This window comes from Pristiophorus japonicus, chromosome 31 (genome assembly GCF_044704955.1).
Source record: "Pristiophorus japonicus isolate sPriJap1 chromosome 31, sPriJap1.hap1, whole genome shotgun sequence".
In the NCBI taxonomy this organism is placed as follows: Eukaryota; Metazoa; Chordata; class Chondrichthyes; family Pristiophoridae; genus Pristiophorus; species Pristiophorus japonicus.
The window spans coordinates 2,751,365-2,863,711 of record NC_092007.1 but is presented as its reverse complement, the minus strand read 5'-3'; the positions used below and the strand labels follow the sequence as shown (position 1 = coordinate 2,863,711).

The 112,347-nt window shown below is 46.0% G+C and overlaps 1 protein-coding gene across 2 annotated transcripts; it reads left to right on the top strand.

Moving 5' to 3' along the window:
* The first annotated feature begins 14,579 nt into the window (after nt 1-14,579).
* LOC139240315 (cell adhesion molecule CEACAM6-like) lies at nt 14,580-99,928 on the top strand. 2 transcript variants are annotated; one of them, XM_070868790.1, is made up of 11 exons: nt 14,580-14,651; nt 14,807-15,124; nt 22,591-22,908; nt 83,609-83,884; nt 83,980-84,237; nt 88,031-88,154; nt 89,612-89,667; nt 97,983-98,047; nt 98,805-98,846; nt 98,982-99,025; nt 99,347-99,928. In XM_070868790.1, exons 1-11 carry the CDS (start codon nt 14,600-14,602, stop codon nt 99,351-99,353), a joined length of 1,560 nt encoding a protein of 519 aa, XP_070724891.1. In that variant the 5' UTR covers nt 14,580-14,599; the 3' UTR covers nt 99,354-99,928. The 2 variants fall into 2 exon arrangements, with proteins under 2 accessions (XP_070724891.1, XP_070724893.1); XM_070868792.1 differs by lacking the exons at nt 83,609-83,884; nt 83,980-84,237.
* Nucleotides 99,929-112,347: the final 12,419 nt, after the last annotated feature.

The following is a 112,347-nucleotide window of genomic DNA, read 5'->3' as shown; positions in this document are numbered from 1 at the left end:
CCATTTGCCATAGGTTTGCCCACTCATTTAATCGACATCGCCTTCAAAGTTCCTGTTCGCACCAATGCTACTTCGCTTTGGCACTCTTTAACTGTTATCACCTGCAAACTTGGAGATGCATATTTTTATTCCTTCATCCAAGTCATTCGTAAACATGGTTTAAAGTTGAGGCCAAAGAGCATATCCCTGGGGAAAAACCCTTGTCACAATCTGCCAATCGGTGTACCTTTATCACTATTGTCTGTCTCCTCCATCCCAACCAGATTACAGAACAAGATAGAAGTTGAAAATATACTGGAGGCTTTTGTGTCTGTTCTGTTTATTAGTCATTGATTTAACAGAATATTTTGATACATTTTCTGGCAAAATTTATCTTTGATGAACTATACATTCATTATAAGAAGTGATCAAACTTCATGATCATGACAAAGTTGGAAGTGCAATAAATATATAGTGAATTAGAAGCTTTTAACATCTTGTTCATACATAGTGTGAGATTTATTGCAACGGTCAGCTGTCAATGAGGGTTAACCACTTTGTTTGGCTGTTAGTTTATGCGGAAGTTGTACATTATCTATTGTTAACGCTCTCAGAAACATACAGATGTTGTTTTTCTTTAGGAAGTTGGAATTTCCGACTGAAAGCAAGAAGCAACCAACAAATGATAAATCTGTTTTACAATCAGAGAGAAAAACCAAATTGATGTATGTGAAAAAATTAAACGCATTCAAGAGCTTCTTTGAAAAATAATTTCTGTTTTAAAAATACAGAATTGAGCTTTACCAAAACTTTAATCTTCAGCTACCAATCAATCACCATAGGCGTCACTGCACCAGCCACCATGTTGTTATTAACGGCTTCCTCTATCAAAGGCGAGAAACCACAACACAACCGAGCAGCACATTGGGTGACAGGAAAAGTTTCGAAAGAGACACCGCAGCAAATAAAAAAATGTTTTCTACTTTACTGGAATACTAAAAATTTGCAACGGTACATAAACAGATCAGTGTGTCACAATCGTCCTGGTCATGTATCGTAAAAACAATCAGCAATAAGAGCTAGCAGAGACAGAGAAATAAATAGGATCACATCGGATATACGGCACAGAAACAGGCCATGTGTGCAAACATGCCAAGCTGGTATTTATGCTCCACTCGAGCCACCTCCGTCTTTCCTCATCTAACTCTATCAGCATAACCCTCTATTCCCTTCTCACACATATGCTAATCTAGCCTCCCCTTAAAAGCATCTATATTATTCGGTTCAACTATTCCCTGTGGTACCAAGTTCCACATTCTCACCACTCTCTCTGTAAAGAAGTTTCTTCTGAATTCCTTATTTCATTTCTTGGTGACTATCTTGAATTTATGGCTTTCTAGTTATACTCTTCCCCACAAGTGGATACAGTCTCACTGTATATACTCTATCAAAACCTTTCATGATTTTAAAGACTACTATTCAGTCACCACTCAGACTTATTTTTTCAAGTTAATACAGTCCCAGCCTGTTCATCCTTTCCCGATAGGTATACCCTCGCATTTCTGTTATCATCCTTGCAATTCTTCTCTGCACCCTCTCGAGTGCTTCTATATTCTTTCTATACTATGTGGACCAGAATTAAACACAGCACTCCAAATGTTGTCGAATCAAGGATGGATACGACGTCATCATAACTGCACTACTTTTCAATTCTATTCCTTCAGGAATAAACCCTAGTGCCTGGTTTGCTTTGTTGTGATCTTGTGTAATGTGTACTCTGAAATCCCTTTGCTCCTCTACCCCAACCAAACACACACTCTCCAAGTGATAATTGACCTCCCTATTTTTCCTACCAAAATGCAATACCTCACTTTTGAATTTATTTCACCAATAATATGCCCATTGTGCAGGTTTATTAATGTCTTCTTGTAATTTGTTTCCATCCCCCTCAGTATTAACTATTCCCCCAATTTGGTGTCTTCGCAAATTTAGAAATTGTGTTTTTGATTCCAAAGTCTAAATCATCAATATAAATTGTGAACACCAGTGGTCCCAGCACTGATCCTTGTGAAACACCAGTACCCAACTTCTGCCTCTGAATAGCTACCCTTTACCACTACTCTCTGCTTTCTTTCTTGAAACCCGCTAGCTATCCATTCTTCCACTTGTCCCCTATAAGAACATAAGAACATAAGAATTCGGAACTGGAGTAGGCCATCTAGCCCCTCGAGCCTGCTCCGCCATTCAACAAGATCATGGCTGATCTGGCCGTGGACTCAGCTCCACTTACCTGCCCGCTCCCCGTAACCCTTAATTCCCTTATTGGTTAAAAATCTATCTGTGATTTGAATACAATCAATGAGCTAGCCTCAATTGCTTCCTTGGGCAGAGAATTCCACAGATTCACAACCCTCTGGGAGAAGAAATTCCTTCTCAACTCGGTTTTAAATTGGCTCCCCCGTATTTCTAGTCTCCCCGACCAGTGGAAACAACCTCTCTGCCTCTATCTTGTCTATCCCTTTCATGATTTTAAATGTTTCTATAAGATCACCCCTCATCCTTCTGAACTCCAACGAGCAAAGACCCAGTCTACTCAATCTATCATCATAAGGTAACCCCCTCATCTCCGGAATCAGCCGAGTGAATCGTCTCTGTACCCCCTCCAAAGCTAGTATATCCTTCCTTAAGTAAGGTGACCAAAACTGCATGCAGTAGTCCAGGTGCAGTCTCACAAATACCCTGTACAGTTGCAGCAGGACCTCCCTGCTTTTGTACTCCATCCCTCTCGCAATGAAGGCCAACATTCCATTCACCTTCCTGATTACCTGCTGCACCTGCAACTAACTTTTTGGGATTCATGCACAAGGACCCCTAGATCCCTCTGCACCGCAGCATGTTGTAATTTCTCCCCATTCAAATAATATTCCCGTTTACTGTTTTTTTTTCTAAGGTGGATGACCTCACATTTTCCGACATTGTATTCCATCTGCCAAACCTTAGCCCATTCGCTTAACCTATCCAAATCTCTTTGCAGCCTCTCTGTGTCCTCCATACAACTCGCTTTCCCACTAATCTTTGTGTCATCTGCAAATTTTGTTACACTACACTCTGTCCCCTCTTCCAGGTCATCTATGTATATTGGAAACAGTTGTGGTCCCAGCACTGATCCCTGTGGTACACCACTAACCACCGATTTCCAACCCAAAAAGGACCCATTTATCCCGACTCTCTGGTTTCTGTTAGCCAGCCAATTCTCAATCCATGCTAATACATTTCCTCTGACTCCGCGTACCTTTATCTTCTGCAGTAACCTTTTGTGTGGCACCTTATCGAATGCCTTTTGGAAATCTAAATACACCACATCCATTGGTACACTTCTATCCACCATGCTCGTTATATCCTCAAAGAATTCCAGTAAATTAGTTAAACATGATTTCCCCTTTATGAATCCAGGTTGCGTCTGCTTGATTGCACTATTCCTATCGAGATGACCCGCTATTTCCTCCTTAATGATAGCTTCAAGCATTTTCCCCACAACAGATGTTAAACTAACAGGCCTATAGTTACCTGCCTTTTGTCTGCCCCCTTTTTTAAACAGAGGCGTTACATTAGCTGCTTTCAAATCTGCTGGTACTTCCCCAGAGTCCAGAGTATTTTGGTAGATTATAACGAATGCATCTGCTATAACTTCCGCCATTTCTTTTAATACCCTGGGATGCATTTCATCAGCACCAGGGGACTTGTCTACCTTGAGTCCCATTAGCCTGTCCAGCACTACCCCGCTAGTGATAGTGATTATCTCAAGGTCCTCCCTTCCAACATTCCCGTGACCAGCAATTTCTGTCATGGTTTTTGTGTCTTCCACTGTGAAGACCGAAGCAAAATAATTGTTTAAGGTCTCAGCCATTTCCACATTTCCCATTATTACATCCCCCTTCTCATCTTCTAAGGGACCAACATTTACTTTAGTCACTCTTTTCCGTTTTATGTATCGGTAAAAGCTTTTACTATCTGTTTTTATGTTTTGCGCAAGTTTACCTTCATAATCTATGTTTCCTTTCTTTATTGCTTTCTTCATCATTCTTTGCTGTCGTTTAAAATTTTCCCAATCATCTAGTTTCCCACTAACCTTGGCCATCTTATACGCATTGGTTTTTAATTTGATACTTTCCTTTATTTCCTTGGTTATCCACGGCTGGTTATCCCTTCTCTTACTGCCCTTCTTTTTCACTGGAATATATTTTTGTTGAGCACTATGAAAGAGCTCCTTAAAAGTCCTCCACGGTTCCTCAATTGTGCCACCGTTTAGCCTGTGTTTCCAGTCTACTTTAGCCAACTCTGCCCTCATCCCACTGTAGTCCCCTTTGTTTAAGCATCGTACGCTCGTTTGAGACATTACTTCTTCACCCTCAACCTGTATTACAAATTCAACCATACTGTGAACACTCATTCCGAAAGGATCTTTTACAAGGAGATCATTTATTATTCCTGTCTCATTACACAGGACCAGATCTAAGATAGCTTGTTCCCTTGTAGGTTCTAAGAAACAATCCCGTATGCATTCTATGAATTCCTCCTCAAGGCTACCTCGTGCGATTTGATTTGACCAATCGATACGTAGGTTAAAATCCCCCATGATTACTGCCATTCCTTTTTCACATGCCTCCATTATTCCCTTGATTATTGCCTGCCCCACCGTGAAGTTATTATTTGGGGGCCCATAAACTACGCCCACCAGTGACTTTTTCCCTTTACTATCTCTAATCTCCACCCACAGTGATTCAACATTTTGTTCATTAGAGCCAAAATCGTCTCTCACAACTGCCCTGATATCATCCTTTATTAAAGAGAGCTACCCCACCTCCTTTCCCTTCTTGTCTATCTTTCTGAATTGTCAGAGACCCCTGTATGTTTAATTCCCAGTCTTGGCCACCCTGCAACCACATTTCTGTAATGGCCACCAAATCATACCCATTTGTAATGATTTGTGCAGTCAACTCATTTACTTTATTTCAAATGCTGCATGCGTTTAGGTAGAGTGTTCTAATACTAGTTTTTAAACCATGATTTTTAGTTTTGACCCCTCCTGCAGCCCCTTTATATTCATACATATTGTCCCTTCCTATCACCTTGTGGTTTACACTTACCCCAGTGCTACTCTGCTCTGTTGCCTCCTACCTTTTGCATTCTTTCTTGGGGTCCTGTTCATCTGAGCTCTCAGCCACTCTAACTCGCTCAGAACCCTCTCCTGGGTTCCGAATACTCCTTGCATTGAGGCACCGAACTTTCATGTTTGCCTTTTTATTCCACTTTGACCCTTTAGAATTTTGTTGTGCAGTGGCCCTTTTTGTTTTTTGCCTTGGGTTTCTCTGCCCTCCACTTTTACTCATCTCCTTTCTGTCTTTTGCTTTTGTCTCCATTTTGTTTCCCTCTGTCTCCCTGCATTGGTTCCCATCCCCCTGCCATATTAGTTTAACTCCTCCCCAACAGCACTAGCAAACACTCCCCCTAGGACATTGGTTCTGGTCCTGCCCAGGTGCAGACCATCCGGTTTATACTGGTCCCACCTCCACCAGAACCTGTTCCAATGCCCCAGGAATTTGAATCCCTCCCTGCTGCACCACTGCTCAGGCCACGTATTCATCTGAGTAATCCTGCGATTCCTACTCTGACTATCACGTGGCACTGGTAGCAATCCCGAGATTACTACTTTTGAGGTCCTACTTTTTAATTTAACTCCTAGCTCCTTAAATTCGTCTCATAGGACCTCATCCCTTTTTTTACCTAGATCGTTGGTACCAATGTGCACCACGACAACTGGCTGTTCACCCTCCCTTTTCAGAATGTCCTGCACCCGCTCCGAGATATCCTTGACCCTTGCACCAGGGAGGCAACATACCATCCTGGATTCTCGGTTGCGGCCGCAGAAAAGCCTATCTATTCCCCTTACAATTGCATCCCCTATCACTATCGCTCTCCCACAGCAGAGCCAGCCACGGTGCCATGAACTTGGCTGCATGCAGCTCTCCCCTGATGAGTCATCCCCCTCAACAGTATTCAAAGCGGTGTATCTGTTTTGCAGGGGGTGACCGCAGGGGACCCCTGCACTACCTTCCTTGCACTGCTCTTCCTGCTGGTCTTCCATTACTTAACTGGCTGTGGACCCTTCACCTGCGTTAAGACCAACTCGCTACACGTGCTACTCACATCATTCTCAGCATCGTGGATGCTCCAGAGTAAATCTACCCTCAGCTCCAATTCCGCAATGCGGACCGTCAGGAACTGGAGGCGGATACACTTCCCGCACACGTAGTCGTCTGGGACACCGAAGGCGTCCCTGATTTGCCATATAGTACAGGAGGAGCACAACACTTGTTTGAGCTCGACTGCCATGACTTAACCCTTAGATTAACTTAAATTGGCAACAACAGTGCTAAAAGTTACTCACTGATATAGAAGAGAAAAAAGAAAAACTACTTATCAGTCACCAGCCAATCACTCACCCCCTTGGCTGTGACGTCACCTTTCTATTTCTTTCTACTACTTTTTGCCTTCTCCCTGTAGCTGCACAAGCTGGGCCTTTTGTAGGTCTCTCTGACTCACGTACTCCCGACTCAGCAACGCACCTCCTGACCTCGCGGCCTTTTGTAGACCTCTCTGACTCACAGACTCCTGACCTCGCGGCCTTTTGTAGGTCTCTCTGACTCACAGACTCCCGACTCAGCGACGCACCTCCTGACCTCGCGGCCTTTTGTAGACCTCTCTGACTCACGGACTCCCGACTCAGATTTACTTCTACCTCGGGGTTTTCCCCCAACACTGGGCAAGAGTTGGGCAAATATCCCAATCTCTGCCCTGCAGATGTCCTTCCTGCTGGGAGGCACTGGATCTGTTAAAAGAAATTTTGGCAGATTGCAAATGCTGGTTCTCGGTGCATGCACATCGCGCGCCAAGAACCGGTATTTGCGAGGCCTCACCAGGTATGTGTACTCATTATAGGTACCTTGCATGACCTAAATTTTCAGCCCATGCAAACATTAAATGGTTAATCCGTTATATCACAGTGTATCTGTAGCTAAGATATATGGTGTTGATAGTAAGCAGCTGAGTCAAATAAAGAACACCAGAGAGGAGCGAGTCGAACACAAATACTGAGAAGGGGTACCAATTGGTTAGAATGCAGTCCCTTTGATTATATTGAGGATAGAATTGATTCCTTCAATATGCAAAGTGTGCCAGGGTTCTGGAGGATGGACAATGTAAAATTTTTGGAAAAAAAGAGATGAATAAATAATGATGATTTTGACTAACATCAGATTTCAGCAAACTCTTGGATTCCATAATTTGAGTTCGAATTGGACAGGTTTTGAAAAAGCTTAGCAGTAATCTCTTATCGGTTAAGAAACTGTCTACCTCAGTCTTAAAGTTATTCAATGTCCCAGCTTCTACAGCTCTCTAAGGCAGCGGATTCCACAGATTTACAATCCTGTGAGAGAAGAAATTGCTCCTCATCTCAGTTTTAAATGGGCGGCCTCTTATTCTAAGTTTATGGTCCTTAGTTCCAGTCTCGCCTATCAGTGGAAACATCCTCTCTGCATCCATCATGTCAAGCCCCCTCATAATCTTATATGTTTAAATAAGATCAACTCTCATTCTTCTGAATTCCAATGAATAGAGGCCCAATCTACTCAACCATTCCTCATAAGTCAACCCCCTCATCTCCAGAATCAACCGAGTGAACCTTCTCTGAACTGCCTCCAAAGCAAGTATATCCTTTCGTAAATAAGGAAACCAAAACTATACACAGTATTCCAGGTGTGGCCTCACCAATACCCTATATAACTGTAGCAAGACTTCCCTGCTTTTATACTCCATCCACTTTGCAATAAAGTCCAAGATTCCATTGGCCTTCTTGATCACTTGCTGTACCTGCATACTAATCTTTTGTGTTTCGTGCACAAGTACCCCCAGGTCCTGCTGTACTGCAGCACTTTGCAATTTTTGTCCCTTTAAATAATAACTTGCTCTTTGATTTTTTTTCCGCCAAAGTGCATAACCTCACACTTTGTAACATTATAAGCCATCTGCCAAATTTTTGCCCACTGACTTAGCCTCTCTATGTCCTTTTGCAGATTTTTGTGTCCTCCTCACACGTTGCTTTTCCTCGCATCTTTCTTCCTTTCCCATCTCGGTCCTTTCTTCCAAATCGTTAATATAGATTGTAAATAGTTGGGGTCCCAGCACTGATCCCTGCGGCACCCCACTAGTTACTGATTGCCAGCGCGCGAATGAACCATTTATCCCGACACTCTGTTTTCTGTTAGTTCGCCGATCCTCTATCCAAGCTAATATTTTACCCCCAACCCTGTGAACTTTTATTTTGTGCAGTAACATTTTATGTGGCACCTTGTCAAATGCATTCTAGAAGTCCAAGTACAACAAATCCACTGGATCCCCTTTAGTCACCCTGTTCATTACATCCTCAAAGAATTCCAGCACATTTGTCAAATATGTCTTCCCCTGACTGAATTATGCTTTCCAAATGTCCTGCTACTGCTTCTTTAATAACGGACTCCAGCATTTTCTCAACCACAGATGTTAGGCTAACGGGTCTATAGTTTCCTACTTTTTGTCTGCCTCCTTTTTTAAATAGGGGAGTTACATTTGCAGTTTTCCAATCTGTTGGGCCCAGAATCCCGGGAATTTTAGTAAATTTCAACGAATGCATGCAATATCCCTGCCGCTACGTCCCTTAAGACCTTAGAATGCAAGCCATCAGGTCCAGGGGATTTATCTACCTTTAAGTCCCATTATCTTACTGAGTACCACCTCCTTAGTGATTGTGATTGTGGTAAGTTCCTCCCCCTCTATAGCCCCTTGTCGATCCACTGCTGGAATATTGTTTGTGTCCTCTACTGTGAAGACTGATACAAAATATTCGTTTCTGCCATTTCCATGTTCCACATTACTAATTCCCCGGGCTCGTCCTCGAAGGGACCAACATTTACTTTAGCCACTCTTTCCCTTTTTATATACCTATAGAAACTCTTGCTATCTGTTTTTATATTTTGTGCTAGTTTACTTTCAAAGCCTATCTTCTCTTTCTTAATCATTTCATTTGTCATTCTTTGCTGGCTTTTAAAAGCTTCCCAGTCTTCTGTCCTCCCACTAGTTTGACCACTTTGTATGCCCTTGTTTTTAATTGAATACCGTATTTTATTTCTTTAGTTAGCCACGGATGGCTATCTTTTCTTTTACACCCTTTCCTCCTCACTGGAATATATTTTTCTTGACAGTTGTGAAATATCTCCTTAAATGTACGCCACTGTTCATCAACCATCCTACACTTTACTCTACTTTCCCAGTCTACTTTAGTAAACTCTGCCCTCATACTTTCAAGGTCTCCTTTATTTAAGCTTAGTACACTGGTTTGAGATCCAACTTTCTCACCATCCATCTGAATTTGGAATTCAACCATGCTATGATCACCATTCCAAGGGGATCCTTTACTAGGAGATTGTTTATAAATCCTGTCTCATTACACAGGACTAGATCCAAGATAGCCTGCCCTCTGGTCGGTTCCGTTCCATACTGCTCAAGGAACCTGTCCCTTATGCACTCTATGAATACGTCCTCAAGACTACCATGACCAATTTGATTTGTCCAATCAATATGGAGGTTGAAATCACCCATGATTATTGCTGTTCCCTTTTTACAAGCCCCCACTATTTCCTGGTTTATACTCCGACCAAAAGAGTTGCTACTGTTAGGGGGCCTATAGACTATGCCCAGCAGCGACTTTTTCCCTTATTATTCCACCCAAACTGTTTGAATATCGTGATCATTTGAGCCAATATCCTTTCTCACTAATGCATTGATTCCAACCTCGTGCAAGCCACCTACATGATTGTGCTGCGGAGGAGAAGATTGATTCGGCAGCATCACCTGAGGAACCTCAGAACACGTAGGATGATGAGCAGGAGGCCTTACCCATCACCTGAGGAACCTCAGAACACATACAGTACCCACATTGGGTATATCGAGACAAGCGTTCATACCTGCACCTGAGTGAGGCAAACTCTGTGGGAAGGCTGCATTTCTGCAAATAAGTTGTAACTGAGATCTGTGAGTTAATAAAAGCAGACCTGCACCATAGAAGCGTCAGGAGGACTGCTTTGTCAGTTGAAGTAAAGGTTAAAGCTGCACTTTCATTTTATGCATCTGGATCATTCCAGGCCACAACTGGGGCTGTGTGCGCCATTTCTCAACATGCAACACATATCTGCATTTGGCAGGTGATTGCTGCACTGTGTGCCCGGACGAATGACTACATCAAGTTCCCCATGACCGCCCATGCAATGCGTGGCTTCTCCAAGATTGCTGGTTTCCCCAAGGTGCAGGGCTGCATTGATTATACCCAAATTGCCTTGCGAGCACCTTTGGAAGATTCTGAGCTGTACAGCAACAGAAGTGCTTTTATTCCATGAATGAGCAGCTCGTGTGTGACGACATGCATCACATCATGGCAGTTGATACAAGTTACTCTGGGAGCATGCATGATGCTTTCATCCTATGCAACAGCGCTATATCTGCCATGTTTCAGCAGCAGCCAGAAGGGCAGAGCTGGCTGCTGGAGTACAAAGGATACGGCCTCACCACCTGGCTCATGATGCCCCTACATGTAACCCGGACGAAAGCTGAGCGGGAATACAACATGTCGCACATTGCGACGCGCAGCATCATAGTGAGGGCCATTGGCATTTTGAAGTAGCATTTTAACTTGAGTACAGTTACAACAGTAACAACAACAACAGCAGCAAACAAAGGCTGCACCCGTCTCTCCTCCAACTTATTCTAAGACCGCCCGCTGCGCTTGGTCTTGGTGAGTCCACCCTTGTCTGCTGGCGGTAGCGCAGCTGTTCTTGGGTTGGGCCTCTTCAGAGGTTGGTCTGTGGATTGGGGTGGGGGTGGCAGTTGATCCCATCAATGGCCGCAGGATCTGGGCATGTTCCCTTATTGCAGCAGAAATCTCTGACATTCCCTCCCTCATGACTTCTTGCAGCGTCTCAACTATCTCCAACATTCCCTCCCTCATATGCTCCCCCCATATCTCAACGACCTGCGACATTCCCCTTCTCATGTGTTCTGACAGTATATCAGCGACCTGCGACATTCCCTCCCTCATGTGCACCGACAGTATATCAGCGACCTGCGACATTCCCCTTCTCATGTGCACCGACAGTATATCAGCGACCTATGACATTCCCTCCCTCATGTGCACCGACAGTATATCAGCGACCTGCGACATTCCCTCCCTCATGTGCACCGACAGTCTATCAGCGACCTGCGACATTCCCTCCCTCATGTGTTCTGACAGTATATCAGCGACCTGTGACATTCCCTCCCTCATGTGTTCTGACAGTATATCAGTGACCTGTGACATTCCCTCCCTCATGTGTTCTGACAGTATATCAGCGACCTGTGACATTCCCTCCCTCATGTGTTCTGACAGTATATCAGTGACCTGTGACATTCCCTCCCTCATGTGTTCTGACAGTATATCAGCGACCTGTGACATTCCCTCCCTCATGTGCACCGACAGCATACCAGCTACATGTGACATTCCCTCCCTCATGTGCACCGACAGTATATCAGCGACCTGTGACATTCCCTCCCTCATGTGCACCGACAGTATATCAGCGACCTGCGACATTCCCTCCCTCATGTGCACCGACAGTATATCAGTGACCTGCGACATTCCCTCCCTCATGTGCACCGACAGTATATCAGCGACCTGCGACATTCCCTCCCTCATGTGCACCGACAGTATATCAGCTACCTGTGACATTCCCTCCCGCATGTGCACCGAAAGTATATCAGCGACCTGCGACATTCCCTCCCTCATGTGCACCGACAGTATATCAGCTACCTGTGACATTCCCTCCCTCATGTGCACCGACAGTATATCAGCTACCTGTGACATTCCCTCCCTCATGTGCACCGACAGTATATCAGCTAACTGTGACATTCCCTCCCTCATGTGCACCGACAGTATATCAGCGACCTGCGACATTCCCTCCCTCATGTGCACCGACAGTATATCAGCGACCTATGACATTCCCTCCCACATGTGCACCGAAAGTATATCAGCGACCTGCGACATTCCCTCCCTCATGTGCACCGACAGTATATCAGCTACCTGTGACATTCCCTCCCTAATGTGCACCGACAGTATATCAGCTACCTGTGACATTCCCTCCCTAATGTGCACCGACAGTATATCAGCTACCTGTGACATTCCCTCCCTAATGTGCACCGACAGTATATCAGCTACCTGTGACATTCCCTCCCTAATGTGCACCGACAGTCTATCAGCGACCTGTGACATTCCCTCCCTAATGTGCACCGACAGTATGTCAGCGACCTGCGACATTCCCTCCCTCATGTGCACCGACAGTATATCAGCGACCTGTGACATTCCCTCCCTAATGTTGCCAACCCAATGCTGTGGAATGCTGCACTCTCAGATGTGCCGTCTTTCGGTTGCCACATTAAGCCAAACCCAGTCAGCTCTCTCTAAAAGAACCCATGGCAGTATTTCAATGGAAGAGCAGGGGCGGAGGCGGGGGGGGGGGCGCGGGGGGGCGCTGCTCAGCCCAGTGTCCTGGCCAATATTTATCCCTCAGCCATCATGAAGAAACAGATTATCTGATCATTGATCTCGTGGCTGTATTTGGGATCTTGCTGTGCACAAATTGGCTTCCTCATTTCCTGCGTAACAACTGTGGCCGCTCCTCAAATATATTTCATTGTCTGTAAAGCACTTTGGGATGTTCTGAGGTTTGAGTAAATCCTTTCTTTCTTGTTTCAAATCTTCAGGTTCAATTTTCATGTGTTCACTGGTGAGCCTTCTGTTAAAGCGCATCATTACTGCAACTATTCAATTGTCCTAGTGATACTACTCGGATTTATTACAAATATTACATTTATGAATCTTTAGCACTTTCTTTACAAACATAAACCTTAGAATCGCCCAGAAGCAATCAAGCTGTGTTTCCATCCAGTGACACTGTGGTAATGCTCTCCTGCCTGTGTTCTGCACTGTTGCATTTCCAATTGTACCCTGATCTGTTTGTCATTGTAACAGCACCATTAGAGGTTATTAATAATAGTTAACAACATGTATAGTTATCTCCATTCTTTCGCTATTCTGTGTATTCAAATATCACTGATACTCGAAACAGGTTATCTTGATGTGATGCTACATAGGCTAGAATGTCATTTGGCACAGGAAGTTTATTAAATCCTAGATTTCAAATGAGAGTATCTGATAGGAACATAGGTACAGGAGTCGGCCATTGAGCCCCTCGAGCCTGTTCCACCAGTCAATGAGATCATGGCTGATCTGAGACCTAACTCCATAGTTTGGCTTTAGTTCACAAAAAGCTATCAATCTCCAATTTAAAAATGAACAATTGATCTAGTATCAATTGCCATTTGCTGAAGAGAGTTCCAAACTTCTACCTCTCTTTGTGTGTAGAAGTGTTTCCCAATTTCACTCCTGAAAGGTCTGGCTCTAATTTCTAGACATTGCCTGCAGCGCCATCTTCCCTTTAAAGGCGGCCACGCCACTGACCAACAAGGAGTGTACTGACACAAAAAGCTGTCGGGGGCACTGGCCTGTTGTGGCATCGTTCCCACGGGACAATTCCACAAAAGGGATATTTCCGTGGGGCAATTTCGGGAAGGGGTCGCCGCTGTCGGTAAGGGTTCAGAGTGTGCACGCCGTGGTGGGAAAACAGATGGAGCGGTCCCCTACACCACTCCGACCCTGATGAAGGGCAGTTTACAAGATGGTGGCCTCTCCGCAGAGAGTCGACGGCCATTCCGCTTTGTCCTGTGGCCACTGTTTTCAGGCGGCCAGAGACTTTATTGGGAGGGACAATTTCGGCCCTCTGGTCTCCATATTATAAAAAGGATAGAGACACACTGAAGAAAGTGCAACAAAGATTTACAAGGATGACACCAGAACTGAGAGATATTCCCATCAGGAAAGTTGAACAGGTTGGGGCTCTTTTTTCAGAAAAATGAACACAGAGGCCTTTAAGATTATGGAAGGGTTCAATTGGGTAGACGTCGAGAAGGAGTTTGCACTTGAAGAGGAGACCTGAACTAGGGGCCATAAATATAAAATAGTCCCGAATTAATCCAATCGGAAATTCAAGGGCAACTTCTTTACCCAGACCGTTTTTATGATCGGGAACTTGATACCACAAGGAGTAGTTGAGGTGACTAGCATAGACGCATTTAAGGGGAAGTTAGATAAACACATAAGGGAGAAAGAAATAGAGGGATAATGTTGATGGGGTTGGAAGGGTGGGTGGGGCTTCATGTGGACCAAATATCACCTGCATGGGCCTGTTGGGCCGGAAGGTCTATTTCTGTGCTGTAAATACTATGTCATCGATTGGAATCTGTGGAAAGAGTTTCCAATCAGGTGAACAACACTCGGTCCAGTCAGCATTGCCGCTTTAGTAAATGATTCAACTGACTTGTTCTGTGCACCAGGAAGAGCGGGTCAGTCACCGAGTGTAACAGGGACTGGCGCTGCTCTCTCAGGATGGTAACACTGACACTTACCGCGGGAGCTGTTTGCTTATTGATATCTGCGGGTGAGGACCACTTTCCATTTCATTTCTTTTCGGGATTGTCATCGAAAATCAGACTCAGCAAGAGATGACGTTAGTATCACTTTAGAAATGTACATATTGTGTCGAGTTTGAGTGTTTCTCTCTACTTCCTCCTCAATGTGATTTTCTTTCCTCAGTTGAACTCCAGGGTTTAACTGTCCAGACAGAAAACAGTCGGATAAATGTGACCGTCGGAGACAACGCATTTTTTTCAGTGCTGCCGTCAGTTCCGACGATAAGTATTACCTGGAACTTCGGGACGGCACTTATCGGTCAGTGGACCACTGGAACACCGATTATAAATGATAAGTACAGAACACGGGTTGAATATTTCCCCCAGAACGGATCACTCCTGCTGATGTCACTGACAGTTTCGGACAGTGGAGAGTATACTGTTACCGTGTTAACAGGCGACGGCAGTCAAGCAAAAGCAACCATCACTCTGCATGTACTGGGTGAGTGACAAGTTTATTTTGGAAGATTATTTGTTCAATTAGTATTCTATTCGTATGATAATTTAATATAAAAACACACTAAATTTTACAGCATAATTCACATATAGTTTGCAATATACCCTGTATAATCACTGACTTGTTCGGGTGTGTTTTCCGATCGGGGAAATTCAGGTATTACAAATAATGAACAGGTTGGAATTACATTCCGCTGTCAGTTTCAGGTACCTGCCGAATCGGTGCCGCCCGCCTGCATCAAACCACGCAGACATTGTACTACCAGACCAGAAAGTGTTGGTGCCTCAACTGGGCTGCGATAATATATATATATATATCCCTTTATCTGCGAGTTGGTTTATAGCGCAGCAAGTTTACTCAGTACACTAAAGTTGTGTAGTGTAAATCTAAAAGACTTGCATTTATATAGCGCTGTTCACGACTATCGGACATCCCAAAGCGCTTTATAGCCATTTGAATACTTTTTGGAGTTATTCACTGTTGTAATGTGGAAAACACGCAGCCAATTTGCACATAGCAAACTCCCACAAACAACAATGTGATAATGACCAGATAATCTGTTTTTGTGATGTTGATAAATATTGGCCAGGACACGGATAACTCCCCTGTTCTTCGAAATGGTGCCATGGGAGCTTTTACGTCCACTTAAGAGAACAGAGGGGAACTCGGTTTAACGTCTCATCTGAAAGACGGCACCTCTGACAGTGCAATGTCGATGACCCGTCGTAAGAATTGGAAACATTTAGAGATGTAACAGATTTTAAAGCACGTGTAGAGGCAGGGAAAGGGGGGAGGGGAGGAAAGAACAAAAGCGAAGGTCTGTGATAGGATGGAAGGCAGAAGAGATTAATAGACAAAAGGGTTGATGGTGCAAGGCAAAATGAGATGGTAATGGGGCAAGTTAAGAAACAAAAGATGAGTCTAGATGAGGTGTAAATGGAAATGGCTGAATCATCAACAGCTGCCAAGTGGGAAAATGTGGTGCAGAGGTTATGGTCTGAAATTGTTGAACTTGCTGTTGAGTCCAGAAGGTTGTGAAGTGTCTAAATGCTGTTCTGTGAGCTTACGTTGAGCTTTGTTGGAACAGCGTAAGAGGCCGAGGACGGAGAGATCAGAGCGGGAGTGGGCGGAGAATGAAAGTGACAGGCGACCAGAAGCTCGGGGTCAGGTTAATTTGCCTTTGTTGTGTAGGTGAACTATGCCAACCAATAGGTTGATGTGTAGCCATAGCACATATTGGAAAATTCCTCACCTCAGCCCATGCTTTTTCTGACAGGTAATACAACAAACAACATTTATATTCCATCATTATGATCTCAGGATGTTCCAAAGCAATTTGCAGTCAACAAAGTTCTTTTGAAGTGTAGTCATTATTGTAATGCAGGAAATACAGCAGCCAATTTGCACACAGCAAGCTCCCGCAAACAGCAATGTGATAATGACCAGATCATCTGTTTTAGTGATGTTAGTTTTGGTTGAAGGATGTATATTGGCCAGGACACCAGGGGGAACTGTCTTGTTCTTCTTTGGAATAGTGCCGTGCAATGTTGCCTATAATTTTTTTACTGCTGCGCAGACCCTTTCAATATCTGCACGGGCCATTCAAAATACTGCGCATGTGCAGTTTTTGCATTGAAAAGCTGCTCCACAGGATCACTGGAGTGTTGTGTGGACGCACTGCTAAAAGGGAACATTGGTGATTTGGGATCTTTTACATCCACCTGAGAGGGCAAACACAGTCTTGGTTTAACATCTCATCCTAAAGGCAGCACCTCTGACAGTTCAGCACTCCTTCAGTACTGAACAGAAGTGTCAGCCTAGATTTTGTGCTCAAGTCTCTGGATTGCGATTTGAACCCATTACCTTCTAACTGAGAGGTGAGAGTGTTACCCATTGAGCAATGGTTGACATAGTCAGGAGCTCAGAAGCGTAAAATCTCAGGCTTTGTCCAGCATGGATTTATGAAGGGGAAATCATGCTTGCAATCTTCTCGAATTTTTTGAGGATGTTACTAGAAGAGTGGACAAGGGAGAATCAGTGGATGTGGTGTATTTGGACTTTCAAAAGGCTTTTGACAAGGTCCATCAAAAGAGATTGTTGTGCAAAATTAAAGAACATGGTATTGGGGGTAATGTATTGACGTGGATAGAGAACTGGTTGGCAGACAGGAAGCAGAGAGTCAGGATAAATGGGTTCATTTCAGAATGGCAGGCAGTGACTATTGGAGTGCCGCAGGGCTCAGTGCTGGGACCCCAGCTATTTACAATATACATTAATGATTTAGACAAAGGAATTGAGTATAATATCTCCAAGTTTGCGGATGACACTAAGCTGGGTGGCAGTGTGAGCTGTGAGGAGGATGCTAAGAGATTGTACAAGTTAGGTGAGTGGCCAAATGCATAGCAGATGCAGTACAATATAGATAAATGTGAGATTATCCACTTTGGTGGAAAAAACAGGAAGGCAGAATATTATCTGAATGGTGATAGATTAGGAAAAGGGGAGGTGCAACGAGACCTGGGTATCATGGTTCTTCAGTCATTGAAAGTTGGCATGCAGATGCAGCAGGTGGTAAAGAAGGCAAATGGCATGTTGGCCTTCCTAGCGAGAGGATTTGCATATAGGAACAGGGAGCTCTTACTGTAGTTGTACAGGGCCTTGCTGAGGCCACACCTTGAATATTGTGTGAAGTTTTGGTTTCCTAATCTGAGGAAGGACGTTCTTGCTATTGAGGGAGTGCAGCAAAGGTTCACCAGACTGATTCCCGGGACGGCAGGACGGACGTATGAAGAAAGACTGGATCGACTAGGCTTGCCTTGCCTTGCGAGCACCTTTGGAAGATTCTGAGCTGTACAGCAACAGAAGTGCTTTTATTCCATGAATGAGCAGCTCGTGTGTGACGACATGCATCAAATCATGGCAGTTGATACAAGTTACTCTGGGAGCATGCATGATGCTTTCATCCTATGCGACAGCGCTATATCTGCCATGTTTCAGCAGCAGCCAGAAGGGCAGAGCTGGCTGCTGGAGTACAAAGGATACGGCCTCACCACCTGGCTCATGATGCCCCTACATGTAACCCAGACGAAAGCTGAGCGGGAATACAACATGTCGCACATTGCGACGCGCAGCATCATAGTGAGGGCCATTGGCATTTTGAAGTCGCATTTTAACTTGAGTACAGTTACAACAGTAACAACAACAACAGCAGCAAACAAAGGCTGCACCCGTCTCTCCTCCAACTTATTCTAAGACCGCCCGCTGCGCTTGGTCTTGGTGAGTCCACCCTTGTCTGCTGGCGGTAGCGCAGCTGTTCTTGGGTTGGGCCTCTTCAGAGGTTGGTCTGTGGATTGGGGTGGGGGTGCCAGTTGATCCCATCAATGGCCGCAGGATCTGGGCATGTTCCCTTATTGCAGCAGAAATCTCTGACATTCCCTCCCTCATGACTTCTTGCAGCGTCTCAACTATCTCCAACATTCCCTCCCTCATATGCTCCCCCCATATCTCAACGACCTGCGACATTCCCCTTCTCATGTGTTCTGACAGTATATCAGTGACCTGTGACATTCCCTCCCTCATGTGCACCGACAGTATATCAGCGAGCTGCGACATTCCCTCCCTCATGTGTTCTGACAGTATATCCGCGACCTGCGACATTCCCTCCCTCATGTGTTCTGACAGTATATCAGCGACCTGCGACATTCCGTCCCTCATGTGTTCTGACAGTATATCAGCGACCTGTGACATTCCCTCCCTCATGTGTTCTGACAGTATATCAGCGACCTGTGACATTCCCTCCCTCATGTGTTCTGACAGTATATCAGCGACCTGTGACATTCCCTCCCTCATGTGCACCGACAGTATATCAGCGACCTGTGACATTCCCTCCCTCATGTGTTCTGACAGTATATCAGCAACCTGTGACATTCCCTCCCTCATGTGTTCTGACAGTATATCAGCGACCTGTGACATTCCCTCCCTCATGTGTTCTGACAGTATATCAGCGACCTGCGACATTCCCTCCCTCATGTGCACCGACAGTATATCAGCGACCTGTGACATTCCCTCCCTCATGTGTTCTGACAGTATATCAGCGACCTGCGACATTCCCTCCCTCATGTGTTCTGACAGTATATCAGTGACCTGTGACATTCCCTCCCTCATGTATTCTGACAGTATATCAGCGACCTGTGACATTCCCTCCCTCATGTGCACCGACAGTATATCAGCGACCTGCGACATTCCCTCCCTCATGTGCACCGACAGTATATCAGCGACCTGCGACATTCCCTCCCTCATGTGTTCTGACAGTATATCAGCGACCTGTGACATTCCCTCCCTCATGTGTTCTGACAGTATATCAGTGACCTGTGACATTCCCTCCCTCATGTGTTCTGACAGTATATCAGCGACCTGTGACATTCCCTCCCTCATGTGCACCGACAGCATATCAGCTACCTGTGACATTCCCTCCCTCATGTGCACCGACAGTATATCAGCGACCTGTGACATTCCCTCCCTCATGTGCACCGACAGTATATCAGCGACCTGCGACATTCCCTCCCTCATGTGCACCGACAGTATATCAGTGACCTGCGACATTCCCTCCCTCATGTGCACCGACAGTATATCAGCGACCTGCGACATTCCCTCCCTCATGTGCACCGACAGTATATCAGCTACCTGTGACATTCCCTCCCGCATGTGTACCGAAAGTATATCAGCGACCTGCGACATTCCCTCCCTCATGTGCACCGACAGTATATCAGCTACCTGTGACATTCCCTCCCTAATGTGCACCGACAGTATATCAGCTACCTGTGACATTCCCTCCCTAATGTGCACCGACAGTATATCAGCTACCTGTGACATTCCCTCCCTAATGTGCACCGACAGTATATCAGCACCCTGTGACATTCCCTCCCTAATGTGCACCGACAGTCTATCAGCGACCTGTGACATTCCCTCCCTAATGTGCACCAACAGTATGTCAGCGACCTGCGACATTCCCTCCCTCATGTGCACCGACAGTATATCAGCAACCTGTGACATTCCCTCCCTCATGTGCACCGACAGTATATCAGCGACCTGCGACATTCCCTCCCTAATGTTGCCAACCCAATGCTGTGGAATGCTGCACTCTCAGATGTGCCGTCTTTCGGTTGCCACATTAAGCCAAACCCAGTCAGCTCTCTCTAAAAGAACCCATGGCAGTATTTCAATGGAAGAGCAGGGGCGGAGGCGGGGGGGGGGCGCGCGGGGGGGCGCTGCTCAGCCCAGTGTCCTGGCCAATATTTATCCCTCAGCCATCATGAAGAAACAGATTATCTGATCATTGATCTCGTGGCTGTATTTGGGATCTTGCTGTGCACAAATTGGCTTCCTCATTTCCTGCGTAACAACTGTGGCCTCTCCTCAAATATATTTCATTGTCTGTAAAGCACTTTGGGATGTTCTGAGGTTTGAGTAAATCCTTTCTTTCTTGTTTCAAATCTTCAGGTTCAATTTTCATGTGTTCACCGGTGAGCCTTCTGTTAAAGCGCATCATTACTGCAACTATTCAATTGTCCTAGTGATACTACTCGGATTTATTACAAATATTACATTTATGAATCTTTAGCACTTTCTTTACAAACATAAACCTTAGAATCGCCCAGAAGCAATCAAGCTGTGTTTCCATCCAGTGACACTGTGGTAATGCTCTCCTGCCTAATGCTGTTCTGCACTGTTGCATTTCCAATCGTACCCTGATCTGTTTGTTATTGTAACAGCACCATTAGAGGTTATTAATAATAGTTAACAACATGTATAGTTATCTCCATTCTTTCGCTATTCTGTGTATTCAAATATCACTGATACTCTAAACAGGTTATCTTGATGTGATGCTACATAGGCTAGAATGTCATTCGGCACAGGAAGTTTATTAAATCCTAGATTTCAAATGAGTGTATCTGATAGGAACATAGGTACAGGAGTCGGCCATTGAGCCCCTCGAGCCTGTTCCACCAGTCAATGAGATCATGGCTGATCTGAGACCTAACTCCATAGTTTGGCTTTAGTTCACAAAAAGCTATCAATCTCCAATTTAAAAATGAACAACTGATCTATTACCAATTGCCATTTGCTGAAGAGAGTTCCAAACTTCTACCTCTCTTTGTGTGTAGAAGTGTTTCCTAATTTCACTCCTGAAAGGTCTGGCTCTAATTTCTAGACATTGCCTGCAGCGCCATCTTCCCTTTAAAGGCGGCCACGCCACTGACCAACAAGGAGTGTACTGACACAAAAAGCTGTCGGGGGCACTGGCCTGTTGTGGCATCGCTCCCACGGGACAATTCCACAAAAGGGATATTTCCATGGGGCAATTTCGGGAAGGGGTCGCCGCTGTCGGTAAGGGTTCAGAGTGTGCACGCCGTGGCGGGAAAACAGATGGAGCGGTCCCCTACACCGCTCCGACCCTGATGAAGGGCAGTTTACAAGATGGTGGCCTCTCCGCAGAGAGTCGACGGTCATTCCGCTTTGCCCTGTGGCCACTGTTTTCAGGCGGCCAGAGACTTTATTGGGAGGGACAATTTCGGCCCTCTGGTCTCCATATTATAAAAAGGATAGAGACACACTGAAGAAAGTGCAACAAAGATTTACAAGGATGACACCAGAACTGAGAGATATTCCCATCAGGAAAGTTGAACAGGTTGGGGCTCTTTTTTCAGAAAAATGAACACAGAGGTCTTTAAGATTATGGAAGGGTTCAATTGGGTAGACGTCGAGAAGGAGTTTGCACTTGAAGAGGAGACCTGAACTAGGGGCCATAAATATAAAATAGTCCCGAATTAATCCAATCGGAAATTCAAGAGCAACTTCTTTACCCAGACCGTTTTTATGATCGGGAACTTGCTACCACAAGGAGTAGTTGAGGTGACTAGCATAGACGCATTTAAGGGGAAGTTAGATAAACACATAAGGGAGAAAGAAATAGAGGGATAATGTTGATGGGGTTGGAAGGGTGGGCGGGGCTTCATGTGGACCAAATATCACCTGCATGGGCCTGTTGGGCCGGAAGGTCTATTTCTGTGCTGTAAATACTATGTAATCGATTGGAATCTGTGGAAAGAGTTTCCAGTCAGGTGAACAACACTCGGTCCAATCAGCATTGCCGCTTTAGTAAATGATTCAACTGACTTGTTCTGTCCATCAGGAAGAGCGGGTCAGTCACCGAGTGTAACAGGGACTGGCGCTGCTCTCTCAGGATGGTAACACTGACACTTACCGCGGGAGCTGTTTGCTTATTGATATCTGCGGGTGAGGACCACTTTCCGTTTCATTTCTTTTCGGGATTGTCATAGAAAGTCAGACTCAGCAAGAGGTGACGTTAGTATCACTTTAGAAATGTACATATTGTATCGAGTTTAAGTGTTTCTCTCTACTTCCTCCTCAATGTGATTTTCTTTCCTCAGTTGAACTCCAGGGTTTAACTATCCAGACAGAAAACAGTCGGATAAATGTGACCGTCGGAGACAACGCATTTTTTTCAGTGCTGCCGTCAGTTCCGACGATAATTATTACCTGGAACTTCGGGACGACACTTATCGGTCAGTGGGCCATTGGAATACCGATTATAAATGATAAGTACAGAACACGGGTTGAATATTACCCCCAGAACGGATCACTCCTGCTGATGTCAGTGACAGTTTCGGACAGTGGAGAGTATACTGTTACCGTGTTAACAGGCGACGGCAGTCAAGCAAAAGCAACCATCACTCTGCATGTACTGGGTGAGTGACAAGTTTATTTTGGAAGATTATTTGTTCAATTAGTATTCTATTCGTATGATAATTTAATATAAAAACACACTAAATTTTACAGCATAATTCACATATAGTTTGCAATATACCCTGTATAATCACTGACTTGTTCGGGTGTGTTTTCCGATCGGGGAAATTCAGGTATTATAAATAATGAACAGGTTGGAATTACATTCCGCTGTCAGTTTCAGGTACCTGCCGAATCGGTGCCGCTCGCCTGCATCAAACCACGCAGACATTGTACTACCAGACCAGAAAGTGTTGGTGCCTCAACTGGGCTGCGATAATATATATATATATCCCTTTATCTGCGAGTTGGTTTATTGCGCAGCAAGTTTACTCAGTACACTAAAGTTGTGTAGTGTAAATCTAAAAGACTTGCATTTATATAGCGCTGTTCACGACTATCGGACATCCCAAATCGCTTTATAGCGATTTGAATACTTTTTGGAGTTAGTCACTGTTGTAATGTGGAAAACACGCAGCCAATTTGCACAAAGCAAACTCCCACAAACAACAATGTGATAATGACCAGATAATCTGTTTTTGTGATGTTGATTGAGGGATAAATATTGGCCAGGACACCGGGATAACTCCCCTGTTCTTCGAAATGGTGCCATGGGAGCTTTTACGTCCACTTAAGAGAACAGAGGGGAACTCGGTTTAATGTCTCATCTGAAAGACGGCACCTCTGACAGTGCAATGTCGATGACCCGTCGTAAGAATTGGAAAAATTTAGAGATGTAACAGATTTTAAAGCAAGTGTAAAGGCATGGAAAGGGGAGAGGGGAGGAAAGGAGAAAAGGGAAGGTCTGTGATAGGATGGAAGGCAGAAGAGACAAAAGGGTTGATGGTGCAAGGCAAAATGAGATGGTAATGGGGCAAGTTAAGAAACAAAAGATGAGTCTAGATGAGGTGTAAATGGAAATGGCTGAATCATCAACAGCTACCATGTGGGAAAATGTGGTGCAGAGGTTATGGTCTGAAATTGTTGAACTTGCTGTTGAGTCCAGAAGGCTGTGAAGTGTCTAAATGCTGTTCTGTGAGCTTACGTTGAGCTTTGTTGGAACAGCGTAAGAGGCCGAGGATGGAGAGATCAGAGTGTGAGTGGGCGGAGAATGAAAGTGACAGGCGACCAGAAGCTCGGGGTCAGGTTAATTTGCCTTTGTTGTGTAGGTGAACTATGCCAACCGATAGGTTGATGTGTAGCCATAGCACATATTGGAAAATTCCTCACCTCAGCCCATGCTTTTTCTGATAGGTAATACAACAAACGACATTTATATTCCATCATTCATGATCTCAGGATGTTCTAAAGCAATTTGCAGTCAACAAAGTTCTTTTGAAGTGTTGTCATTATTGTAATGCAGGAAATACAGCAGCCAATTTGCACACAGCAAGCTCCCGCAAACAGCAACGTGATAATGACCAGATCATCTGTTTTAGTGATGTTAGTTTTGGTTGAGGGATGTATATTGGCCAGGACACCAGGGGGAACTGCCTTGTTCTTCTTTGGAATAGTGCCGTGCAATGTTGCCTGTAATTTTTTTACTGCTGCGCAGACCCTTTAAATATCTGCATGGGCCATTCAAAATACTGCGCATGTGTAGTTTTTGTATTGAAAAGCTGCTCCACAGGATCACTGGAGTGTTGTGTGGACGCACTGCTAAAAGGGAACATTGGTGATTTGGGATCTTTTACATTCCCCTGAGAGGGCAAACACAGTCTTGGTTTAACATCTCATCCTAAAGGCAGCACCTCTGACAGTTCAGCACTCCTTCAGTACTGAACAGAAGTGTCAGCCTAGATTTTGTGCTCAAGTCTCTGGATTGCGATTTGAACCCATTACCTTCTAACTGAGAGGTGAGAGTGTTACCCATTGAGCAATGGTTGACATAGTCAGGAGCTCAGAAGCGTAAAATCCCAGTCTTTGTCCAGCATGGATTTATGAAGGGGAAATCATGCTTGCAATCTTCTAGAATTTTTTGAGGATGTTACTAGAAGAGTGGACAAGGGAGAATCAGTGGATGTGGTGTATTTGGACTTTCAAAAGGCTTTTGACAAGGTCCATCAAAAGAGATTGTTGTGCAAAATTAAAGAACATGGTATTGGGGGTAATGTATTGACGTGGATAGAGAACTGGTTGGCAGACAGGAAGCAGAGAGTCAGGATAAATGGGTCCATTTCAGAATGGCAGGCAGTGACTATTGGAGTGCCGCAGGGTTCAGTGCTGGGACCCCAGCTATTTACAATATACATTAATGATTTAGACAAAGGAATTGAGTGTAATATCTCCAAGTTTGCAGATGACACTAAGCTGGGTGGCAGTGTGAGCTGTGAGGAGGATGCTAAGAGGTTGCAGGGTGACTTGGACAGGTTAGGTGAGTGGCCAAATGCATAGCAGATGCAGTACAATATAGATAAATGTGAGATTATCCACTTTGGTGGAAAAAACAGGAAGGCAGAATATTACCTGAATGGTGACAGATTAGGAAAAGGAGAGGTGCAACGAGACCTGGGTATCATGGTACTTCAGTCATTGAAAGTTGGCATGCAGGTATAGCAGGCGGAAAAGAAGGCAAATGGCATGTTGGCCTTCCTAGCGAGAGGATTTGCGTATAGGAACAGGGAGGTCTTACTGTAGTTGTGCAGGGCCTTGCTGAGGCCACACCTTGAATATTGTGTGAAGTTTTGGTTTCCTAATCTAAGGAAGGACGTTCTTGCTATTGAGGGAGTGCAGCAAAGGTTCACCAGACTGATTCCCGGGATGGCAGGACGGACGTATGAAGAAAGACTGGATCGACTAGGCTTATATTCACTGGAATTTAGAAGAATGAGAGGGGATCTCATAGAAATATATAAAATTCTGATGAGATTGAAATGGTTAGATGCAGGAAGAATGTTCCTGATTGTTGGGGAAGTCCAGAACGATGGGTCACAGTTTAAGGATAAGGGGTAAGCCATTTAGGACCGAGATGAGGAGAAACTTCTTCACTCAGAGAATCGTGAACCTGTGGAATTCTCTACCAAAGAAAGTTGTTGAGGCCAGTTCGTTAGATATATTCAAAAGGGAGTTAGATGTGGGCCTTATGGCTAAAGGGATCAAGGGTTATGAAGAGAAAGCAGGAATGGGGTACTAAAGTTGCATGATCAGCCATGATCATATTGAATGTTGCTGCAGGTTCGAAGGGCCGAATGGCCTACTCCTGCACCTATTGTCTATGTTTCTATGTTTCTATGGTACTGCAGTAAACTTTGTGCCATGCATATTTAAATGGTATGGCGTATGAAAGAACAATAATGTTCTTTTCTGATAGCTCAAATTGTCAGAGGAAATGTATATGACATTGAACTGACTATATTAGCTGGAAAGTTGCTTGCATCATCAGCTACAAACTTATGTTAGAGTCATGCTATCTACATGATGCAGGCCTGGTATTTTGGTTTGCAGGTCAGCCAGCTATCTCCCATGTATATTAAATTATGCCTTATAAAAATATTAATACATGAGGCCTGAATGAGGCAAGTATCAACATTCAGTTCAGCTTCTGCCATTGCATCGTTCTTTTCGGCTGATTCTGATGAACAATTCTGTATGGTGAAGCTGCCAAAATCTGAAAGTACTATGGTAGCCACTGGTGATTGCTTCTCCTAGTTTATTCTTCCAGGAGATGTGTTGAGAGGCATAATGAGAGATTCTGGGGTTTATTTCTCATGTAAAGTTTCCCATTACAGATTCAGGATCAAAAGTTTAAAAAATTGCTAATACATTTTAATGTTTATTGTTATGGAAACATAGAAACATCGAAACATAGAAAATAGGTGCAGGAGTAGGCCAAACAGCCCTTCGAGCCTGCACTGCCATTCAATGAGTTCATGGCTGAACATGCAACTTAAGTACCCCATTCCTGCTTTCTCGCCATACCCCTTGATCCCCCTAGTAGTAAGGACTTCATCTAACTCCTTTTTGAAAATATTTAGTGAATTGGCCTCAACAACTTCCTGTGGTAGAGAATTCCACAGGTTCACCATTCTCTGGCTGAAGAAGTTTCTCCTCATCTCGGTCCTAAATGGCTTACCCCTTATCCTTAGTCTGTGACCCCTGGTTCTGGACTTCCTCAACATTGGGAACATTCTTCCTGCATCTAACCTGTCTAAACCCATCAGAATTTTAAACGTTTCTATGAGATCCCCTCTCATTCTTCTGAACTCCAGTGAATACAAGCCCAGTTGATCCAGTCTTTCTTGATATGTCAGTCCCGCCATCCCGGGAATCAGTCTGGTGAACCTTCGCTGCACTCCCTCAATAGCAAGAATGTCCTTCCTCAAGTTAGGAGACCAAAACTGTACACAATACTCAAGGTGTGGCCTCACCAAGGCCCTGTACAACTGTAGTAACACCTTACTGCCTCTGTACTCAAATCCCCTCGCTATGAAGGCCAACATGCCATTTGCTTTCTTAACCGCCTGCTGTACCTGCATGCCAACCTTCAATGACTGATGTACCATGACACCCAGGTCTCGTTGCACCTCCCCTTTTCCTATTCTGTCACCATTCAGATAATAGTCTGTCTCTGTTTTTACGACCAAAGTGGATAACCTCACATTTATCCACATTATACTTCATCTGCCATGCATTTGCCCACTGACCTAACCTATCCAAGTCACTTTGCAGCCTCATAGCATCCTCCTCGCAGCTCAATAGTGTCTTCCGCAAATTTGGAGATACTACATTTAATCCCCTTGTCTAAATCATTAATGTACAATGTAAACAGCTGGGGGCCCAGCACAGAACCTTGCGGTACCCCACTAGTCACTGCCTGCCATTCTGAAAAGTACCCATTTACTCCTACTCTTTGCTCCCTGTCTGACAATCAGTTCTCAATCCACGTCAGCACACTACCCCCAATCCCATGTGCTTTAACTTTGCACATTAATCTCTTGTGTGGGACCTTGTCGAAGGCCTTCTGAAATTCCAAATACACCACATCAACTGGTTCTCCCTTGTCCACTCTACTGGAAACATCTTCAAAAATTTCCAGAAGTTTTGTCAAGCATGATTTCCATTTCACAAATCCATGCTGACTTGGACCTATCATGTCACCTCTTTCCAAATGCGCTGCGATGACATCCTTAATAATTGTTTCCATCATCTTACCCACGACCGATGTCAGGCTGACCGGTCTATAATTCCCTGTTTTCTCTCTCCCTCCTTTTTTAAACAGTGGGGTTACATTGGCTACCCTCCACTCCATAGGAACTGATCCAGAGTCTATGGAATGTTGGAAAATGACTGTCAATGCATCTGCTATTTCCAAGGTCACCTCCTTAAGTATTCTGGGATGCAGTGATTGGAGGTTAAATGAAGTTCTCTATTCTATCTAACATACTGATTTATCTTTGCTTCTAATTTCCCTGTAATTTTTTTTTGACCTGACCTATTTGTTCTGCAGTATGGTGTTTTCCATAGGTTTGCAGAAATCTGGATCATTTTTTGTGTCGGTGGTGCATAACCCAACAATGGAATACCGCGTTGTTTGCTGTGGAAAAACTATCCCAGTTATTTTGTCATGTATTCAACCAGCATTGTAACCCATGTATAATCTGACCTAAGTTATACACTGTGAGAACAATGACCACTAGGTGGGAGACACTCCTAACCTGGGCCTTCAGGTACAAAAGAGGAAGCTCCACCCACCTTCATCACTTGGAGTGCTAATGAATAAAGGACAGGTCACAGACTGACCTTCTCTCAAGCATGGGCCTCATGTGCATTTATACTGTACAGTAAGGACATATCATTGGTGATGAGAAACTGAGATTTAAACCACGCGAGCATGGCCACGAGCAGAACAGACGAGAGGTACTGTGTTAAGGAATGGTTGGGACAGAGATTCAACATTGTTAAAGCAGCACACAGTTCTCCAGGCAGACATGGGCAATCGGGCATGCCCCAACATGTAGTAAAACCTAGAGGGGGAGTTCGACAGAGACAATGGCAAGTTGAACAGCGATTCACACCATTGCAAGGGACAATGCGGCCAGTAATGGGGCCATCAAAATCTGTTAATGACGCACTCAAGGACAATCACAGGGACAGTCAGGGACGATCGACTGGCAAGGGACCTTTTGTTTCCAACAACAACTCATGTTGGAGGCGTGGAGGCACACACTCAGCCGAAGTTTGCAGAGATGAGGTAAATACCTGCAGAAATTGCAGAAATGAATGCTGGGGGAAATCGCTGGAAGCTGAAGTTCAGCGAGTTCATGTGGAGCACGTATACAGTTCATACACCAGGACGCCACCGATAATGGCATCCCAGTATCAATGGAGCTAGACATGGGGGCCAGCTAGTCTCTGATGGGTATCAAATAGTTCGAAAAATTGTGGCCTTCCAAGGCCAGGAGGCCAAAATTATCGCCGATTGACGCTCAGCTACGGATTTACACAAAGCAGATCATTCCGGTGCTAGGCAGCGCCACGGTAGTCGTGACCCACAAAGATTCGGAGAACAGGTTGCCACTCTGGATTGTCCCAGGGGACGAACCCGCACTACTGGGGCGGAGTTGGCTTGCTGTCATGAACTGGAAATGGGGCGATGTCATTGCAATTTCCTCTGTGGAGCGAGTATCATGCTCACAGATCCTGGACAAATTTAACTCACTATTTCAACCCGGCATCGGCACTTTCATGGGGGCCAAGGTAGTGATGCACATAAACCCGGATGCTAGGCCAGTACACCACAAGGCCAGAGCGATGCCGTACGTGATGCGGGAAAAGATAGAAGGTGAATTGGACCGCCTGCTGAGGGAAGGCATCATCTCGCCAGTTGAATTCAGTGACTGGGCGAGCCTGATTGTGCCGGTGCTCAAGGCGGATGGGTCGGTCAGGATATGTGGTGATTACAAGGCCACCATCAATCGGGTGTCACTCCAAGACCAGTACCCGCTACCGAGAGCGGAGGACCTCTTTGCGACACTATCCGGTGGCAAACTTTTTTCAAAATTGGAGCTGACCTCAGCTTATATGACCCAGGAGCTGGCGAGTGAGTCGAAGAAGCTGACCACCATCACGACACACAAGGGGTTGTTTGAGTACAACAGATGTCCATTCGGGATTCGCTCGGCCGCCGCGATCTTCCAACGAAATATGGAAAGCCTCCTCAAGTCGATTCCAGGGACGGTGGTTTTTCAGGACGACATCCTCATCACGATACTGAAGAACACCTCCACAACCTGGAGGAGGTGCTACGCAGACTGGACCAGGTAGGGCTGCGACTGAAAAAGGCGAAGTGCGTCTTCCTAGCTCCAGAGGTAGAATTACAGGGGATGAGGTTAGCAGCAGACGGGATCAGCCCTACTGCGTCCAAGACGGAAGCGATCCAGAGAGCACCCAGACCCCGTAACACGATGGAGCTGCATTCATTCCTGGGGCTGCTGAACTATTTTGGGAACTTTCTTCCCAAATTGAGCACGCTGCTAGAGCCGCTACACATGCTCCTACGTAAAGGTCGCGAATGGGTCTGGGGGGACAGCCAGAAAAGGGCTTTTAATAGAGCACGCAATTTGTTATGTTCCAGCAATCTGTTAACGCTATATGACCCATGTAAGAAACTTGTGTTAACATGCGATGCGTCATCCTATGGCGTCGGGTGTGTGTTGCAGCATGTCAGTGTCAAGGGTCAGTTACAGCCGGTAGCTTATGCCTCCATGAGTCTGTCCCAGGCAGAAAGGGGTTACGGGATGGTAGAAAAGGAGGCGCTCACATGTGTATAAACTGTAAAGAAAATGAACCAGTACCTGCTTGGCAGGAAATTTGAGCTGGAGACAGATCACAAACCCCTAATGTCCCTTTTGGCCGACACCAAGGCCATAAATGCAAACGCATCAGCCCACATACAGAGGTGGGCACTCACGTTAGCTGCCTATGACTATACAATTCGGCACAGACCGGGCACCGAAAACTGCGCCGATGCACTCAGCAGGCTCCCACTAGCCACCACAGAAGGGGCTACCGAGCATGCTGCTGAGATGGTCATGGCTGTTGAAGCTTTCGGAAGCGAAGGCTCACCCGTGACAGCCCGTCAGATTAAAGTCTGGACAAATAGAGACCCGCTATTGTCTCTAGTCAAGAAATGTGTCCTGAATGGGGACTGGGCAGCTACGTACAGGGCATGCCCTGAGGAATTTAAACCATTTCACAGGCGCAGGGATGAACTCTCGATTCAGGCCGATTGCCTACTGTGGGGAAACCACGTAGTCATGCCCCAGATGAGAAGAGAGGTGTTCATCAGAGCACTCCACAATAAGCACCCAGGCATTGCCATGATGAAGGCAATTGCCAGGTCACACGTTTGGTGGCCAGGAATAGACGCAGATCTGGAACTTTGTGTTCGCAGGTGCAACACGTGTGCCCAGCTGGGCAATGTGCCCAGGGAAGCCCCCCTTAGCCCCTGGCCATGGCCCACCAAGCCTTGGTCACGCATCCATGTGGACTACGCAGGTCCTTTCATGGGAAAAATGTTTTTGGTTGTAGTAGACGCCTACTCCAAATGGATCGAGTGTGCCATTTTAAATTCAAGCACATCCTCCACCACGGTAGGAAGTCTACGGGCAATGTTCACCGCCCACGGTCTACCGGACGTCTTGGTCAGCGACAATGGCCCGTGCTTCACAAGCACTGAATTCCAGGACTTCATGGCACGCAATGGAATTAACCATGTCAGAACGGCACCGTTCAAGCCGGCCTCAAACGGCCAGGCAGAACGAGCAGTGCAGATAATCAAACAGGGGATGCTCAGAATCCAAGAGGGTTCTCTACAAAGACGCTTATCACGCCTCCTGTTGGCCTATAGATCCCGACCACACTCACTCACAGGGGTTCCACCCGCAGAGCTGCTAATCAAAAGGATGCTTAAAACCCGGTTATCCCTTATACACCCCACCATGAAAGAAATTGTCGAGAGCAGGCGCCAGCGACAACATGACTACCATGACAGGAATGCGAGGGCGTGATGTATTGATGTAAGTGATCCTGTTTTTGTCCTCAACTACGCTGCAGGGCCCAAATGGCTCACAGGCACTGTGATTCCCAAAGAGGGAAATAGGATTCTGGTACTTAAACTTAACAATGGACAAATCTGCCGCAAACACGTGGATCAAACAAAAAGGAGGTTCAGCAACCCCATTGAAGAAGCAGAGGAAGAACACGATGTAGAGTTCACTCCACCACAGGTGACCGAACACCGGAACCAAAGGGAGGAGGGCCCAATCACTGTGGGCAGTCCAGACAGACCTGAGGCACCGCAAACAGCAGACACTCAGGCCAGCGCCCAACAACCGGAGCCCCAACTCAGGCACTCTACAAGAGAGCGTAAACCACCAGAGAGACTCAACCTGTGATCCCAATAAGACTTTGGGCGGGTGGTGATGTCATGTATTCAACCAGCATTATAACCCATGTATAATCTGACCTAAGTTGTTCACTGTGAGAACACTGACCACTAGGTGGGAGACACTCCTAACCTGGGCCTTCAGGTACAAAAGGGGAAGCTCCACCCATCTTGATCACTTGGAGTGCTAAGGAATAAAGGACAGGTCACAGACTGACCTCTCAAGCATTTATACTGTATAGTAAGGACCTATCAATTTAGTTCAGAAAGGTTGAGTTTTGATTCGTGGTTTCCTACATTACAACAGTCGAGGCATAGAATATAAGAGTAGGGAGGTTATGCTAGATCTGTCTAAAATACTAATTAGACCACAGCTAGAGTACTGTGTACAGTTCTGGTGATCACTTTGCAGGAAAGATGTGATTGCAATAGAGAAGGTACAGAAGATATTTACAATGATGTTGCCCGGACTGGAGAATTTTAACTGCAAGGAAAGATTGGATAGTCTGGGGTTGTTTTCTTTAGAACAGAGCAAGCTGAAGAGAAATGATTTCACCCAGAGGAAGGTGGGGGTCTGGTACTCTGCCTGAAAGGGTGGTAGAGACAGAAATCCTCATTGCTTTTAAAAAGTACTTGGATATACATTTGAAGTACCGTAATCGACAAGGCTGCAGACCGAGAGCTGAAAAGTGGAATTAGGCTGGATAATTGAGGGGTAGACAAGCCCAGAATCATTAGGGCACTATCTATCTCATCCGCTTAATGAACTAACACCACAAACATTTTCAGTTGGCCCCTAAGTGAATGATTCTTTCAGAGACTAGTCCTGGTTCCAAGACACTCCAGCTGCATGTGAAACACCTGCCTTATAGAAAAAGTGATTTTGTAATTTGTCACATTTGAAGAAGTATTGTTCTGGTGGTTACACGTAGCAAGATGGTAAATGTCACCATGACGGTTTCCTCTAATCAATATTTCTGTCTGTGTTTTCCTCTGTTGTATTGCACTCTGTATAAATGTACTCATTTTGTGAACTTCCTTTTAGGCTTGCTTGTATTGCAACTCTAAAACCAACATGGGGTGTTATTTGCAATGATATAAACCTCTCTGTCAAAAATATAATTTTAATATCTTTCAAGTAATTCTTTGAGTTTAAGTTCCATGGCAGCAATTCATAAATTTCATACACTTTGTTCCATTTTGTATTTGCGCAATATGAAGCAGCATATTTAAATAGCATATCGATGTACAAAGTACTACTATTTGACATTTTTACATTTCATAATTTTAGTCTTCCATTCACAAGGAAGCAATAGTATTAGAATGAGATTCCAAGAAGCTCAGATATCAATTAATATAATGATCAACTATAACAAACTCCTCTACATCATATTATGCACATGAATAATAGGTTCTGTCAAATTACAGGAGATTATCGTCTCATCCAATAACACACATGCTGTAGAACACAATGATACAGTGGCTCTGACATGTAGTTCTTCAGGTCCAGCAGATTCATATAACTGGCTTAAAGAAAATAAAACTTTTAACCCTGGTGGTAGGATTGCTCTAAGTGGAGATAATAAACCCTCACTGTATCTGGAGTGTTGAAGTCTGATGGAGGATTTGTGTGCCATACATATAATTCTATTGCTGGAAGAAGCAGTGACCCATATTATCTAAATATTAGCTGTAAGTGTCACAGAAAATTATGTAATATTTTATTTGCTTTGTTAATTATTACCAAACCTAGTGAGTTTAGCATGGGGAGGATTGGAAAATAAGAAATCCAATTGAGATATCCAATATGTACTTTGCAACAATGTATGTCTACTATGGTAGATTTTGGGATTAAAATGTATCCAATTCTAATCAATTTTATCATCAGTAAGTTTGGTAATATAAGAGAAAGTTGATTGATGGGGCATATGATATCATGCTATCTATTCAAAATACGAATTTACATTATGTAATGAGATATATATTCAACTTAATACGAAGATTATATATTACACATTACGAATGCCATGATCCAGGATTGTTTTTCCTTGATTTTGCTGAAAAACTGTCATCTCGCCAGTGATAGTATCATGTTAGAATTGACGTGTGATGCGTGAAAGAAAGTTTTGATTTCATCATCATCACTCGGCAATTCATTATTACATTAATTGTTGTACAGTAATTGTAATGCAAAGTCACTGATAATGACCATGATGTCAAAAACTATAAAAGGAATTACTTTTATACAAAAGTAAAAATACTATAGCTGCTGGAAATATGAAATTAAAACAGAAAATGCTGGAAATAATCAGCAGTTCAGGCAGCATCTGTGGAGAGAGAAACAGAGTTAACAATTCACTGACTCTTCGTCAGAAATTACTTTTATCTCCACCAATGTCATCAGATCAAGCTGTACATGTTAAAATCAAACACTTCCTAATTTTACACTTAATATTTAATGTAATTAGAAATAGTGTAAAATCTAAATTGAAAATTGACAGTTTTATCTCAATTCCTACTTCCAAGTCATTGATAAACCATGTGAATAGCAAAAGTCCCAGCATTGATCACATCTCTAAAATTAAAATCCAATGGATTTAGAAGTACAGGGGACATATGTGCATATGAACATATGTGAACATATGAAATAGAAGTAGGAGTCGGCCATACAGCCCCTCCAGCCCGCTCTGCCAGTCAATAAGATCAAGCCTGATCCTCGACCTTAACTCCACTTTCCTGCCCAATCTCCACATCCCTTGATTCCCTTAGTGCCCAAAAATGTATCTATCTCAGCCTTGAATATACTCAGAGACTCAGCATCCACAGCCTTCTACAGCAGAGAATTCCAAAGGTTTCTCCTCATCTCAGTCTTAAATGGGCTACCCCTTCCCCTGAGACTGTGCCCCCTAGTTTGAAACACTGCAGCCAGAGGAAACAACCTCTCCCCATCTACCCTGTCAATCCCCTTCGAAAACTTTTATGTTTCAATGAGATCAGCTCTCCTTCTTATAAACTCCTGAGAGAACAGGCCCATTCTACACAATCTCTCATCATAAGACAGTCCTCTCATCCCAGGAATCAATCTCGTAAATCTTTGTTGCACCGCCTTCAAGGCAAGTATATCCATCCTCAGCTGAGGAGACCAAGACTGCAGGTTTAGAATCACCAAGGCCGTCTACAATTGTAGCAAGACTTTCTTACTCTTAAGGGGGAAATTTTCCATGTGCACTAATGCTATCAAAATGTTAAACATGTTTTTTTTTGCTAGGGCTGGTGTACAGAGAAAATATTTCCATATACATCTCTTTTGAAATTTGAGCAATGTTGTAAACAAGTGAAAAATTCTAAATCTAAATCAGACACAGGCTCTATTTTTTAAAGGGGGAAAATGGATATTATATCAATTGATATATTTATAATTTTTTGAAAAATTACAAGTTATTAATTTATAGGATGGTGGAAAGCCCATTTTAGTCCATCTGGCTATCCCTAAAGCTCAAAAGCATAATATTCTGTTCATTAGTTACATTCCTTGTCTAATTTTATTGCCTGTTCAACTCTTAAATTTACTGATGTTCTCAGTCTCCATCACCTCCCTGGGCAGAACATTACAAAGATTCATCACCCTCTGTGTGAAGTTGTTATATTGGATATGAACTTTCACCTTTCCTTTTCTGAGTTTCATCCGATGACCCCTTGTTGACCTTGATGGCCTCAGGGTTCAACTTGTCCATACTAGGATGTGAAATACCTCAGTAAGATACCCTCAATCTACGGGTGTCACTTCTTTTAACACCCTAGGATGCAGGCTTTCAGGTCCAGGGGACTTGTCCACCTTTACAACCATTAGTTTACCTCGTACTTTTTCTCCAGTGATAGTGAATGTTTAAAATTCCCCTCTCCCAATTGCCCCTTGACTATCAAGTATTGGGATGCTTTTAGTGTTTTCTACCATGAAAACCAACACAAATATTTGTTCAAAGTCTCTGCCATTTCCCTGTTTCTCATTATTAATTCCCCAGTTTCATCGTCTGAGGGATCAACATTTCCTTTAGCTGCTTTCTTCCTTTTTATATACCTGTAGAAGCTCTTACTGTCTGTTTTTATATTTCTTGCTGGCTTACGCTCATAAACTATCTTCTATTTTTTTTTGTCGTCCTTTGTTGGTTTCTAAAAATTTCCCAATCCCTTGCCCTTCCACTATTCTTCGCAAAATTGTATGCCTTTCCTTTCCAATTGATACCATCCTTTAGTTAGCCATGGATAGTTCTTCCTTCTCTTAGTCTTTCTTTCTCACTTGAATATATCTTTACTGAGAGTTATAAAATATCTCCTTAAATGTTTGCCATTGCTTATCTACCATCTTACCCGTTAATTTATTTCCCCAGTCCACATTAGCCAACTCTGACTTCATACCTTTGTAATTGTCTTTGTTTAAGTTCAGGACAATAGTTTGAGACCTAGCTTTCTCATCCTCAAACTGAATTTTAAATTCTACCATGCTATGATCACTTTTCCCAAATGGATCCTTTACTTTGAGATGATTAATTAATCCAAACTCATTACACATTACCAGATCTAAAATAGTCTGCTCCCTGGTTGGTTCCACAACATATTGTTCTAAGAAACCATCCCAAATACACTCGATGAACTCTTCCTCAAGGCTAACTTTGCCAATTTGATTTGTCCAATCAATATGAAGATTAAAATCGCTCATGATTATTGCTGTACCTTTCTTACAGGCCTCCATTATTTCTTGATTTATACTCTGTCCTATAGTGTAGCTACTGTTCGGGGGCCACTCCTAGGGTCTTATCTGCACCCAAACTGATTCTATATCTTGATCCTCAGAGCCAATATCATTTCTCACTACTGCACTGATCTCATCCTTTATTTCCTTTCTGTCTATGCTACCGAAATGTCAAATACCTCTGAATATTCAGTTCCCAGCTTTGGTCACTTTGCAACCACATCTCTGTAATGGCTATCAGATCATAATAATTTATTTCTATTTGCGCCATCAACTCATCTATTTTGTTACGAATGCTGCGTACATTTAAATAAAGAGCTTTTAACTTTGCCTCTTTAGCATTTTTCCCTACTTTGACCCCACTTTCTGATGCACTCATATGTTTATATGCTCTGCCCCTTCCTGTCACACTCTAGTTATCATTACCCTCTATTGCTAACCTGCACTATTGCCTTCTCCTTTTTCTTTCACTGTTTAAATTTCCGTTCACCTGATCTGTCCCCCGCACTATTTAGTTTAAAGCCCTATCTACAGCCCTAGTTATTTGATTTGCCAGGACATTGGTTCTTTGCAGCTTCCTCCAATTTGCTGTTAATTGAACATTTTATCAGTTTTATCTCAATTCCTGTTATGTCTCAAATAAAGCAATGTGACTGAGTACTGTAGACTTGAGTTAGTGTGACCTTAGTCTCTTTACTCTGACTCCAGAGTGCTGACACAGCATGGGAGGCCTCCTTAGATGCAGTGCTCCCAAGGGATGCTGGGATCCCTTGGGACTCCAACAGATGCGCCCTCTGGTGGTGGTAGAATGCTGGTTACAAGGTATTGCATACATAACATCACTCCCCGCAAAAATCAATAGTACACTTATTTACAGGGTGAGACAATCTGGGGCTTTCCGCTCCCGAGTCGATCGTCTCAGTACAAATGCAGGTGCAGGTGAGTTGGTTGGGCCTTTGCTGGGCTGCTGGGGATGATGAGTTCAGCTTCATGGTCAACTGTGATGTCGGTTGCTACTTGTGTGTATCGGAGCGTCGAAGTTGGTGGTGTCCTCTTCAGATTGCTCGTGGCTGTCTGTAAATCGCAGTTTGGTTTGGTCCAAATGCGATCTGCAAGCTAGTCCATTTGCAAGTTTGACTTCAAACACCCTACTCCTTTCTTTGGCTACAACAGTGCCAGCAAGCCATTTGGGACCATGTCCATAGTTGAGTACAAATGCAGGGTCATTGACTTTAATATCACGTGACAAATTTGCGCAATCATGGTACATGCTTTGTTGATGTCGCCTGCCCTCGACATGATCATGGAGATCAGGGTCGACTAGAGAGAGCCTTGTTTTGAGTGCCCTTTTAAGAGCAGTTCGGCAGGGGGAACCCCAGTGAGTGAGTGGGGTCTTGTGCTGCAGCTGTGCAGGACTCAGAACAGGCGGGTCTGCAGGGAGCCTTCCGACACATGTTTCAAGCTTTGCTTGATGGTTTTGACTGCCCGTTCTGCCTGGCCGTTAGATGCGGGCTTGAACGGGGCAGATGTGATGTGCTTGATCCCATTGCAGGTCATGAATTCCTTGAATTCAGCACTGGTGAAGCACGGCCCATTGTCGCTAACAAGGACATCAGGCAGGCCGTGCGTGGCAAACATGGCTTGTAGGCTTTCGATGGTGGCAGTGGGCGTGCTTACAGACATTATTACACACTCAATCCATTTTGAATAAGCATCCACAACAACCAAAAACATTTTGCCCAGAAACAGGCCAACAAAGTCAACGTGGATCCTAGATCACGGTTTGTCGGGCCATGACCACAAACTTAGCACTGACTTCCTGGGTACATTGCTCAGTTGAGAGCAAGTGCTGCATTGGCGCACGCAAGACTCCAAATCTGAGTCAATGCTGGGCCATCACACATGGGATCTGGCTATAGCTTTCATCATTACTATGCCTGGGTGGTTACTGTGTAGGTCACGTCTAAACGTTTCCCTGCCTTTCTTAGGCAAAACCATGTGATTACCCCACAAAAGACAGTCTGCCTGAAAGGACATTTCATCTTTGCGCCGCTGGAATGGCTTTATCTCTTCATGCATCTCCCCTGGGACGCTGGACCAGCTCCCATGGAGGAAACAGTTTTTTCCAAGGGACAGTAAAGGATCCTGGCTGGTCCAGTTCCTGATCTGGTGGGCAGTAACAAGTGACTTTTCATTTTCAAATGCATCCATCACCAAGAGTAAGTCTGCAGGCTGTGCCATTTCCACCCCGGTGGTGGACAATGGTAGCCGACTGACAGCATCAGCGCAGTCCTCTGTGCCTGACCTGTGGCGAATTACATAGTTATATGCAGACAGTGTGAGTGCCCATCTTTGGATGCGAGCAGAGGCTTTGGTATTAATACCTTTTCTCTCTGAGAATAGCGATATGAGTGGCTTATGGTGAGTTTCTAACTCGAACTTAAGCCTAAACAGATACTTGTGCACTTTTTTCACCCCGTATACGCATGCCAGAGCTTTTTCAATCATGCTGTAGGCCCTTTCGGCCTTGGACAAACTTGGACATATAAGCGACCAGTTGCAATGGTCCTGTACCGTTTGCTTGTTGTAACACACCCCGACCCCGTACAAAGACACATCGTAAGCTAGCACTAAACGTTTACATGAGTCATACAGAACAAGCAGTTTGTTGGAACATTACAGATTTCTGGCTTTCTCAAAAGCAGTCTCTCGTGATTTCCCCCATACCCAGCCATCTCCCTTGTGTAGCAACACATGTAACGGTTCTAGCAAGGTGCTTAATCCGGGGAGGAAATTACCAAAATAATTGAGGAGTCCCAGGAACGACCGCAGCTCCGTCACGTTCTGTGTTCTCGGCGCATTCTTGATGACCTCTGTCTTAGCGTCGGTGGGTCTGATGCCGTCTGTCACGATTCTTCTCCCTAAAAACTCGACCTCTGTTGCCAGGAAAACACTCTTCGAGCGTTTCAACCTGAGTCCCACATGATCTCGCCGAATTAGAACCCCTTCCCGGTTCTGCAAGTGTTCGATGGTGTCCCGACCTGTGATCAATATGTCGTCCTGGAAAACCACGGTGCGCGGAACTGACTTTAGCTGACTCTCTGTGTTCCTTTGAAAAATAGCCGCGGCCGATCGAATCCCAAATGGGCATCCATTGTAGATGAACACACCTTTGTGCGTGTTGATTCAGGTGAGGCCTTTCGAAGACTTTGCCAGCTCCTGCTTCATGTAGGCTGAGGTCAGGTCCAACTTGGTGAACGTCTTCCCTCCTGTCAGCGTCGCAAATAGGTCATCTGCCTTGGGTAGTGGATACTGGTCCTGCAGCGAAAAACGGTTATTAATTACTTTATAGTCCACACAAATTCTGACCGTGCCATCGTCATTGAGAACCGGGACAATCGGACTGGCCCACTCATTGAACTCAACCGGCATGATGATACCCTCTCGTTGCAGCCTGTCCAGCTCAATCTCCACTTTCTCTTGCATCATGTATGGCACCGCACGTGCCTTGTGGTGGATGGGTCGTGTACTGTGGATCTGTACCTTCGCCCCAGAGAATTTTCCGATGCCTGGCTCATACAACAACGTAACCTTACTCATAACCTGGCCACATGAGGCATCGTCAATGGATGAAAGCGCTCGGATGTCATCCCAGTTCCAACTGATTTTACCCAGCCAGCTTCTGCCGAACAGTGTGGGGCCATCTCCTGGTACAGTCCAGAGTGGTAGTTCGTGCACCGCTCCATCATAGGAGACTTTTACTGCTGCACTGCCAATAACAGGGATCAGCTCTTTAGTGTAAGTTGTCAGCTTGGTATGAATAGGGCTCAGCTTGGGCCTTTGTGCCTTGTTGCACCACAGCCTCTCAAAGTACTTTTTGCTCATGATAGATTGACTCGCACCCGTGTCCAATTCCATGGATACTGGAATTCTGTTCAGTTCAACTTTTAACATGATCAGTGGATATTTCGTGGTGAAGGTGTGTACTCTGTACACTTCTACCTCCTCGGTTTGAGTCTCTAGTTCAGTTTGATCCGCCATGGATTGGTCTTCCTCTGCAATGTGGTTGTTTTGTAGGGTTTGCAGCTCATCTGCACATTCGCTGGAGCTGTCCCATTGTTCCACAGCCTTTGCACATATAGGGCTCAACTTTAGGATGCCCGCTAGAACGGTGCACATTGGAGAGGCCCGCCTAATTTATAGAACAAAAATTGCACCGAATACTTACCTCGCGATTCTCCGATAGCTGTAGGCTGTTGTAAATGTCAACAATTATAATTAAGTGCTGTTCAGAGGGCATTGTCATTTATTTAGAATTTTGTACATCAAATTTAAAACAAAAACTGAATTCAACTTCTCAAATTGCCATAGTTCGGATTTGTTGGAGCCGGAGTCGTTGTGGGCGGGGCCTGCGGCCTCTCACTGGGGGTGGGCTCCGCCCAAAGAGTTGTCTGCATTGGCGGCCCTGCATCAGCTGTGTGCGGGCCCCGCCCGAAGTCCTCGGCAGGGCCCGGCTCATCGTCGGTGACGGGGGCCACCCGCCCCACATCTCGCGGGGGTGGGCCCTGCTCGCAGAGTCGACTGTTTCGGCGGCTCGGTCGCAGCTGTGTGCGGGCCCTGCCCGAAGTCCTCAGCAGGGCCCGGCTTTGTCGTCTTCTTCTCCCCCCACCTCATCATCATCTTCTCCCCCCACCTCATCATCATCTTCTCCCCCCACCTCACCATCATCTTCTCCCCCCACCTCATCATCATCTTCTCCCCCCACCTCACCATCATCTTCTCCCCCCACCTCATCATCATCTTCTCCCCCCACCTCACCATCATCTTCTCCCCCCACCTCATCATCATCTTCTCCCCCCACCTCACCATCATCTTCTCCCCCCACCTCACCATCATCTTCTCCCCCCACCTCACCATCATCTTCTCCCCCCACCTCACCATCATCTTCTCCCCCCACCTCATCATCATCTTCTCCCCCCACCTCATCATCATCTTCTCCCCCCACCTCATCATCATCTTCTCCCCCCACCTCACCATCATCTTCTCCCCCCACCTCACCATCATCTTCTCCCCCCACCTCACCATCATCTTCTCCCCCCACCTCATCATCATCTTCTCCCCCCACCTCATCATCATCTTCTCCCCCCACCTCACCATCATCTTCTCCCCCCACCTCATCATCATCTTCTCCCCCCACCTCATCATCATCTTCTCCCCCCACCTCATCATCATCTTCTCCCCCCACCTCATCATCATCTTCTCCCCCCACCTCACCATCATCTTCTCCCCCCACCTCATCATCATCTTCTCCCCCCACCTCATCATCATCTTCTCCCCCCCCACCTCACCATCATCTTCTCCCCCCACCTCATCATCATCTTCTCCCCCCACCTCATCATCATCTTCTCCCCCCACCTCACCATCATCTTCTCCCCCCCCACCTCACCATCATCTTCTCCCCCCACCTCATCATCATCTTCTCCCCCCACCTCACCATCATCTTCTCCCCCCACCTCATCATCATCTTCTCCCCCCACCTCATCATCATCTTCTCCCCCCCCACCTCACCATCATCTTCTCCCCCCACCTCATCATCATCTTCTCCCCCCACCTCATCATCATCTTCTCCCCCCACCTCACCATCATCTTCTCCCCCCATCATCTTCTCCCCCCCACCTCACCATCATCTTCTCCCCCCACCTCATCATCATCTTCTCCCCCCACCTCATCATCATCTTCTCCCCCCACCTCACCATCATCTTCTCCCCCCCACCTCATCATCATCTTCTCCCCCCACCATCATCATCTTCTCCCCCCACCTCATCATCATCTTCTCCCCCCACCTCATCATCATCTTCTCCCCCCACCTCATCATCATCTTCTCCCCCCACCTCATCATCATCTTCTCCCCCCACTCTCCCCCCACCTCATCATCATCTTCTCCCCCCACCTCACCATCATCTTCTCCCCCCACCTCATCATCATCTTCTCCCCCCACCTCATCATCATCTTCTCCCCCCACCTCATCATCATCTTCTCCCCCCACCTCACCATCATCTTCTCCCCCCACCTCATCATCATCTTCTCCCCCCACCTCATCATCATCTTCTCCCCCCCCACCTCACCATCATCTTCTCCCCCCACCTCATCATCATCTTCTCCCCCCACCTCATCATCATCTTCTCCCCCCACCTCACCATCATCTTCTCCCCCCCACCTCACCATCATCTTCTCCCCCCACCTCATCATCATCTTCTCCCCCCACCTCACCATCATCTTCTCCCCCCACCTCATCATCATCTTCTCCCCCCACCTCATCATCATCTTCTCCCCCCCCACCTCACCATCATCTTCTCCCCCCACCTCATCATCATCTTCTCCCCCCACCTCATCATCATCTTCTCCCCCCACCTCACCATCATCTTCTCCCCCCCCACCTCACCATCATCTTCTCCCCCCACCTCACCATCATCTTCTCCCCCCACCTCATCATCATCTTCTCCCCCCACCTCACCATCATCTTCTCCCCCCCACCTCATCATCATCTTCTCCCCCCACCTCATCATCATCTTCTCCCCCCACCTCATCATCATCTTCTCCCCCCACCTCATCATCATCTTCTCCCCCCACCTCATCATCATCTTCTCCCCCCACCTCATCATCATCTTCTCCCCCCACCTCACCATCATCTTCTCCCCCCACCTCATCATCATCTTCTCCCCCCACCTCACCATCATCTTCTCCCCCCACCTCATCATCATCTTCTCCCCCCACCTCATCATCATCTTCTCCCCCCATTCTCCCCCTCTCTCCTCCCCCCTCTTCCCCCCCTTCATCTTCTGCTCCTCACCCCCTCTTCTCCCCCCTCTCTTCCCCCCCCTTCTCCCCCCCTCTTCCCCCCCTTCATCTTCTGCTCCTCACCCCCTTCTCCCCCCTCTCTTCCCCCCCCTTCTCCCCCCTCATCTTCTGTTCCTCCCCCCTCTCTTCCCCCCTCTTCCCCCCCATTCATCTTCTGCTCCTCACCCCCTCTTCTCCCCCCTCTCTTCCTCCCCCTTCTCCCCCCCTCTTCCCCCCTCTTCCCCCCTTCATCTTCTGCTCCTCACCCCTCTCTTCTCCCCCCTCTCTTCTCCTCCCCCCTCTCTTCTCCCCCCCTTCTCCCCCTCTCTTCTCCTCCCCCTCTCTTCTCCTCCCCCTCTTCTCCCCCCTCTTCCCCCATTTCTTCTCCCCTCTTCATCTTCTCCCCCCCTTGTCCCCCCTCTCTTCTCCTCCCCCTCTCTTCCCCCCTGCTCTTCTCCCCCATCTCCCCCTTCTCCCCCCATTCTCCCCCTCTCTCCTCCCCCCTCTTCTCCCCCTCTCTTCTCCCCCCTCTCTTCTCCTCCCTCTCTCTCCTCCCCCCCATCTTCCCCCCCTTCTCCCCCTCTCTTCTCCCCCCTCTCTTCTCCTCCCTCTCTCTCCTCCCCCCCATCTTCCCCCCCTTCTCCCCCTCTCTTCTCCCCCCTCTCTTCTCCTCCCTCTCTCTCCTCCCCCCCATCTTCCCCCCCTTCTCCCCTTCTCTTCTCCCCCCCTCTCTCCTCCCCCCCTTCTCCCCCTCTCTTCTCCCCCCCTCTTCCCCCCTCTCTTCTCCCCTCTTCATCTTCTCCCCCTCTCTTCCCCCCCTCTTCCCCCTCTCTTCTCGCCTCTTCATCTTCTCCCTCTTCATCTTCTCCCCCTCTCCTTCCCCGCTCTTCTCCCACTCTTCTCCCCCCATCTTCTCCCCCCCCTTCTCCCCCCGCTCTTCTCCCCCCTTCATCTTCTCCCCCCCCTCTTCCCCCCCTCTCTTCTCTCCCCCTCTCTTTTCCCCCCCACCTCTCTTCTCCCCCCCCCCGCTCTTCCCGGTGCTGCAGTAGGTGAGTAGAAATCATTTTTTATTTATTGTGTTTTTTTTTTCATTTCTTTATTGGTTTATTTGATGATTTATTTCTCATTTATTATTGATGTTGGCTCTTTATTTGTAAAAATGAAGTGTTTAATGCCTGTAAACCCCCCTCCTCCCACCCCCCCCCCCCCCCCAATCTCTCATTCCCTACGCCTGATTTCTAAGTGTCGGCAAGGTTTTTCTGAGCGTACAAAGATCTACATTTACTCCATTCTAAGTCAGTTTGGAGTAAGTTTTCGCTGCCTAAACTTGCAAAACAGGCGTAAGTGGCAGGGCAAGCCCCTTTTGAAAAAAAATATGTTCTAAAATAGAACTATTCTAACTCACTAGAACTGGAACAAACTAAATGCTGAGAATTGCAATTTCTAAGATGCTCCATTCTAACCTAGTTGCTCCAAAAAAATAGGAGCAACTCAGACCGAAACTTGAGCCCAAAGTGTTTGAAGCAGCATTGATGGGCTCGATGATCACCTCTGCAGTGCCAACAAGGTGTTAATTGCCTCGCATTCACACTTGATGGCGAACTCGGAGTCATCTGAGGTCCTGCAGCTACAGATGTGTACATTCTGCCATATGCATTCCTGCCTGAAAAGGACGTTACTTTGTGTACAGTACTTGCCGATGCATCTTTATGTTGCGAAATTTATTTGGTGTTATCGCTGGTGGACATAATTGCCAGAGCTATCATTATGGCTTTGCTCAATTTCGGTGTTTCAACAGCCAATAGATTGCGAAGGATAACCTCATGGCCAATGCCAAGCACAAAAAAGTCTGTTAGCATTTGTTCCAAGTATCCACCGAATTGGCAATGTCCGGCAAGGTGCCTTAGTTTGGCGACGTAGCTCGCCACTTCCTGGTCTTCAGATCGTTGACATGTATAAAATCGATACCTTGCCATCAGAACGCTCTCCTTCGGACTTAGGTGCTCCCGGACCAGCGTACACAGTTCTTCATACGATTTGGTTGTTGGCTTCACCGAAGCAAGAAGATTCTTCATGAGGCCATAGGTTGTTGCCCCGCAGACGGTGAGGAGGGTCGCCCTTCGTTTGGCAGCATTCTCATTCCCTTCCCACTCATTGGCCACGAAGTATTGGTCGAGTCGCTCCACGAAGGCTTCCCAATCGTCACCTTCTCAGAATTTCTCCAGGATACCAACAATTCTCTGCATTTTCGCATGATTGGTCGTTATCTATTACTCGTCGCCAGTTGTTATGTCTCAAATAAAGCAATGTGACTGAGTACTGTAGACTTGAGTAAGTGTGACCTTAGTCTCTTTATTCTGACTCCAAAGCGCTGGCACAGCATGGGAGGCCGCCTTATATGTCGTGCTCCCAAGTCATGCTGGGATTCCTTGGGACTCCAACAGATGCGCCCTCTGGTGGCGGTAGAATGCTGGTTACAAGGTGTTGCATTCATAACAATTCCTACTTCCAAGTCATTGATACGCCATGTGAATAGCAAAGGTCTCAGCATTGATCACATACCATGCCCCATGCATGACCACCTTCTGTCTTTTTCGATGAAACCCAATCCTCTTCAATAATCAACAACTTATTCTATGCCTTTTGACCATACAGCTACATTGTACTATATCAGAATGTTTACTGAAGTCTATATAAATAATGTTGACTGAGTTCCCTTCATCCACAAGCTCTTATATCTCCTCTAAGAATTCAAACAGGTTTATCAAAAATGATCTTCCTCATAAAGTCGCTAATGACTTCAAATTTCTCTCGCTGTTTCACAATACCTTTCTTTAGGATAGCCCCGAACATTTAACCCATCGGCTCATTGGCTTGTAATTTCCAGGACTGTTGTTTGTCTCTTTCTCTCCAACTATTCACTAAAACTCCCTGTTCTAATGATTCCCTAAGATCCACAATACAACACGATCAATTTTATTACCCAGTTTCTTTAGTGCAAGTCATTGAGTCCAAGTCATTATCTTTCATTGCCTTCAGCATATATTTTCGTTAAGGGAACCAAGGAAGATGGGAATAGTGCGGGAAAGTGGAGTTGAGGTAGAAGATCAGCCATCATCATCATTATCATAGGCAGTCCCTTGTGGCGAGATGATTTGCTTCGATGCCAAAAAGGGATGAGTTTACAGGTATTTCATTGAAGGACCTATTATTCCAGGTCCCAAACTGCACATTGAAGGATGGAAGATGCCTGTGCGTGGATTTTTTTGAACATGTGGTGGCCGTTGCACACCAGCCACCACACGGGCTTGACAGAGCTAGGTCTTGGTCCAGTGGCAAGGACTAACGAAGACGACAGGAGACCAGCTCTGCTGCACGGACTTAGTGCGCACACATATCACAGTGTGGGTTGGGCTCGTGCTGCCCCTGGGCCCTCACCTCTTCTAAGCCTCGAACTCACGCCTCTCCTGGACCCCGATCACATCACTCCATGATCTCTCGCTGCTCCTGTGCCCCGACCTCGCCGCTCCTACTGTACCTGCCCACGCTCCAATGACCGACCTGAGTTATGGTGACATCCAAACCAGTCACCCACTTCACAGCTATCACCCTCCTGTACCAGTACACGCTGTACCTTGACCCTAACCTACTGATGGTCCTTGCAGGTCAGGGCCACCGCGCCGAATGATGGGTCAGGGTGCATGCTGCTCCTTTGACCCCCCACCCGCTGATGGTCCATGCAGGTGATGTCAGCCAACGTGTGTGGCTCTGGTTCCCAGTCGTCAGTCTGGGGTTCCTAGGCTGTTTGTCTGAAGTCCCCAGTTCATCTGTTGGAGGTCCCCAGTCCGTCTGTCGGAGGCCCCCAGTCCGTCTGTCGGAGGTCCCCAGTCTGTCTGTCGGAGGTCCCCAGTCCGTCTGTCGGAGGTCCCCAGTCCGTCTGTCGGAGGTCCTCAGTCCGTCTGTCGGAGGTCCCCTGTCCGTCTGTCGGAGGTCCCCAGTCTGTCTGTCGGAGGTCCCCAGTCCGTCTGTCGGAGGTCCCCAGTCCGTCGGTCTGAAGTCCCCAGTCCGTCTGTCTGAGGTCCCCAGTCCGTCTGTCAGAAGTCCCCACTCCATCTGTCTGAAGTCCCCACTCCATCAGTCTGAAGTCCCCAGTCCATCTGTCGGAGGTCCCCAGTCCATCTGTCGGAGGTCCCCAGTGTGTCTGTCGGAGGTCCCCAGTGTGTCTGTCGGAGGTCCCCAGTGTGTCTGTCGGAGGTCCCCAGTCCGTCTGTCGGAGGTCCCCAGTGTGTCTGTCGGAGGTCCCCAGTGTGTCTGTCGGAGGTCCCCAGTCCGTCTGTCGGAGATCCCCAGTCCGTCTGTCGGAGGTCCCCAGTGTGTCTGTCGGAGGTCCCCAGTCCGTCTGTCGGAGGTCCCCAGTCCGTCAGTCGGAGGTCCCCAGTCCGTCTGTCGGAGGTCCTCAGTCCGTCTGTCGGAGGTCCCCAGTCCGTCTGTCTGAAGTCCCCAGTCTGTCTGTCTGAAGTCCCCAGTCCATTTGTCGGAGGTCCTCAGTCCGTATGTCGGAGGTCCCCAGTCCGTCAGTCGGAGGTCCCCAGTCCGTCTGTCGGAGGTCCTCAGTCCGTCTGTCGGAGGTCCCCAGTCCGTCTGTCTGAAGTCCCCAGTGTGTCTGTCGGAGGTCCCCAGTCCGTCTGTCGGAGGTCCCCAGTCCGTCTGTCTGAAGTCCCCAGTCCGTCTGTCGGAGGTCCCCAGTCCATCTGTCGGAGGTCCCCAGTCCATCTGTCGGAGGTCCCCAGTGTGTCTGTAGGAGGTCCCCAGTGTGTCTGTCGGAGGTCCCCAGTGTGTCTGTCGGAGGTCCCCAGTCCGTCTGTCGGAGGTCCCCAGTCCGTCTGTCGGAGGTCCCCAGTGTGTCTGTCGGAGGTCCCCAGTGTGTCTGTCGGAGGTCCCCAGTCCGTCTGTCGGAGGTCCCCAGTCCGTCTGTCGGAGGTCCCCAGTGTGTCTGTCGGAGGTCCCCAGTCCGTCTGTCGGAGGTCCCCAGTCCGTCAGTCGGAGGTCCCCAGTCCGTCTGTCGGAGGTCCTCAGTCCGTCTGTCGGAGGTCCCCAGTCCGTCTGTCTGAAGTCCCCAGTCTGTCTGTCTGAAGTCCCCAGTCCATCTGTCGGAGGTCCTCAGTCCGTCAGTCGGAGGTCCCCAGTCCGTCTGTCGGAGGTCCTCAGTCCGTCTGTCGGAGGTCCCCAGTCCGTCTGTCTGAAGTCCCCAGTGTGTCTGTCGGAGGTCCCCAGTCCGTCTGTCTGAAGTCCCCAGTCCGTCTGTCGGAGGTCCCCAGTCCATCTGTCGGAGGTCCCCAGTCCATCTGTCGGAGGTCCCCAGTGTGTCTGTCGGAGGTCCCCAGTGTGTCTGTCGGAGGTCCCCAGTGTGTCTGTCGGAGGTCCCCAGTCCGTCTGTCGGAGGTCCCCAGTCCGTCTGTCGGAGGTCCCCAGTGTGTCTGTCGGAGGTCCCCAGTGTGTCTGTCGGAGGTCCCCAGTCCGTCTGTCGGAGGTCCCCAGTCCGTCTGTCGGAGGTCCCCAGTGTGTCTGTCGGAGGTCCCCAGTCCGTCTGTCGGAGGTCCCCAGTCCGTCAGTCGGAGGTCCCCAGTCCGTCTGTCGGAGGTCCTCAGTCCGTCTGTCGGAGGTCCCCAGTCCGTCTGTCTGAAGTCCCCAGTCTGTCTGTCTGAAGTCCCCAGTCCATCTGTCGGAGGTCCTCAGTCCGTATGTCGGAAGTCCCCAGTCCGTCTGTCTGAAGTCCCCAGTCCATCTGTCGGAGGTCCCCAGTGTGTCTGTAGGAGGTCCCCAGTGTGTCTGTCGGAGTTCCCCAGTCCGTCTGTCGGAGGTCCTCAGTCCGTCTGTCGGAGGTCCCCAGTCCGTCTGTCTGAAGTCCCCAGTCTGTCTGTCGGAGGTCCCCAGTCCATCTGTCGGAGGTCCCCAGTGTGTCTGTCGGAGGTCCCCAGTGTGTCTGTCGGAGGTCCGCAGTCCGTCTGTCGGAGGTCCCCAGTCCGTCTGTCGGAGGTCCCCAGTCTGTCTGTCGGAGGTCCCTAGTCCGTCTGTCGGAGGTCCCCAGTGTGTCTGTCGGAGGTCCCCATTGTGTCTGTCGGAGGTCCCCATTGTGTCTGTCGGAGGTCCCCAGTGTGTCTGTCGGAGGTCCCCAGTGTGTCTGTCGGAGGACCCCAGTGTGTCTGTCGGAGGTCCCCAGTCCGTCTGTCGGAGGTCCCCAGTCCGTCTGTCGGAGGTCCCCAGTCTGTCTGTCGGAGGTCCCCAGTCCGTCTGTCGGAGGTCCCCAGTCCGTCTGTCGGAGGTCCCCAGTCCGTCTGTCGGAGGTCCCCAGTCCGTTTGTCGGAGGTCCCCAGTCTGTCTGTCGGAGGTCCCCAGTCTGTCTGTCGGAGGTCCCCAGTCCGTCTGTCGGAGGTCCCCAGTCCGTCTGTCAGAGGTCCCCAGTCCGTCTGTCGGAGGTCCCCAGTCCGTCTGTCGGAGGTCCCCAGTCCGTCTGTCGGAGGTCCTCAGTCCGTCTGTCGGAGGTCCTCAGTCCGTCTGTCGGTGGTCCCCAGTCCGTCTGTCGGAGGTCCCCAGTGTGTCTGTCGGAGGTCCCCAGTCCGTCTGTCGGAGGTCCCCAGTCCGTCTGTCGGTGGTCCCCAGTCCGTCTGTCGGTGGTACCCAGTCCGTCTGTCGGAGGTCCCCAGTGTATCTGTCGGAGGTCCCCAGTCCGTCTGTCGGAGGTCCCCAGTGTGTCTGTCGGAGGTCCCCAGTCCATCTGTCGGAGGTCCCCAGTCCGTCTGTCGGAGGTCCCCAGTGTGTCTGTCGGAGGTCCCCAGTCCGTCTGTCGTAGGTCCTCAGTCCGTCTGTCGGAGGTCATCAGTCTGTCTGTCGGAGGTCCTCAGTCCGTCTGTCGGAGGTCCTCAGTCCGTCTGTCGGAGGTCCTCAGTCCGTCTGTCGGAGGTCCCCAGTCTGTCTGTCTGAAGTCCCCAGTCCATCTGTCGGAGGTCGCCAATGTGTCTGTCGGAGGTCCCCAGTGTGTCTGTCGGAGGTCCCCAGTCCGTCTGTCGGAGGTCCCCAGTCCGTCTGTCGGAGGTCCCCAGTCCGTCTGTCGGAGGTCCCCAGTCCGTCTGTCGGAGGTCCCCAGTCCGTCTGTCGGAGGTCCCCAGTCCGTCTGTCGGAGGTCCCCAGTCCGTCTGTCGCAGCTCCCCATTCCGTCTGTCGGATGTCTACAGTCCGTCTGTCGGAAGTCCCCAGTCCATCTGTCGGAGGTCCCCAGTCCGTCTGTCGGGGGTTCCCAGTGTGTCTGTCTGGGGTTCTCTGTCCGTATGTCTGGGGTTCCCAGTCTGTCTGTCCGGGATTCCCAGTCTGCCTGTCTGGGATTCCCAGTGTGTCTGTCTGGGATTCCCAGGTGTGAAAGGCTTATTGATACCTTAAATAACGTTGAGTACTATGAGCTTTAAACCTGAATTGAATTGGGTACACCCAGTGATGGAGGCTGTTGTGAACAGTGGTAGCTGGCCATTTCCTCACATAGCATGGGCTCTGTAGATGAGTTGCCCATCTCACCCCCGTCACTGTCAGTAGCTAGCCAAAGTGCAGCAGCAGCCTGGAGTTGAAAAAAGGAATAGCCTTACATCCCTGGCCTGGAAGGGAGCATAAAGATGGGGAAAATGAAGGAATGATTGGACTTTCTGACCCTACACTGCCTTTAACGATTTGCCTTCAAACTCCACTTCTGAGTTGACACCAGAATGCAACCGTTAGCTGATCATAGGCTGGCTGTGGATTGGGTGTTGAGCACCATGTCTATCCTTAGTCAGAGCACTGGTGACAACCAGAGCCCCGCTCCCCCCCTCCCCTGCAGGAAGTGTACAAAGTTATCTCCCACCAGGGGGTCAGTCCCAGTTCCGATGAGGAAGATGAGGCACACGTGTCCACAGACCATATGGCCGTAGCCCAGGCCTCTCACCAACAGTCGTTTCATCAGCCATGGTCTGTCTGAATGGCGGAGCAGGCTTGAGGGGCCGAATGGCCAACTCCTGCTCCTATTTCTCATGTTCTTATGTCCTTACTGTTGTCCTAAAAATTCCCTCCTAATTTCCTGCGAACTCATTGTCACTTCCAGGAGAATATCAGAGGCTTCTTACATGAAATTCAATATGAACTGTTCAGGATATCCACCATTTCTTGGTTGCCTTTGCTACCTCCTTGAGCTCTGTTTCAGTTGATGTTTTCGTATCAACCATTTATATTGCGTTAACATTCCTTGCATTCCTAATTTCCTTGTCTATTTTGGGACGATCTTCATCCTATCCTTACACTCCTTTTCGTCCACCACTGAAATTGAGGATAAATATTTTAGGAATAAACAGAAAGAAAGAACTTGCATTTATATAGCGCCTTTAATGACCCCAGAATGTCAAAAAGTGCTTCACAGCCAATGAAATACTTGGAAGTGCAGTCACTGTTTTAATATATGGAAACATGGCAGCCAATGTGCGCACAGCAAGCTCCCATAAACAGCAATGAGAAAAGTGGCCTATGAAACTGTTTTGGAGGTGTTGGTTGAGAGATAAAAGTTGGCCAAGACATCGGGAGAAGCTCTGCCTCCTTTATGCCATATTCCTTGCACCCGTTGCTTCCACTTATTTCAAATGTGTTTCTTACTCTGTGGTATAAATTCACTTTGTAATTCATGCATTATGTATAAAAAAGTTACAACTTGTCTCCCAAGCTTTCTCTCTCTAACATTCTGTTCCAGTCCAGCCAAATTACCCCAGAGTCTGCCTGCAAAATATTAAGAATTATCATCTTACTCTCCATATCCAGATGCCTCAGACACTAAACTCAGTTATGTTTATGTTTCCGAACCTTAGCTTCCTCAATCATCTCTGGTCATTACATAAAACAATAATCCAGAGCAGTCCCCCCCCTCATGTGATCATTATCCATCCGGGCAAGATAGCAAAGGATGTAAACCTTTTTGCTCTTTACTTCTTCAATGTTGATGTGCATTTTGAAAGTAAAATTAAAAACAATGAAAATACTGCAAAGTATGAGCCGGAAAAGTGGCGTTTATTTTGGGACAAAGCTTTGTTTTACACATATATTTTGGCTCATAGGTTCGTTTTCATACCTGTTTAATTTATCTCAATATCGTGAATTATATGACTGATGGACTTTGGTAGGACTGTGGTGACGGGCTGCATGTTAGTTTTACAGGGGTCAAGTTTCGGCCTGAGTTGCTCCTATTGTTTAGAGCAACTGGCTTAGAATGGAGTATCTTAGAAATTGCAATTCTCAGCATTTAGTTTGCTCCAGTTCTAGTCAGTTAGAACAGTTTCATTTTGGAACAGATTTCTTTTTTCAAAAGGGGCCATGTCCGGCCCAATTTGAAAGTTTAGGCAGTGAAAACTTACTCCAAACTAACTTAGAATGGAGTAAGTGTAGATTTTTGTATGCTCAGAAAAACCTTGCCTACACTTTACAAATCAGGCGTAGGTTACAAATCAGCCGTAGGGAATGAGGGGACAGGGGGGGAGGGGAAGAGAAGTAACTAAATCCTCCAAACATTCAACAATCTTACTTATACAAATAAAGAGCCATCCTGACTAAAAAATGATAAACAAAGCAAAGACAAAATATTGAATATTCCTACCTGTGAGAAGCAGCAGCAGCCTTCGAGCTGCGGTGCTTCAGGCAGGCCTTCTTTCCATGTAGGAGACAGGGGCGGCGTCAGTGACTCGACGGCAGCCCAACAACAATGGCAGCAAGCAGCCTTCGAGCTGCGGTGCTTCAGGCAGGTCTTCTTTCCATGTAGGAACCAGGGGCGGTGTCAGTGGCTGACAGCAGCTGAAGACACAGCAAGCAGCCTTCGAGCTGCGAGGGAAGCTGAGGCCACTCTGCCACGGGATAGGGGCGGCGGCAGTGGCTCGACGGCAGCCGAAGAAACAGCAAGCAGCCTTCGAGCTGCGAGGGAAGCTGAGGCCACTCTGCCACGGGATAGGGGCGGCGGCAGTGGCTGACAGCAGCTGAAGACACAGCAAGCAGCCTTCGAGCTGCGAGGGAAGCTGAGGCCACTCTGCCACGGGATAGGGGCGGCGGCAGTGGCTGACAGCAGCTGAAGACACAGCAAGCAGCCTTCGAGCTGCGAGGGAAGCTGAGGCCACTCTGCCACGGGATAGGGGCGGCGGCAGTGGCTGACAGCAGCTGAAGACACAGCAAGCAGCTTTCGAGCTGCGAGGGAAACTGAGGCCACTCTGCCACGGGATAGGGGTGGCGGCAGTGGCTGACAGCAGCTGAAGACACAGCAAGCAGCTTTCGAGCTGCGAGGGAAGCTGAGGCCATTCGGCCAGGGACAGGGAGAGGCAGCCAGATAGCCAGGTTGAAATTTAAACTTGCAGAATGGGTGCTGCATTGTCAACACCACGGATTATGCAATGGCTTGCCAGAAATTCGCTGCATAGGAGAGAATTGATTAGAGCTCACCGCACCAGGAACGTCATAGCCCATAGGCTGATTGGCAGGAGACCTTACCCACGTCGGCAATATCGAGCCAGGCGCTCGTACCTGGACATGAGCGAGGCTGATTGTGTCAAAAGGCTGCGCTTCCCCAGAGAAGTTGTCGCTGAGATCTGTGATATGCTGAGAGCAGATTTGCAGCCCAGAAGCAGAACACCAACTGCCTTGTCTGTTGAAGTGAAGGTAACAGCTGCACTTGCCTTCTATGACTCGGGATCATTTCAGGCTACAACTGGAGATGTGTGCGCCATCTATCAACGTGAAATACATGCCTGCATTTACCAGGTCACGGCTGCACTGTATGAGCGGAGGAATGACTTCATCAATTTCCCAATGACCACACAAGCGATCCATGAGAGGGCTGTGGGCTTCTTCAGGATTGCCGGCTTCCCAAAGGTACAGGGCTATATCGATTGTACCCACATAGCCTTGCAAGCAACTGTGGAAGATTCCGAGCAGTACAGGAATAGAAAAGGTTTCCACTCCATCAATGTGCAGCTCGTGTGCGATGATAAGCAGAGCATCATGTCAGTCGATGTGAGATACCCTGGTAGCACCCATGATGCGTTCATCCTTTGCGACAGCGTTATATCTGACATGTTTGAGCAGCAGCCAAAAGGGCAGAGCTGGCTACTGGGAGACAAAGGGTATGGCCTGGCCACCTGGCTCATGACGCCCCTACGCGTGACATGGACAGAAGCTGACCGTCAATACAACATGGCACACATTGCGACGCGCAGCATCATTGAGAGGACCATTGGCATATTGAAACAGCGTTTCCGATGCCTGGACCATTCTGGAGGCCACTTGCAATACTCTCCTCAGATTGTCGGTCACTTCACTGTTGTGTGCTGCATGCTCCGTAACTTAGCCATCATGAGGCAGCAGGAGCTGGTAGTGGAACCAGAAAACCCACGTGAGGGTCCAGTGCATGATGATAGTATTATGGAAGAGCAGGATGTGGATGATCAGGAAAGCAGGCAAGTGACTGATGCCGGAGCACGAGGTCGGAGGAGGGCAGTCCATCGTGCCCCTTTAACGATTATTCGAGCCCTAGGCCAGCAGTTCATCCGTGAATGCTTCAATTACTGATACCTGAGGGCTCTGCGACCATTGTTGCACATGGACATGTTTATTCTTTGCAGTTGTTCCTCCGTTGTGTTGTGTTAATGGAACATGAATCAGTTTTAATGAAAACATATTTTATTGAAAAGTTAACGTCACTGTAATAAAATATTTGTTGTATCAAACTTTACTTTTTGATATGACTCTTGAAGATCACTTATAAACTTGTAAAGTTACAAAACTTACAAAACAATTTAAATTTGAAAAATGTTACTAGAGTTACATCAAGAACAAGAACAAAAGCAGCAAAGAAAGGCTGCAACCATTTCTCATCCACATCTCAGTGAATGTTCACTTCTTCATGGGGGTGTTATTTGATTGTCAGGGCTGTGTGCCCTTATTGCAGCAGCTACCTCCATCTGTGCTGACACTTGCATGCCCTCCCTGATGGCCCGTGCCGTCGATTGCATTCACTCCCTGACGGCCTGTGCTGTCGATTGCACTCCCTCGGACATTCCCTCCCTAAGTTCCGGTGTTATTACTGTTATTTCTCCCATCAGGACCGTCACCTCTTCACCCGCTGCACTGATGCTACCGCTGAGTGATCGGGTAAGCTCATTGGTCTCCATACCCAATGCCACAACCTGAGCCACATCTGTTGCATGCTGCATCTCAGGAGAGCGTGTCTCCAATCTCTTTCTCCTCTGCCGGGGTCTGCCTCGTGGCACCACTACACTGGGAGGCGTGGGCACGGACGGTGGGGCGCTCTGTGCTCCAGGCGACAGTACTAGAGAGAGAGGTGCAGGCTGGGACGGTGTGATGCTCTGTGCTCCAGGCGGCAGCACTAGAGAGGTGCAGGCTGGGACGGTGGGATACTCTGTGTTCCAGACGGCAGCACTAGAGAGAGAGGTGCAGGCTGGGACGGTGTGACGCTCTGTGTTCCAGACGGCAGTACTAGAGAGGTGCAGGCTGGGACGGTGGGGCGCTCTGTGCTCCAGGCGACAGTACTAGAGAGGTGCAGGCTGGGACGGTGTGACGCTCTGTGCTCCAGGCGGCAGCACTAGAGAGGTGCAGGCTGGGACGGTGGGGCGCTCTGTGCTCCAGGCGACAGTACTAGAGAGAGAGGTGCAGGCTGGGACGGTGGGGCGCTCTGTGCTCCAGACGGCAGTACTAGAGAGGTGCAGGCTGGGACGGTGGGGCGCTCTGTGCTCCAGGCGACAGTACTAGAGAGAGAGGGCACGGGCTGGGACGGTGTGACGCTCTGTGCTCCAGACGGCAGCACTAGAGAGGTGCAGGCTGGGACGGTGGGGCGCTCTGTGCTCCAGGCGACAGTACTAGAGAGAGAGGTGCAGGCTGGGACGGTGGGGCGCTCTGTGCTCCAGGCGACAGTACTAGAGAGAGAGGTGCAGGCTGGGACGGTGGGGCGCTCGGTGTTCCAGATGGCAGCATTAGAGAGAGAGGCACAGGCTGGGATGGTGGGGCGCTCTGTGCTCCAGGCGACAGTACTAGAGAGAGAGGCACGGGCTGGGACGGTGTGATGTTCTGTGTTCCAGATGGCAGCATTAGAGAGAGAGGTGCAGGCTGGGACGGTGGGGCGCTCTGTGCTCCAGGCGACAGCACTAGAGAGAGAGGTGCAGGCTGGGACGGTGGGGCGCTTTGTGCTCCAGACGACAGCACTAGAGAGAGAGGCACAGGCTGGGACGGTGGGGCGCTTTGTGTTCCAGATGGCAGTACTAGAGAGAGAGAGGCACAGGCTGGGACGGTGGGGCGCTCTGTGCTCCAGGCGACAGTACTAGAGAGAGAGGTGCAGGCTGGGACGGTGGGACGGTCGGTGTTCCAGATGGCAGTACTAGGGAGAGAGGCACAGGCTGGGACGGTGGGGCGCTTTGTGTTCCAGATGGCAGTACTAGGGAGAGAGGCACGGGCTGGGACGGTGGGGCGCTTTGTGCTCCAGACGGCAGTACTAGAGAGAGAGGCGCAGGCTGGGATGGTGGGGCACTCGGTGTTCCAGATGGCAGTACTAGGGAGAGAGGCACAGGCTGGGACGGTGGGACGCTCGGTGTTCCAGATAGCAGCACTAGAGAGAGAGAGGCACGGGCTGGGAGAGTGGGACGCTCGGTGTTCCAGATAGCAGCACGAGAGAGAGAGGCACGGGCTGAGACGGTGGGACGCTCGGTGTTCCAGATGGAAGCACTAGAGAGAGAGAGGCACGGGCTGGGAGAGTGGGGCGCTCGGTGTTCCAGATGGCAGCACGAGAGAGAGAGGCACGGGCTGGGACGGTGGGACGCTCTGTGTTCCAGACGGCAGCACTCGAGTGCGAGCTGTGGGCTGGGACGGTGGGTCAATGGGTGTAAACTGCTCCATTATATCACCAGTACCACTGGGACCCGCAATGTCAGAAACAAAACCATGGAAGGTGGAACCAGAACCTGTACGAGTGGGAGTCGCAGGCTCGGACGGTGATGCACTGGCTGTAAACTGCTGAATTACAGCAGCAGCACCACTGGGACCCGCAACTTCGGAATCAAAACCATGGAAGGTGGAACCAGAACCTATGCAAGGTGTTGAAACTCTGATGCCCCTTAATGGGGGCTCATAAACATTAAATTGGAAACTCTCCCCTGTCGACATTTCAGTCATCGCCGCTATCATCCAGTCTGGGTCATCCGCATCTGGTTGTATTGGTTCTTGTTCTGTATCTTCAGGATCCTCAGGGTTGCAGCATCATCATCATCATCATCATGTTCTGCAAAATACATCAGAACAGTCAAATGTTTAACAGCAAGGGAGGGGGCAGGATGGGTGGCATGAGTACTCTCACATAGCAGGCCAGGCAGCAGGTTGATTTGAAGGGCCACGATGCATTTTCAGGACTTACCCTCTTCCTTACGTGCGGGCCCAGCTTGTGCTGTACTGATTGCTTTTCTCCATGTACGACTCATCATAGCAGCTACCCTCTGTTCCAAGGGTGTCAGTGGATGCAGATTGGGCGTGCCTCCTCCTGTCCGAGTTGCTTCCCTTTTGTTGTGGGCCAATTTCTTCGACAAAGAGTAAAACATAACTTTTTACAGAGTGCGTCTTTCTGCAGGGTGGGACATACAGATAGTCACATTACAATTACAATTACGATTACATTAAAAATGGAAACTATTACTTCCACGAACTACTTGACCAAGGTCGTGCCATTTCTTTTTACACTGGCTTCCAGATCTCATGGTATGCACCACTGCGCAGTAATCTTCTGCAACTTGGTTCCAGCGTTTCTTCATTTCTTTAGGTGGCACCTTTATGCGACCTCTGTTGCTAGTATCTAGCTCCTGCCATCTCTGCTCAATGACGTTGACTAATATCTCCACTTCCCCATGTAAGAAAATCTTTGTTCATGGTGGATGTTGTTCCATTGCTGTATTGAATTGACACTCTTATTTTTCAAAACACACAGTCCTTAATTTGCATGCACCAATGCAGCACCTGTTCTGGAAGTTTAGCAGTGAAAAGCAGCACTCACTGATTTCAGCAGGTGATTTATTTAACAGTGCTGCTAAAAGCACTCCTTCAGACACAAAAAAATCAGCAAAATTCAATCCCAAGCCTTTCCAGGTGTACACAAGACAAATCAACACATTTCTTTAAGTCCCTTTCAAAATGGCCGAGTGCCAATGTTTCCGGGCTACTGCGCGTGCGCACGCGCTCCAACACGCACGCGCAGGGCTGCCGGCACGACGTTGCCTCATTTAAATTAGCCCCACCCCCCTCCACTTGCAGAATCGGCGTGACTCTGTGGCTCCGCCCACCGCTGCTGACTGTGCGCCGCGCCGAGCTTCCAGGGACCAGCAAGGAGCCGGAGAATTAAGAGGTACTTTTCTGTCGCACTTTTAGGCACGAAAAACGGGCGTCCAGGTTGGGGCTGCGCCGTTCTAGGCGCGGCCCGAAACTTGACCCCATTATCTGCACTTTCTAGCTAAGATGTTGCAACCGACCTGTGCATTTATTTTAGATGGACCAGAATATATCCATCAATCCAGAACTTACTTTATACATTTTGGGGTCAAATGTAAATTTTTCCTGTTCTGCTGTTTCAAACCCCACTTCTGAATTTCAGTGGTATCTCTGTGGTTCTTCTCTTCAACAAAATGGACAGCAGTTAATCATTGCTGATATTTTCTTGACTAACACTGCTAATTAAACTTGTGAGGCCTTTAACAATGCAACAAAAAGATACAGTGTGACGACAAGGGACATGGTTGTGGTAGGTACGTAATATATCCAGAGATGGTAGAAGTGTTGCTGTAACTTGTGAACTTTAGCTCTGTTTGTCGTTGTAGAAGTGGTGATAGTCGTAGGAATTGTATATCCCTGTGTCAACTTGCACACTTGTTTAACTTTGTCCCTCACATAATCATAGGGTTAGTCTGTGTCAGTTGTGAAATTATAACGACAACGAAGAAAAAAGCGTCTTTATTCTGTTCATGACTGAATTTATTTTTACAGAGTTTGTGGAAAAGGAAATGAAAATGGGGAATTTTTTAAAGCAGGCAGCCACTCTGCAATGCCAGTTTGATGCCCAGGCTTAAACAAAGGGGACTACAGTGGGATGAGGGCAGAGTTGGCTAAAGTGGACTGGAAACACAGACTAAACGGTGGCACGGTTCAGGAACAGTGGAGGACTTTTAAGGAGCTCTTTCATAGTGCTCAACAAAAATATATTCCAGTGAAAAAGAAGGGCGGTAAGAGAAGGGATAACCAGCCGTGGATAACCAAGGAAATAAAGGAGAGTATCAAATTAAAAACCAATGCGTATAAGGTGGCCAAGGTTAGTGGGAAACTAGAAGATTGGGAACATTTTAAACGACGGCAAAGAATGACTAAGAAAGCAATAAAGAAAGGAAAGCTAGATTGCGAAAGTAAACTTGAGCAAAACATAAAAACAGATAGTAAAAGCTTTTACCGATATATAAAACGGAAAAGAGTGACTGAAGTAAATGTTGGTCCCTTAGAAGATGAGATGGGGGAATTTAATAATGGGAAATGTGGAAATGCCTGAGACCTTAAACAATTATTTTGCTTCGGTCTTCACAGTGGAAGACACAAAAACCATGCCAAAAATTGCTGGTCACGGGAATGTGGGAAGGGAGGATCTTGAGATAATCACTATCACTAAGGGGGTAGTGCTGGACAGGCTAATGGGACTCAAGGTAGACAAGTCCCCTGGTCCGGATGAAATGCATCCCAGGGTATTAAAAGAGATGGCGGAAGTTATAGCAGATGTTTCGTTATAATCCAATCAAAATTCTCTGGACTCTGGGGAGGTACCAGCGGATTGGAAAGCAGCTAATGTAATGCCTCTGTTTAAAAAAGGGGGCAGACAAAAGGCAGGTAACTATAGGCCGGTTAGTTTAGCATCTGTAGTGGGGAAAATGCTTGAAACTATCATTAAGGAAGAAATAGTGGGACATCTAGATAGGAATAGTGCAATCAAGCAGACGCAACATGGATTCATGAAGGGGAAATCATGTTGAACTAATTTACTAGAATTCTTTGAGGATATAACGAGCATGATGGATAGAGGTGTACCGATGGATGTGGTGTATTTAGATTTCCAAAAGGCATTCGATAAGGTGCCACACAAAAGATTACTGCAGAAGATAAAGGTGGAAATGTATTAGCATGGATAGAGAATTGGCTGGCTAATAGAAAGCAGAGAGTCGGGATAAAAGGGTCCTTTTCGGGTTGGAAATCGGTGGTTAGTGGTGTGCCACAGGGATCGGTGCTGGGACCACAACTGTTTCCAATATACATAGATGACCTGGAAGAGGGGACAGAGTGTAGTGTAACAAAATTTGCAGATGGCACAAAGATTAATGGGAAAGTGGGTTGTGCAGAGGACACAGAGAGGCTGCAAAGAGATTTAGATAGGTTAAGCGAATGGGCTAAGGTTTGGCAGATGGAATACAATGTCGGAAAATGTGAGGTCATCCACCTTGGAAAAAAAAACAGTAAAAGGGAATATTATTTGAATGGGGCGAAATTACAACATGCTGCGGTGCAGAGGGACCTGGGGATCCTTGTGCATGAATCCCAAAAAGTTAGTTTGCAGGTGCAGCAGGTAATCAGGAAGGTGAATGGAATGTTGGCCTTCATTGCAAGAGGGATGGAGTACAAAAGCAGGGAGGTCCTGCTGCAACTGTACAGGGTATTGGTGAGGCCACACCTGGAGTACTGCATTCAGTTTTGGTCGCCTTACTTAAGGAAGGATATACTAGCTTTGGGGGGGGGGTACAGTGACGATTCACTAGGCTGATTCCGGAGATGAGAGGGTTACCTTATAATGATAGATTGAGTAGATTGGGTCTTTACTCATTGGAGTTCAGAAGGATGAGGGGTGACCTTATAGAAACATTTAAAATAATGAAAGGAATAGACAAGATAGAGTCAGCGAGGTTGTTTCCACTGGTCGGGAAGACTAGGACTAGGGGGCACAGCCTCAAAATACAGGGGAGCCAATTTAAAACCGAGTTGAGAAGGAATTTCTTCTTCCAGAGGATTGTGAATCTGTGGAATTCTCTGCCCAAGGAAGCAGTTGAGGCTAGCTCATTGAATGTATTCAAGTCACAGATAGATAGATTTTTAACCAATAAGGTAATTAAGGGTTATGGGGATCGGGCGGGTAAGTGGAGCTGAGTCCACGGCCAGGTCAGCCATGATCTTGTTGAATGGTGGAGCAGGCTCGAAGGGCTAGATGGCCTACTCCTGTTCCTAATTCTTATGTTCTTAAGGGGTATGGAGAGAGAAAGCATGAATGGAGTACTGAAGTGCATGATCAGCCATGATCATATTGAATGGTGGTGCAGGCTTGAAGAGCCGAATTGCCTACTCCTGCACCTATTTTCTATGTTTCTATTTTTATCCCAAGCTGTCACTGAAGTAATGCAAAACTACTCTGATACTACTTACTTTAAGCTCTTATCAATTACATCACCTGGTATCAGCATTAGCAGTGATAAGATTGAATAGCAATATGCCGTGTCACCTTTGAATTATAACTCAACAGTGTGCAATGGTGTGAGTTCTTTCATCTTAGACTGTTTTGTAAATAAGCAGATTTATTTACAACACAGACTGACCAACATCACTACCTATTAGTGAGTATTATTTTTATTACCAGTCCTGTCTCTTAAAAAGTCATATTTATTCAGTATACTTCTTTAAGTAAATAAACTCACAGCAAATTCTCCTTGATATTGTAGAAGTGCTGAGCTATCTACATACACATAAATAAACCTTACTGGATGCAAAAGGATAAATCTTCTTTCACAATCAGAAATTCAGCAGGATTGGTAATAAATTATTAAAATAATGATCCGTTGGGACACTTACAACTAATGTTTAGATGATATATGCCACTTGTCATTTCATTAATAAAGTTGTATGCATTGCACGTGAATCCTCCATCAGACCGTAACACTCCAGATATAGTGAGGTACTATTATCATCACTTAGACCAAACCTGTTATCAGGAATAATAGTGCTATTGTCCTCAAGCCACTGATATGAAACTGCTGTGCCTGATGCGAAGCACGTCAGAGCCACGGTGTCATTGTGTTCTACTGGGTTGGTGGCATTGGCTGTAACATTAGGCTGGGAGACAGGTTCTGTCCAAACACAGGAGATTAGTTAGCGCACTTGAAAAATCAATTTGGGGGATGTTGGATTTAGCTCCAGATTCTAAAGTCAGCATTTGTGCATTGAATTTTTATCTGTGTGTTTTTATGGAAAATAGTTCCGATGATACTTTCAGCTTAAAGTGTGCAAGCTCCATTGTTGATATCTGCAATTCACTGTGCAGCAGAGAAATAGAATTTGTACTCCATCACCTTGGCCCTGTGTTATTACTACCATTCTCAAAATAAAACAGGTTTACATTGTGACGCTTCACTTTTATCTGCAGTGTGATGGTATGCCTAATTAGTACAACAGATACTTCTTAGTTCTCTTGTGCGAATCAGCTTACAAAAAAGTATAAATGTAAACAAAGAGGACGAATGTAAAATGCTGGAATCTAACCAGCTATTAGTCCATATCTTGTGGAGCAATGATGTTACGAATTGATGTGGATGGAACCCAGCAAACTGGATATTCGAACAAAGAGGCAACAGTACATTTGGCTCGAGATTTTTCCATGTTATGTAAAGGCAAATAAAGAAATTATTAATTAACCCCTGATAAAAAAACATTTTAGTGAAAAATGTGTTGACGTGCTTTGCTAGATCCCTCCATGGTATAAAAGGTTAAAAGACTAAAAACAATAAACCTTTGCTATAGAGCTGTTAATGCTTCCAAACAACTGATAGAGAAATTCTGTGCATGTTGTGTGAAGTCCCTCAAGGACAATGTTAAACTTTCCTTTCAGAAACATTAGAGTAGCCAGACGTTATTGTAGAGACCAAAAACAAATAATGCTTGGAATCTCAGCGGGTCAGGCAGCATCTGTGGGGAGAAGCAGAGTTAACGTTTCAGGTCGATGACCCTTCAGCAGAAATGGTGATTGTTCAAAATGACAAATTCTTAAGGAGCACTGAAGGAGGGAGGGGAGGAATGAACAAAAGGAAAGGTCTGTGATAGGGAGGAAGGCAGGAGAGTTTTGAGGGACAAAAGGGATGATGGGCCGACTTGAGATAGTAATGGCAGAAGTTAGAAAAAGATTAGTTTAGATAGGGTGTGAGTGGCAGGATAATTATCAGCTGCCATGGGAAACAAAGAGAGAAAAAATACAAAAGAAAAATATTGCGGATGATGGAATGTGAAATAAAACCAGAAAATGCTGGAAATCTCAGCAGGTCAGGCAGCATCTGTGGAGATATGGGAGCCAAAATTCAGGTCTGCCAGAAAGCCTTCAGAGCGATTTTCTCCACTTTATACTTTTTTCTCCGTTGGACCGGAAGTCGGTCATAATGGGGCAGATGTTGGGGCGGGAAGTCCTGGTGAGGGGCAGAAGTTGGAGCGGGACCGAGCGACGGAGCAAAGATGAAGCAACGACACATGTGTGTCACACGCACTTCCCTTCCCTTAAAGGTGAGAGCGATCGGCATTTTTAAACTTTGCCCCATTGGGCCATCTGGGAGGGTTTCGGCCGGGCCAGTGGTCTGGCACCCAAGAGGGGGTGCCAGGCTGCCTGTTGGCGGCCTGGTCAAACCCGGCGGTTATAATTGGCCGGCTGATCGGGAAGTCAGCCGGCAAAAATATCAACATGGTGGCTGTGGCAGTGGGCCCGCCCCTTGAAGGACCGTTGCACTGCCGGGCCGCACATAGTCAGGAGAAAGTGCACCAACAGAAAAAGCTTCCAGCGGCTCGTGGATTTTTATAACTAAATTAGGGGTGGATTTAAATGTAGGTGCGGGAGAGCGGTGGTGCGCGCTTTGATGACACGCTTGCGGCGGTCGGCAACAACGGGGCAGAAGTGGGGACAGGCCGAACGAACCCTGACCTGAATTTGGGTCGGGTCGGCCAATGGACTGCAACACAGTGGCTACTCGATTCCACCACAAGCAAATGTTGCCAAATTCAGCAGTCCAATGTCAGCACACCGAGAAGTAAAAGTTAACAAATGAAAATGCGAGCAACAGTGATCATAAGAACATAATAATTAGGAACAGGAGTAGGCCATCTAGCCCCTCGAGCCTGCTCCGCCATTCAACAAGATCATGGCTGATCTGGCCGTGGACTCAGCTCCACTTACCCGCCCGCTCCCCGTAACCCTTAATTCCCTTATTGGTTAAAAATCTAACTATCTGTGACTTGAATACATTCAATGAGCTAGCCTCAACTGCTTCCTTGGGCAGAGAATTCCACAGATTCACAATCCTCTGGGAGAAGAAATTCCTTCTCAACTCGGTTTTAAATTGGCTCCCCCGTATTTTGCCGTGTATGCCAACTTTCAATGACTGATGTAACATGACACCCAGGACTTGTTGCACCTCCCCTTTTATTAATCTGTCACCATTCAGATAATAATCTGCCTTCCTGTTTTTAACCACCAAAGTGGATAACCTCACATTTATCTACATTATACCGCATCTACCATGTATTTGCCCACTCACCTAACCTGTCCAAGTCACCCTGCAGCCTCTTAGCATCCTCCTCGCAGCTCACACTGCCACCCAGCTTAGTGTAATCTGAAAACTTGGAGATATTATATTCAATTCCTTCATGTAAATCATTAATGTATATTGTAAACAGCTGGGGTCCCAGCACTGAACCTTGCGGTACCCCACTAGTCACTGCCTGCCATTCTGAAAAGGACCCGTTTATTCCTACTCTTAACTTCCTGTCTGCCAACCAGTTCTCTATCCACGTCAGTACATTACCCCCAATACAATGAAGTTAACTAGTCAATTTTTAAAACCCCAAAATTTGAAAATCATATTAGTTTGGGGTGAAAAAAACCATGATTGAGCAAATCAAAATAAATATATATATAATTTTGGCTAAATTTTATTTTAACAATAAATTGTGATCCAACATTGCTGCAATATGTGCACAGCAGGTATTTACAGATCACGTGTTTGAAGAGTGAATTGGCAGTTATCCAAATTCCAGCTCACTACAGAAAGTAATCCTGTCCATCCCTGAGCTCAAAAATATACACGTTGAACAAGAGTTACTGGATAGCATTAGATCAACTCCAGTGCCACCATTCCGACACTGGCTGAGCTCAGATGATGGGCAAAGACCAGGGACTTCAAACTGTTGGAGATACACTGATGTGTGGAGGGGAGGAATTCCAGCTGCCACCATCAACTTGTATTGACTTCATCCCAAATCATAGTAGTGCCTTGCAGCTCTATCAGCAACAGGGGACAAGCTGCTGTGGCCAAAATAGATTATTTTCCAAAATTCTCTTTGAAAAGCTTCAATGCCACTTTTCGAGTGCCAATTGATGTTTCTGCAGTTGACTACTATTCGGAAACTGACTCACACCCCTACACACTGGGGAAACTGACATTGGACCACATCCCTACACACTGGGGAAACTGACATTGGACTCACACGCCAACACACTGGGGAAACTGACATTGGACCTCACCTCTACACACTGGGGAAACTGACATTGGACCACATCCCTACACACTGGGGAAACTGACATTGGACTCACACGCCAACACACTGGGGAAACTGACATTGGACCCCACCTCTACACACTGGGGAAACTGACATTGGACCACATCCCTACACACTGGGGAAACTGACATTGGACCCCCACTCCTACACATTAGGAAAGGGACATTGGACCCCCACCCCTACACATTGGGGAAACTGACATTGGACCCCCACCCCTTCACATTAGGAAACTGAAATTGGACCCCCACCGCAACACACTGGGGAAACTGACATTGGAACCCACCCCTACATACAGGGAAACTGACATTGGACCCCCACCCCAACACACTGGGGAAACTGACATTGGACCCCCACCTCTACACACAGGGAAACTGACATTGGACCCACCCCCCTACACATTGGGGAAACTGACATTGGACCCCCACCCCTACACACAGGGAAACTGACATTGGACCCACACCCCTACACACTGGGGAAGCTGACATTGGACCCCCACCCCTACACACTGGGGAAACTGGCATTGGACCCCCACTTCTACACACTGGGGAAACTGGCATTGGACCACCACCCCTACACACTGGGGAAACTGACATTGGACCCCACCCCTACACACGAGGAGAAACTGACATTGGACCTCCACTCCTACACAATGGGGAAACTGACATTTGACCCCCACCAGTACACACTGGGGAAACTGACATTGGACCGCAATGCTACACACTGGGGAAACTGACATTGGACTCCACCACTACACACTGGGTAAAATGACATTGGAGCCCCACCCCTACACACTGGGGAAACTGACATTGGACCTCCACTCCTACACAATGGGGAAACTGACATTTGACCCCCACCAGTACACACTGGGGAAACTGACATTGGACCCCAATGCTACACACTGGGGAAACTGACATTGGACCCCACCACTACACACTAGGGAAACTGACATTGGACCCCCACCCGTACACACTGGGGAAACTGACATTGGACCCCCACTCCTACACACTGGGGAAACTGACATTGGACCCCCACCCCTACACACTGTGGAAACTGATATTGGAACCCCACCCCTGCACACTGGGGAAACTGACATTTGACCCCCACCCCGACACACTGGGTAAACTGACATTGCACCGCCACCACTACACACTGGGGAAACTGACATTGGACCCCACCCCTACACACTGGGGAAACTGACATTGGACCACCACCCCTACACACTGGGGAAACTGACATTGGACCCCACCCCTACACACGAGGAGAAACTGACATTGGACCTCCACTCCTACACAATGGGGAAACTGACATTTGACCCCCACCAGTACACACTGGGGAAACTGACATTGGACCGCAATGCTACACACTGGGAAACTGACATTGGACTCCACCACTACACACTGGGTAAAATGACATTGGAGCCCCACCCCTACACACTGGGGAAACTGACATTGGACCTCCACTCCTACACAATGGGGAAACTGACATTGGACCGCCACCACTACACACTGGGGAAACTGACATTGGACCCCCACCCCGACACACTGGAGAAACTGATATTGGACCCCCACCTCTACACGCTGGGGAAACTGACATTGGACCCCGACCCCTGCACACTGGGGAAACTGATATTGGACCCCACCCGTACACACTGGGGAAACTGACATTGGACCCCCACCTCTGCACACTGGGGGAACTGACATTGGACCCCACCCGTACACACTGGGGAAACTGACATTGGACCCCCACCTCTACACACTGGGGAAACTGACATTGGTCCCCCACCTCTACACCCTAGGGATACTGAAATTGGACGCCCACCACTACACACTGGGGAAACTGACCTTGGACCCCACCGCAACACAATGGGGAAACTGACATTGGACCCCGACCCCGACACAATGAGGAAACTGACATTGGACCCTCACTCCTACACACTGGGAAAACTGACATTGGACTCCCACCCCTACACACTGGGGAAACTGACATTGGACACCCACCCCTACACACTGGGAAACTGACATTGGACCCCCACCACTACACACTGGGGAAACTGACATTAGACCCACACCTCTACACACTGGGGAAACTGACATTGGACCCCCACCCCTACACACTGGGAAACTGACATTGGACCACCACCCCTATACACTGGGGAAACTGACATTAGACGCACACCTCTACACACTGGGGAAACTGATATTGGACCCCCAACTCAACACACTGGGGAAAATGACTTTGGACCTCCACACCTACACAATGGGGAAACTGACATTGGACCCCACCCTACACACTGGGGAAACTGCCATTGGACCCCACTTCTACACACTGGGGAAACTAACATTGGACCCCCACCACGACACATTGGGGAAACTGACATTGGACCCCCAGCCCTACACACTGGGGAAATGACATTGGACCCCTACCCCTAAACAATGGGGTAACTGACATTGGACACCCACCACTACAAACTGGGGAACCTGACTTTGGACCCCCACTACAACACAATGGGGAAACTGATATTGGACCCCACCACTACACACTGGGGAAACTGACATTGGACCCCCACCCCTACACACTGGGGAAACTGATATTGGACCCCTAACTCTACACACTGGGGAAACTGACATTGGACCCCCACCCCTACACACTGGGGAAACTGACATTGGACGCCCACCATTACACACTGGGGAAACTGACATCGGACCCCACCCCTGCACAATGGGGAAACTGACATTGGACCCCCACTACAACACAATGGGGAAACTGATATTGGACCCCACCACTACACACTGGGGAAACTGACATTGGACCCCCACCCCTACACACTGGGGAAACTGATATTGGACACCGACCTCTACACACTGGGGAAACTGACATTGGACCGCCACCCCTACACACTGGGGAAACTGATATTGGACCCCACCCCTACACACTGGGGAAACTGACATTGGACCCCCACCCATACACACTGGGGAAACTGACATTGGACGCCCACCATTACACACTGGGGAAACTGACATCGGACCCCACCCCTGCACAATGGGGAAACTGACATTGGACCCCCACTACAACACAATGGGGAAACTGATATTGGACCCCACCACTACACACTGGGGAAACTGACATTGGACCCCCACCCCTACACACTGGGGAAACTGATATTGGACACCGACCTCTACACACTGGGGAAACTGACATTGGACCGCCACCCCTACACACTGGGGAAACTGATATTGGACCCCACCCCTACACACTGGGGAAACTGACATTGGACCCCCACCCCTACACACTGGGGATACTGATATTGGACCCTCACCTCTACACACTGGGGAAACTGACATTGGACCCCCACCCCTACACACTGGGAAACTGACATTGGACCCCCACCCCTACACACTGGGGAAACTGACATTAGACCCACACCTCTATACACTGGGGAAACTGATATTGGACACTCAACTCAACACACTGGGGTAAATGACTTTGGACCCCCACCCCTACACAATGGGGAAACTGACATTGGACCCCACCCTACACACTGGGGAAACTGCCATTGGACCCGACTTCTACACACTGGGGAAACTAACATTGGGCTCCCACCACGACGCAGTGGGGAAACTGACATTGGACCCCCACCCCTACACAATGGGGTAACTGACATTGGACCCCCACCACTACAAACTGGGGAACCTGTCTTTGGACCCCCAACCCTACACAATGGGAAAACTGACATTCGACCCCACCACTACACACTGGGGAAACTGACATTGGACCCCCACCCCTACACACTGGGGAAACTGATATTGGACCCCTACTGCTACACACTGGGGAAACTGACATTGGACCCCCACCCCTACACACTGGGGAAACTGACATTGGACCCGCACCCCTACACACTGGGGAAACTGACAGTGGACCCCCACCCTTACACACTGGGGAAACTGACATTGGACCCCCACCACTACACAATGGGGAGACTGACATTGGACCCCCACCCCTACACATTGGGAAACAGATATTGGGCCCCCACCACTACACAATGAGGAAACTGACATTGGGCCCCCACCCCGACACATTGCGAAACTGATATTCCACGCCCAGCCCTACACACTTAGGAAACTGACATTGGACCCCCACCCCTACACACTGGGGAAACTGACATTGGACGCCCACCACTACACACTGGGGAAACTGACATCGGACCCACAACCCTGCACAATGGGGAAACTGACATTGGACCCCCACCACTACACAATGGGGAAACTGATATTGGACCCTACCTCTACACACTGGGGAAACTGACATTGGACCCCCACCACTACACACTGGGGAAACTGATATTGGACCCCTACCTCGACACACTGGGGAAACTGACATTGGACCCCCATCCCTACACACTGGGGAAACTGATATTGGACCCCACCCCTACACACTGCGGAAACTGACATTGGACCCCCACCCCTATGCACTGGGGAAACTGATATTGGACCCCTACCTCTACACACTGGGGAAACTGACATTGGACCCCCACCCCTACACACTGGGGAAACTGACATTGGACGCCCACCATTACACACTGGGGAAACTGACATCGGACCCCCACCCCTGCACAATGGGGAAACTGACATTGGACCCCCACTACAACACAATGGGGAAACTGATATTGGACCCCACCACTACACACTGGGGAAACTGATATTGGACCCCACCCCTACACACTGGGGAAACTGATATTGGACATCGACCTCTACACACTGGGGAAACTGAATTTGGACCCCCACCCCTACACACTGGGGAAACTGATATTGGACACCGACCTCCACACACTGGGAAAACTGACATTGGACCCCCACCCCTACACACTGGGGAAACTGACATCGGACCCCCACACCTGCACAATGGGGAAAATGACATTGGACCCCCACCACTACACAATGGGGAAACTGACATTGGACCACCACCCCTACACACTGGGGAAACTGACATTGGACCCCCACCTCTACACAATGGGGAAACTGACATTGGACCCCCACCCCTAAACACTGGGGAAACTGACATCGGACCCCACCGCTACACACTGGGGAAACTGACATTGGACTCCCACCCCTACACACTGGGAAACTGACATTGGACCCCATCTCTACACACTGGGGAAACTGACATTGGACCCAACCCTACACACTGGGGAAACTGATATTGGACCACATCCCTACACATTGGGGAAACTGACATTGGACTCCCACCCCTAAACAATGGGGAAACTGACATTGGACCCCACCTCGACACACTGGGGAAACTGACATTGGACCCAAACCTACTCACTGGGGAAACTGACATTGGACTCCCACCCCTACACACTGGGAAAACTGACATTGGACCCCCACCCCGACACAATGGGGAAACTGACTCTGGACCCCACCGCTACACACTGGGGAAACTGACATTGGTCACCACCTCTACACACTGGGAGACTGACATTGGACCCCACCCATACACACTGGGGAAACTGACAGTGGACCCCCACCCCTACACACTGGGGAACCTGACATTGGACCATCACCCGTACACACTGGGGAAACTAACATTGGAACCCCACCGCTGCACACTGGGGAAGCTGGCCTTGGACCCCCACCTCTACACACTGGGGAAACTGGGGAAACTGACATTGTCCCCACCACTGCACACTGGGGAAACTGACATTGGACCCCCACCCCTACATAATGGGGAAACTGACATTGGACCCCACCGCTACACACTGGGGAAACTGACATTGGACCCCCAACTCTACACACTGGGAAACTGACATTGGACCACCACCCCAACACACTGGGGAAACTGACATTGGAACCCACCCTAGACAAGGGGAAACTGACATTGGACCCCACCTCTACACACTGGGGAAACTGACATTGGACCCGCACCCCTACCCACTGGCGAAACTTACATTGGATCCCCACCCCTGCACACTGGGGAAACTGAGATTGGACCCCCACCCCTACACAGTGGGGAAACTGACATTGGACCTCCACCACTGCACACTGGGGAAACTGACATTGGACCCCCACCCGTACACACTGGGGAAACTGACATTGGACCCCCACCCCTACACACTGGGAAACTGACATTGGACGCCCACCCCTACACACTTGGAAACTGACATCAGACCCACACACCTCCACACTGGGGAAACTGACATTGGACCCCCACCCCTACACAATGGGGAAACTGACATTAGACACCACCACTACACACTGGGGAAACTGACATTGGACCCCCAACTCTACACACTGGGAAACTGACATTGGACCCCCACCCGTACACACTGGGGAAACTAACATTGGACCTCCACCCCTACACACTGGGGAAACTGACATTGGACCCTCACCCCTACACACTGGGGAAACTGACATTGGAACCCAACCCCTACACAATGGGGAAACTGACATTGGACCCACACCACTACACACTGGGGAAACTGACATTAGACCCCCACCCCTACACACTGGGGAAACTGATATTGGATCCCACCCTACACACTGGGGAAACTGACATTGGACCCCACCCTACACAAGGGGAAACTGACATTGGACTCCACCCCTGCACACTGGGGAAACTGACATTGGACCCCCTCCCCTATACACTGGGGAAACTGACTTTGGAAGCCCGCCCCTACACACTGGGGAAACTGACATTGGACCCCCACTCCTACACAATGGGGAAACTGACATTGGACCCCACCGCTACACACTGGGGAAACTCACATTGGACCCTCACCCGTACACACTGGGGAAACTGACATTGGACCTCCACCCCTACACAATGGGGAAACTGACATTGGACCCCCTCCCCTATACACTGGGAAGCTGACTTTGGAAGCCCACCCCTACACACTGGGGAAACTGACATTGGACCCCCACTCCTACACAATGGGGAAACTGACATTGGACCCCACCGCTACACACTGGGGAAACTGACATTGGACCCCCACCCGTACACACTGGGGAAACTGCCATTCGACCCACACTCCTACACACTGGGGAAACTGACATTGGACCCATATCCCTACACACTGGGGAAACTGACATTGGACCCCCACCTCTACACAATGGGAAACTGTACCCCAACCATTACATTGGAGCAGTTATTACACCTTCTTGATGTCGGTGTAGTTTAAATCAATATCAGCAAAATTAGAACTGGCAGGATTTCTGTCAGAGCATTCCCTCCCACCCATCCTGCCTTTGAATGTTGCCATGACAGAATTTGCGGAAATGAAAGGTGACATGTCTGAACCAGGTTCCGCTATACATGGCACTCTGATACCAGACTCTCAACCTCGTAATTTCAAAGCCCAGTTAGCTAATTTGGAACTAATTTAATCTGTACCTCTCAGTAACTCACCATGTAATTACTCATCAGGACCAAGTACATGGGGGTTAACTGTAAAATGTAAGCAAATTAAAGGGCAGAAAACACACATGTGGATGATGTGACAGTAAATGTTGGTTGTTCAACTTATTGACTTCATTTTATATACGACTGCGATTGATGGTGTGTAGAAAAGACATTGGTGTGTAGTTTCTGTGGTGGTGGTGGTCTCTCCATAATTGTATAGTTCACTGCTGCTTTTCATTGTAGCATCATTCTATTACAATACATTTATGCATTTATTTTAGATGGACCGGATCTCCCCACTGTTTCCATTAACCCCGATTTACCCGTTTACATTGCTGGAAGAACCGTTACTTTCACATGTTCCACAGACTGGAGCCCAACTGCTGAACTGGAATGGTATCTCAACGATACCTCTCTTCCACAAAAAGGGCAACAACTTATCATTGCTAGCTTTACTTTGAATGACACTGGAATGTATACTGGTCAGGCCTTTAACAATTTAACAAAAAGTTACAGTGCCTCAACTAAACAAATAGCTGTAATAGGTAGGTAACACATTCCTCAAATTTACTTGTTTAGTTTGTAGTCCATTAGTGGATTGGTGAAACTGTTTCGTCATTAATTCTATTAATAAGATAAATTTGAATAGGGTATTGATCCAGAAACTATAATTCCTTGGAAGTGTTAGTGTTGTTGATAACCATGTGGATAACATTGTATTAGTTGCACTACCTAACTGCCTCTAATATTCCTGCAAACACCTTTTAAGTGTACATTTAAATCTTAACTTTTGCACTGTTGCAAAGTATGTTCTGTTCTACAGTCATATCACATTTGCAGTAAAAGTTCAGAGATGGATTGCAAACTTTGCTGTGGGTCCTTATTTGGAAAGTAGTGTCAGACCGTAGTCAGAGGTAGTTTTGATGCTGTAATAGTATTACCCAAATCTTTACACAGCATTAGCCAACTCTGGTATTGTAAGTGCTCAAAGGGTCCTTGGACCTCTTGGCCACTTTTTGAAACGTTCACAGAAATTTATTTTATTTTTTGTAATTTCAGGCACTCCTGCACATCCTTTCAAAACCTAAATTATAACATCCAGGAGGGTTCAATGCATGATTTTAAGCACAGATGCACACAAACTGTGCTGGTCAAGAGAACTCAGATAAAAGCCAGTCAATGTATACAGGATGCTGCCAGGATGGGATGTATCCTGTAGTCACCAGTCTCCTAAAGTACCATTGCAGTGTTGGAACTTATTAAACATGCAAAGTCCATATCACACATGTACTTGATTGAATCAAATATCCTATTTAGAAAATAGCAACAAATCATAACTTGAAAATCTTGATTCCACGACACCAATTAGTTTTCTGTCAGCAATAGCAACATTGCTCTCAACAGACATACAGAGACCACATTAATCTCACCAGGTGCACGTTGAGAGCACTTTCCCTCAGTATCCCTCAAGGCCCTAAAGGGACAGAAAAAGCTAACCAATACACGTTAGCAGCAGATATCATTCCTCAAGCGTAACCTTGATGTCTGCTGGATAAAGATTATCAAGATGTAAATATTCATCATTTTATTATGTGTTGATTGGTGAACTGCTGCCGGTATTATATGACATTATCTGATCAACCTGATCAATACGAATCAATTCTCCCAAAGCATGTATTTTTTAAACAAGAGAGACACTGTACCGTATATTTCATTATACCGCTCCTAAGGTAAAGCCATCTTGAACCAGACATGTGACTGTAAAGCTCCAAAATGTTATTGTTATTGTTAAGTGGTCCTGAATTTAATGAAATATTAATTGCAGTAGGGGAGGAGAAGAAGTTTTCAGATTGCTGGGTGGTTCAGCTCCAGGTCAGAATAAACCAGTAACAAATAAATGCCTGCCTCTTTTTTATACTTTGAAAACTTCGAAGTGAAACAAATTGAAAACTTTTTTTGATAGATAAATAAATGATGACCAAAATTACACTTTATCATTCTATTTACCTACCTATTCATTAAGAAAGCAATCTGGCAATTCACCACCCCGAGCAGTCGTGTGAAGTATAACATTTCACAACATCGCAAGATATTTATGGATGTAGAAGGTCTTGGGTGATCCATCCAGAAAAGATCCTAAAGTTCCCCACTGCCCATCTAATTGGTTCTTAAATGGGATCAGATTTTTATCTTCTGCTACTCTATCTGGGATTCTGGATTTCAGTTCTTAATCTGCCATTTATCAATTTCAACCTGTGTCCTCTTGGTCCTGCTCTCAACTTATTTTGAAGTACTTTTTTAAATTGATCTTTTCCATAGGATTTACCTTTCCCTATATACAATCAGATGACCTCTTTGAATTACTCTTTCAAGGCTTACCAGTACAAATGTCTTCATTGTTTCTGAACTCATCATTCCTCCCCCCACCTCCCCCACCAAAACACTCATGGGTTATCCCTGCTCTGCTTCCACCACTTGAATGTGACCCCTGTGTCTCAAGTCATTAGAACTGCACACAGTACTTGAGGTGCAGTCTGATCAGAGGACTATACCATTCGGGCATGTCTTTGTCTGACTTATATTCCATTGTTTTGAATATACAGTTCAGCATAAGCCCTATAATTATGTTCAGATCAATTCACTACCTTCAGTATCCACTTTAGTGACCATCTGTCTGTCTACTTTCACTTTGGTGACATCTTTATCCCCTTACAATACTCTACCCCCTAACAACAAAGGTTCAGTAGACTGATTCCTGGGATGGAGGAATTGTCCCAAAAGGAGAAATTGAGTAGACTCGGCCTATATTCTCTCGAGTTTAGAAGAACGAGAGGTGATCTCATTGAAACATACAAAATTCTTTCAGGGCTTGACAGTATAGATGCATGGATGATGTTTCCTCTTGCTGGGGAGTCTAAAACCTCGGGTCTCAGTCTCAGAATAAGGGGTCGGCCATTTAGGACTGAGATGAGGAGAAACTTCTTGACTCAGAGTGTTGCGAATGCTTGGAATTCTCTATACCAGAGGGCTGTGGAGGCTCAGTCTTTGAGCATATTTATTATTGAGATCGATAGATTTTTGGATATTAAGGAAAGTAAGCGATATGGGGATAATGCAGGAAAGTGCAGTTGAGGTAGAAGATTAGTCATGATCTGATTGAATGGCAGAGCAGGCTCGAGGGGCCAAACGGTCTACTCCTGCTCCTACTTCTTATGTTCTTCTGTTCTTATTGTCATTAAATGCACTGCACTTTAGGAAGAATGTCAAGACCTTGGAGAAGTTGTAGAGGAGATTTATCAGATCATCATCATCATAGGCTGTCCATCGGAATCGAGGAAGACTTCCTTCCACTCTTAGCATGAGCTCTTAGATGGCTGTATAGTCCAATATGGGAACCACAGTCTCTGTCATAGGTGGGACAGACAGTGGTTGAGGGGAAGGGTGGGCAGGGAGCCTGGTTTGCCTCACGCTCCTTCCGCTGCTTGCGCTTGAGTTGTGCATGCTCTCGGCGATGATAATCGAAGAGCTCAGCGCCCTCCCGAATACACTTCCTCCACTTGGGCGGTCTTTGGCCAGGGACTCACAGGTGTCAGTGGGGATGTTGCACTTTATCAGGGAGGCTTTGAGGGTGTCCTTGTAACGTCTCCTCAGCCCGCCTTTGGCTTGTTTGCCGTGGACGAGTTCCGAGTAGAGTGCTTGCTTTGGGAGTCTCGTGTCTGGCATGCAAACTATGTGGCCTGCCCAGCAGAGCTGATCAAGTGTGGTCAGTGCTTCAATGCTGTGGTTGTTGGCCTGGACGAGGACGCTAATATTTGTGTGTCTCTGCTCCCAAGGGATTTGTCGGATCTTGCGGAGACAACCATTGACGACGAGATCCAACACCGCCTCCAGTGCAGCCTTCGGCCGCCTGAGGAAAAGAGTGTTTGAAGACCAGGCCCTCAAAACTGTCACCAAGCTCATGGTCTACAGGGCTGTAGTGATACCCGCTCTCCTGTATATCACAGAGACATGGACCATGTACAGTAGACACCTCAAGTCGCTGGAGAAATACCACCAGCGATGTCTCCGCAAGATCCTACCAGAACAATACCAGGGATGAGGGACTTCAGTTATGTGGAGAGACTGGAGAATTTGGGTTTGTTCTCCTTAGGGCAGAGAAGGTCAAGATGAGTTTTAAAAATTATGAGGCGCTTTGATTGACTATATAGGGAGAAACTGCTTCCACTGGCAGGAGGGCCAGTAACCAGAGGACACAGATTTAAGATAATTGGCAAAAGAACCGGGAAGACATGAAAAAAGAATGTTATGCAGTGAGTCGTTATGATCAGGAATGCACTGCCTTAAAGGGTGGTGGATGCAGATTCAACAACAATTTAAAAAAACAATTCGATATATACACTTGATCAGAAAATAATTGCAGGGCCATGGGGAAAAAGCAGGGTAATGGGACTAATTGGATAGCTCTTTCAAAGAGCAGGCACAGACACGATGTGCCGAATGCCTACTTCTGTGCCGTAAGATAATATAAATGTTATTTGCCATTTTTCTATGTTTCAGTCAGTTTCTTTGGGCCCGAACTTGGTCAAAGCCAAGGCCCACCCAAGTGCCACCCAAAGGACCGCCGAGGGCCACCAATAGCCCGGGCAGTATTTTGCCAGGAAGATTCCTCTGAAAGAGATGTCAGTACCACCCTGCAGCCAAATAACACCTTACGGAGTCAATCTGGGCGGCAGTGGGTGGGAGCTCTCAATCTCGGCAGCAAATGCAACCCTCGCCAAAGTGCCGCCGAGGATTGATTCGGGCCCAGGGAGGGAGGGAACACTGAAAAATAAAAATCTTCGCAAAAAAAACACCAGAATACCTGCAGGGGACCCCATACAGGTAAAACACTGAAAAAAAAATTTAAACATATTCACTAACCTTTTTTTGCAGGTCTTCTTACTTACCATCGAGGTTAGACCTGCCTCCATAGCAACGATCCTTCTCCCTGCTGCCGCCGACTCCCACCTGCACAAATATGGCAGCTCGGCGGGCAGGAGATCACTTACGTGACTTGGCCATCAGCAGGTGGTTCCCGGTAGGGCTGTTATCATAGAGCTGACCTAAGAGTCAACAATCAAAAAAAGATGGCAACCCGGGGCGCTGTCACTCTCCCCTGAGAGCGGATGCTGACCACGCGGGGCAATTTCCCCCGTGAAACATTAAACGGTCGGCGCGGGGAGGTGATGGGTCACTGCGCACGCTGATGACTTCATCGCCGATTACGCAGTAGCCCGAGGCACTAACCGTGGGGTGCTAACTGCGGGGCACGGCGCTGCCTTGGCAATGCCTGCACAAACTCCCGGACAATTTCCCGGAGTGGGCAGCGCCCCCCTCCGCCCCATTAGTGCCCCCCAGCGGCACTAACAGGGCTTTACAAAATGGGCAATGTCGCCCCCCCTCCACATTCTTTCCCCAAACCTGCCTTGGAATCTCACATCTTTGAGCTAAGTCAATAGTCTTTTGTGTGGAACTTTACCAAATGTCGTTTGCAAGCCATTTCATAATCTACTTCACATGCAGCTTCCTCAATGTTAAGGAGTTTGGTCAGGCAGCAATTTCCCCCTTCTGAATTCATGGTGACTGTTGTTTTCAGCTTTATTATTCAGAAATAATAATGGTTTTTCTGATAATTCGATTTGGTATATGGCGCTGAAGTTGACTATCCATTGACTGTTCCTGACAGCTACCAAGTTGAGCAGATTGTTAAATTTATGGTGTATTTTTTCAAGTAAACCACAAGCAGAATAGATACAGACTTTGATAAATTACAACAAATATATTTCACATCCATTCAGATTTCAGAAATTAAATAGTGAGACATCAAACTATGCTGAAATATTAATTTACAAACACCCGGGGGTGAAATTTGACTTCACTTGCAGGAAAGATGTGATTGCACTTGAGAGGGTACAGAGGAGATTTATGAGGATGTTGCATGGACTGGAGAATTTTAACCATGAGGAAATATTGGATAGGTTGGGATTGTTTTCTTTGGAACAGACGAGCATGAGGAGAGATTTAATTGAGGTGCGTAAAATTATGAGGGACCTAGATAGAGTGGATAGGAAGGTCCTAAAAATTTTCACCCAAAGGTTGATGAGAGTCTGGAACTCACTGCCTGAAAGAATGGTAGAGGCAGAAACCCTCATCACATTTGAAAAGTACTTTGATGTGTATTTAAAGAGCTGTAACCTATGGACCAAGTGGGATTAGTCAGGGTGTAGCTCTTTTATGACTGGCACGGGCACAATGGACCGAATGGCCTCCTTCTGTGTCGTAATTTTTTGATGATTCTATGATTCAATGGAACTGCATCTTGGACAAAGCGTATAAGTGGCGACAGATTTGCATCCCCGCCCAACTTGAATCTCACCCCCTTGATGCTTGCATGTGAAATTACTTAATTGTCATTTAGGTTAATCCGACAAGACTATTAAACTTCTCTCCAAACTGAAATGTTTTCTTAAAATCATGTGGCATCATTAATAGCATCTTGGATCTTCATTGTTCCAGAGATAAACCTGTAAGCCTTGTTAGAATGAGCAAGGATTTAGTAGTTAGATTACAAGTTCTTGCCCAATTTTTGTGGTTATCAATTTGTCACTGTACTTACCGAAAAGCATAACTTGTTAATATTTACCCAGTGACTGGCTCAGTTTACATAGATCTATAAATGCATAGACACAAATAAAAAAAGGCCCAGATGTACACGGTCGTTCATAAGTGCCCCGCAAGTTCCATGCTTCCGCATGCGATGCGCATTCACGAAAACCTGGATCTTGCAAGTTGTCAAAATTCAGCTTGACAGATCATACTAATCCGCAGGAAATGGACATTCACTGGCGCAGAGTTAGGCTGATTACCCAACTACTGCCCAGCAAACCGCCTTTTCCCCAGTGGTCCAGTAAGGCTTGGGCCTTTTGCAGACTGCCAGGTCGGCCTGACAATTATGCCCCGGGTTCGGTCAGCTGAAACCCTTCCTGGTGGCCCAGTGGACCGAAGTTTAAAAAGCGTGGAGGCTCTCCCCTTTCGGTGAAGGGGAGCGGCGGCGCCGCGATGACATCATTGCGGTGTGAATACACATCACCCCCAACTTCCGCTCCTCAGTTGCTGTGACCGCCGTGTTTTTACCCCTCAGGTGTATTCACCGCCTCCCATTATAGCCGTCTTCCAGATGAAAACAAAAAAAAAGCACAATTTCCCGAAAGAGTCGACCTGACTGCGCATCGTTTCAGGCGGGGGACAATTTGTACCCCCTTTACTCTTATACTCAAATCCTCTTGTAATAAATGGCAACATACTATTTGTACTTTTAAATGCTTGCTGTACCTGCATGTTAACTTTTAGTGATTCTAACACATTAAATAGAAAGAATCAATCATCACAATAGTGCAATATAAAGTTTGTTGAAACTCAGTTCTGGGAACAATGATTCCACCTTGGTGCCAGGCATTCTTAGATTGTGGGGAGATTGTTCTGTCTTAGTGATGCCTTAATTCTGGCTGAGGGGGTCATTTCGATTTGGTCAGTGGCCGCAGAAAAACACAGTACACAAGGATATGGGAAAGTACTGTGAGTTGCTGCCAAACGAATCCCAACAATAAAATGTTTCTCAATTAAATATGTGCGGCAATCTTCAATTCAGGTTTTAGGTTGGTGATATTAGCATAAGATATCTCGTGATATTGATGTCTACTACTTTAAGACAAGTGATATTTTTATTTTTAGTGGTCAACACTGCTGCTGGAATAATCTATAAAAGAATATCTTAACAACACATTGAGTGCCGAAATTATCCATTTACGCAAGACCCGTTAACACCTCTGGGAGATGCTAATGGGGCGCTAATGGGTTTTTGCCCAGGTACAGTGGCCCGAGCACTGCCCTCCGGAATTGCCCACAGGGCTCGGAGCACAAATTGGCCTTAGCGCCGCGGCCCACGAATATCACACCGGCACGGTGCACCAACACCTTTGCACCTCTCAGGGGAAATTGCCCTGCGGGACGCAAGTTTGGCACGGGGCAATGTCACCGATAATGGCTGGGACATCCTGGCTGCCCTTAAAGGGGAAGAGGTAGTGCGGTGGCCGGCATCTTTATTCTGTCGGCCGACTATTCAGTCGGCCCAACAATGGCGGCCGCCAACATGCAGCCTGGCACCCCCTCTGGTGGCCCAGTGGGTGCCACTAAAGTGGCTGCAGAGCTCGCAGTGGTTCTCCCCTTTAAGAGAACTGGAGGGACATTGTGACGTGTCAGTCTGATGCGGCATGTCCTTGTCACGTTGATGTGCTGAGTGTAGCGCTGAACATCATGCCCCGCGAGCACCGGCAAATGCCCTGCTCCTGCCCCGTTATCGGCACACAACATTTTTTGGCTCGAAGAGCCCACTTCCGGAACAATTAGCGGCCCGTCTTGCAGACGCTAATTTTCTTTTAATTCGAATTATGCACCCCAAAACCGGGCATGTGGCAGTTTCACTCCCAGAAGGTGATACCAATGCCATGACTGTTTACCAACTATAAATTCTTAGCTCAATTCTTTAATCGGCAGTGTTGTCATTCTATAAAACGGATGGTGTATTTCACACTATTGTGTGGTCTGTACTTCTGCTGATAAGGGTAAATATGTGATCAATAAAAATACACTACAATGAAACAAAAATCAAGTCACCACAGATATTGTAGAAACCAACAACATAATTAGTTTGAATGGGGGAGGGGGGCATTGTCTACCACCAACTACAGATGCTGCAGAGACACCAGAACCAGTAAACTCAAAACAAATTCCCTAGAATTTAGAAAGTTAAGGAGTGATCTGATCGAAGTTGTCAAGATCTTAAGGGGAAGATAGGGTAGATAGAGAGGATTATTCCCACTGGTTGTGGATTCTAGACTAGGGGCGTAGTCTAAAAATTAGTTCCAGACCATTCCAGATGATATTAGGAAACAATTCGACACACAAAGGGTGGTAGAAGTTTGGAACTCTCTTTCACAAATGCCAATTGATGCTTGATCAATTGTTCATTTTAAATCGGAAATTGATAGCATTTTGTTAGCCAAAGGCAGGTATATGAAGTTCGGTCACAGATCAGCCATGATCTTACTGAATGGCAGAACAGACTCGAGGGGCTGAATGGCCTCCTCCTGTTCCTATGTTCCTATTTTAACTAAGGTGCCTCTAAAAACCAAGTTGCTCCCAAAGTGTGGCAGTATCTTTAGCCACACTTCATATTCTTCAATATTTTTCGATGTATTCCTCAACCTCACTAATTTATCACCATTTCACATGTTATTTATGTCTTTTTTAGCCGAAAAGACAATTTAAAAGCATCAGTAGCACTCATAACTGCTGATTTTATAGTTACCCATATCTCAGATTTAAATCAGATCTAGTTTGTCTGGTTTCTAATTGAACATTTGATCGAATTGGAATTAAAATCATAAAAGAAGAAAGTCGATTAATTGATGTTGACGAGTTTACTACCCGAACGACCACTGAATGGGGTGTAGAAAATGATGTAACCCCATTTCCTTTTTAATTGTATTTACAGAAAGAGTTTCTAACGTCACTGTATTGGCCAACAATGCAAACCCAGTGGAAAACATGGATACCATTTTACTGACTTGTCACGCTTCGGGCTTTGTACAGTCACGGATTTGGTTTAAGAATAACCGAGCTATCCAGGATAATGACAGAATAAAAACATCTCCGGATAATGTTACACTGACTATAATCAGTGTTAACAGAAACGATTCAGCAACATATAAATGTAATGCAAGCAATGATCTTAGCAGCGACTCCGGAGATATCATCCTGCAAATTAATTGTAAGTACGCAGGGAGCTCAAAAGCACGAATTTGTATTTACTATTAGTGATTAGTTTAGTTACACAAAAACCACATTTTCTTGAATTTTTTGTAGATGGACCAAAAAACGTCGTTATTACACCCACAGGGCCAGTTTGGGTGGAGCTGGGGGAATCTCTCACATTTCACTGTTCTGCCCAATCAGTTCCAGATGGTCAATATGAATGGTACAATGGGAGCAGTCTGTTAAACAAAGGACAAACTTACAACATTGCCTCAATAAGCTCGAATCATGGTGGGAATTATACTTGTCAGGTTGATAACACAATAACCAAAAAAGGCAGCAATGCTTCCATACAGGTAATTGTAACGGGTAAGTACATGCTTCACTATATATTTCACTAAGATCTTTTTAACAGCACTGTAACTCTGTGTGTGTTTTACTTTATGAATCTATACAGTTCTTTCTAAATTAGTAATAAAAGATTGCATTTAAGATTTCTTACGACTATGATTCAAAACTGTAAGACCATTGAGGTTGGATAAGTCCTGAAAACAATACATATAACTTGAGGAATTTACTTCTTGACATGCACCTGTTAATTTAATTTCTCCATCTACATCTATAGCAACAGAAAAACCTTGGTAGCCTTGTAAGATATTCAGGGTCACAGGTCACTCACAGATACCCAAAGGGTCTTAGGAGATATAAGGCAATTTATTAAGGGAGCGATAGTTCAAATATAGTCACACACAACACACAATCAGGATAGACTTAGTCGACATGTGACCGTGACAAATAGCTGTTATTAGCCCCAATCGGATAGATGACTGGTGGCACAAACAGTTCTTATCTTCATCGTCTGCCCTGAAACCCTTTCTGGATTTTTCTTTTATTCTCTTTTTAGGGGTGGGCCTGGTGTAGGATATTGGCAGGACCATTTAACCTATGATATGTCAGATTCTTTGTCTCAACTCTTGGATGAAACCCTCCTCTTCACATCCTCCCAAGTTTGGATTCAGACATGCCATTCGTGACCTTCAGATGTCTGGAGCTGCCTGTTATCAGTTATTTATGTTCACACTGTTCAAGTTGCTTCAGCTATTGTAACATGGAATGAATCATTTAATTCTAACACCAGTCTGAAGAGGCTTTTTGGTCTTGTTGTTTCTTCCAATCCACGATTACTTACAGCCTGCTCTCAAGGACAGTTTATACTGTCCATCAACCATACCAGACTGCTGTTTTACTACAGTTTCTGTTCTACTGTCTCACAAACTCAGTATTTTGCTGCAAGTTTTTTAAAATGTATTTGTTCCTGGTAAGTGCACATTGCTGGCAAGCCCACCTATCCCTATTTGCCCATGAGAAGGATGTGATAGCCTTCTTGAACCACTGTTTGGTATATCTAAGTGGCTTGCTAGACCATTTCAGAGGGCAGTTAAGATTCAACCACACTGCTGTGGGTTGGAGTCACATGTAGGCCAGACCAGGTAAGGACGGCAGATTTCCTTCCGTAAAGGACGGTAGTGAACCAGATGGGTTTTTACAACAATCTGGTAGTTTCATGGTCACCATTACTGATACAGGCTTTTTATTTCAGATTTATTTAATTAACGTCATTTAAGTTCCCCAGCTGCCATAAAGAACATAAGAAATAGGAGCAGGAGTCGGCCATTTAGGCCCTCGAGCCTGCTCCACCATTAAATGTTAGTACGCAGTGTAATCAAACCATTGATTTGTATCTATTATTAGTGATTATTTTATTTATACAAAAAACACATTTTCTTGAATTTTTCAGACATAGAGCAGAGAACGTTATTATTACATCCCCAGGGCCAGTTTGGGTAGAGCTGGGGAAAGCTCTTACATTTCACTGTTCTCCCCTATCAGTCCCAGTTGGTCTATATGAATAGTACAATGGGAACAGTCTGTTAAAGACACGACAAATTTACAACATTGACTCAATTAGCACGAATCATGGTCGGAATTATACTTGTCAGTTTACTAACATCATAACTAATGCAGGAAGTAATGCTTCCATACAGGTAACTGTAAATGGTAAGTACATGCTTCACTGCACGTTACATGAAGAACTTTGGACAGACTTGAAACCCTGAATGAATTTCTTTCATCTATTAGTCTGATGGTTTGTTCGAGCTGAACGGAGGCAAGGGAATTATGTGTAAAATTTTGATTGGGGTGTATTATCCAAGGGCATGCAAACTATCCGAGACGGAATAGTCCAAATAGTGTCGTAGATAATGTAATATGATGTGTAATGTACACAATTCTTAGCCCGTGTAATCAGAATCCTGCACATTCATTATGGCTCTTGGTCTCTGTGTTACTGCTCACTTCACAATGGTGCTATTGAGTCGATCCCCGGAAATAGCTTGTCTCTCATTATCTTAAATCCACAACCGGCCTCCTTTTGTGGCTTCACTGTTCCTGCTATTTCCCCATAACATTTCAACTATTTCTTGACCTGTTTATCTAGCTCCCTATTTGATGTTGTGATTGAATTAGAATCGGTAGCCACTTATTTTCTAGATTCTAATAATCCTTTGCATGAACAATAGGTTATCTGCCCTCTAGTATAACGCTCAGGTTTATGCACAATTTACTGGTTTATAGATCAGTGACAACAGTCTTTCTCCAGCTAGACTCCTTTCACAATATTGAGCTGTTCTATTGTATCTTATCAGAAACGATCTAGTTTATGTCTCCCTGTCTCATTCATATCCTCTCATCGCTTGCATTGCTCGTGAAACCCCAAACTGGAAACCTGACGAAAGTGATGTGTCGATTCATCATCACCTCCTTGATTTTTTTATTAAAGACACATATTAACAAAACTTAGATTCATATTTGTCCCTTTTGCCGAGTTTCCAGTTGCACTACTTCTGTGGAGTTTCCAGTTGAAATCCTGCTTTTAAATATTGTGCAATGGTAACCCAACATCACTCAGTTCCTGTATCCCATACAAAATTTACCATTTAGCTGCGATTTTCCTTTCAGTTATTGGAATGGATAATCAGGAATGGTGTATAATGGGTGGTTACTCCACAATCACCATTTTTACTATTAGCAAGAACTGCAGAGAGTCATCATCATACGTGGTCCCTCGAACGAGGATGACTTGCTTCCACGAGAGTTCACAGATGTTTCAATGAAGGACCCGATGTTTCAGTCCTGAACTCCAGTTGAGGGGGTGGAAGATGCCTGTGCGTGGATTTTTTTTAACGTCTGATGACCGTTGCACATCAGCCACCACACGGGCTTGACAGAGCTAGGCCTTTATCCAGTGGCAAGGATTAACCAGGATGACTGGAGACCTGCTCTGCTGCATGGACCTAGTGCGCACACATATCGCAGTGTGGGCTGGCCCGTGCTGCCCCGGGCCCTCGGCTCTTCTGGGCCCCATACCCTCATTTGCCGCACCTCTGCATGCCTGACACAAGGCTCCCAAAGCAAGCGCTTTACTCGGATCTTCTACACAGCAAACGAGCCCCAGGTGGGCAGAGGAAATGTTTCAAGGACACCCTCAAAGCCTCCTTGATAAAATGCAATGTCCCCACCGACACCTGGGAATCCCTAGCCAAAGACCACCCTAAGTGGAGGAAGAGCATCTGGGAGGGCACTGAGCACCTCGAGTCTCGTCGCCGAAAGCATGCAGAAAGCAAGCGCAGGCAACTGAAGGAGCGTGCGGCAAACCAGTCTTCCCACCCACCCTTTCCTTCAACAATTGTCTGCCCCACCTGTGACAGAGACTGTAATTCCTGTATTGGACTGTTCAGTCACCTGGGAACTCACTTTGAGAGTGGAAGCAAGTCTTCCTCGATTTTGAAGGACTGGCTATGAAGTCAACATGCAGAGAGTAACTAGATGGGTATGGTGGAATCAACTGCATAGGGACTGAACCAGCATGTCGGTCATGGAGTTGCCCAGAGTTATATCTGAAAGGGAGAATATTAGATGTGTAGGATTCAGCTATTGACCCATTTTATTCATTGTAACCAGTCAAACTTGGAAACAGTCAAACACTATGACAATAAGATCTGAACTATATATTTCTCTTACCATTCCACATTGCTAGCGTAGTGCAATTGTATCTGGTGTGGGAACATTATTGTTCATTAATTGGTCTGATTTTGTTTTTCAGATCAAACCAGTCGGGACAATAATATGAGCAGTGGCGCCATAGCAGGGATCGTGATTGCTGCAATTCTTACTGTGGGTTTGATCAGTGGGATCAGTGCATGGTCGGTCAAAAGGAAAGCCGGCGGGTAAATATAGTATTGACATTTTATCTGCACATTTAATAGTTTCGTCAAAGCCCAGTGAATTGACTTTAAGTAGGTTAGTAAAATCTGTTTCCAAATATTTGTATATCACAAATGCTTGTAGTTGAAGGCATGTTTCCACAGTAAATATTAATTGTTGTTTCCGGATTGATACCAATCTGCCTCTATAAACTCCTCACACTGTAATTACACCCTCCCTGCACTGTTGGTGCTCCAGTGCCTTAGCTTTGCGTCTCCAATTCCTGAAGCTGTCGTACAGAGAAACGTCGAGGTTTCCACCAATTTTAATCTGCTTCCAAAATAGCCCTATATTTTGATATTTGACTATAAACAATAATTTACATGTTAGCTTACAAATAGGGACACAATGTAGGGCTTCATAATGTTAACCTGATTAATATCTCCATCTCCTGATCCAATTATTTGCCATGATCATCATAGGCAGTTCCTCGGAATCGAGGAAGACTTGCTTCCACTCTTAACATGAGTTCTTAGGCGGCTGTGCAGTCCAATACGAGAACCACAGTCTCTGTCACAGATGGGCAGATAGTCATTGAGGGGAAGGGTGGGCAGCGAGCCTCGTTGTCCACATGCTCCTTCTGCTGCCTGCGCTTGATTTCTGCATGCTCTCGGCGACAATACTCGAGGAGCTCAGCGCCCTCCCGGATGCACTTCCTCCACTTATGGCGGTCTATGGCCAGGGACTCCCAGGTGTCACTGGGGATGTCACACTTTATCAGGGAGGCTTTGAGGGTGTCCTTGTAATGTTTCCTCTGCCTGCCTTTGGCTTGTTTGCCGTGGACGAGTTCCGAGTGGAACGCTTGCTTTGGGAGTCTCGTGTCTGGCATGCGAATAATGTGGCCTGCCCAGCGGAGCTGATCAAGTGTGGTCAGTGCTTCAATGCTGGGGATGTTGGCCTGGATGAGGTCACTAATGTTTATGTGTCTGTCCTCATAGGGGATTTGTAGGATCTTGCGGAGACATCGCTGGTGGTATTTCTCCAGCGACTTGAGGTGTCTACTGTACATGGTCCACGTCTCTGAGCCATACAGGAGGGCGGGTATTACTACGGCCCGGTAGACCATGAGCTTGGTGACAGTTTTGAGGGCCTGGTCTTCAAACACTCTTTTTCTCATGCGGCCGAAGGCTGCACTGGTGCACTGGAGACGGTGCTGGATCAGTCTGTCAAACAGGATTCCAACTCACTATCTTTCATTTTAATAGAACTCTCCCACTCTTCACTCAAAGTCTGGACTCCTGACGTGGCGAGCAACTCGTATTCATGAAATTTTCTGCTCCCCGTCAGAATAAAACAGTTTTCATTAATAGTTGGCCATGAATTAATATAATTTTTGTTGCAGATCATGTTTAATGAACTATTGCAATAACATATACTGCTGAAAAGTTCACGTTTTGTGCATTCTGCAACATTTATTTAGGATGAGCGGTCAAGCGCAGGGGCAAAATGATGCGAACATTAGTTCACCAGTTAACGGTAAGTGAAATACTTGAGCATTTCCAGGCTGCTGTGCCAATGCAGGTTGTAACAGTTTTTCTTGATTTGAAATTAACTTAACTGACTATATATCATACAGATTTTGAAGCTTTATCCTGGCACCTAAATGAAAAGTAGCTAAAGGAAGATAAACTTGGATTTATATAGCGCCTTTCACAACCATCGGACTTCTCAAAGTGCTTTACAACCAATGATGTACATTTGGAGTGCAGCCACTGTTGTAATGAGGGAAATATTCAGGCAACAATATCCGTTTTATGCTTTGCAGATGAAGTAATTGCAGAGCATGCTTAATGCTAGTTTGAACAAAAAAATTACATAGAATTGCATGGAGCATATAGCACAGAAATAGTCTGTGCTCGCGGTGATGCTCCACTTGAGCTTTCTCCCATTCTTCCTTATCTGACTCAATCAGCATAACTCTCTATTCCCCGGGCTTTCACATGCTTCCCGTTAGATGCAATAAGCATGTTTAGCCCAGTGTTCTGTTTAGCATACCTTTTCAACACAAGACAAAGATGCGAATGGTGAAAGGAAACAAACCTTTAATCAAATTACAACTTAATGAAAATCCATTTACTTTGATAAGGTCCAATCTCTGTTTCTCTATCCATGAACAAAATGTTGAATCATTGTGGGTGGAGATTAGAGATAGTAAGAGGAAAAAGTCACTGGTGGGCGTAGTTTTTAGGCCCCCAAATAATAACTTCACGGTGGGGCGGGCAATAATCAAGGGAATAATGGAGGCATGTGAAAAAGGAACGGCAGTAGTCATGGAGGATTTTAACCTACATATCGATTGGTCAACTCAAATCGCACGGGGTAGCCTGGAGGAGGAATTCATAGAATGCATACGGGATTGTTTCTTAAAACAGTATGTAACAGAACCTACAAGGGAGCAAGCTATCTTAGATCTGGTCCTGTGTAATGAGACAGGAAAAATAAACGATCTCCTAGTAAAAGATCCTCTCGGAATGAGTGATCACAGTATGGTTGAATTTATAATACAGATTGAGGGTGAGGAAGTTGTGTCAGAAACGAGCGTACTATGCTTAAACAAAGGGGACTACAGTGGGATGAGAGCAGAGTTGGCTAAAGTAGACTGGAAACACAGACTAAACGGTGGCACAATTGAGGAACAGTGGAGGACTTTTAAGGAGCTCTTTCATAGTGTGCAACAAAAATATATTCCAGTGAAAAAGAAGGGCGGTAAGAGAAGGGATAACCAGCCATGGATAACCAAGGAAATAAAGGAGAGTATCAAATCAAAGACCAATGCGTATAAGGTGGCCAAGGTTAGTGGGAAACTAGAAGATTGGGAAAATTTTAAACAACAGCAAAGAATGACTAAAAAAGCAATAAAGAAAGGAAAGATAGATTTCGAAGGTAAACTTGTGCAAAACATAAAAACAGATAGTAAAAGCTTTTACAGATATATAAAACGGAAGAGTGACTAAAGTAAATGTTGGTCCCTTAGAAGATGAAAAGGGGGATTTAATAATGGGAAATGTGGAAATGGCTGAGACTTTAAACAATTACTTTGCTTCGGTCTTCACAGTGGAAGACACAAAAACCATGCCAAAAATTGCTGGTCACGGGAATGTGGGAAGGGAGGACCTTGAGACAATCACTATCACTAGGGGGGTAGTGCTGGACAGGCTAATGGGACTCAAGGTAGACAAGTCCTCTGGTCATGATGAAATGCATCGCAGGGTATTAAAAGAGATGGCGGAAGTTATAGCAGATGCATTCGTTATAATCTACCAAAATTCTCTAGACTCTGGGGAGGTACCAGCGGATTGGAAAGCAGCTAATGTAACGCCTCTGTTTAAAAAAGGGGGCAGACAAAAGGCAGGTAACTATAGGCCAGTTAGTTTAACATCTGTAGTGGGGAAAATGCTTGAAACTATCATTAAGGAAGAAATAGTGGGACATCTAGATAGGAATAGTGCAATCAAGCAGACGCAGCATGGATTCATGAAGGAGAAATCATGTTTAACTAAATTACTAGATTTCTTTGAGGATATAACAAGCATGGTGGATAGAAGTGTACCGATGGATGTGGTGTATTTAGATTTCCATAAGGCATTCGATAAGGTGCCACACAAAAGGTTACTGCAGAAAATAGAGGTACGCGGAGTCAGAGGAAATGTATTAGCATGGATAGAGAATTGGCTGGCGAACAGAAAGCAGAGAGTCGGGATAAATGGATCCTTTTCGGGTTAGAAATCGGTGGTTAGTGGTGTGTCACAGGGATCGGTGCTGGGACCACAACTGTTTACAATATACATAGATGACCTGGAAGAGGGGACAGAGTGTAGTGTCACAAAATTTGCAGATGACACTAAGGTTAGTGGGAAAGCGGGTTGTGTAGAGGACACAGAGAGGCTGCAAAGAGATTTGGATAGGTTAAGCGAATGGGCGAAGGTTTGGCAGATGGAACACAATGTCGGAAAGTGTGTGGTCATCCACCTTGGGAAAAAAAACAGTAAAAGGGAATCTTATTTGAATGGGGAGAAATTACAACATGCTGAGATGCAGAGGGACCTGGGGGTCCTTGTGCATGAATCCCAAAAAGTTAGTTAGCAGGTGCAGCAGGTAATCAGGAAGGCGAATGGAATGTTGGCCTTCATTGCGAGAGGGATGGAGTACAAAAGCAGGGAGGTCCTGCTGCAACTGTATAGGGTATTGGTAAGGCCGCACCTGGAGTACTGCATGCAGTTTTGGTCACCTTACTAAAGGAAGGATATACTGGCTTTGAAGTGGGTACAGAGACGATTCACTAGGCTGATTCCAGAGATGAGGGTGTTACCTTATGATGAAAGATTGAGTAGACTGGGTCTTTACTCGTTGGAGTTCAGAAGGATGAGGGGTGATCTTATAGAAACATTTAAAATCATGAAAGGGATAGACAAGATAGAGGCAGAGAGGTTGTTTCCACTGGTAGGGGAGGCTAGAACTAGGGGGCACAGCCTCAAAATACGGGGGAGCCAATTTAAAACCGAGTTGAGAAGGAATTTCTTCTCCCAGAGGGTTGTGAATCTGTGGAATTCTCTGCCCAAGGAAGCAGTTGAGGCTAGCTCATTGAATGTATTCAAGTTACAGATAGATAGATTTTTAACCAATAAGGGAATTAAGGGTTACGGGGAGAGGGCAGGTAAGTGGAGTTGAGTCCATGGCCAGATCAGCCATGATCTTATTGAATGGCGGAGCAGGCTCGAAGAGCTAGATGGCCTACGCCTGTTCCTAATTCTTATGTTCTTATTTCCCTGTGATGGTCTCAGCATGCAGAGACTTGTGCAGTCCTTGTATCAGCTCAGGGGCTGATAGATTTTTACAGAGATACAGAATGAACAAGGAGATGGAAACTTTCCTGAAGCTAAAACATTGATTTTGTTTATTCATTGGGTGCTCGACTAACACTCAAATTATGAAGAATTGGGGTAAGTTTGCCATTCTGCCGCAGCATAAAAGTGGTGATATCTGGATTTATATGGAGAAATGTAAAACAGGCTTCCAACTCGCTATCTTTCATTTTATTTCATCTATGCAAATCTAAATTATTCCCAATGTTTAGTAGTCTCTCCTACATTTCATTCATTGTTTAAGTCTGTTCCAACGGCACCGTTTTACTGTAAAATAGAATTTATGATGCAGCAGCCTTGAATTTGATAAGCAGAGAATCCACTGAAAATTCTGTACCAGAAAGGAAATCCAACAAAGCTGCAATTTCTTATCATGTAAATCAATTGTTCTGTGTAATTCCATTGGAATCTACAATGGTTCATTGATTGAGGAAGGATTTTTGGCTTCGCATTGCGAGTGGAGGAGATTTACAAGAATTATACCAATGATGGGGAATTCAGTTCTGCAGAGAGACTGGAGAAGCTGAAGCAGAGAAGCTGATGTGGAGATTTAAGAGGTGTTCAAAAAAAGTGAAATACTTTGACAGAGTAAATAGGGAGAGACTGATTCCAGTGGTAAAAGTAAGCAGAGGACATAGATTCAAGGTAATTGTCAAAAGAGACAGATGTGTGATGAGGAGATATTTATTCATGCACTGAGCTGTTATGATAGAAACATAGAAACATAGAAAATAGGTGCAGGAGGAGGCCATTCAGCCCTTCGAGCCTGCACCACCATTCAATAAGATCATGGCTGATCATTCCCTCAGTACCCCTTTTCTGCTTTCTCTCCATACCCCTTGATCCCTTTAGCCGTAAGGGCCATATCTAACTCCCTCTTGAATATATCCAATGAACTGGCATCAACAAATCTCTATGATAGGGAATTCCACAGGTTAACAACTCTCTCAGTGACGACGTTTCTCCTCATCTCAGTCCTAAATGGCTTACCCTTTATCCTCAGACTATGTCCCCTTGTTCTGGAATTCCCCAACATCGGGAACATTCTTCCTGCATCTAACCTGTCCAGTCCCGTCAGAATTTTATATGTTTCAATGAGATCCCCTCTCATCCTTCTAAACTCCAGTGAATACAGGCCCAGTCGATCCAGTCTCTCCTCATATGTCAGTCCGGCCATCATGGGAATCAGTCTGACGAACCTTTGAAGACAGAATATTATCTGAATGGCGCCAGATTAGGAAAAGGGGAGGTGCAACGAGACCTGGGTGTCATGGTTCATCAGTCATTGAAAGTTGGCATGCAGGTACAGGAGGCAGTGAAGAAGGCAAATGATATGTTGGCCTTCATAGCTAGGGGATTTGAGTATAGGAGCAGGGAGGTCTTTCTGCAGTTGTACAGGGCCTTGGTGAGGCCTCACCTGGAATATTGTGTTCAGTTTTGGTCTCCGAATATGAGGAAGGACATTCTTGCTATTGAGGGATAACCTCACATTTATCCACATTATACTGCATCTGCCATGCGTTTGCCCACTCACCTAACTTGTCCAAATCACCCTGCAGCCCCTTCGCGTCCTCCTCACAGCTCACACCACCACCCAGCTTAGTGTCATCTGCAAACTTTGAGCTATTACACTCAATTCCTTCATCTAAATCATTAATGTATATTGTAAAGAGCTGGGGTCCCAGCACTGAGCCCTGCGGCACCCCATTAGTCACTGCCTTCCATTCTGAAAAGGACCCGTTTATCCCGACTCTCTGCTTCCTGTCTGCCAACGAGTTCTCTATCCACGTCAGTACTTTACCCCAATACCATGTGCTTTAATTTTGCACACCTATCTCTTGTGTGGGACCTTGTCAAAAGCTTTTTGAAAGTCCAAATACACCGCATCAACTGGTTCTCCCTTGTCCACACTACTGGAAAAGATTTGTCAAGCATGATTTCCCTTTCATAAATCCATGCGAACTTGGACCGATCCCTGTCACCGCTTTCCAAATGCGTTACTATTTCATCTTTAATAATTGATTCCAACATTTTCCCCACTACTGATGTCAGGCTAACCGGTCTATAATTACCCATTTTCTCTCTCCCTCCTTTCTTAAAAAGTGGTGTTACATTAACTACCCTCCAGTCCATAGGAACTGATTCAGAGTCGATAGACTGTTGGAAAATGAACACTAACGCATCCACTATTTCTAGGGCCACTTCCTTAAGTACTCTGGGATGCTGACCATCAGGCCCTGGGGATTTATCGGCCTTCAATCCAATCAATTTCCCGAACACAATTTCCCACCTAATACGGATTTCCTTCAGTTCTTCCTTCTCACTGGACCCTCAGTCCCTAATATTTCTGGACGGTTATTTGTGTCTTCCTTCGTGAAGACAGAACCAAAGTATTTGTTCAACTGGTCAGCCATTTCTTTGTTTCCCATTATAAATTTACCTGAATCTGACTGCAAGGGACCTACGTTTGTCTTCACTAATCTTTTTCTCTTCACATATCTATAGAAGCTTTTGCAGTCAGTTTTTATGATACCAGCAAGCTTCCTCTCGTACTCTATTTCCCTCCTCCTAATTAAACCCTTTGTCCTCCTCTGCTGAATTATAAAATTCTCCCAGTCCTCAAGTTTGCTGCTTTTTCTGGCCAATTTATATGCCGCTTCCTTGGATTTAACACTATCCTTAATTTCCCTTGTTAGCCACGGTTGAGCCACCTTCCCAGTTTTATTTTTACTCCAGACAGGGATGTACAATTGTTGAAGTACATCCATGTGATCGTTAAATGTTTCCCATTGCCTATCGACTGTCAATCCTTTAAGTATCATTCGCCAGTCTATTCCAGCCAATTCACGTCTCATACCATCGAAGTTACCTTTCCTTAAGTTCAGGACCCGAGTCTCTGAATTAACTGTGTCACTCTCCATCTTAATAAATAATTCTACCATATTATGGTCACTCTTCCCCAAGGGCCTCGCACAACAAGATTGCTAATTAGTCCTTTCTCATTACACATCACCCAGTCTAGGATGGCCAGCCCTCTAGTTGATTCCTCGACATATTGGTCTAGAAAACCATCCCTAATACACTCCAGGAAATCCTCCTCCACCACATTGCTACCAGTTTGGTTAGCCCAATCAATATGTAGATTAAAGTTGCCCATGATAACTGCTGTACCTTTATTGCAAGCATCCCTAATTTCTTGTTTGATGCTGTCCCCAACCTCACTACTACTGTTTGGTAGTCTGTACACAACTCCCACGCACGTTTTCTGCCCTTTGCAAAAGCTCCACCCATACCGATTCCACATCATCCAAGCTAATGTCCTTCCTTACTATTGATCTGGATTGCACAGACTGAAATGCTGCTGGAATCAGATTCATTGGCAACTTTCAAAAGGGAATTCGATAAACACTTGATAGGGAAAAAATTGTCAGAGCAATAGGTAAACCGGGCAGGGAACCAGATTAATTGGATAGCTCTTTATTGGATAATTAATACAGGAGATAAAACATATCCAGGCTTTCGACCAGTCAGCTGAACATCGGTGGTAGGAAAACTAATGGAATTCCTACTAAAGGAGAACATAGAAGAACATCTTGAAACCAAATATATATTAATGAATAGTCAGCATGGATCTCAAAAGGAAAATTCATGCTTGACCAATCTCATTGAATGTTTTGAAGAGGTAACAGAGAGTTTAGACATGGGTAATGGAGTAGATGTAACTGATTCATATTTTTAAATGGCCTTCGATAAGGTGCCACATAACAGATTAATGAATAAGGTCAGAGAATGAGCAATCTGTAAGTAACACAATGGACAGCGAGTGGGCTTTAAGACAGAAAGCAGAGATTAGAGGTAAAGGGTAGCTATTCAGAGAGGCAGAAGGTGAATAGTGCTGTTCCACAAGGATCAGTGCTGGGACCAGTGTTGATCACAATTTTAAATTGATGAATTAGATTTTGGAATCAAAAACGCAACTTCTAAATTTGCGGATGACACCAAATTTTGTGGACAGTTAATACTGAACATAACTGCCACAAATTATAGGAATACATCAAGAAACTTGCAGATAATGTGTATAATTGGAAAATAAATTTCAACGCAGATAAATGTGAGATATTTCATATTGGTGAGAAAAAAAAGAGATCACATATTACTTGGAAAATCTGAAATTAAATGTGATGGAAGAGCAAAGAGATCTCGGAGTAAAAATACAAAAATCAATAAAAGTAGAGACATAGTTTTGCAACACTATAAATAACCACCCAAGTACTCGGGTTTATTTTGAAAGGTTTAGAATTGAAAAGTAATGAAGTTATGCTAAACTTGCATCGAACCTTGGTTATACCATAGTTGGAGTACTGTGTACAATTCGAGTCAACATATTATAGAAAGCATATAAAATCACTGGAGAGGGGGAAGAGAATATACGATAGGTATACCATTGTATTTCTGCTGTCAGGGAATGACGAACATACTGTGCCTCTTTTCTCTTCAATAGAGAAGGATGAGGGTTGACCAAATAGCGGTATTTAAAATTATGAAATATTCTGATAGACTAGGCATTACAGTGTGTTATCACTTGTGCGGAGCAAAACTCGGTCCTCAAAATAAGAGAGTGACCAAGAAATCAAAGACGGAATTCAGAAGAAAGTTCTTTACCCAGAAAGTGATGCAATTTTTGGAACTCGTTACCACAGGGAGTGGTTCAAGTGAATAGAATAGATGCATTTAATGTGCGGCTAGATAGGGATATGAGGGAGAAGAGAACAGAGGGTTCTGCTGATCGAGTTAGATGAGGAAAGACGGGAGGAGGCTCGAGAGGAGCGTAACAGCTGGCATGGACTGCTTCGGCCAAATATCCTGTTTCTGTGCCGTATCATTCTATGATTGTATTTTCTGTTGATTAAATAATTTCTATTCCTACAGTCAACTCTGTAACAATCGGTGAGACCTCAGCAGGGACCTATGAAAATATTCCAAGAAAGCAAAAGGTTGGTGCCATTGCATTAATATACTCATCATCATAGGCAGTCCCTTGAAATCGAGGAAGACTTGCTTCCTCTCTAAAAGTGAATTCTCAGGTGACTGAACAGTCCAATATGGGAATTACAGTCTCTGTCACAGGTGGGACAGACAGTGGTGGAAGGAAAGGGTGGATGGGGAGTCTCGTTTGCCTTACGCTCCTTCCACTGCTTGCGTTTGCTTTCTGCATGCTCCCGGTGATGAAACTCGAGGTGCTCAGTGCCCTCCTAGATGCTCTTCCTCCACTTAGGGTGGTTATATTGGTGAGGCCAGTGAACAGAAGGGAATCTACACCTTTTGCAACCATCGAAGTCTTGGTTCCTGTAGTAGCAGTAAACTGGAGTCACAAATAACCCAGAGCAGGATAGGTGTGGCAAGCATCCTTGCCTCAGTGCATTAGTGGACCAGTTGGGTTTTTACAACAATCCAAAAATGTTTCTGGCGCTATACAGAATATTGGGCTGAATTTTCTGTTTTACAACCGAAACGAATATCGTGCGGAGCTTAAAATGGGCATTCGATGCAGTATTGCTCTTGTCCCAACCAGCAATAAAAGTGAAAATTTACCTCCTGCAATTTGGTTTGTGGGATAGATAATGTAAACAAGCTCTTATAATTTTTATCTCAGGATATGTGATGTTATACTAGCCATTATATCTGAAGCATCTACATGTGATTCATGGTGTAACAGTTTCCAATATTTGTCATCTAATTACTTTTGTACAGGAGAGAGCTACGGAACCACTTGATGAAAACTCCACTTACATGGTAAGAAAATTATCTTGTTTATTCTTTAATGTATTCACTTTCATTTTAAAACAAATCATTTCAGTTCTCTTTTGCTGCACTCTATTTCTCGGCCGATCTGTTATCTAAACAGAACCATTTCTTTACTTTTGACAGGGATTACAGCTGCAAGATCAGTCAGTTTACAGTGATCTGATGAGGTATGTGAGTAGATCATTTTACAGCTGATCCACTATACTGGGAAGAAAATGTAGATATTTTTATTGGTTCTCAGGATATGGGTATCACGTGGCAAGGCAGTGTTTATCTCTGATCCCTAGTTGCCCGAAGGGCATTCAATGTCAACCGTGTAGTGTCGGACTGGAGACATGAGAGTGGATAGTGTGTCATGATTATTTTGTGGATGTACATTACAGAAATAATACATTCAGCGGCTTTGTGCAATCTCACATCGAACGTGTTTCACTGTAATTATTCACACAAACTTAGAGTCAACTTTGCCTGTATTTTTGTTCCCGCAGACGTTAACGTTATTGGTGACTCATAGGGCAATGTTGGTTTGTGACTGGCTGCAACAGAAGGTCAACGATTTTGCTGCAAGATACTTCTCTCATCTGTCTCTTAAAGTTAATGCTCTCTGCAACCCCAGCCCCATCCTGAGATTGTCAAGGAGGTATCCTCTATCAACCTCCACTGAGCCATTCCTCATATTCATGATTTCATTCTCCATCTTAAGCCATCTTGCCTTCTCTCCTCTGTTTTCAGTCCCCTTCTGACCTCACTTAACCTCTCGCTAGATGTAAATTCTCTTATTGATATTCATTTCCACCCACAGCGCCGGCCTTGGGGACAATGGTGCTTTGGGCGAACTTGTATTTTGGGTCCCTTTGAGCTGAAGTATGTAGTAGTATCAGCGTGGGTTGTCATTAACAGATTTCAAGTATTTTGCCATCACGTCTGCATCTTTCTTCATTGCAGGCACGAACTGAGCTTTCCGTTTCCTGTTCTGTGCCCCTGGCAGCATCTTTTTAGGTACTTGCGACATTTTGTTTCCTTGCAAGTTTCACGAAATAACAAAAAAACAGAGAACTGCCAGATTACAAAAAATATGTCATGTTATGTTACATCATGTGATTTGCCGACATAAATCAATTTCAAAGCACTGTATCTCTTTATATGGAATGTTCCTGCTACAATCTTTTTCATATTTACACTCCTTTTAACCAGTCCTTTCATTTTATATATAACCACGTTGTCCCAGATGAACATTAACCTTTACCGCCAAAATGCTAGCGTGCAGATACATTTGTGCCTGAACACTTTTCATCGAATTATTACTTTTTATTGTAATTTTTTTCATTATAACCCTCTTGACCCTGACACCCCCTGACCTACGATCCCTGAGCAGGTGGCCACATCGCCAAATCGTAAGTCCGGCCTTGTCCACCCCTCAACCTTGTCATGTCCTCTCTGTCTCCATAGTCTGATTCACAGTCTGTGTACTTCCCTGTATCTCTTCCCAACACAGTCACCTGACCACCAACAAATTCATTTCCTTCTGAGTTTTCTTCTAAAAAATACTGCCCCAAATCAGTGCAAATATCACTTTCAAACCGCGAACTGCATCGCCTTCGGCCTTTCATTCAATATAGTACATCTACAGCTAACGATGAGGAGCAGTGAGAGATCATGGTGGCGGTGCAGCGAATGTTTGTGGCTGAGGTGAGGCGAATGTTTGTGGCGGAGGAGTGGTAAATGAGGGTACAGGGCCCAGAAGAGCCGAGTGCCCAGGGGCAGCCTACACTGCGATATGTGTGCGCTCTAGGTCCGTGCAGCAGAGCTGGTCTCCAGTCGTCCTGGTTAACCCTTGCCACTGGATAAAGGCCGAGCTCTATCAAGCCCGTGTGGTGTCTGATGTGCAACGGTCACCACACGTTAAAAAAATCCATGCACGGGCATCTTTCACCGCTCCAACTGGTGTTCAGGAATGGAATATCGGGTCCTTCATTGAAACATCTGTGAACTCATGCAGAAGCAAGACATCCTCGTTCGAGGGACCGCATATGATGATGACAATCAATACCTCAGCTCCACGTATTATGCCCTTTTCCACAGAAATAACTTTGCGCTTTCCCACCCTAATTGTTCCCCTTGGTACGGCACCAATCTTTGTTTTGTCAGGGTGCAGATGTGAGTGTTTCAGTCACACAACTGTTTGAGTCATCCATCACCAGATCTGGCTGGGCCACATCGAGCCTCATTTTCCTGTGTGAACACTGCCCATTGATCTGGGATAATTCTGGAAAATAACAATACACCTGCACTTTGTTTCACCACTATCGCCAATTTCCTTAAACCTGTATCCCCTGCTCCCTCCACCCTCACCTCCAACTTCAACTGAAAGGAGCTCATGGACTCCATGATCACTAAGATTGAGAACATGTGCTGATTCACTCCACATCTCCTTGCCCACCTGCTTATTGACTGCATAAACAAACGCTATGTACCTGTAAACCTTATTTTAATTTTGTGGAATGTCAAATTATCTTCAAAATAATGAAAATTACGATTTGTAATAAACTTTAAAAAACATGTATTTTTTAATGTTTGTTCATCTTTATTTCAGCTTGACCTGTTTCCCATGTGAGGGCCACTATCTTTGTTTTGCTCTCTGTCACTTTTTTCAAATGTCAGAATAAAAGCAGCTTGTTTACTTCCTGGTTCCCTGTCTGTGAGAATTCGGGTTTGTGATTGGCTGCTTAGACAGTTTTCTGACATCACGGCAGATCGCGCTGTAGAATTGGTACTAAATTCTCACTGATCTCAACAGCACGTCAAAAATAACAAACTTCTCGTGAGTTCTTTGTAGGCAACATTGTTCAGGGCCAGCAGCTTTGCTTCGCTGGTGACCAGAAATTACGGGGCATTGTTTCAAACAAAGGGTGGTAGAAGTTTGGAACTCTCTCCCCAAATAAACAGTAGATGCTAGCTCAATTAATCATTTCAAATCTGAGATTGATAGATTTTTGCTAGCCAAGACTATTCCGTGATATGGAGTCAAGTTGAGTGGATGGAGTTAGGCCACATAATCAGCCATGATCTCATTGAAAGATAGAACGGCCTCATTGGGCTGAATGACCGTCTCATGTTACGATGATTCATACTATTTGGGAAATACACCGATTCTTCATTCTTGGGAATAAAGCGGATCGTTTGGAGCATCAACCTCGGCATGGAAATATTGGGACAAAATGGCCTGTTTCCGTGCTGTAAACATTATAGAGATAATCTCACTATTGCCCATGTTGAACTCCATTTGCCATAGGTTTGCCCACTCATTTAATCGACATCGCCTTCAAAGTTCCTGTTCGCACCAATGCTACTTCGCTTTGGCACTCTTTAACTGTTATCACCTGCAAACTTGGAGATGCATATTTTTATTCCTTCATCCAAGTCATTCGTAAACATGGTTTAAAGTTGAGGCCAAAGAGCATATCCCTGGGGAAAAACCCTTGTCACAATCTGCCAATCGGTGTACCTTTATCACTATTGTCTGTCTCCTCCATCCCAACCAGATTACAGAACAAGATAGAAGTTGAAAATATACTGGAGGCTTTTGTGTCTGTTCTGTTTATTAGTCATTGATTTAACAGAATATTTTGATACATTTTCTGGCAAAATTTATCTTTGATGAACTATACATTCATTATAAGAAGTGATCAAACTTCATGATCATGACAAAGTTGGAAGTGCAATAAATATATAGTGAATTAGAAGCTTTTAACATCTTGTTCATACATAGTGTGAGATTTATTGCAACGGTCAGCTGTCAATGAGGGTTAACCACTTTGTTTGGCTGTTAGTTTATGCGGAAGTTGTACATTATCTATTGTTAACGCTCTCAGAAACATACAGATGTTGTTTTTCTTTAGGAAGTTGGAATTTCCGACTGAAAGCAAGAAGCAACCAACAAATGATAAATCTGTTTTACAATCAGAGAGAAAAACCAAATTGATGTATGTGAAAAAATTAAATGCATTCAAGAGCTTCTTTGAAAAATAATTTCTGTTTTAAAAATACAGAATTGAGCTTTACCAAAACTTTAATCTTCAGCTACCAATCAATCACCATAGGCGTCACTGCACCAGCCACCATGTTGTTATTAACGGCTTCCTCTATCAAAGGCGAGAAACCACAACACAACCGAGCAGCACATTGGGTGACAGGAAAAGTTTCGAAAGAGACACCGCAGCAAATAAAAAAATGTTTTCTACTTTACTGGAATACTAAAAATTTGCAACGGTACATAAACAGATCAGTGTGTCACAATTGTCCTGGTCATGTATCGTAAAAACAATCAGCAGTAAGAGCTAACAGAGACAGAGAAATAAATAGGATCACATCGGATATACGGCACAGAAACAGGCCATGTGTGCAAACATGCCAAGCTGGTATTTATGCTCCACTCGAGCCACCTCCGTCTTTCCTCATCTAACTCTATCAGCATAACCCTCTATTCCCTTCTCACACATATGCTAATCTAGCCTCCCCTTAAAAGCATCTATACTATTCGGTTCAACTATTCCCTGTGGTACCGAGTTCCACATTCTCACCACTCTCTCTGTAAAGAAGTTTCTTCTGAATTCCTTATTTCATTTCTTGGTGACTATCTTGAATTTATGGCTTTCTAGTTATACTCTTCCCCACAAGTGGATACAGTCTCACTGTATATATTCTATCAAAACCTTTCATGATTTTAAAGACTACTATTCAGTCACCACTCAGACTTATTTTTTCAAGTTAATACAGTCCCAGCCTGTTCATCCTTTCCCGATAGGTATACCCTCGCATTTCTGTTATCATCCTTGCAATTCTTCTCTGCACCCTCTCGAGTGCTTCTATATTCTTTCTATACTATGTGGACCAGAATTAAACACAGCACTCCAAATGTTGTCGAATCAAGGATGGATACGACGTCATCATAACTGCACGACTTTTCAATTCTATTCCTTCAGGAATAAACCCTAGTGCCTGGTTTGCTTTGTTGTGATCTTGTGTAATGTGTACTCTGAAATCCCTTTGCTCCTCTACCCCAACCAAACACACACTCTCCAAGTGATAATTGACCTCCCTATTTTTCCTACCAAAATGCAATACCTCACTTTTGAATTTATTTCACCAATAATATGCCCATTGTGCAGGTTTATTAATGTCTTCTTGTAATTTGTTTCCATCCCCCTCAGTATTAACTATTCCCCCAATTTGGTGTCTTCGCAAATTTAGAAATTGTGTTTTTGATTCCAAAGTCGAAATCATCAATATAAATTGTGAACACCAGTGGTCCCAGCACTGATCCTTGTGAAACACCAGTACCCAACTTCTGCCTCTGAATAGCTACCCTTTACCACTACTCTCTGCTTTCTTTCTTGAAACCCGCTAGCTATCCATTCTTCCACTTGTCCCCTATAAGAACATAAGAACATAAGAATTCGGAACTGGAGTAGGCCATCTAGCCCCTCGAGCCTGCTCCGCCATTCAACAAGATCATGGCTGATCTGGCCGTGGACTCAGCTCCACTTACCTGCCCGCTCCCCGTAACCCTTAATTCCCTTATTGGTTAAAAATCTATCTGTGATTTGAATACAATCAATGAGCAAGCCTCAATTGCTTCCTTGGGCAGAGAATTCCACAGATTCACAACCCTCTGGGAGAAGAAATTCCTTCTCAACTCGGTTTTAAATTGGCTCCCCCGTATTTCTAGTCTCCCCGACCAGTGGAAACAACCTCTCTGCCTCTATCTTGTCTATCCCTTTCATGATTTTAAATGTTTCTATAAGATCACCCCTCATCCTTCTGAACTCCAACGAGCAAAGACCCAGTCTACTCAATCTATCATCATAAGGTAACCCCCTCATCTCCGAAATCAGCCGAATGAATCGTCTCTGTACCCCCTCCAAAGCTAGTATATCCTTCCTTAAGTAAGGTGACCAAAACTGCATGCAGTAGTCCAGGTGCAGTCTCACAAATACCCTGTACAGTTGCAGCAGGACCTCCCTGCTTTTGTACTCCATCCCTCTCGCAATGAAGGCCAACATTCCATTCACCTTCCTGATTACCTGCTGCACCTGCAACTAACTTTTTGGGATTCATGCACAAGGACCCCTAGATCCCTCTGCACCGCAGCATGTTGTAATTTCTCCCCATTCAAATAATATTCCCGTTTACTGTTTTTTTTTCTAAGGTGGATGACCTCACATTTTCCGACATTGTATTCCATCTGCCAAACCTTAGCCCATTCGCTTAACCTATCCAAATCTCTTTGCAGCCTCTCTGTGTCCTCCATACAACTCGCTTTCCCACTAATCTTTGTGTCATCTGCAAATTTTGTTACACTACACTCTGTCCCCTCTTCCAGGTCATCTATGTATATTGTAAACAGTTGTGGTCCCAGCACTGATCCCTGTGGTACATCACTAACCACCGATTTCCAACCCAAAAAGGACCCATTTATCCCGACTCTCTGGTTTCTGTTAGCCAGCCAATTCTCAATCCATGCTAATACATTTCCTCTGACTCCGTGTACCTTTATCTTCTGCAGTAACCTTTTGTGTGGCACCTTATCGAATGCCTTTTGGAAATCTAAATACACCACATCCATTGGTACACTTCTATCCACCATGCTCGTTATATCCTCAAAGAATTCCAGTAAATTAGTTAAACATGATTTCCCCTTTATGAATCCAGGTTGCGTCTGCTTGATTGCACTATTCCTATCGAGATGACCCGCTATTTCCTCCTTAATGATAGCTTCAAGCATTTTCCCCACAACAGATGTTAAACTAACAGGCCTATAGTTACCTGCCTTTTGTCTGCCCCCTTTTTTAAACAGAGGCGTTACATTAGCTGCTTTCAAATCTGCTGGTACTTCCCCAGAGTCCAGAGTATTTTGGTAGATTATAACGAATGCATCTGCTATAACTTCCGCCATTTCTTTTAATACCCTGGGATGCATTTCATCAGCACCAGGGGACTTGTCTACCTTGAGTCCCATTAGCCTGTCCAGCACTACCCCGCTAGTGATAGTGATTATCTCAAGGTCCTCCCTTCCAACATTCCCGTGACCAGCAATTTCTGTCATGGTTTTTGTGTCTTCCCCTGTGAAGACAGAAGCAAAATAATTGTTTAAGGTCTCAGCCATTTCCACATTTCCCATTATTAAATCCCCCTTCTCATCTTCTAAGGGACCAACATTTACTTTAGTCACTCTTTTCCGTTTTATGTATCGGTAAAAGCTTTTACTATCTGTTTTTATGTTTTGCGCAAGTTTACCTTCATAATCTATGTTTCCTTTCTTTATTGCTTTCTTCATCATTCTTTGCTGTCGTTTAAAATTTTCCCAATCATCTAGTTTCCCACTAACCTTGGCCATCTTATACGCATTGGTTTTTAATTTGATACTTTCCTTTATTTCCTTGGTTATCCACGGCTGGTTATCCCTTCTCTTACTGCCCTTCTTTTTCACTGGAATATATTTTTGTTGAGCACTATGAAAGAGCTCCTTAAAAGTCCTCCACGGTTCCTCAATTGTGCCACCGTTTAGCCTGTGTTTCCAGTCTACTTTAGCCAACTCTGCCCTCATCCCACTGTAGTCCCCTTTGTTTAAGCATCATACGCTCGTTTGAGACATTACTTCTTCACCCTCAACCTGTATTACAAATTCAACCATACTGTGAACACTCATTCCGAAAGGATCTTTTACAAGGAGATCATTTATTATTCCTGTCTCATTACACAGGACCAGATCTAAGATAGCTTGTTCCCTTGTAGGTTCTAAGAAACAATCCCGTATGCATTCTATGAATTCCTCCTCAAGGCTACCTCGTGCGATTTGATTTGACCAATCGATACGTAGGTTAAAATCCCCCATGATTACTGCCATTCCTTTTTCACATGCCTCCATTATTCCCTTGATTATTGCCTGCCCCACCGTGAAGTTATTATTTGGGGGCCCATAAACTACGCCCACCAGTGACTTTTTCCCTTTACTATCTCTAATCTCCACCCACAGTGATTCAACATTTTGTTCATTAGAGCCAAAATCGTCTCTCACAACTGCCCTGATATCATCCTTTATTAAAGAGAGCTACCCCACCTCCTTTCCCTTCTTGTCTATCTTTCTGAATTGTCAGAGACCCCTGTATGTTTAATTCCCAGTCTTGGCCACCCTGCAACCACATTTCTGTAATGGCCACCAAATCATACCCATTTGTAATGATTTGTGCAGTCAACTCATTTACTTTATTTCAAATGCTGCATGCGTTTAGGTAGAGTGTTCTAATACTAGTTTTTAAACCATGATTTTTAGTTTTGACCCCTCCTGCAGCCCCTTTATATTCATACATATTGTCCCTTCCTATCACCTTGTGGTTTACACTTACCCCAGTGCTACTCTGCTCTGTTGCCTCCTACCTTTTGCATTCTTTCTTGGGGTCCTGTTCATCTGAGCTCTCAGCCACTCTAACTCGCTCAGAACCCTCTCCTGGGTTCCGAATACTCCTTGCATTGAGGCACCGAACTTTCATGTTTGCCTTTTTATTCCACTTTGACCCTTTAGAATTTTGTTGTGCAGTGGCCCTTTTTGTTTTTTGCCTTGGGTTTCTCTGCCCTCCACTTTTACTCATCTCCTTTCTGTCTTTTGCTTTTGTCTCCATTTTGTTTCCCTCTGTCTCCCTGCATTGGTTCCCATCCCCCTGCCATATTAGTTTAACTCCTCCCCAACAGCACTAGCAAACACTCCCCCTAGGACATTGGTTCTGGTCCTGCCCAGGTGCAGACCATCCGGTTTATACTGGTCCCACCTCCACCAGAACCTGTTCCAATGCCCCAGGAATTTGAATCCCTCCCTGCTGCACCACTGCTCAGGCCACGTATTCATCTGAGTAATCCTGCGATTCCTACTCTGACTATCACGTGGCACTGGTAGCAATCCCGAGATTACTACTTTTGAGGTCCTACTTTTTAATTTAACTCCTAGCTCCTTAAATTCGTCTCATAGGACCTCATCCCTTTTTTTACCTAGATCGTTGGTACCAATGTGCACCACGACAACTGGCTGTTCACCCTCCCTTTTCAGAATGTCCTGCACCCGCTCCGAGATATCCTTGACCCTTGCACCAGGGAGGCAACATACCATCCTGGATTCTCGGTTGCGGCCGCAGAAAAGCCTATCTATTCCCCTTACAATTGCATCCCCTATCACTATCGCTCTCCCACAGCAGAGCCAGCCACGGTGCCATGAACTTGGCTGCATGCAGCTCTCCGCTGATGAGTCATCCCCCTCAACAGTATTCAAAGCGGTGTATCTGTTTTGCAAGGGGTGACCGCAGGGGACCCCTGCACTACCTTCCTTGCACTGCTCTTCCTGCTGGTCTTCCATTACTTAACTGGCTGTGGACCCTTCACCTGCGTTAAGACCAACTCGCTACACGTGCTACTCACATCATTCTCAGCATCGTGGATGCTCCAGAGTAAATCTACCCTCAGCTCCAATTCCGCAATGCGGACCGTCAGGAACTGGAGGCGGATACACTTCCCGCACACGTAGTCGTCAGGGACACCGAAGGCGTCCCTGATTTGCCATATAGTACAGGAGGAGCACAACACTTGTTTGAGCTCGCCTGCCATGACTTAACCCTTAGATTAACTTAAATTGGCAACAACAGTGCTAAAAGTTACTCACTGATATAGAAGAGAAAAAAGAAAAACTACTTATCAGTCACCAGCCAATCACTCACCCCCTTGGCTGTGACGTCACCTTTCTATTTCTTTCTACTACTTTTTGCCTTCTCCCTGTAGCTGCACAAGCTGGGCCTTTTGTAGGTCTCTCTGACTCACGTACTCCCGACTCAGCGACGCACCTCCCGACCTTTTGTAGGCCTCTCTGACTCACGGACTCCCGACTCAGCAACGCACCTCCCGACCTCGCGGCCTTTTGTAGGCCTCTCTGACTCACGGACTCCCGACTCAGCAACGCACCTCCCGACCTCGCGGCCTTTTGTAGGTCACTCTGACTCACAGACTCCTGACCTCGCGGCCTTTTGTAGGCCTCTCTGACTCACGGACTCCCGACCTCGCGGCCTTTTGTAGGTCTCTCTGACTCACAGACTCCCGACTCAGCAACGCACCTCCTGACCTCGCGGCCTTTTGTAGGCCTCTCTGACTCACGGACTCCCGACTCAGCGACGCACCTCCCGACCTCGCGGCCTTTTGTAGGTCTCTCTGACTCACAGACTCCCGACTCAGCGACGCACCTCCCGACCTCGCGGCCTTTTGTAGGCCTCTCTGACTCACGGACTCCCGACTCAGCGACGCACCTCCTGACCTCGCGGCCTTTTGTAGGCCTCTCTGACTCACAGACTCCCGACTCAGCGACGCACCTCCCGACCTCGCGGCCTTTTGTAGGTCTCTCTGACTCACAGACTCCCGACTCAGCGACGCACCTCCTGACCTCGCGGCCTTTTGTAGGCCTCTCTGACTCACGGACTCCCGACCTCGCGGCCTTTTGTAGGCCTCTCTGACTCACGGACTCCCGACTCAGATTTACTTCTACCTCGGGGTTTTCCCCCAACACTGGGCAAGAGTTGGGCAAATATCCCAATCTCTGCCCTGCAGATGTCCTTCCTGCTGGGAGGCACTGGATCTGTTAAAAGAAATTTTGGCAGATTGCAAATGCTGGTTCTCGGTGCATGCACATCGCGCGCCAAGAACCGGTATTTGCGAGGCCTCACCAGGTATGTGTACTCATTATAGGTACCTTGCATGGCCTAAATTTTCAGCCCATGCAAACATTAAATGGTTAATCCGTTATATCACAGTGTATCTGTAGCTAAGATATATGGTGTTGATCGTAAGCAGCCGAGTCAAATAAAGAACACCAGAGAGGAGCGAGTCGAACACAAATACTGAGAAGGGGTACCAATTGGTTAGAATGCAGTCTCTTTGATTATATTGAGGATAGAATTGATTCCTTCAATATGCAAAGTGTGCCAGGGTTCTGGAGGATGGACAATGTAAAATTTTTGGAAAAAAAGAGATGAATAAATAATGATGATTTTGACTAACATCAGATTTCAGCAAACTCTTGGATTCCATAATTTGAGTTCGAATTGGACAGGTTTTGAAAAAGCTTAGCAGTAATCTCTTATCGGTTAAGAAACTGTCTACCTCAGTCTTAAAGTTATTCAATGTCCCAGCTTCTACAGCTCTCTAAGGCAGCGGATTCCACAGATTTACAACCCTGTGAGAGAAGAAATTGCTCCTCATCTCAGTTTTAAATGGGCGGCCTCTTATTCTAAGTTTATGGTCCTTAGTTCCAGTCTCGCCTATCAGTGGAAACATCCTCTCTGCATCCATCATGTCAAGCCCCCTCATAATCTTATACGTTTAAATAAGATCAACTCTCATTCTTCTGAATTCCAATGAATAGAGGCCCAACCTACTCAACTATTCCTCATAAGTCAACCCCCTCATCTCCAGAATCAACCGAGTGAACCTTCTCTGAACTGCCTCCAAAGCAAGTATATCCTTTCGTAAATAAGGAAACCAAAACTGTACACAGTATTCCAGGTGTGGCCTCACCAATACCCTATATAACTGTAGCAAGACTTCCCTGCTTTTATACTCCAGCCACTTTGCAATAAAGTCCAAGATTCCATTGGCCTTCTTGATCACTTGCTGTACCTGCATACTAATCTTTTGTGTTTCGTGCACAAGTACCCCCAGGTCCTGCTGTACTGCAGCACTTTGCAATTTTTGTCCCTTTAAATCTAACTTGCTCTTTGATTTTTTTTCCGCCAAAGTGCATAACCTCACACTTTCTAACATTATAAGCCATCTGCCAAATTTTTGCCCACTGACTTAGCCTCTCTATGTCCTTTTGCAGATTTTTGTGTCCTCCTCACACGTTGCTTTTCCTCGCATCTTTCTTCCTTTCCCATCTCGGTCCTTTCTTCTAAATCGTTAATATAGATTGTAAATAGTTGGGGTCCCAGCACTGATCCCTGCGGCACCCCACTAGTTACTGATTGCCAGCGCGAGAATGAACCATTTATCCCGACACTCTGTTTTCTGTTAGTTCGCCGATCCTCTATCCAAGCTAATATTTTACCCCCAACCCTGTGAACTTTTATTTTGTGCAGTAACATTTTATGTGGCACCTTGTCAAATGCATTCTAGAAGTCCAAATACAACAAATCCACTGGATCCCCTTTAGTCACCCTGTTCATTACATCCTCAAAGAATTCCAGCACATTTGTCAATTTTGTCTTCCCCTGACTGAATTATGCTTTCCAAATGTCCTGCTACTGCTTCTTTAATAACGGACTCCAGCATTTTCTCAACCACAGATGTTAGGCTAACGGGTCTATAGTTTCCTACTTTTTGTCTGCCTCCTTTTTTAAATAGGGGAGTTACATTTGCAGTTTTCCAATCTGTTGGGCGCAGAATCCCAGGAATTTTGGTAAATTTCAACGAATGCCTGCAATATCCCTGCCGCTACGTCCCTTAAGACCTTAGAATGCAAGCCATCAGGTCCAGGGGATTTATCTACCTTTAAGTCCCATTATCTTACTGAGTACCACCTCCTTAGTGATTGTGATTGTGGTAAGTTCCTCCCCCTCTATAGCCCCTTGTCGATCCACTGCTGGAATATTGTTTGTGTCCTCTACTGTGAAGACTGATACAAAATATTCGTTTCTGCCATTTCCATGTTCCACATTACTAATTCTCCGGGCTCGTCCTCGAAGGGACCAACATTTACTTTAGCCACTCTTTCCCTTTTTATATACCTATAGAAACTCTTGCTATCTGTTTTTATATTTTGTGCTAGTTTACTTTCATAGCCTATCTTCTCTTTCTTAATCATTTCATTTGTCATTCTTTGCTGGCTTTTAAAAGCTTCCCAGTCTTCTGTCCTCCCACTAGTTTGACCACTTTGTATGCCCTTGTTTTTAATTGAATACCGTCTTTTATTTCTTTAGTTAACCACGGATGGCTATCTTTTCTTTTACACCCTTTCCTCCTCACTGGAATATATTTTTCTTGACAGTTATGAAATATCTCCTTAAATGTACGCCACTGTTCATCAACCATCCTACACTTTACTCTACTTTCCCAGTCTACTTTAGTAAACTCTGCCCTCATACTTTCAAGGTCTCCTTTATTTAAGCTTAGTACACTGGTTTGAGATCCAACTTTCTCACCATCCATCTGAATTTGGAATTCAACCATGTTATGATCACCATTCCAAGGGGATCCTTTACTAGGAGATTGTTTATTAATCCTGTCTCATTACACAGGACTAGATCCAAGATAGCCTGCCCTCTGGTCGGTTCCGTTCCATACTGTTCAAGGAACCTGTCCCTTATGCACTCTATGAATACGTCCTCAAGACTATCATGACCAATTTGATTTGTCCAATCAATATGGAGGTTGAAATCACCCATGATTATTGCTGTTCCCTTTT

Bases quoted from the DNA above. Each gene is read 5' to 3' on its own strand.
- LOC139240315 (XM_070868790.1), top strand. From the start codon at position 14,600: ATGGTAACACTGACACTTACCGCGGGAGCTGTTTGCTTATTGATATCT. The intron at 15,125-22,590 runs GTGAGTGACAAG...TTCTTTCCTCAG, and splicing joins CATCACTCTGCATGTACTGG to TTGAACTCCAGGGTTTAACT. The intron at 98,048-98,804 runs GTTGGTGCCATT...ACTTTTGTACAG, and splicing joins ATATTCCAAGAAAGCAAAAG to GAGAGAGCTACGGAACCACT.